Source organism: Ammospiza caudacuta, chromosome 13 (genome assembly GCF_027887145.1).
Source record: "Ammospiza caudacuta isolate bAmmCau1 chromosome 13, bAmmCau1.pri, whole genome shotgun sequence".
In the NCBI taxonomy this organism is placed as follows: domain Eukaryota; kingdom Metazoa; phylum Chordata; class Aves; order Passeriformes; family Passerellidae; genus Ammospiza; species Ammospiza caudacuta.
Genome location: NC_080605.1, coordinates 1663493 through 1807671, shown reverse-complemented (window position 1 = coordinate 1807671; position 144179 = coordinate 1663493). Strand labels below are relative to the sequence as shown.

The 144179-nt window shown below is 43.5% G+C and overlaps 1 protein-coding gene across 1 annotated transcript; it reads left to right on the top strand.

Annotated features, from left to right (window-relative positions):
• Positions 1-24242: 24242 nt before the first annotated feature.
• CDH11 (cadherin 11) lies at positions 24243-107137 on the top strand. Its single transcript, XM_058813799.1, has 13 exons — positions 24243-24479; positions 65950-66071; positions 87521-87906; positions 89786-90080; positions 90840-90959; positions 91355-91522; positions 93786-93973; positions 95444-95697; positions 96874-97010; positions 97208-97329; positions 98297-98414; positions 104110-104361; positions 105616-107137. The coding sequence occupies exons 3-13, from the start codon at positions 87688-87690 to the stop codon at positions 106110-106112; spliced, it is 2370 nt and encodes a 789-aa protein (XP_058669782.1). The 5' UTR covers positions 24243-24479; positions 65950-66071; positions 87521-87687; the 3' UTR covers positions 106113-107137.
• The last annotated feature ends 37042 nt before the right edge of the window (positions 107138-144179 follow it).

Genomic DNA, 144179 nt, shown 5'->3' with positions numbered 1-144179 from the left:
AGATATTTTGTTCCCTGCAGGATTGGGAGTTAAACATTTTAGGGGTTAAATGTGGAATTTTAGAGCTCTTCTATTTGCTTTTTAAAGTGGATTGAGTGCAGGTGCCTGTAGCAATTTATGCTTTCACCTTCCTAGTTGCAATTATGTACATACATTACCAAATCAGAATCCTGCCTCTGAAAATCTGTTTCTTTCAGTGCTTTGTGAGAGTATCATCAGTTTAGATCTTTCTCACACATGTTCCTGATTATATCCTAAAGAGGAAACACTTTTCAAATTCATAAGTTAAAAAAAAAAAAGGAAACTGTATCTGATTCTTGAACCCAAGAAAGTAACATGAGAATCATTCTATTTTGACTGGAATTCTTCCTTCATTATGTGCAATTCTAATCTAGACCACATTTTTATTACCCTCAAAGTGACATTCTTTCAGCATGTGCTCGGGTGGAGAGCTACAAAAAGATTTAAATACATCCTGACGGCACAAACTTCTTTTACACAAAAATAGTATTGGTGATTATCTATTCCATATATTTATGCTGGGAATTTTTCCCAGTTTTCCAGCCATAAAAATTGGGGTGGAAGGGATCCATGCATTGTTTGATGCATTTTTCTTCTGTACAAAGATATTCGCTGGATGTTTAGAAATTCAATTTGTTGGTATGGTGTTTTTTTCTGGGTTTTGTTTTGTTGATTTTATTTCTTTCATTTGTATTTATGCCACATTAAGTAATTTTGGCAAGTCACATCTTCGAGATTTCTGTAAGAGCTCACCTTGAATGCATTCTGGTGCATTCTTTTGTCCAGAAATAAAGTGATTTTGGATTGGAAAAAAGTCAAAATGGGTTATTTTTCATAAAAATACATAAACTAAACCTTTCCTGTGAGCAGCATTCACTTTTGCAGTGTGAATGGCCTCTGATTGACTACTCCAGACCATTCACCCCCTTTGTTGGAATATTCATACTGAAAACATCAGCCATAAAATCATAAGGGAGCATATGTAATATGTATTTACACACATTGTATGTATGTTTAAATATATATTACAAAAATATATGTATTTATATTGTATATATAATGTTAAACTGTATGTATTTATTTTTTTTTAAAAATTAATAGATGTCTTTTGCCATCCGTTTTTTTCTCCATAACAAAAAAAAAAAAAAAAAGAAAGAAAATCAATTGGAGAACAATAAAAAAGGTGAGTAATGGACCACATGAAGGAAATTCCTCCTGCTGCACAGGCATTTATGAAGATGTGCGTGTGTATAGAGCTCAGAGAGCAAGTAAATAAAAGTATTTTTAATTTCAGGATTAGCTGGAACCATAAGATTATCTGTTTGACCTTTTCTGTGCAATAACTCTTGCCCTTTTCTGTGCTGGGCCCGTGATGTGAGGGAGGCAGCAGCGCTTGAACGAGAGCAGCACCTCAATGGGAGAAGATGAAGGTTCCTTTCCTTAATTACTGCTGTGTTCAATTAGCCAGCACAAACCCATGCCTGGTTGGGATTTGTCTGATTTCAGCATGGTTTGTGCCAGGTGTGTTTAGGATTTCCCCAGGAAAGCTTTCTGTCTGTGAGTTCACCATGTTTGCCAGAGAATTCACACTGTAAAATCAGCATTGTCCCGTCACATCCTCCAGTTGTCACTGCAAGTCCCCGCTGTCACTGTGACGTGAAGAACAGTTGGCTGGTGCAGTTCTAGTTACAAACCAACCCTTAAATTCCAGTGTTTCCCTGTCTTTGTGCAGGGGCTGGTCAGGATAAAGCTTCCCAAGTCACCTCTTTGTGCTGTCTCATCTTCTGGGGCTCACACCATTTTCAGCAAGTGCAATCAGTTTAATTTAATTTCCAATAGCATTCCTGTGAGTGAAATTCATGGATTTCCTTAAAATGAAGAGCCAGCAGAAAGATTCTTATTTAATTTCAGTTTGATGTCTCTGCAGCTTGTTTTAAATGCTAATGTTAATATCTTTAATGCTTTCCGGCATTTTTGCTGGTACTTTCTTAGTAGCCATAACACTTAGAGTTATTAATTCTGTTAAGGTGATGTTTATGCTCTGCAGAACTGAAATCATAAAAGTCCCTGGTAATAGGCAATATAATAGGATATCCAGAATTACAACAAAACTGAGTAGTAGGTGTGTTATTTTTTAATTTCAGCTTGTACTTGTTCCCCTCTTTGGCAGGGCCACATCAGCACCAGTGTTCTGGTACATTTGTGTCACCCATCAGTGAGAAGCCCAAAGACTCTTATTGTTGAAGCATACAGTGTGGACTGAAGGATTGCTGTTATGCAACCAGGTCTAGAGTTCTGCACAAATCCAAAATAAGTCTTTGGCAGGAAGATGGAATTATGCTGGGGGTCTCACTGCCTGGCACTGAAGTGTTTTTCAGATTTTGGGAAATAATTAGCACCTCAATTTCTATTTGGGAAATAGAAAGCAACTCAAATAGCAGAGAATATAGCCTTATCATGCTGGAAATATTAAGAAGTGATGTTAAAAAGAAGAAAACCACCTGAGATTAATACCAAAAGCAAGAAGATTATAGAGTATGCTATGAAATTATTGCTGCTGCTTAATGGTTACTTTAATGGTGAGCTGAAGGTTAAATAAGAGTAGTAGTAAAGCGGAAAGAAGGAAAAGAAGCTGAGACAAAGATGAAAAGATAAAGTGGAATAATTTTATTGATAGTCTGGATCAATTTTATTCCCCGGGAGACTTTATGAGATATTCTGTCATTGTCCATAATTATCTCCTGCCAGTGGAACAGCTTTTTCTCTCCTCTCACAACCAGCTCTGCATCTACAACATGCAATCCAACTTATTTCTCTGTCATATTCTTCATTCGAGACATAACAACATGGAAACATTTCATTTTTTCACAGCATTTCCACTGCTGTTTTTCCCAGTGAATTTTCCCTGACAGAAGCACTGTGCTGTCCAGCAGAAGTCCCAGGTGTGTAACCTGTGGATGCTTTGGGGTTGGGTTGGTGCTCTGTATTGTGGTGAGCAAGCCAACACCACCACGTCACAGATGGAGTCAGACTGACAGGAGATTTTAATCAGAATGTCTAAACCAAACATTCCTTCACTGGATGTTTGAGTGTGGGTTCTGGTGGATATTTTAGTCTTTATAAATCCCTTAGTGCTGTTAAAGTTGGAGAGGTTTTTGGCTTCCTCTGGGGAGTCTGTGCTAAGACTTTATTGAGTACAAACCCTCAAGATGCTGTAGAAGGTTTGAATTATGACTTGTGGGGCTGTTTATTCTCATAAACGAGTCCTTTTATACAAGGGAATTCAGAGGAGGAAAGTGGAGATGGCACAGCTTTTCCAGCTCCACAGGCTGTGTATAATTCAGGTCCCAGCATGGCCTGGCCAGAAGGATGGAGGAAAAATGGAATTCTGTAACCCTGGATAAGTGACTTCAGCTTATCTGGTTTGGAATAAGTATTTCAGCTGAAATGGGATTGACATTTTAAGGTGAAGATCAGTTCCTTCAGTATTCTTGAAGCAGGAAGATCAGGTGGAAAAGCCAAAACAGAGCCCAGTATCCCCACCTTTTGTGCTATGGAGAGCTCAGTAAAGGTTAGAACAAAAGGAGTAATGGCTGTGTAAGAATTTATCCCCAAATCCTGTGAAACACTGACAGGAAAAAAGAAAGCTAGAAGGATGTGGTGTTTCTTTCTGCATTCCACACCCCATTACCTTTATTGTCCGCAGAGGGAAAACCAGCACCGACATGATTGTGTGATTTACTAATGTGGATCATTAATTCTGCTGGCCTTAACCTATTGAAATATTTGACTTCAAACATTAGCCAAACATACTCTTGCTGTGTTCAAAGCATCTGTGGGGGAAGGCCCAGCCAGTTCTCCTGCCAGCAGAGGTTGGAGTGTGAGACCACTGGGATGGAGTTACTCCTGCTCCACAGGCCCCCAGAACCTTCTCCAGTGAGCCACCAAGAGTGAACTCTAGCCAGTGTTTTCTGAGACAAAGGAGCAATTTCAGCCACCCAGTTAGGGCTCTAAATGTAGAGGAAGAGCTCCAAATCTTCCACACACTGCATATTTCCATGGTTCCAATGTGTACAGCTGGGAATAGATATTCCTGCAAATTTCTGTTGGCTGAGTGAGGATGATACCTAATAATCAAGCAGAAAGTGCATTCTGATGGGTTTAATTTAACAGTAAATAAAAACCATGGTTTAAAAGCAAACTTTTCTGTTTCAAAGTGATAGTGTCAGGTGAACCAGAACAGAACAGAACAGGCCCTGGGAGTCCTTAAACTATATTTTCTGTATCTCCAGATGGTTGTGCTAAATGGTACAAATAATCACGTTAACCTGCTCACTAAGTCATTACTGACAGGATGCTGCAATGATTAAACACTGAACTGGGCTCTCATGTTTTGTTTTACAAATCCAGTGAGTTTTGGTGCAATTTACACAGAATATTCTGGGGGAATTTTTTTCATCCTTGAGGTTTGAGTCGGGTGATTTTGCTTTGTATTTGAAGTGTTCTACCTGAAATATTATTCTTTCATCTAACAGGAAGACGAGGGCTAGTTACAGGGCCTTGGAAAATTGCCTACTTTTAAGATGAATGGCAATTAGCACCTTTTTATTTCAGGATTTTGTAATATCTCTCTTCTTTCACCTTTGTACATTGCCTTGTAGCCATTATTCTCTGCTGTTTTTTACGGTATTTGATGTCTTACCTAGGTTTCTTCTCTTTTGTGAATCAAACATCAAGTGTTTATGGTTTCTGTAGGTCACTTGAATGTTATATTCACACTGGATTCTTTCAGGCAGTCGGGGCTTTGAACAGAAGCAGCAATATGCAGCTTCCCCCTCTACCTTTCCTTTCACTTTATATTGTTTTCTTGGGCTTCCTCAACAATGTTTCAGATGAAGTTTTATTGGAGGATCAACACTTATTTAAACTAATTTTTATAATCACATTGTGAACAGGAGACAGAAAAGGATCAACATAGAAAGAACCAGAACATTTCTCTTTGCCAGGGGCAAAAATGCAAATGAGTTAAGTGGTGACTTGAAGAACAGCAGCACATAAGAGAAATTGTTTTCTGAACCAGGGGAATGATCCAAATGAGTAGTCAGGGAGAGCAAATGGTGCTCTAAATCACATTATTTTCCCTGTGAACCTTGTGGCCCTTCCATAGAGAGCTGGTTGTCTGCAAGCCAAGAACCCACTGCTGGTTCTTTCACCTGGGTACAAGGATGGGAATTCCAAGCAGTTGGCACCTCTGGCAGAGCTTCCCAACAGTGGTGGTGTGGTCTGCTCTGATCCTGAGCCCTGAGTGTGTCCCAGGTGTGCCCTGCCCTGCTCTGATCCTGAGCCCTGAGTGTGTCCCAGGTGTGCCCTGCTCTGATCCTGAGCCCTGAGTGTGTCCCAGGTGTGCCCTGGTCTGCTCTGATCCTGAGCCCTGAGTGTGTCCCAGGTGTGCCCTGCCCTGCTCTGATCCTGAGCCCTGAGTGTGTCCCAGGTGTGCCCTGGTCTGCTCTGATCCTGAGCCCTGAGTGTGTCCCAGGTGCTGTGCCCTGCTCTGATCCTGAGCCCTGAGTGTGTCCCAGGTGCTGTGCCCTGCCCTGCTCTGATCCTGAGCCCTGAGTGTGTCCCAGGTGTGCCCTGCTCTGATCCTGAGCCCTGAGTGTGTCCCAGGTGTGCCCTGCTCTGATCCTGAGCCCTGAGCGTGTCCCAGGTGTGCCCTGCTCTGATCCTGAGCCCTGAGTGTGTCCCAGGTGTGCCCTGCTCTGATCCTGAGCCCTGAGCGTGTCCCAGGTGTGCCCTGCTCTGATCCTGAGCCCTGAGTGTGTCCCAGGTGTGCCCTGCTTTGCTCTGATCCTGAGCCCTGAGTGTGTCCCAGGTGTGCCCTGCTCTGATCCTGAGCCCTGAGCGTGTCCCAGGTGTGCCCTGCTCTGATCCTGAGCCCTGAGTGTGTCCCAGGTGTGCCCTGCTTTGCTCTGATCCTGAGCCCTGAGCGTGTCCCAGGTGTGCCCTGCTCTGATCCTGAGCCCTGAGCGTGTTCCAGGTGCTGTGCCCTGGTCTCATGGGAGGGGAGCAGAGCTTGCACTGCAGGGCTGCAGATGGATCTGTTCCCTGATATTCGAGGGAGGCACGGCATAGATAGATGTGAGGGGTGTTTAAATTCTGCATTGTCTTTGGGAATCACGTTTAGAAAGCCTCAGCCCTGTGCTTTCCTGTGGCAGACCCTCCAGCAGGCCAGCAGAGGCAGGCTGTGGCAGGCAGGTGCACGTCTGCGGTGTGGAGCTGTGGAACTGAATGACCCCAGGGGCACAATCCTTGGTTTCCTCTGTCTGAGGGGTTTAGCACTGTGATCACCACTTAGCAGACAGGATTAGCACCGTGCTGATCATCCCTCAGCACGATGAGCAGCTCTGGCCCGTTTGCTCTGCTGGCAGGGTGGCATCAGGGGGAAGAGCAGCCCCCCACCCTTTGTTCATGCTCATGTGTCCTTTGGTTTCCCCAAACCATCCTCTGCTGAGACATGAGAATGCTGATCGTTATTTCCCAAGCCATCAGAAAAAAAGCAAAAGGATCAGAAACCACTCCCAAACTACTCTGCTGGTCTATTAAAAGTAACAAACATGTTGGTTTCCAGTGTACTCTTATGGAAAGCTCCTCTGAATATCTGATATGTTGTTTCCACAAAGAATTACTGACACCTTGAACGTTATCAAGGCAAAATGAACCCATCATTCCTTAGAGGAATTTACATCAAAATTAAGCTGTTCCACCCCCCTATTGTAAGTAATACAGTGATCTACTCTTTCTACTCCCTTGGTTTATTTAAGCCTTTTTTAAAGAGTTGTACAATACAATACACTTGATTTAAATAAACTGTTTCTTGATAAAAACAAGGAGCCTGGCAGAGCTGTTCTGTAATTGTGAGGTGTCGGAAATAATGGGCAGAATATTCTGCACATGAAAACTGGCACAGCTCCATTAACTTCAAAACTGTTCTGTGAGCTAACAGCAGAATTAACAGCCAGAGGTGTAATTTGGGCCAGACCCTGTATGTGACTGGTCAGCTGCAGAAGTTTGCAGACTGGTTTGGGTTTAACTGGAGAAGGACAAGGATAGCTTGATCCTCTTCAAGCAGGAGCAAATTCCTTCAGCAGCAATAAATAAAAGTTACTTTCTTTCCAGGAGATTTCCAAAATCTTTAATAGACATATTTTCTCTTTGCCCCAAAACTGTAACAAACAAATGCAAAGCAATTCAAGAGAGAAACAAAACAGAAAGGAGAAGTTAATTATGATTTATAAATGTATTCACTTGTTGAATATTCTAATGAACCAAAGCAGAAATTTAATTTCAGGGCAATTCCACTAAGGTGTGCTGCCAAAAACAGCACCCATGGCAAGAAAGTAACATCCATCAGATCATGGTTAAAGATCAGTAAAAAATGTAACCTTTTAACCATTGATGTCATTTGCTTACTTCCAGATCAGCAGGTAAAAGTGACAGATTACCAGCACGGCATAGCTGAACCTTGCAAAGAATCATTAATATTTCATCATCAGAAACAGCAGTGGCAAAAGGCAGAGCTTGGGCTCGTGGGGGCTCCTGCAAAGCTCCCCACAGATTCCTCTGCCTGGGCAGGTGCTGCCTGTGGAAATGCTGCTGCTGTGTCACAGGGGATGAGTTGGTGCTGATGTATGGAGCCACAATCTCTCCTTCAGTAGCAGCACAGCCCTGTTATTTTAATGACACAGATGTCAAAGTGAGCCTGTGTTGCTGCCTAGATTGGCAAAAAAAAAAAAAAAAATCCTCAGCTAATACTGAAGAAATTCTGAAGGTATTCAGTGTAACTGTGAAGTTAAACTATTACCGTATTCAGGAGGATATTAAAATAAAAAATGCTAATATAATAATAATAAATTAAAAAGAAATGACCTTTAGCTTTTGCATATTATGCATTTGTATTTTTTTTTTTTTTTGCACTCTCTGTGCAGTATTGTTTAGAACAGCATTTGCATGAGCTCAGAAGAAGCAGATGATTTGCCCACTGTCCTGGGTGAGAGGAGCTCTGGAATTGTCTGCCCAGTGTCCTGCAGGAGAGGAGCTCCAGAGCCAGAGCTGCTGCCCACGGAGCTGGATGCTGAATTGATGCTGCTAAGCTCTAATTCAGATCCAATTCTCTGTGCAGCAGTCTTGGGGCTGGGAGGGAAGGGTTTATTCCTGACAGTTTCCCTTCCTGGAGACAGGTTTGGATCTGATGGCAGCAGCAGCTTCCCCCAGGACTAAGTGAGGATTAAAATCCCAAATGAATTGCTGTGGGAAGTGCCCTTTCCTGAGCCACCACGTCCCATGGCAATGAGGACACCCCTCTGGATCCTTTGGTGGTCCTTTGGCACCTTTCCTCTCAGGCTTTCAAAGCGTTCTACAAAGGTGATGAATCACACCTCGTGTGAAGGGGATGAATGACAAGTCTCATCAGAACTGCCTTATTTTCAAGGCCAATTTTTAGCATTTTTGTTTCATGGAGTTATGGCATTTTGTTTGTTAACGTGGCAGTGCATAAGTTTTTAATACATTGGCAAGCCTGTAGTTTCATTAGATGTAGTTTTATTTAAATTAGTCATTCTTCCCTTTCCTTGATGTCGATCATCATTCTGTAGATTAAAATGGCTGGGAATCTGATTAGACTTGCAAGTTTTCTTTCCTCTTGCCACTGCTAGTATTCCAAAATATTTCAAAAAAATACTTTGGAAACATTTATTGCTCTGGACAAAAAGTCTTCATCTTTAGAAAAAAGATGTGTGACTCTTAGAGTCACAGAACCACAGAATGGTTTGGGTTTGAAAGGGACCTTAAAGCTCATCCGATCCCATCCCACCCCTGCCATGGCAGGGACACCTCCCACTGCCCCAGGCTGCTCCAGCCCCAGTGTCCAGCCTGGCCTTGGGCACTGCCAGGGATCCAGGGGCAGCCCCAGCTGCTCTGGGCACCCTGTGCCAGGGCCTGCCCACCCTCACAGGGAGGAATTCCTTCCAAATATTCCATATGAACTTCCCCTCTTTCAGTCTCTCTTCCAAGCACGGAGATGTCTCTCCCCAGCTCTCAGCCACCATCAGCACACCCAGGTCAGCCCTGGATTTAATGGCTGTCCTGGGTTTTGCCTAGGAAATTTCTAATTCTGTCATTGGGGAAAGCTCTATTTTTAACAAATGAATCAATTCTTTTTTTTCTGAGTGCAGCTCGTGGATACTACAAACCAATGCAGTGGTTTTGTTTTCTGTGGAAGAACCATACTGTGTAGTTGGGAACAACACTTACTACTCAAATTTTCCTCTTATTTTTATGCATTTCTCTACTTTGCTTGTTAAATAGCATTTTTTAAACATGGATTATCTAATCCCCTCTCTTTGCCATCTGGATGCACAGGTTCTCAAAGAGAACCTACACTTTCAAGGACTTGGGTTGCAATACAGGATTTTGACCTTCAATGATTTTTTCTGTTAATTCCATCCCAAAAATGCACAATGGAGTGATGACCTCGTTATCTTGTACATGGAACTGCTTTTGACAGACCCTCACTTTGCCATCTTCATCAGTCCTCAGATGCCTTGTAATCTGCACTGTGAATAGGGTGACATTGGTGCTCAGTCTTGATATATCTTTATAAATGTTTGGTTTTACACATTTTAGCTGCCGCCTTTCCACATACCACTGCCTTTTAGTTGTTTAATATGTATAGAGATAGGTAAAAATAGGCTGTTCTTTTTTTATTTCTGGGAGTATGTCAATTATAAAAATATATTTATATACTGGGTACATTAACATGAGAACCTATCCATAAGATCCTGGGGAACAAAGGTCATGGAAATACTTTTTTATCAAACCAGTGAATTTCATAATTTACAAGTTCAGTGGAATATTTCTGTGCATGTCGTTATCATATTACTTGTTACCAACATTTATAGGTGCTCCCATAAACCTTATTTAAACTGAGAACTGTTTTTTCCACTTTGGTCACTCAATGAAACAATTTAAACTTTTTTTTTCTGTTTGAAATGAAACTCCCAAAATGTATTTACAGTTGAAATAAATGTTTTAATGTGCTCAAAGACAGTTTTAAACATTTAGGTTTGAGAAATTTAGTTACATTTTGTTTTGATTTACATTTATAAATAACATTTTCACACATTTTGTTTAAAATATATTAAAACAGTGCTTTGACTTGTCTACAATGTTTCCCTTCCCCATTTTTCTCAATCCCATTTGCACACTGGATTTAATGTCAATTTATCAATAATTTGTTGCCAAAATGTCAGTTTAATATTTTAACTAGCAACAAAGAAAACAAGTAAATCCATTATGGAATTGAACAATTTAAACAGAGGCTGAGAAAAGCACATACAAATTCTGGCCCAAATTGCACAAGGCGCTGAATATTCTGTGCTGAAAAGAAACATCCCTGTTGTTAATTGGGGTTTTAATTGGAAAAGCTGAAGAGGAATGCTTTGAGAGGTGAGACATTGGGTGCCAGGAGGGCTGCTGGATTACGGACAGGGAGGTGAAATCCATAGAGGCCATGGACACAACTGGAAGTAATGCAGAAATAATGACATTTAGGGGATTCCTCAGGAATGTCATGTGGGACAGGCTCCAGTACCTGCCATATTCTTGTTGGGATTTTTATTATAACAAATGAAAAAATTCCTTTCTCTATTTCCTAGTGGCAGATTTGTTTCTAGAGAATTAAGTTATATTGGCATCTGAATACTTTCTTTGATCTTTTACAGGCAGGATCTGCCCCCTTTTTGTCTGATTTCATGCTGTAATTGCTCTGGGCAATAAAATTAAACTATTTTACTTGTATGTGTATTTCAATTTCATTTTATTCCAGAAAAAGCCCTACATAATTGTATAAAATTTGAACTAGGTCACTGTTGCATCATAAAAACACAAACAGTAAAAAAATCACTTGTAAATTAGAGAAGATGCTTTCTTTAAGGATTTTCCTCAGCCAAATTTAAGGCCAGTAGGATTCAGGGACTTTTTCAAATTAGCCCATTATATAATGTTTCATGTTTAATGTATCATGTCTGTAATGTAGTTTAGATTATTTAAAATTATTCTCTTGGTATCTTTAAAATCTGCATACTTTAGTTACTACAGCACATCACTGAAGAGGATGATTTACAGAGCTTGATTTTCAGGGTTAAAGGTACAAAAAATTTTGTATGTCTGCTTTGTATGTGTTTTATTCAATTCTTTGGTGTACAGAGCCATTACAGTTGGGCTCAGAAAGCCTCTGTAGATCTGTTTAACTTGATTTCTGGGCACTTTGTACATGGGTGCATAAGGAAATTTAAAGGGCACGCGATGCTCAGAACCGCACACATAGTTGGAAGCGTGGAGCATTAATTTCTTCTTATATCTCTTACCCAAAGACCAGCACCAAACCAGGCTTCATTCTTTGTTTATCAGTTCTTTGAGGTTCTCATTTATTCAGGAAAATTTATCAACCAAGCCTATGACTTTTAAAGTATGAGAAGACGGATATGGTGTCCTCTTATGGCAGATGAGAAATTAATTTGAGTGAAATGAAACTCATCCTCTGTTTCAAGAATTACAGATTGGATTGTTGTGCTCCTCTCGCTGATGCTCTGAGAGCTCCCTGCAAATTGCACCTGGAGAGACCCAAGAGCACAGGTTCCAGACAAAAATTAGTTTTTCCATTAAATTCTGTAGAAGTCCTGTTTAATGAATGAAGGAAAAGCTAGATGAGGCATCAAGGTTGAAATCAACACTCAGACATGGAAATGCTGAATATTAGTCTTGTGCCTGGGAAAAAGCAAAACAACCCAGACCAAAGTATTTAAAAGTTTTCTGAGTTCTTTCAGCACAAGTCTTGAACAAAAGACAGGCAGCTGAATGATATCAAAATCTGATATCTATGCTTTAAACCTAGACTCAAATTTTTACTGAATAAGTGACCAGAGCATAAATCCATCCAATATCTGAGTAGAATTAATCCAGGAATGCCCCTGTGCACCCAGAAATGCTCTCAGATCTCCTTTCCCTCACAGACTCCCTTGTTCTGTTACACTCCCCCAGGATGTTCAGCTCCTCTGCCAACTTCCAGATCCTTAAAACAGGTTCTTTTGGCAGCTGCAAATGCTCTTATCAACAACTGCATTTGAAATTTATCCAACTCTCAGACAGTTGTAAAATCTTGCAAATTGAAAATCCTCGAATCTCCTGGGAAATCACTGTTTAAGATCATGTTTAATCTCCTTTTAATATCCTCTCAGCAGTTTGATCCTGATCCTACAGTGATGTAAATTCAAAGTAACTCTCCTGAAGTCAATGTAAAATCTAAGTAAGCCAATAGTGTTATTTTGGATTTATGGCATGAGAATAGAATCTGGCATGGCCTCCTTATGTTTTAGTTCCTTGAGGGAGCAAGTGGGAAAGTTTCTGAATCCTGTGCTCTTGTTTCCTCATCTTTACCTGCCAAAAGGTTTGTTTTCTTTTTTTGAGCTTGACCTGAAGACTTGAGACATCAATAAGTAATGAATCATATTCTCTAATGTGGTGGTTTCAGTTCGAAACCAGGCAAAAACACCAATTTCATGTAGCTGGCTTCAGAGCCTCTGTAGCTTCGACTCCAAAATCCCAGTGGTCGGCCTTGAGTCTCCCCAGGCACCTTCTGCCAAAGGCTCCAGGACAAGCCATGGTTCCCGGCTGCAGAGTAGAGCACGTTCTTCACCTCTGGTCCTGTCCTGACCGGGCCAAGGGCGACTGCATGAGCGATCTCCTGCTTGATCTGTGCAAAGGCTTGTTGCTGCTCAGGGCCCCAGCAGAAAGTGTTCTTCTTGCGGGTGACCAGGCAGAGAGTGCTTAGATCTGACTGTACTCAGGAACGTGCATCCTCCAAAATCCTGTGGCACCCAGGAAAGCTTGTGTCTCCTTCTTGCTGGAATGAACACAATGTCTTTGGTGGAGACATTGATGTGACTTTATTGATGACTTCAGAGGGAATCTGATACCGTCCATCTTGCCACTTCGCTCCCAGGAACTGGATCTCTCGGGCAGGTCCCTTGACTTTGCTCTTCCTGATAGCAAAGCCAGCTTTTAGGAGAATCTGGATGATCCTATCTCCTTTCTCAAATACTTCCATTGCCGTGTTCCCCCACACAATGATGTCATCAATATATTGCAGATGTTCTGGAGCCTCACCCTTTTCCAGTGCAGCCTGGATCAGTCCATGGCAGATGGTGGGGCTGTGCTTCCACCCCTGGGGCAGTCGGTTCCAGGTGTACTGCACGCCCCTCCAGGTGAAGGCAAACTGAGGCCTGCATTCTACTGCCAGAGGAATGGAGAAAAATGCATTGGCAGTGTCTATAGTGGCGTACCACCTTGCTGCCTTGGACTCAAGCTCATACTGGAGCTCTAATATGTCTGGTATGGCAGCACTCAGTGGTGGAGTCGCTTCATTCAAGGCACGGTAGTCCACAGTCAATCTCCATTCTCCATCAGACTTATGCACAGGCCAGATGGGGCTGTTGAAGGGTGAGTGGGTCTTGCTGAGCACCCCTTGGCTCTCCAGCTCATGGATCATTTTGTGCATGGGGATCACAGCATCTCGATTCGTTCGGTACTGTCGGCAGTGCACTGTTGAGGTGGCAATTGGCACTCGTTGCTCTTCCACCTTCAGGAGACCTACTGCAGATGGGCTTTCTGACAGTCCAGGCAAGTTGTTCAACTCTTTGACTCCCTCTGTCTCTACAGCAGCTATTCCAAATGCCCATCTGAGTCCCTTTGGGTCTTTGAAATACCCACTTCAAAGGTAGTCTATGCCCAAAATACATGGGGCCTCTGGGCCAGTCACAATAGAATGTTTCTTCCACTCATTTCCCATTAGGCTCACATCAGCTTCCACCAAAGTGAAATCCTGGGATCCTCTTGTCACACCAGCAATAGAAACAGACTCTGTCCCCACATGTCTTGATGGTATTGGTGTGCACTGTGCACCAGTGTTGACGAAGGCCTTATATTTTTGTGGATGTGCCAGGCCAACAAATCCACACAGTCCAAAAAACACGGTTTTCCCCAGCCTCTACCTGGCCAGAGGCAGGGCCCCTCTAAGCCTGGTTATCCTTCTTCCCTTGGACATATATCTTGGATGTTCCTTCGAGGGGATCAGACATGTCATCATCATCATCATACCTGGCAGTTTGGCTATGGGCAATTGGAGCTGCTTTCCTTCTGGTGGAACTCCTTTTCTCAGCCCTGTCTTCCTTCAATTCACGCACCCGTCGTGCCAGAACAGCAGTAGGTTTTCCATCCCATCTCCTCATGTTTTCTCCATAATCATACAGGAAGAACCACAGCTCAGCTCGTGGGGTGTACCTTCTCTCCCCCTGCTTTGCTCTCAGAACCAGTCTGAAAGGTGCAAAACTTATTCTGGGCTAAACAGACAAACGGGGACACAAGCATCACAAAGTCAACCCAGGACATCTGACTTCTTTGCCCCATTTCTTTCGCCTCTTTATTTTGCAATTCTCATAAAGAGTCTTTTTCAGTTACCTTTTCAACAGAACAGATGCTGAAATGGTGCGGGGACAGTATTAATTTAATTGCATGAATCACAGCAATGAAAGACAATTAATCTCTCTTTTCACTGCATGATCAGGAGGTTCAAACATTCAGGCATATTTTTCTAACCTTGGTTTTGTTGGACCATCATTGTAACCATCATTATTACAAATTTTAATATAACAATTAAAAGTCAAAAATTTCACTAGATCCAGGTTTAAATGTATAAACATGTGTAACTCCTGGGGATGCAGGGGTGTTATTTATCAATATTGTATTTAAATTCTCTGTTTCTGGTAGTCTTGAGTCAAACTTTCCAATACTATGTTCTACCACAAGTAGTGCAGTCCAATTAGATCTTCAAAATAATGCCAAGCTGCATTGTCAAACTAAAAAGGAAAACATGTAGGCCTATAATATAGTTCTGTGTACTTTATCATGACACCATAAAAATCATAGAGTGGTAAAGTGGTTTGGGCTCAAGGGACCTTAAATCCCACCCAGTGCCACCCCTGCCATGGCAGGGACACCTCCCACTGTCCCAGGCTGCTCCAGCCCCAGTGTCCAGCCTGGCCTTGGGCACTGCCAGGGATCCAGGGGCAGCCCCAGCTGCTCTGGGCACCCTGTGCCAGGGCCTGCCCACCCTGCCAGGGAACAATTCCTCATTCCCAAGATCCCATCCAGCCCTGCCCTCTGGCACTGGCAGCCATTCCCCGGCTCCTGTCCCTGCAGCCCTTGGCAATTGTCTCTCTCCATCTTTCCTGCAGCTCCTCCAGGCCCTGCAGGGCCACCCTGAGCTCAGCCCAAAGCTTCTCCTGTGCAGGTGAACAATGCCAGCTGTGCCAGCCTTTCCTGCCAGCAGAGCTGCTCCATCCCTCTGCTCATCCTGGTGCCTCCTCTGGGCTCTCTGCAGCAGCTCCAGCTCCTGGCTGTGCTGGTCCAGGGCTGGGGCAGCTCTGCAGGTGGGGTCTCACCTGAGGGGCAGAATCCCCTCCCTGCTGCCCATGCTGGGCAGTCCATGACTTCATTGCACAAGTCCAGATGGGACTAGGCTGAAATAACTGACTTTTAAAAGCTTAGGAAAGTGGGCACTGGGTCATTTTAACATCTTGTGGGTATGGTCTTGAAATTAGGCCAGTATCTGGGTCCCTTCAGGACAGGTCCCAGTGCCTGGTGTGGAGCACTGGGCAGGCAGCAATGGCAGAGAGCATCCACTGGATCCTGAAAAGCTGCAGGAGGCCACCCCTCTCCAAGATGCTTGGGAAAGCTACGGAGAGTCACAGTAATCAATACATCCCTAAAGCTGAAGCAACTGCAGAGAACCTCTCAGAGGTTTCTGCATGGCAGAGCATTGCAGGTGCTCCTTTCCATGGAAATGAGTTCATCTAGATGCTAAACAGTTTAGTGAGGGCTCCCTGCACATTCCTACACGGCAGCGGTGGAAAATGGAGAAAGATGAGGCTTTCTCTGAGTAGGTCTTATGGAAATGAAAGCATTTTCCATGGATTAAGGGCTCTGCAGATCCAGAACATATGTAATTTTTTCCAATACTCCTAGGAAAGAGCCATTCAGCTGTGTTAAATTGTATGAAATGCTTCTGTGAAGCGTTGCTTTGTGTTGTATAACCTGAACAGAGGCAGAAGAGGCCTAGTCCATGTGCAAATTCCCATTTGTTTCTTTTTTAAATACATAGGTTTGCTTCCTTTGTTGATTAAATTAGGAGGAAGGGCGCATTGGATTCTCAGATGGAATGTGTTTGTCTCCTGCTTGCATTTGACAGTGTGGCATTACACTTTGGGCATGTTTTTCAGGATTTCTTAGCACCCACAATATTTCACTTGGAAAAAACCCTGACATTGTTAGATGCATTAAGCATCTGTGTTAATCTACCTCCTGATTTTGAAAAATGGAAAACAAACAGCAACACATCTCCACTGTGGAATTGACAGAAGATTTGTAGGTTGGGTTTTTTGTTTTATTTTTTTTTTCCTTAAAAGCTAAAAAACATCACCACTTATAAGGAAAAAAAAACCAAAATCAGCAAAGGACCAAGCAACAGAAAGGCATTCTCATGATTTCTTATAGATGCCCAAAGGACACCATGTTTTTCCACAGAAGCTTGTTAGATATCTATCTGGGTGAGAATTAAAGGCAAATAGATGGCTGAGCTTCCTGCCTGTTATTTTCAGGCATCTCTTCTCTGAGTGGGATTTATGATCCCTGACTTGCTTGTACATGGAACTAAAAATGGTATTCAATATTTCATTTATATTATTGGAAAATAGAAAAAAAAAACCCCAGCAGACTCTTCAAATAATTATCTGGGCTCAAGCAAAATGATACCGTATTATACACAGGATTTTAAAAAGATTGTGCTGTGTGATCAATGAGATTTTAAACCCTGTGGCAGATTTATAGTAAAGAGGTGCCATTTCATTTTTTTTTAACAAGTTTAATAACTGAGATTGTTTTCTTGTTTTATGATTGATTATTGTGTGAATCATCTGATGTTTTCAGTTGTGACTCATCTGACAAACTCCAAAGTCTGTTATATTTTTATCTCCTGATAAAATCAATAATAAAGAATTATAATCTTGGGGACTTTAAATAGTGAAGCGAACATATTTCTTTTTATAACTTTTTTACTCCATTAAAGCCACCATGTTTTTACCAATAGCAGATAGATGTGAAAGCAGTGACAGCACGTGATTTATGGATAAAACTTCATAATTTTGCCATTATTTTGCTAGTCTACGCACAATTTATAGCTGTTTACTGAACCCGAGAGTGGTTGGTCTCTTGGATCATGGCTATTCACATACAGACGTGAAAATGCCTTTGATTACAGCCTTGTGTAGAGAGATAAGTAGCTCCCAGCTCCGGGTGCCTGGAACAGTGAGGGGACATGGGCAGAAATCTCCAGGAACAATCTGAAATACTCGATGCCTCGCTGGGCGAGATTGACTATCTCAAACTGTGGGCATTCAATGAAGAAAGATCTTTGTGCTGGATAAGCATGACTGCCTGGTGTCCCTCAGCACAGGGGGCTGAGCAGGGAGATTACAGGGACAGCACTCTCCTTTAAATCTTCCTGAGCACAGCCAGGGCTGTTCACAAACTGATGCCTGGTGTGCCCAATACACACAGAAGGAATATTCCCAGCAGAAGTACATGCTAACAAATCAAACGTGATTTCTCCAAACAAAACAGGAAAATGGACCAAAAAAAAAAAAAAAACATTGTGAAGATGATCTATTTTTTCTTAGATTTTGGAAGAAATAGTCAATCATTAATTGTACAGCACATCCTGCACCAAAAAACTGACATTCAGACCTGGAATGAAAAGACATGATTATTAGCAGCTATTTAGCTGTGCTATGTCTTACTGTCAGATGTGTGTGCAAGCTGTGCATGCTCTCTAGGAAGATGCAGTGATTTTTTTTTAACTTGTTTCCTAACAAGATAAATTAATAAGCTATCAGTTGACTACATTAGAGGAATATATTCAGAGGTGTTATCCTGCTTGGCAGCCTGTGCAGACAGTGCCTTATACATGGCTGGAATCACAGAACCATGGAATTTTGGAATCTCCTGGGTTGGAAGGGACGCACAAGGATCATTTGTCCCTCCATTGCTGACTCAGATCCACCTGGCCATCCACCAGGACCCCCAAGTCCCTTCTCATGGCTTCTCCCCAGCCTCTCATTCCCAGCCTGTCCCTTACTGTGTGTTCATACACATTAAAAAATGCATTTCTTTCTTTTAATGCACAGCGTCAGAAATAAATGAGCCTCAAGTTCCTAACTAAATAATGCCTTCTCTAAATGAGAAATTTAATTTTAGTTTTTGTGTTTCTAAAGAACTTATTAGCAGAAGACATTTATAGGTTAAAAAGTTTATGAGGTCGGTCTGACTCACCCATGCAAGCCTTTTTTCCCCTTGGATTCTTTGTGCTGTAATTTTTGGATACTGGGTTGAAGCTATAAATAGTTCACAGTTGTGAATCTACACTGGTCAGCAGACCCTTTAGTATACAGCATTTTTGAATTACTGCCCTTACAAATAATGTTCTCTGTGATAATCTACTTCAGTGTGGTCAAAATCACCCAGCTGGGGCTTGATCCCTGCGTGGGCCAAGTGTGTAACTCAAGGCAACTAAAAGTGTCCCAGTGCTTCTGGAAACCTCCCAGGCTTGAGAGCTCCTCAGGACAAAATCTCTGACCAGTCCAGTCCTGCCTGGCCTTCACTGCCTCCCAGCAGAGCTGAGGAAATGGGATGATGGCCAGAGTGCTGCTGCATTCACAACAGTTACTTACCACCTCATAAAACTGAATAAAATAGGGTCAAAAGATTCAGAGGACTGTATGAGAGTAAGATGATCTCAAAGCTCAGTGACAGCAATGTTTCAGTGTCCATGCATTGCCAAACATCCTCAGATTTTATAAAACAAAGCCATGAAGGGAGCTCTCCCACTAAAGCCTTAACGCAAACACACCCAGCTTTATAAGGTCTCTGAACACTGGAGAAAAATCAACTGTTGTCACTGCAGCCTAAATGAAACTGGACTGCATTCTGTTGTCTTCTGTGGGCAGGAAGGTGCTGGTTCTGTGGCCTGAGCCTGGATGCCTGGGTTTGGCTGACAGGAGGGATTTTCATCTCCATGAAGAGCTGTTCCGCTTGGGATAGGTGTTTCCAGCTGACACCTTATCGGTGTAGCCTGCGGCCTTGCAAAATGCTCCATGTGCACATCTGAACTTTAAAACCACCCCCAAATCCTCTGTCTATGATTGTACTATTTCCATAGCTCAGTTTGGTTTTACTGTGATCCTCTTCCCACTTCAAAATTTCCTTTTCCCTTCAGGTTTCAGTGCTTCAAGTCTAACCCACGGAAAATGTTTGCATTGCTAACTTTGTGGAGATTCTGTATCAGTTGTTTTGTGTATATTTGTTTTAACCTCAATGGTTTTGCCTTTGTTTTAACCTTTTTCAAGTAAACAAGGAAGACATTTGTTATTGGAAGAAATGGCTCTAGGTAGCAGCTGCTTTGAGCTGTTTATTATTTATGGTGTAAAAGCCTTGCTTCCTCGCCACAAGGAAAACACTTTTGTTACTTATACTCTTTTTACACACTTGTCTTCTCACTGGGCTGGCTTGTGACTTTAATTAGTTTTCCCTTTTTTTGGCATTATTAAGAACAAGGTTTTTTCTCTCCTTCAATCCTGGCCACCTTTCATGTTTCCACATAGGATTTAAATTGTGCTTTGATTCATTAGCAAAATGACACTGAAATTGAAGGACATTTTGAACAAAGAACTTTGTTCTGGTTTTGTGGAATATCCTTTCCTATAGACCTCTGCTTTTCCTGCTCCTTCCTGTGCTCCCAGCTCCTGCAGATAGCAATATGCTACTCATGTGCCTCTTAAATCTCTAATATTTTCCAGGTGAGAAGAAAAGTGAAGGAAATTGCAGGTCTGTTAGAGGGAGCTGAGAGAGAAGAGCGTGTGTTGGCAAAGCCTAACAGGACTGGGGGGGCTGCAGAAAACAGGGTCAAAGAGATGGAAAGAAGTTTCTCCTTTCCTATTCCCTGTGTAAATGCGCTCAAGCTGCTGAGTAAATGGGGTACTGATAAATTCTTTTGAGTTGCTAAAGGCTTTTTGCAGTTCAGTTCCTGAAGTTCACAGTTCAAGCTTTTCCATGCATCCCAATGCAAATGTCCAACTCAAACTTGCAGCTTTCTTACCCTTATTTATAAACTTACAGTTTCCTTAAACAATAATTCAATTAGCAGAAGTGCATGTATCCCTTTAGATGCTTAGAAAACAAAGCAGACAGCTTATCTTCAAACAAAAAATGGGCTAATTTACCCAGCAATAAGCATAATTTTTAAAAAACTTCAGATTCTGTAAACCCGCAGTAGAAAAGAAACCTTTTATTTTTTCAGTTTCACAGATTTGTTATCACAGATGTTCTTAACCTAAATATATGGATATGCAAAAACAAATACTGTTTAAAATATGTATAAACTTCCTTTATTTATGTCTGACACTGATTTTATTCTGACTCCAGGTTTCAAGCAGCTGGAAATGCTAACTGCAGGGCTCAGTGTGCTCCCCTGCTGCTCCCCATGCCTTCCTTCGCAGCAGGAGAGCTCAGCCTGGTGTTTGGGGGTGCATCTAACATTTTGTGAAGAGAGCTGACAAGTGTATCTAGAGAAACTTTCCAGCAGTGAATGTGACACTGAGTTTAGCTTGGTTCAATGTGCCATTTGTAGAGGGACCACCAGCCCAGGGCTGTGAAGGTGGGGAGTCACCAAAGGCAGAAATGGGCAGTGGCAAATCCACTTTTCCCTGTGTCCGTGCGTGCTGGGAATATCAAGGTGTGGCCTGGGCAGGCTGTGAGCTCACAAACACTGGCAGGAATCCACAGGGCAGCTCTGCAGCCACTCCAGGCTGCCCTTCCTCCCTGCCCATGTGTGCCCTGCTGTCATTCCCTGGGCAATGCTCTCCTGGAAAGATGGCATGGCGCTTTGGAGCTGCTGCAATGGGAGCTGCAGTGGCTGAAGGGAATATTCCAAATGTCGCCATTTATCAGCATCATGGGCTGACTTTGGTTTGAGCACTTCTTCTTTTTTGTGTCCAACAGAGAAAACAGGTCCTGCCTCTTCCCCTCCAGCTGGCAGATAGATGGCTGTAGGTAGGGTTTTAGTGAGGAGGTTGTCTTTGGGATACAGAGAGGCTTATCCAGCTAAAGGCCTGTCCCAGCCCGAGGGACTGTTTATTGACATTGACTGGACTTTTTCTACACACAGCCTGTTAGAGATTCAATTTTAAAATGGTTTAAGGTAGGTGAAATTAATTCCACAGTGGTTATTCAGGTAATCAGCCTTGGGACTTAGCCAGAGGTACAAATACAGATTCCAGCAGGAGTTTTCCTTCAATTTTGTTTGCAGATAAGGACCATCCATCCATAGATCCTATGGGAAGATGAACAAATGAGAAAAATAATAGCAGAATGTGATTAGTTTATGCTGAGATTTCAATGCAGAAGGAAGGGAAGACACAAGGCTCTCTCCAGATCAGATGTTACTGCACTCATTTGTTAACGTGTGTCCTTGAATGGAATTAATGAAACCTTTCATTATAGATCAATATGCTCTTTGACTACAGAATATTATGGCTACCTATTGTATATGCTTAATTAGATTGAAATTGCTTTCACATTTCCTTTATATTCAAAAAAATCTGATCTCAGCAGTTTAAAAAAGGGAATTACAGAAGTCATCCCCTCTGCCATGTGCTGGAATCAGCAAGAGAAGGGGAAAAGGGAAAAAGCTCCTCTGCCAGCTCTCAGGTCTCAACTTGGTGTCAATTATGGCAGAGCTCACTTGTGCTGCCATGTACCCATGACAAAACCAAATTGTAATTCTTTTACCATCACCAGAAGATTGACTGGTGTCCATTGAAGGCAACATGTTTGGAGTGGGTCTATAAAATCAATTTTGGGACATACTTGTATTTTTTGTCCAAAACCAATTTCTTGACAAAACTGTTGTCAAATTAATGTGCACCACCCTCCTTCCTCATCCACATCTCCCTAAAGACGTTCTCAAACAATCCTTTGCATCTTTCATTTCTTGATGGCCTTTATTGCTCCTTGAATTCTCTCTCAAAACCCAGTGTTAGAACATGTTATCTTAGTCCCATAGCCCTATTCCTACAAAAATAAAGCCCTTAGACCTTCAGTACTTATCACTCTGCTGTGCTGTTACCTCATGCTTTCAGCTCAGTCCCTGGGGTGTTTCTGTGTCTGCTCAGGGCTGTCCCTGAGCACACACAGGACAACCAGGGCCCTTGTTCCTCACCCCCTTCAGCCACCCAGGTCCCCAGGCATGGCCCTGGGGCTGTGTCTGTGCTCCAGCTCCATCCTCCCCACTCATGCACACCCAGACCTGTCCCTGGGCCCTTCTCAGCTCAAATGGCAGCTCTCAACCACGCTCTGAAGCACTTTGTGTCCTTAATTCTCCAATCTCTGCTCTGCAGCCAGAAGGCTCCTGCTGTTTGCCCCAGGCTGCCATGGGCCAGGTTGGGGTTACTGTGCCTGGAGAAAAGGAGACTCCCTCTCCTTAGAGCTCTCCACAATTCCCTGACAGGAGGTCGTGGCCTCCCAAGTAACAAGGAACAGGACAAGGGAAAATGGCCTCAGGCTGCACCAAGGGAGGTTTAGATTGGCTATTAGAGAAAATGTCTTCACTGAAAGGTTTGTCCAGGGAAATGGTGACTCAAGACTCAAAACCTTGCAGATGTGGCACTTGGGGACAGGGTTTAGTGGCAGATTTGGCAGTGCTGGGAGAGCAGTTGGACTTGATGATCTTGCAGGGCTTTTCCAACCTAAACAATTTTATGACTTAGTGTTCCACTGTGCTACGTTCAGTATCCCTCAGCCTCCTAAGGATGCATTGTTTATCAGCTTTCCTCCTTCCAGATTCTTTGTTTGTACAGTGGCAGCTTTTGTGCCAATTTTTCCCCCCTCCTTTTGCCTGGAGTTATTGGCAGAGCTAATTAGCCACAGAATATAAAAGCCTTGTTCTCCATGGGCGGGCAGTGCTGTCCCAGAGCAGAACCAGTGCTGCCTTGGGGAACGAGCACAGGGATGGGCTGCCTGAGGATGGGCAGGATGTCTTCACAGAGAGGTACCAGGTTTATTCCAGCAGTGAATGCAGCTCTTATCCTGGAGGAGCCACGTGTTGCATCCTTCCCTGCCCTGCTCCACAGCCACACGGATGGCACCGGCTGTGCTCGCAGGCTGGCACGGGTGGGGCACGCTGGATGCTGGTGGAGCAGAGGGGGTTTGCAGGCTCACCTGTGCCTGTGTGGGTGTGAGGGGAGGGCTGTGAGCCGCCTCTGGGTGGGGATGGGTGCCCGGGCTCGGGGTGCTGCTCCCTGCGAGCTCAGCCACACCTGGGAACCACTGCAAGTGAGGGGAACAGGCAGTGGGAGAAGGGCAGCCATGGGGCAGGCCTGGTTGGGAAGGAAAGGGCCCCCCTCCAGATCCAGGCCTGGCCTCAGCCTCTGGCTGTGAGCTGTGAGAGACCAAGATTTTTCCACATGCAGAAATGCTTGAGGAACTTTTTTTTTTTTTTTTTTTTTTTTGTCTTTTTTTTTTTCCTCTTTTTTTATTCCTGGACAAATGTCTTCTCCTGACAGGGAACATGACTGGATTGAGTATAAAATGCTGGCGCTGTCGCTGCCCAGCCGAGCCCCGTGTCGGTGTCCCCACGCACGGAGCTCTCGGGGGGTGCCCTGGGCAAGCTCGCCCTGCAGAGAGGCGACAGCGAGGGGACAGCGAGGCGACAGCGGGCCCGGGCAGCAGCCGCGGCATAGGCGGGGGTCCCCGGGCCCCGCAGCCCTGCCCGTGGGTGCCTGCGTGACCGAGAGGGTGCGGAGCGACCCGTGGGGAGGGCACAGCCCCGGGGGCAGGGACGGGCTGCCCTGGGCCCCTGCCCCGCTGCTCGGGCCTGCAGCCCCCGCCAGGCCCCGGGGCAGCAGCGGAGCGGGGCCTGAGGGAGGGCAGGGCCGGGGGCTGCGCTCCCCCGGGGCTGGGGGAAGGGACAGGAAAATCGAGACGAAGCAACAGTCTCCAGCTTTTCCCTTCCTCTAATCTTGCTTCACTCCCCTTGCTCCCTCTCCCTCCCTCTCCCCTTTCCCCTCCCTCCCTCTTTCTAATTCCTGCCGCTAGCTCGGAGCCTCATTCAGCAGCCGCTGCCGCTGGAGTGTAATAGGCTGAAGATGCTGCCGAGCCCGCTCCGCGGCCACTTGTGAATGGGACTTGCCGGGTGTCCCCGCTCCGCAGGCGGCCGAGGGACGCGGCCAGCCCCGCAGGTGAGCGGGGAGCGCCGGGGGCACAGCGGGAGCGGGGCAGCCCCGCCGGGGAGGGCACGGCGCCGGGGAGGGCAGGGAAGCGGCGGGGCTGAGCGTGTGGGCAGCGCGGGAAGGAACGGAACGGAACGGGGGATGCTCCGGGCCCCCCGAAGTTGGCGGCGCCGGGCAGGTTCGAGGCGAGCGGGGCCGGGCGCGGTGCGGGCGCTGCGGCGGCCGCGGGGCCCCGGGGCGCGCTCGGCTCTCCGGAGGGAGAAGGAAAACGCTCTGGCAGACGCTGCTTTATTTCTTTTCTTTTCTTTTCTTTTTTTTTTTTTTTTTTTTTTTTTTCCTGCCTTCAGTTCTTGCTCGGGGGCGGGGAGGGGGATGGCGAGCGTTTGGATGTTTTAAAATGTTCCTCCGGGGAAGCAGATGCCGAAAGCTCCGAACTGAAAATTTTTTACTTGCGCCGTAGCTCCCAGGCACGAAATGGATATGCAGGAATTAAGAGTGCATAAAATGAAGGATATTCTAGCCAGAATGAAAAAGGCAAAGACTTTGATTTATCCCCTTTCTCTCCTCCCCCCCACCCCCCCAGTCCCTTTATTTATTTATTTAATTATTTTGCTGGCTTTCAAATGCATTACTATTCACAAGGTACCAAAATGGTATCTGTCTCTAACACAGGCTAGTCCAAAAAGCATTAGACTCCTGGGTGATGCATGCATAAGCACATCCCCAAGGAAGGTAAAATAGATCAGGCTGCGGGTCCCCATAAATACCATTAAGTTCAGAATAAAAGTGCTTCCTGTGCAGCCCTTCGGGAGCACATATAACAGTCTGACATCATGATACAAGTGCCTTCACCTCCTATAGAAGTCCCCCTTTATTGTCTACTTTTTAAATATTCATTTGGTGAGGAGAAAACCAGTATATGCTGGGAGAGCTTCTTTGTACCGCTGCTACAAAGGACAGAGTGGCTGTGTAACACAGTATTTACCTACCCAGATATCTGTGACAAAGGAACCTCTTTAGCAAATGAGGTCACTAATTCAGAAATTGGCACTTTATGAGGAGAATGCTCACTTCTTTTTCACGTTCCAATTACTAGCAAGTCTCTAGGAAAGACTTTCTTCCTGTTGATTTGTGACGGTGACACGATAAGGTTTTCACAGACTCCGTGCCTCTCTATTAAGAAATTCAATGTTTTGAATTATTTACTAATGGAACTGTTGAACGAGAGCGGCAGTGCGGGCTCAGGGGCAGGGAAGCACGCATTCAGGCGCTGCTGCATGTCCGTCTCCTTCCCCCCTTGCTCTGCCGTCTGCCTCGCTGCTTCCAAAGTCTCTGTGATTCTCCAGGTAAATACTTTGTTCTCCTTTTCCACGCTGGCTAAGGAATCCCAATTAATAAATTGGCTTTCAGTGCAGAAGTCCTGCAATAATTAACGTGACTTGAGCCTCAGCCCGGTCTGTCCGGGAGGTTTGGAACACAAATCGATGCTCGTGCTCGGTCCTTGGGCTGGCTGTACCGGCAGGGATGTGTGAGCCCATAGCAGGGGATCTGCAGATGTTTGTGATCTCCCTGCACGGCTCCTGTGGCAGGGAGAGCAGGGGAAATGGGGAGCAGCAGGTCTGAGCTTCGTGCTCAACACACCAGGCGTTCTTGGAGCACGTTTCTGAGTCTAGAAAAGTCTGTGCTCTAGAAAACACAAGTTCCTGGCTGCAGTTCAAAAGCAGTTCTCCTGCCTCTTGCAGAAGAACAAAATAAAGTTTCAGGACTAAGAACAAGGTATTCAGTAAAAGAATTGGAAATCCTTTAGGAAAATTTTACCTAAAGGACATCTTTCTTTGGCACGCTCTTGTTCTTAGGCCCTGAAATAGGATTTTTTTTTTTCACCTCAGCTTTGCACATCAGAGAATGAGCATGGACAGACAATGCTATTTGTAGGTTTCTCCACATCAGCTTTAACTTTACTACAATTGTGTTGCCTGTCCAAAGAAATCAGTAGGAACTAGATTACTTCATTAGCAGAAATGCTGCTACAATAGGGCATGCCAGGGGATAAGTCACTGCAATTTATCAGCAGTAGTTTCAGCGGAAAATATGTATAGAAATGGTTGATTGAGAGATAGGGCAGCTAAATTAATTTTTCTTCTGCATAAAAATATGGGGAAACTGTGAAGATTGGAGTGATTTCTGTGATTTATCTGATAAAATGATTTAAAGTGTATAATGTGATTTCAGCTTCAATTAATATGCTATTCTGACAACATCTGACATATTTAATTTAGTGTAAGAAACATATGTGAAGTTCAGAGTTACAGTAGACTGAGACTAGCATTCTTATTTTCTGCAACTGCTCTGGCATAACAGCATAACTTGACAAACAAATCTTTGAGTGATGAGAATTCCACAATAGAAGCTATTTGTAGCTCGGACATCATAGAAATTTCAAATAATCTCACACCTAAAATTGGCATATCTTCTTTTTGGTGGACGCCCTAACTGAATTTTGAAGCCATTTTGTGAGCTGGATCTTTAGCAAAATATCTTCAGTGTGTGAGAAGCGGAGGTCTCATCTGGAATCAATTAATTTGAAACAGTTTAGGAACATACTTCCTGGACTTTGTGTGTGCGTCTGAGTTTTTCTACCAGCATTTTAAGCTAAAATCTCTGTACAGTTTCCTATGCCATAACCATTTTATTGTTTTTAATAGCACTTCAGCTTTCATTGTTTCTTTGTAGAGGCCAATCCAAGGCTTGGGGACAGAAATGACATGGTGGCCATTGATTTAAATGGAGATTGGGTCGGGGGCTTTGTCTGGGTGAACTAAGAGGACTTTACGGTCATTTTATGCCGTCTGTATCTCCGTACATCAGATGCGTTATCTCTTACCGGTCGAGGAGCGCTGTACCCCTCTGCTTTGATTCATGCTGGACATGGAGTAAACCCCTTTTATAGCATATGAGGAGCAAACGTAGCGGCCGCTGTGTGTGGGGTTTTGGCGCTGAGGGCTCGCACCGCGCGGCGGGCGGGAGCGATCCCCGCGCGGGGAGGGCGCGCTGCGGCGGGCGAGCGCCAGGGGGCGCTGCTGCGCCTCCCGAGCCGCTCCGCGCCGCCATGGAGCCGGCGCTGTGCCCGGTGCTGTGCCCGCGCCGCGATGGACCCTCCGGGTGTGCCCGGTGCTGTGCCCGCGCCGCGATGGACCCTCCGCGTGTGCCCGGTGCTGTGCCCGCACCGGGATGGACCCTCCGGGTGCCCGGCGCTGTGCCCGGTGCTGTGCCCGCGCCGCGATGGACCCTCCGGGTGTGCCCGGTGCTGTGCCCGCACCGGGATGGACCCTCCGGGTGTGCCCGGTGCTGTGCCCGGTGCTGTGCCCGCGCCGCGATGGACCCTCCGGGTGTGCCCGGTGCTGTGCCCGCGTCGCGATGGACCCTCCGTGTGCCCGGCGCTGTGCCCGGTGCTGTGCCCGGGCCGGGATGGACCCTCCGCGTGTGCCCCGTTCTGTTCCCGGTGCTGTGCCCAGTTCTGTTCCCCAACCGGGATGGACCCTCCGTGTGCCCGGTTCTGTTCCCGCACCGCGATAGACCCTCCGTGTGTTCCCGGTTCTGTTCCGTTTCTGTTCCCGGTTCTGTTCTGGTTCTATTCCCGCACCGGGATGGACCCTCCGTGTGTTCCCGGTACTGTTCCCGCACCGGGATAGACCCTCTGCGTGTGCCCGGTGCTGTTCCGGTTCTGTTCCCGCTCCGGGAATATCCCGCGGGATGCGGGGCCGGACCCTCCGCGTGTGCTCGGTTCTTTTCCCGGCGCTGTTCCCGCACCGGGATGGACCCTCCGCGTGTGCCCGGAGCCGTTCTCGGTTCTGTTCCCGGCTGTTCCCGCACCAGGAGCGCCCCGCGGGGTCCCGCCCGCGCTCCCGGGGTTTCGCAGCTCTCCAGCCGCTGACCGCCTCAGCCCCGTCCTGCGCGGCCCCGTCCCGGCTCTGGCGGAGGCGTTTTGGGCTGCTGGAGGTGCGGCCCGTCTGCAGACAGGCTGACTCCACAGCTGGAGGCTGGGCGTGGAGTAAGAGCGCGGGCCCCTCTCGGGAGGGTTTCTGCTCGATCTCTCGTCCCTTTTCAAAGGCAGGGTCGGTTCGTACTATGCCAAGAGTTCAAAGTTGGAAAACAATGATACAGCAAAACAAGATGTATTTCTTTCAGAGATGGTATCGGGTTTGAGAGATCTTATAAAGAAATCCTTGATAGGAGGGAAAAAAATTATAAAAAAAAGACATATTAAACCAAATTAGACTAGTTTTATCAGTTCACATCCAGGTCAGTGGAGCTTACAGCTGAAGGACTGAGAAAAGCAAATTGGTCCAAATCACTTCCGTATATCCTGCAGCACCCTGGAATACAAAAGATGTTACTACCCACAGAATCACAGAATGGTTTGGGTTGGAAGGGACATTAAAGCTCATTTCCTTCTACCCCCTGCCATAGGCAGGGACACCTTCCACTGTCCCAGGCTGCTCCAAAACCCATCCATTCTGGATGCTAACCAGCAGGGACATATATGATCATATAGATTTGGAATGGTTGCAGGCATGGAAAGAGGCTTATTCTGGCTGCCTTCTTCTGATGTTCTTCTAAACATCCCCTTTGGGGTGTTCCTACAAACTGGACCTTTGATTTGACTCAGACCAACCACATTGCTTTATGGAAGAAGGATGTACCACAAATAACAGTACAGAACTCTACAAAATTGCAGAACATCCACTAGGTGCAGCCAGAGAAGTTCATTAATGCACCTAATCCAGGTTCTTGCCTACACCAAAGCCAGGCAGTGTCATGACAGCTGTACAGCTTTCTGTCAGCGGCCTGAGAGAGACTGTTAATTAAGAATTATCTTGAAGAAACAACCCTTGGTGAGAGCGTCAGTGGCTCCTGCACAGGAGGGCACATTTCCTGTCAGGAGTCCTGTCAGTGCCCATCCTCTGTGCTGCAGGGCCGGGAACAGCCCTTCAGCTGCTCCCTGGGCTCAGGCTGGCACGGAAACTTCAGCTGCCAGCGCTGCTCAAGGCCTCCGGGAACATCCTGCATGGCAGGGACGGGGACAGGAGCAGGGACAGGGACAGCAGCAGGGACAGGGACAGCAGCGGTGCCTCCCTGGCCAGCAGGAATTCAGACGGGCATGTGGAGCTCGGCCGTGCCGCTGAGCAGTGCCCGGGCGCGGTGACACTCTGGGCACGGTGACACTCAGGGCACGGTGGCATTCGGGGCATGGTGACACTCAGGGCACGGTGACACTCAGGGCACGGTGGCATTCGGGGCACGGTGACACTCGGGGCACGGTGACACTCGGGGCACGGTGACACTCTAGGCACGGTGACACTCGGGGCACGGTGACAATTGGGGCATGGTGACACTCGGGGCACAGTTTCATTCAGGGCACGGTGGCACTCGAGGTACGGTGACACTCAGGGCACCGTGACACTCGGGGCACCGTGACACTGGGCACGGTGACACTCGGGCCATGGTGGCATTTGGGGCACAGTGACACTTGGGGCACGGTGGCATTCGGGGCACGGTGACAGTCGGGGCACGGTGACATTCGGGCTCCTGTGCCTGCCAGAGGCACCGGGGCTCCGTTCCTCCCGGCTCGGTGCCTCCCAGGCGTCCCCGTCCCGCCCAGCTCTGCTGGCTCCACCAGCCATAATTTGGCTCCTCGGTTTTAAAGTGCTGGCTTAAGCGAATTCTAAGGAGGTTTTGTGTGTGTGGTTGGTTGCTTTTTTCCCTCTAAGGTTTGGCAATGAGTGAGAGCCCTCTCCCTTCTGAATCAGCAAGAGTTCATCAGAATTCTTAATTGGAATGCAATGGCAGGCAGAGCTGGAGTAGTAGAAATCAATGTAAATGGATTAAAAGAAAAGGACCAAGTAACCGAATGTAAAAAAGGAGCCAGTTTTCCAGAGTGATTGGTGAACAGCGCAGCAAGAGGTTTCCAAATACAATTAATTATTATAATGATGTTTAATTGTTCATCAACAGGTAGACTGTAGCCACATTATAGATACACTAACAGAAATTGTGGATCATGGAGCATGATAATGCAGACAGAATGGACAGGACTTTGATATGTGAATGTCAGCTGTAGGAAATACCTGTCTCAGACAGTAATTGCAATTAGGGTTTGATTCAGTGGTGTTGGTGCAGCCTGACACTGTTGCCGTGAGCCCTGGGTGATGCTGTGAGGACACCAGCCCATGCTGGGAAACACTGAAGGGATGAGTAGGAGGAATTTTATTCCAAACCCCTTGAAAGCAGAGTTTTTGTGTTTGTGAGCTGCAGAGCACTGAGTGTTTAACTCCCCTGCCTTTGTATGGTGCACTGGTGCAGGTTTTGGTGCCCTGTGAGCAAGCTCAGCTCGGCTCAGCCTGGCTGGCTCAGGCTTGTCCCTGGATCCAGGGGAGCAGTAAATCAGAGCTGTGCCCTCTCACAGCCTGCTTCCTCCCCCGTGAGCCCCTAACCACAGTCTGTGCTAGCCTGGAAGCCAAATCCCATTGAAGGGCTCCTCCTTCTGCCCCACATTTTAGTGCTACTCCTTTTACAAGGGATATTCCAAGGGAGAGAGTCACGCTTAAGGTTAAACTGCTGCCATATAAACTCTGGTTCAACATAATTTTGATCCCAGTGAGGTTGCTGATATATACTTTTAAATAAAATCAAACTTCAGAAACACGTTAATTGGTCTCAGTGGTTAAGTTAAATAGTTAAATACATGCATACATATCATTCTGCCAAGGCTAAGTCATTAGTTCAGTGGAAAGCAGAAATGATGGCTCTATTGGAATCAGGAGACTAAACCCTATTTCCATTAATGCTAACTGTTTTATTAATACATGCATGTGTCAGCATTAAGTAATAAATTTAAATGGTCTGCCCCTTCTTGATTTAAAGTAATTATCTCACTGATCTTGGCTGTTGAATGAATAACTCTGTTACTCCTTTCATCTTTTATCAACTAAGGTTTTTGGGTTTTGTTTTTGGTGGTTTGTTTGGTTTGGTAGGCAAACCAAAGAAATAGACTGTGGGCAAAGTTGGCTGGTATTTGAACCATTTATAGAGGTGACTGGAAAACTTTGATGGAAGCAACAGGTAAAAATTGCAACCTTCATATTGCTAAAGGAAAATGCCATTCAAAAAGTATATCCCTAATTTTTTGACACAGTTTAATTTGATAAAGAGTGTCCTGAGGCAAATACAGGACTTTGAATGGCATTTAGAAATTAAGAAATGTCTCATTAGAATAGAAAACAGTTGAAGTGTTGGATTCAATCTCACCCTCCTCAGAGCAGTGCTCCCTTCAGAGACCTGACCACACACTGGTGCAGTTAAGGATTCCCCAGCATCACTCAGCTCATGGTAGATCATTCAAGACAAGGGTTTAGTGCATTTCTTGCTTTCAGGGCACTTCCTGTTCAGGCAGGAATGGCTGTGAGCTGTTTTCCAGGAAGGAGCAATACTGGAGCAGCTGAATGGTGCCAGGTTAATTCAGCACATCCAGAGCACTGATCCAACCCTCCCATTCCATATTGCATGAGCCACAGGGATCAGCAGCTTGGTGGAACTGAGAATCACTCCAACATTTACCCAGCGCACACAGAGAACAGACTTTTTTTATGATAATGGCTCCTTCCTATTCCCTTTCAGGATATTTTTCTTGCAATTGAAATTCCAGAGATCTTCAATATTTCACATTAGTGAAAAGTCACTGTTCATTCACAGTTTCAAACCCAATTTCTCCAGACGGAAGAGGTTCCAAAATTTTGAAAAGCAGCTGAATAATTTTACTTGGGGCTCTGATTCAAATAGAAAATTTTGTCCAGTGCTGATTGTTGCCTTTTTATTTGTTACTGTTCCAATTATAGCTGGTATAGCTGGGAGAATATGGCTGATTAGTATGCATTTCAATTCTTTTTAGCACGGTGGCAATTTCCATAGCATTTCTCTTTCTAAAGCAAGAAGAAAACAGAGGAGGCAGTGGCATTTGCATGCAAACAATTTGTCATTTACATACAAAAGGGCTGATTAGGTAGCAATACAAGTGGCTGTAGGTCAGACAGCCTGTAGGTCATAATTGCTTTTTCTGTCCTTAAAATTAGGAATTTTGTAATATTTATATGAAAAAATTATACTCATAAATTCATTATGTTCATGTTTCAAGTACTGAGTTACAAATCCTCTTGGAGATCTCTGGTTTCTGTGGTGCTTTGGCTACAGCCCCGTGTGTGACACTGGTTTCAGCTGCTCCCTTGCTCGGCGCTCCCCAGCCCGGTGCTGCAGGTCCCAGTCCACTGCTGGGACAAGGAAAGCTGATCTGGAGCATTCCCAGCTGACGGGGCACTGCACACCCTGGCTCACAGGGAACCACACTCAGCAGCTGGGCTGGTGTCTCCGTGCCCTCAGAGTCCTGCCTGTGCTCCCGGCCTTGGCTTGGGCTCTCTCAGGTTCCTGCACCTTCAGCTGGAGGTCACTCACCTCGCTGGGGTGTGCGTGAGATTCCTTGCCCCTCAGTTTGTCAGGTTCTGCTCTCCCTGTGCAGCTCCAAATCTAATATTCAGTGAACACTTCACCCCCAGACTTTCCCACTTTGCAATGCAAACTTTGCCCTGCTGTAACCTCACCTTTAGCAGGTACAGCAGCCTCTTCTGACCTTTCTTTTTTAATTTTCATATTTCTCCTTGACTCAGCCAGCTCCATTTGTGTTCAAAAGTGGAGACATTCTTCGCAGCTTCCTTGGGTCAGGCTTATCCAACATTTGCCTTCTCCTCTGGCTCTTCCTACTCCCTGAATTGAGCAAGGTTTCCACATCCAGCCTGCAGGGCAATCACACTCCTCACTACGAGCTTGGAGTGATGTCCAGTGACCTTCTGCTGACATTATTTCACTTTTTTGTATCCAACAGCAAAAGCTCATTTGTCTGTGTATTTGTGTCAGTAGATATCAAAGTGCTGGGAGCAGCTCAAATTAAGTCTTGGTGCATTTAATGACTTCAATAATTATTTACTTCATGACAAAGAAAACCCCACATTGAAATGAGGCAAGAGTGTGATCTGAGAAATACCTGAGCCCTCTCCTGAGAGAGGAGTGGGAACCAGCCCTGCTGCCTCACTCAGAAGTGCAATATGCAGCTGTCACATGGAACTAGGACATGATGAACTCCTTGGAAAAGGTGGCACAAGGATTCACTCTGGCTGCAGTGATGTTCTGTCACTCTGGAGCATCACAAATTACCAAGTGGCTGCTGGCTTGGGCTTTAAAGGAGCAGTCAAAACGCATGAGGAAAATCGAAAGTCAAAAGTAAAATTGCTGATTTTTTCCTCATGGCATGGACTTGACATTGAGTTCCACCTTATTGTGCCCTTCAGTGTGGATTTGTACTTTTGGAAGGCACTGGGAATATCCACCTTGGTTAATACATGCTCAGAACTTTGTTATTGTGGTTAGCAGCCTTTTTACAATATTTTTATGAGTGGGCAAGTTTAAGCTGTTTATCTGATGTCTGCACCTCCTGGCTAAACTTAGACTGGTGAACCTGGAGTGCTGCTGGAGTCCATGGGTTATTCAGTGACACTGGGATTACTGAGCAGCACCTTTGATGTGGCATTTCAGGGAGTTTTGGTGGTTACACTGAGTTTGTGTTAGAGTTTAGATGGAGCTGTGCATCCCAGAGCTCAGCCAGGTTTTGGAATGTGTTAGGATTGCACTCAATGCGCCATCAAATGGATGAAATTGCACTAATACATATTTAATTATCCAATCAAGTTGAAATTAGTTGGGCTGAAATAACCAGTTCTGCAGAGGAAGTGCCAGCTCTCAGATCTACCAAGATTTACCAAGATTTGCCGTTGCTCATGGTCCTGACCTTGGCTTTTTTGGGATGAGCTGCAAGTCAGGGAAGGTGCATTTCTGTCTCCCAGGCATCCTGAGGGCTCCTACCAGACTGTGCAGTGCCGCCCATCACTGAGGGACTGGGAGCAATTCTGTATTTTGATCACAGAGCTGTGAAATCCTGCTTGTAACTGTCCCCACAAACAGTCTGGGGAACAGCTCAGCCTTTAAGGTGTTTCCCTTCAGAAATGAGTAACCAGCAAGTCATTTCTTGGAAGAGGTACATTATAGGAGAGCTACCAAAACTCAGGACTTTTAATTTCTATTTACTTTTTTCTGCCCAAAATTTACAGAAGATCATTGATACTTTATAAAGAAAATAATGTAAATTAAATTAATCATGTCTACAAAAGACTTTGCCATTGGTATTTAGTCATTTTGCCTACTGGAGGAGAGAAGGAGAATGTTTTTGCCTAGAGGCATCTACCATCTGGAAATCACATCAATTTTTACTAGAAATGAAATAATTCAAAATAAACCAGAGTAAAGCTTGTGTTTTAACTGTTTCCATGTTCTTTAAAACATACTATATTTAACCCATAATTGCCTTGGGCATTTTATTACTCTGAGCTAATGAATGCTAATTGTGTGTTGAATTGGAGATCAGCAACTCCTCCTTTAACGCTTTTCACTGGTGTTACCAGGAGTATTGGCTCAAAAAGGAAGGTTTCCCATTTCTCGTATTAGTTCTATGTGCAGCTCCTTTGGCTTTATGGAAAATGCATAAAATTGTGTGTACATTGACTCCTTTTCTCATTCTTACTAATTCATTATACACATTTCCCCTCCGGGCTTTACAGAAGGCCCCAAGTTTTATCTTCCAACAAATCAGAAACATCCCAACTTTTTAAGAACTTGTCAAGCATTCTAAAGTAAATACATGAATTTCCATCTACATCCTCATGGCCCAAAATAATTTTCCTGTTATCTAGGGAAAGGCAGGCATGCTCGTTATGCTTTTTGCAGGCTGTACCCTGTGAATTGAGATGTCACTCTGCATGACAGGGATCCTTTCCCCAGCTGTGCTGTGAAGGACAGATGCCTTTCTGCCGTGAAAGACCAGAAAAGTCATGTTGCAGAACTGTTTTTGTCACATCTCAGTAGTCTGGTGAGGTCATTTCCATCATCCATGCAACTGCTGCTAAAATTAGGGATGTATCCATGGCTGTTTTGTTGGAGCTGTGTAGGAAACTGAGTGAGAGATTTCTATATATTAATTATGCCTTCTAATTATGTCCTTTTAGTAACCTCCTCATGTCCCAAAAGAATCTTAGAATGAATGAAGGGGAGCCTAACTCCTCATTTATGTGGAGGAGTTCTCTCAGTAATCATATTCAGAATGGCAATCAGCTGAGAGCACAGTGTCTGCATTGACTAGTTTCTGCTTTTCTGCAGGCAGTACCACCAGGGCTTTGACTTGGTCATGGCACAGATTAATTCATCCAGGTGCCTGTATTTGAGGAGAGGGAAGGCTTATGTCTACTTGATTTTCCTGTTTGAGGAGTGTTCTTTCACCTGACGAGAGGAGTCTGTGCCCACTCCCATTTCTTTTGGGGGGAATTGTTGGGAAGCATGGACGTGATGAAATCTCTTGTACAGCCAAGGCAAACCCCTTTGCTTCTCAGCAGCGTTTTTATGTCTCAGCGCCATTCCATCCAAAGAGCAGCTCCCAAAAATGCTTTTAACACAGGTTGACTCACTGGGGAATAATTTCAGCTTGTTTAGAAGATGAGCATCCCATCCAGTGTGGCACAGGGATCCTCCTGGACCTGCCATGCCTCCTGTGCTCCTTCTGGAGCAGCATTCCCAAACGATGCTGTGAGGCTCGCTTGGCAATGCCAGAGCACTGCTGCAGTCTGGCGCCAAAGGGGTTAAACCCCGTGCGGGCCAGTTATCCGTGCGGAGCTGCAAACAGCCTCCATCCACATCAAACACGGACTGCAGCGACTCCTTGATCAAAGCCCAGGTAATTGAATTATTTGCCTTCATGAATCAAGGGGTCCTTGAACAAGCTCGGGATGCTGGATATTAGAATATGGGAAATTTATTGTTGCACTCCTTCTAATGTTCCGACATCAAAGAGAGCCTGTTCCTATAAACAAAGCAGTGGGAAGTCAAAGAATTCAAGTAAAAGCTAATGTGGAGAGACTCAGTTTTCTAATGCCTTTGTGAGCTGGAAATTAAGATGATTCCTGTGGGGTGAGATATTTACCGCTGTGATTCTTTGTGCCTGTTTTATGTAAGGAAGCATCTGTCCCGCGCAGAAATGCTCAGTCCCACCCTGCCCAGCCCCTTGGCTGCAGTTGTTGTCCCCGTTCCTCAGTTTTGGGCGATGTTTCGCAGTTTGGGTTGGAGTCTCTGTGTGCCGAGCTCTGAGTGGCTCTCTGACCGCGTCACGCTTTGAGATTCTAATTAGCACATCGTAATTAGCGCGGGCAGCCGCGTGCGGGGGGGCGGCTCCCGCGGCACGCCGGCCAAGAGCGGGATAAATGCCGGGATAAACTCCGTGAGGGAGCGGAGCTGGCCCGGGGCTCCTAGAGCCGCTCCCGATTGATGGGGCCGGGATGGGCCGGCATTTCTGAACCCCAGAACGCCCCGATTGATGAGGCAGAAATGGACCGGTATTTCTGAACCCCAGAACGCTCCCAATTCACGAGGCAGAAATGGACCGGCATTTCTGAACACCAGAACGCTCCCAATTCACGAGGCAGAAATGGACCGGCATTTCTGAACACCAGAACGCTCCCAGTCCATGAGACACAAGTGGAGCGGCATTTCTTGAACCCCAGAACGCTCCCCATTGATGAGGCAGAAATGGACCGGCATTTCTGAGCCCCGGCCGAGCAGAGAACCGTGTGCTGCCCCCAGAATGGATCCTCCGCCCGCACAACTAAATGTCGCTTTATTTCTGGGAGAGATGAACTCCTCTGTATCTTTCCCTTCTCTTTTCATTTTAACATTCTCTTTTCTCGCTCTGCCGCGTTTTCTTTCGCAGCTGGGGCCTGACCCCTGTCGTTTCTTTGTTCATGGAGCAGACATAAAATGCTAGAATTTCCTCTGGTAAGTGCCAGCCTCGGTGTGTGTGTTGTGTGTTTGTGTGCTACGTCATTTCTGCATCAAGGCTCTCTCCTTGCCTGTGCTGCCCTGGTTTTGGATGCGCTTTTGGATGCGTTTGATTCGCAACCTGCACCAGTCCTGTGTGTGAAGCTGCTGCTGAAGGCAGCGAGATGTCTCTGTGCCTCCTCATAGCTCAGCAGGAGCCAAAATAAATTAGTGGGAGACAAATCAGCAGAGAGAGGAAACAAATGCAGTCACTACGTGCAGTGACAAATGTTTCTGAGAATGGTATAAAAGTTCTCAAAATAGAAAATAAAACAGTGGCTCATTCCACCTGCTCGTATTTACCTGTGCGATAAGAGCCACAAATTTCTAATGATGCAAATCCTTTTGCAAATGAATTTTTTTTCTTTAAAAATGCGATGGAAATATTTTAGAGGAAGGGCTGCAAAATGCAAAGTATGAAAAATAAACTGTTGAATTATTTTATTCAACACAGTAAATAATTAAGATAGCAGTGCAGTATTCTGCAGCTCGCCGGTGAGGAGCTCTACAGAGAATTTTGTGTAAAATGGTGAGAGGATGCTTGAAGAGATGTTCCTGGCTTGGTGTAAAGGTGCAACCTTCACCTATTGATTTACTGTAGAACAGCTCTATCAGCTCTGTGCATATCAGTTCCCTGCAGATCACAGAATTTAATCAACTGAGCTCCATTCTAGTGACATTCCAAGTTCCTACAGCAAAACACAGGCAACTGTTATTGGAAGAATGTTTCGTTTGAAACTTTTAAAACCATTGGGTCCCATTTTTCCGTTTCTTTAATTTGGACAGGGAACTTTTAAGCCTGAAAGACTTAATTTTAATTTCCATGAACTAAACATGGTCAGTTTGTTACCAGGTGAAAATCCTATTCCTTATTTTCTGAGAAGTCAGCCGTAGAAAGGCGATTGTTTTGCTCAAGGGGAAGTAGCATCCAAGACAGCCAGGCAGGATTGCCAAACAGTTTTCCAGGTTGGATGGGGTTCAGAGCAATCTGATCTTGTGGAAGGTGTCCCTGCTTGTGGCAGGGGGGATTTTTAGGATCCTTTCACCCCAAAGCACTCCATGATCCTGTGTGAGAACACTCACCCTCCTGGGTGAGTCCCAGAGCTCCTGTGACTCCTGGTGCCAGCAGGGGTTTCTGGCAGCCCCAGTGTGTGCCCCAGGGCTCAGGGGCTGGTGGGCAGTGGGTGATACAGCTCATGGTCATGCCACTACCAGAGGAGGAGGAATTGATTAGTAATAACACACTTCATTAACACTGCACTTGCTCAATCATTGCAATTGTGGCTCTTCCCTAAAACATCAAGTGGATCAGGTTTTGTTTCAACCAAATCAATCTAATGTGTTAGAATTTACATAATTTCCTCTCATTTCGTTTATGGAGCAGCAGGAATTTTAATTTGCATTGTCTGTATAGCCTATAATCAAAGTGTTAAGAGCACAAGGTTTATTCATTATGTATGGCATGTGGTGACAAATTTGCATAATGGGCCACATCTTGCTGAAATGTTCCTTCTTTCCCCACACCCACCTTGGCAGTTTTGCCTATAAATGATTTTCTATAAACCTGGTAATTCAATTACACAAGACTTTGAGTCCCTTGGAATATTTAGTGGGGATAAGTATCCCTATAAAAATTAAAAAGTGGATAAAATATCATACTGAAAGATGAGAAGGGCTGAGGGAAGTCCTTGAAAACTGGGCCGTGTTTTCTGATTTAGGGAGAAAGCTGATATAAAGCCATTGTTGCTGTAGAGTGAAGGTGAATATTCAGAGGATGAATTGAAAGGTGCCTTTATGTTTTTTTCATGGCAACTCCTACACAGACTCCTTCCTATGAAAATTTCAGGTCTAAGTTAGAGACTAAAAAGCTATTGAGGTGCTGCAAATGAAAACCTCTATCATAGACTGTTGTCTGCCAAGGCCAACATTTTCTTTATGAAAATAAAGTTCTTAGCACAATTTAATTTTTTTAATAGAAGATTATTATATTTTAGTACATAGAGAAAAAAACGTAGGAGCTAAAAATATTATCTAAATGAGGAATGCAATGCATCCTTTGGTTTGGATACCCAGGCCCTTCATGGAGCATCTCAGAGCATAAGAGTTCTCATTTAGATCTTCAGTTGGTGAGTTTTGGATTTGGAACAGTTTCATTCTCCCTTTTGCTGCCTGAGGATAGTCAGACTAAAATGTAGGAATATACATTTATTTCTATTTTATCCAGCTATCTCACAATCCAACAGTATAAACAATATCTTCTATGTGCTAACATGAACAGAAATTCAGGTAGTACAAGATTTACCTACCTTTGATCAAAGCAAAGCTCCTGACAGAAATGCAGAACATCTTTAGATGCTGACAGCCATGCTCTTTGTAAGAGTACATGGACAGGTCTTTCAGTTCTTTTAGGAAACATTCATACAGATCATTTTGTTAAACACATCCTTAAATCCCTCATCTGAGGTGAAGAGTTTAAAACTCCCAAAGTGCATTGTATTATTTTAGCTAAGAAAAGGGGCTGTGGGTGTCGTACATGCATGGTGACTTGTGTTTGCAAGTTATGTAAGGAGAGGAGCAGACACAAATCTGACATTTGAATCATGAATCTTTCAATCTCTGCTTGAAACTGGAGTGAAACTTTGACAAGGCTGTTGGCACCCAAAGTCTGCCAAAAGGCTTTTAAACAGAGTTCTGTCACTGTGGATGCAACAACTGCAGACAGGAAAAGGAAGGGAGCACTCTGAGTTCACACTACCACAGTGTCAAGAACAATGCCTGGAGAGAGGGTTGCTCGGTTGGTTAAGAGAGGTGCAAAGGACAAATGTAAAGGCACTTCGCCTTTGAGAGAAAGAATATCCCAGGAGAGGGGAGGCTCATTTTGCACTGTGTTCACCACTAAGAGGTCCTATTGAGGTAATCAAGCTGTAACACTCTCAAGCCCTAACACTGGTCACTTTTTTCTCCAGCTTTTCACAGAAGTTGCTGTATGTGCTGCACAATCTTTGAAAATGCCATCTCTTCTCTCCAGCTCCTGTGGCAAAACCTCTCTTGCCTACTTTCCATCTTTTTACTTGCTTACTTATTTTCCTACAATTTCTCCACGTCCATTAAAAGCTGTTGAAAAATCTGAAAGGATCTCCCGAGGTTTACAGAGAGAGACAAAGGGCAAGTCAGTCTTGGGTGTCTCTTAGCCCAGCCTATTCTCGGAGATAAGCCATGGGTGCTCAGGATTCACTTCCTTAGAGTGCTCCTGGATGACCTTCAGAAGTGGGGGTGAGGGAATGTGTATGGTTATTTTAATTGTGTCCCCCACCCCCTCATACCCATTGTGGGCAGCTGCAGGCACCCCAGGCTGATCCTGAGAGCCTTGCAGAATATTCTTGTCAAATTGAAATCTCTCTTGGACCACACCAGGCTCTGGAATCTGCTCGAGCATCAGCACATCTTGCTGGTAATTAAGCACCAGCTGAAAAAACACCCAAAAATGAGAATGTCCCCAGAGCTCCTGCTGGCCACCAGCAGGGAGCCAGCCTGTCCAGCTGAGAATTGCTGCTCACAAAAGGCCAAGGAAAACCAGGGAAAAGCTGAAATATGGGAAGGGGCATGTATTAGGGGCAACAGCAGCTCATCCCATCCAAGGACATGCCCTCTCTGCATGGCTGCATGGAGCTGCAGCTGGAGGCTGGGGGAATCAGGAGCAGCCCTGTATTTGTATCAAGAGAGGGAATTAAACCTGGGGGAACCAGGAGCAGCCCTGTGTTTGTATTAAGAGAGGGAATTAGACCTGGGAAGCCACGAGCAGCCCTGTGTTTGTATTAACACAGTGAATTAAACCAGCCAGGTCAGTTTGGGTAATCTCAGTGTGCAGCAGCACCTCTGAACTGGCTCTGTCCTTTCTGGGGGAATCAGAGCTGCTGAAATCTGAACAGTGCACTCAGCCTGCTATTGCCATGAGAATGAAATGCAATAGTCAGGGCAATATATCTTAACCCAGCTCAGCAGCTCCTGGCTGCTGCAGGTGCTATCGCTCCCAGCCTGCTCCCTGCAATTTCAGATACAGTTTTTCTTGTCCGTGGCTTCAGCAGCTGTCATGTAGATCAGGCTCCAGCCCAAATCTCTGTCTGTGGCACTCTTAGTGAATAAGAAAAATGTGTTTTACAACTCAGTGTGAGAGATGAAAGCCAAATCAGATAAAGTTAAAATGTTTTACAAGTTTAGCAAGTTGTCTCTTGAAATGGCTGCAGAACTTGGGCAGCCACTAAAACAAAATGTACATGAATCAGTTGGAATAGCAGCTATTTGTTGTGAATGCTGTTATGTACAATTAAACAGGAGCACTTTTATTTTTGTGAAAGGCTATAGCTAGTCAATTCAGAGAAGTGCCTACATTAGGGTAATTAAAACACCAACTGTGGGGCATAGTTTGGCACCCAGGCAGGAGAACAAGGGGATGCCTCACCTTTGACTCAGATGTTGTGGTTTGGACAAGACTTAGGCAGGCTTGGGTCACTCAATGGGGTTGTTTTCCAAGTTGTACTCTTCTTCCTTTGGAACATGGAATGGGATTTTATTTTTTTTTAATAGTATCATCCAGGGCTTTTACATTGCAAATATGTTCCTCTTCCAGAATATGTGATTGATTTCTCAAGCTCTATTCATATGGCACTTCAGGTTTTCCATCTTCTAGTGCACATCTGAAGCTTCCTATACTCAAACCTGTCTGCTGCTTAACTGTGATGGTGTTTCAGGAGCTGCACCTTTTCCGTGTCCTTCTCTGTCTGCCTGAGTCGAAGTCTAGAAATTCCTGGAGTTCCTTTTTTATTCAGTAGTGCATAGAGGCAATTTCTTTGATAATTTACATGATAATGTAGAAGGGAAAGTAGAACCCCTTTGCCTTAAGTGCCATTATTTATAGGGTACTTGGAAACTCTTAAAAATATTGGCGTTGATAGCTTTCAAAGGAAATAGATCTGGTGCAAATAGACAAAATATTCCACTAATGGTTCTTTCTCTCCTTGATCCTGTTTCAATCCAGGGACTATACAAAAGAAAAAACAGTGGGCTTAGACCTATTAAAACCTATTTAATAGGTTTTTGAAAACTTAGATTTAAATCAGGGAAAGATCAGCAATATGACACTGCCAGCTCGAGAGGAAAAATGAGATGTCTTGTACCTGAAATAAGTGCTACAAGTCTTTGTGAGGCAATGGCTGTATTTTTTTCCCCTGCCTGATTAGATTTTATAAATATCCTGCCTTGTTCAGGTGTGTTCTCATCTGCCCATCAGCAGCACAGGGCTGTGCTCCCCTCGCAGAGGACAAGCAGCCAGCAGCTGTTAATGACAGCTCTGGGATTTCTGGCACCTTTTTCACACCGCTCTGACTCCGTGCTCACAGGGTAATTATCTCTGGCTCAGTTCTGTGGCACTGAGCACAGCGTGTGCATCACTGCTCCTTCCAGAAATTTCCCAAGAATTTCTGGTGATTTGAGGGGAAAAGGACCCTTCACTTCATATATGATTCATGCAGGGGTATTACCAATACCAGTTCCTTCTTTCTCTTTTCTGAAATACTTTCAGTGAATTTTGGGCAGGTTGCAGCATTGGGCTGGGGGATGATAAGCAACTTTGTATATTCTTGGATATCAAAGGAATCCCAGCACATATTTGTGTGGAAGGCATCAGAACTTTTGAGGATGGTTAGTAGGGTTAAATGCGGGTAAACACAGAGATCATGGAGGTGTTGGACCTAAAGCCTTTGTTTCATGCAAAGTTTGACCCTGCAGGAAGCTCCTTATGGGCTCCATGATGAGAGCTGAAATGTAAAATACACTGAGCAGTGCTAGAGGCAAGAGGAACATGGATCCTCTTTGCTCTATATACCCTTTCTCAGATGAAAGACAGATATAAAATTCATTCTTATTCAAAAATTTTCACCCCAATGTTGCTTCATCTTTCACCTTTTCAGTGCCTGGATCTTTTATCCTATGTCTTTACTGCCCATTTTTCAATATCCTCGCACCATGGATTCCCTTTTCACATTCTTGATTTCCTTCAGCTCCGTGAGATTCTTCCTGCCTCAGGTCTGAGGGTTCACAGTGCCACATACAGTGGATTCCCAACCTCAGTTCAGGGTTTCCAGGACACTTAATACAGGCATCCACAGGGATCCTCCTTTTGTGTTTAGGTTTCCTTCCTCCTTCCCTTCCCTTCCCTTCCCTTCCCTTCCCTTCCCTTCCCTTCCCTTCCCTTCCCTTCCCTTCCCTTCCCTTCCCTTCCCTTCCCTTCCCTTCCCTTCCCTTCCCTTCCCTTCCCTTCCCTTCCCTTCCCTTCCCTTCCCTTCCCTTCCCTTCCCTTCCCTTCCCTTCCCTTTTCTTCTTTCTTTCCTTTTCCTTCCTTCTTTCCTTTCTTTCTCACGCTCTCTCCCTCCCTCCTGTAATTGTAATTATTTCAAGCATGATTACATAATTTAACATTTTGAGAGTAGTAAATGTTGCAAAACACTGAACCAGCCAGTTTAAATGCTCAGAACCAAACAGTGTCAGCAGCTTTTGAAGAGGCCGGGGATTGCCTAAGGCAGTGTGAGGAGTGTTGGATTTCTGCTGCCACAGCCCTCAGGTGGCTCCAGCCCAATGCTCCTCAGAGGAGTTTCTCCTGAGGAATGACCAAAATGAAGCTGTCACAGCCCCCCCAGCTCAGCTGCACAAGATTTCAGTGCCTGAACCTGCACTGACCCCTCCAAACCAGGTTGTGCTGAGCCCCACCCCAAACAACATCCTGAGTCAGTTGCTCCTTGTGAAGTCGCTTGGAGGAAACACCACTGGAATGGGACCTTTGAGTGAAGGAACACCAAAACTTGTCTTAAAAGATTCTGATAAATGAAAATACAGAGTGGAATTCATTTTTTATACTCATCCTGTTCAGATTTATTTGCCATCTTTTGGATCAGAGAAGCCAAATTCTATTTGCAGTGGTTTTTCTGTATAAAACATCCGTTGTGCTCTTTCAAATTAAATGTTGCGTGTTTGTTAAATTCCCACAGAACCTGGGAAAACCAAGGCATGTATATTGGATTAATGGACCTCTAGTGAAATCTATAGTTTTGTCCTTACAGTTTTAAGAATAAATTTTGTAAAAATTCCTCCAAGTGTATCAGTTCACAAGATGTTCCCTGTATTTCATTTGTTCTTTTCTGACTACTTCAATATGACTATTTCAGTTCTGATTACTTGTTTCTTCATTTTAAATAGAGGAAATGGAACAATTTTATTCCTGTAGTAAAATGTTCCTTGAGGAGGTGTAAGAGTACCACAGAATGAGACAAAATTCAGATAAAACTCTGCAATAATATCTCAAGGAACCATTAAGGTTTTCAAAAGAAAGAACATTAAATTAATACAGGGTAGTCATTTCTTTCAAGTATTTTCCTCAGATAGTGAGATACAGCTTTGGTATACTACTATACTACGGTATAGAATTGCAATATTTATTTTTCTTATTCTTGAACTGTTATTATTTTCTCCAGGTTCTTTTAGGATAATGTTGTCAGGTATCTATTTCACTCATAAATCCAATAGTTGCATCCTTTATGCAGAAAAGAAAGGACATTTACTACCTTGGAGCGATCGTTTCTCAGATGCTAAAACAGGCAAAAATCATAAAGCGACAGACTTGCTGTAATTTTAGCTACTTATTTCCTGGAAGAAAAAAACCTTGAATTTTTAATTCAGAAGAAAATTAATTCCATCCCTTAGTATTCTTAGTAAATGACTCATGTAACAGTTTTCAGGCACCAGCAAATCTGTCTTTGGGTAAGACATAAGATTGAACTTCAGAGGAACTGCTGACGCCCACATGGTGTCAGTTGGACTCAGTTGACACTACTTGCCAAATTTATTTCTTTGTCTGCCTCTTGTTTCTCTGTAGGAGAATATGTGGATATCTTGGAAGGCGCACGGAGCATGGAAATGTGCGTGCAGTTGGTGGGAGAGCCTTTGCTTTGTGTAACAGCAGTAGTAGCTCTGTTCAGAGGGGTGGGAACAGAGAAAACCCACTAGCACAGACCCATGGAGCTGTGGAATAGAGGTGGACTTCACAGGTCAGAGGTCTGAGATGATTCCTGTTTTTAACATTACTATTTGTAATTAGTTTTAGGTCAGGACAGTGGCAGGAAACAGAATCTTCTTCAAATGCAGACGTTATCTCCTAAAGAAATGTACTCTCACCACACCGTCTGCTCCAAGTGTGGAGGTTTTTTGTGGTTCAAATTTTAAAAAGAAAAAAATATTCTCGTGAAGAAGACATGTTTTGGGTCCTGTTCTGCAGCAGAAAGTGTTTGCTGATAGAGTTCTGCCAGGATAGCTGTATCAACAACACTCCTTATTTTAAGCACAGCATGTGCTGGCAAAGAAATGCTTTTATCGGCTCATGGATAAAACTCATATGGCAGAAAGGACTTGAGTTTTGCCAGATGAAAAACTTCTCAGGTTTTTGTCTTACACTGTCAGGAGGGGCTGAAGCAGCTCTGATGTAGGCTGAACCCAAATTTTCAGGGAGCCAGAGAAAGTGAGACATTGCTAATTTAGACATCTCTAAAGTTTCTGCTATTTTTTAGACATTATTTCTAGAGTCACAATTTTAAAGAAACACTGTTATCACCAACACAGAGAGGTGTCAGTGCAAGGGATTTAAGGTCTTGTAAAATCTGACAAAAAGATTGATAGACTATATGGTTAATGTCACATTTGCTAATCTAGAGACATCTGAGTAAAAAATGTGGGTTCTTTTCCTACCACTGTGGATTCCTTTAGTGACTTGTTTTATGGCCTTTATCCAGGCCATTCATCTCTTTGCACCATCCCAGGTGGCTGTGCCCATCTCTTGGAATAGGTTTGCGCATGGTTTTAGAAATCTAGAGGCTTTAGGGAGATAGGTCCTTCTGTCAAGGCAGGAAGAATTTCCAATCTAAGTAATCTAAAATGGATAAAAACTTTTCTTACATAAAAGCTGTGTGCTAACCTAAAAACCTGTGGATGTTACAGTGACCAGCAGTGTCCTTCAGTTCAGAACCTTCAGGAGCTGTATCTCACTAGCTCCATCATTATTAAATTAGCAAAATTAAGCACTTCATAGCTTGAAAACGCTGCTAATTGCTGGTGAACAATGGGTCATTCATGCACCATGCACGACAATCCTCAGGGCAAAGCACCATTTCCATTTTCCTCTATAAGCTCCTAAGTGCAGAACGTACTTACTCCAGGCCTGTGGTGTTTTTCTGAGAACAGAACTGTTTATGGAGAGGTAGGACAAAAAAACCTACAGAAAGTTCTCAAACCTCTCTCCCTGGATCCTGACAGGAATATCCCAGGTGTGTGTCTGGGTCTGCCCACAGCAGTTACGTGAGGATACTGCTGCACCCTCTGGCTTCTCACCCACCAAGGCATTTCCCAGCAGTGGCTCCAGAGCCTCTCTCAGCTGTGCAGAGAGCTCTTCATGATTGCTGATAGCTGAGGGATGTGCCAGCCTTCTTTCAGACTCAGCTGCCTGGCTTTTCTGTGGGTCAGAGCTGTGGCTGGTGCTGTGGCTTGAGACAGGCTCGAGCGGCTGAGCAGGGATGAGACACCAAGGCAGATGTTCAAGGGGAAAAAGACACAAGGGATGGGAGATACAAATGCAAGGAGCATTCCTTTCCATTGGAGCCTTTGTGGGGCTATTTCCCTTTCAGCATTTTTGGTTTATAAGCAATGAAACTGTGAGTTTATACTGGAGGAGGGAGTACAAACACAGGGTGAGGATCAGCTGACACCAGATCATTTCTTTGCTGGTAGGTTGAGAAAAGTGCTAGAGAAACATATAAATTATAGCCTCATATATTGTATATATTACTGTATAATATGTACAGCAATATGTACTCTTTTGGCAATATTGTCTTTACCACGATTTCTGTTCTGTTTGTTTGTTCTTCTCTCTCCAAAAGTTACATTTAATGAAAATATGCTGCAGGTTTGGTTTTTATTTTCTGTATATAGGAGAGAGTTCTGCCCAGTGTTTTATATTCCATTTTCTTTCCTGCTCTGTATTTCATAGACTGCTTTGGATTTTATTAGTTATCACATTCTCTACATACAAAAGGCATGTGAATTAAGCAAAACGTGTTCTTTGGTTTGGGGATTTAGGACTTAGGAAGTGAGTTAGGTCAGCACAAGAGTTACCAGTGTAGATGCACAGAAGATACTTCAGGCTGTGAAAAATAAAAGAACAAGAAAATTTTAAGGCATTTAAAACTTGCCGAGTTAGGGATGAAAGGCCTTGGCACAGCAGCTGTACTGAGGAGATCCTGGCAATGGCATTTTGGCCATCCAGAAAAGGCTGTGCTCTTCCTAAAGACACTGTGAGCCCCATCCTGCCTTCCCTTATCCTGAGCCCTGCTTGAACTGGGAGCAGTTACAGGGTGTTTCACCTCCTGCTAAAACTCTGACCTAAAACTGGTACTGAAAATGTATTTAATGCAAGGCAAGAAAAAACTTAACATCAATTTACTGAATTGTAGTTCTTCCTTCCCAAGAACAGGAAGAATCTACTCTTTGTGCTGTTTATTTGGAGAGGTACTAAATGGTGATGAAGGAGGTTGGAGTGCTAGCTAAATGCTGCAGAGATGCTCCAATAGCAGCCTGAGCTTCTGCTCACATCTTACCAGGAGTGCAGAATAATACACCAGCATGGCTTCAGCTCTTAATAATTCTTCTAATGAGCTGAACTTGTGCTCAGATTGTCTCCTTTTCCCTAATTTTCTGGACCTAAAATCTGAGTATAAATCAGAAGTCACCTGGCTGCCTCTCATGATATTTGTTGTTTCAGTGCAGCAAAGCCATTTGTATTGTTGAATAATAAAAGTAATGCTAAAGCTAATATATCTTATTAGGCTTCATGTCAATGGAAGTAATCTTGACCAAACCTGTATTTCAGCCCAAGTGGGGGGAGTTACAAAACCTCACAGTGCTGTTTGTCATTGAGACGCCATCATGTTTGCTAATTGGAGCTAATGATTGCTGTAAATTGGGATACAATTAGTCTGGATTTGACAGCAGAACTGTTGGGTGTTCAACTGGATGGAGCTAATGAGAAACTCTAACTGTGATTATTATGGTTTATCCAAACAGATGCTCCTACCTTGCCATAAAATCATGGTCATGCGTTCTCCTTTCCTTAGAATTTATGTGTTAAAATTAAACAGGTGGATGTGACAGGGAATGGCTGCCAGTGCCAGAGGGCAGGGCTGGATGAGATCTTGGGAATGAGGAATTGTTCCCTGTGAGGGTGGGCAGGCCCTGGCACAGGGTGCCCAGAGCAGCTGGGGCTGCCCCTGGATCCCTGGCAGTGCCCAAGGCCAGGCTGGACACTGGGGCTGGAGCAGCCTGGGACAGTGGGAGGTGTCCCTGCCATGGCAGGGGTGGCACTGGGTGGGATTTAAGGTCCCTTCAAACCCAAACCAGTCTGGGATTCTGTGACTCTAAGAAAAATATGCTGATTTGGTGTAATTAAGAACATACAGTAATTTTTTTTAGATTATTTTAATAGCATTACTTAATTTATTACAAGAATTCATTTAGTAAAGGTCATCGTGCTTTTCCATTTGCAGTATTTTCATGCAATAATTACATGCTGACATAGTAATTGAAAATTAGTTAATCTCAGTGAAGACTCATGTATGTGATCAACTTTTCTCACCTCACTTGACTATTTGTACAAGGTCACTGACATACACTGTTGGTGGAATTGTGTTTATTTGGGGTTTTTCTGTGAGCTGCTTGGTGCATTTTGAGCTGGGCTGATGTGATGTACAAGTGATGTGTGATAACCTTCAGTTTCCTAAATAGATGTGTAGTTTTTGGAGTTTGGATCCTGACGGGAATATTAGCAATGACAACTTGAAAGGCTGCTGTAAATAGTTACACAAAATATGCTGTTTCAGCAAATGCACTTGATAATATGGATTCAGGGAAGCATTTGCAGATGTAGGATCTGAAAGTGTGTGAATTTGATCAAAATGTTTTAATCTGAAATGAATATTTATAGTGCTTTGGCAATATTTGCACAGCTTTTAAAATGGTTCGTGAGTGCATCAGACTACTTTCATTTTCTTACCATGGAAAAAGAATTAATTACGTGGGGCAAGCAGCTAAATAGAGACAAACTTTGCTCCCAGGGGGTTGGAGTGAGGTTCTGATCACAGCTGATGGCTGAAATGGTGTCCAGGAGCCCAAGGCACAGCTGCTCATCTCCGTAAGGCAGAGCAGTGAAATCCACGGTTCTGCTTCCAGTCATAAAATCACAGAATCATTAAGTTTGGCAAAGTCCTTTAAAATCATCAGGCTCAACGAGGACCACCACCACCACGTTCACCACTCTGAGAAACCCCTCAGCATCCCAGCAGAAACTGTAGGGTCCCCCACTCAGCCTCGCTGTTCCATGCTCACAGTTATTTTACATTTGTTTGTGTTGTCTGCAGATCCAGAAATGAATCCATCTCTTTTTTTCCTACTTAAAAATGTCAGTGGACACAAGAATCTAACAAGCCTTTTCCCCATAACACTGGGGAACTTAAAATGCTTACATTGTTCCCTCACCCAAAGATGAAAATGAACTTGTGGGTCTTGCCTTCTGTCATGAAGCTGAGAAATTGTGGATTTAACACCAAGTGCTTGTGGAAAAAATTCATTATAAACATTTCCTAACAATTCCCAGCTTTTGATTAAAGCTATCCACCCTTGCCATTAAGGCATCAGAAAGTTTGCAGCTAAGCCTTCCTGATGGTTTTTTAATGCATCAAACTTATTTTTAACCTTTTATTTATTTGTTGCAAGCTGATGCTTTCAGGTCTCTGATGCCATTTTTTCCCTGACATCTGAATGAGTCATAAGGTGCCTTTTATTCATTGTTTTGTTATTTTTCCTGTGTTGCTGATACATCTTTTGATCTACCTGGCTCACAAATTCTTAAGCTTGGAATTCAACTGCAAGATCAAGCACTGCAGCCTTAGACTGTTTTCAACTTTTAATTTTTATTTACTTAGCCACATGAGCATTTAATTAATACTTTCCAGTTATTTCCATCAAGGTCACCAGATTCTTCATACCCTTCAATATCTTCTGTAGTCAGGGCCTTCCATCATTGTCCAATTCAGCTTTTAATTTTAAATCTCTCCCAAGTTTTAATATTTGTTATGTGGTGACCAAAAATCAGCGGGTTTTTTATTTTGTTTCCTCTGGAGTTACTGGAACTTTCTTAGAGTAACTTTCATTTTCCTGGTTGTGATCACTACTGATAACTGGATTCTGAAATTCAGCTTTTACCTTCCCTTAATGCCTCATGCATTTTATTATTGAAGAGTTTAGAATAAAAGGTAATTTTGGATAAAGGTTAAATGTAAGCGGGTAACTTTCAGGAAATGTCAACTTAATTTTAGCAAGATTATATAAACTTTTTTTTGCAAAGCTTTAGAAGATGGGACGTGCTCTGGTTCTTAAGGGCTGCACAGTCTCCAGCATTTCGGACAGTGACCCTCTAACCAAATTTGGGTGATAGCTTGGTTGAGACTATGAAAGTTGGATAAAAGTAACTTGTCCTTGAAGTTTTATTCAGATCATTTTTATGTCCACACAAATTTATTATGACAGATGTTTCTCCTCTGACTTATTTTAAATTTCAGAATATTTGATGATGTTCCAGCCTATAATTGAGTTAAAATAAGACCTATAAGGAACTTCCTTCATCTGACTGCCAGCACAGGTGATGCACCTAGACCCTGCCTGCTGCCAGCTGATGAACCCCCAAGGAAATCCTGCCTCTCTTTTTTGAACTTTCTCATCCAGAGGTTTTATTTCTTTGTGCAATTTACTTGTTAAAATTAGACATTTTCGCTGTTCTCTCATAATTCCTATAAAATTTCTGGATCCATCTCAGTCATTCATACATGATTTTCTTATAATTTTTTCCAGCAAAGTAATCTTGGGTTCCTTCTGAGGCTCCAAAATGTTGTTCAAAACCAGAGGCGTTTGTCTCCTCTTGGTTTATGTCAGTTCATGTGCTCAAGTAGATGTTAATTAACAGAACATTTTATAAATTTTATAAGAGCATAATTTCTGGATCCACTCTTCATTTTAAAAACCATGTCTGCTCTACAGCTTGGGGAAAAAAAATAAAGAGAGTGGCTCTTGCATCCTTGTTCCCATGCAAGATCTTCCTTTTCAACTGCTTAAAGTGCTCATTTTAAATATTGTGCTGTACAATTTACAGACAAGATTGTGGAAGGGAAAAGAGTGGCAGGAGCTCTTTTGGCTGTGAGCTGCAACCACAGAATCCCAAAATGGGTTGGGATCATAAAGCCCACCCAGTGCCACCCCTGCCATGGCAGGGACACCTCCCACTGCCCCAGGCTGCTCCAGCCCCAGTGTCCAGCCTGGCCTTGGGCACTGCCAGGGATCCAGGGGCAGCCACAGCTGCTCTGGGCACCCTGTGCCAGGGAGGAAGGGAAGAATTTCTCTCCCATGTCTGCTCTAACCCTGCCCTCCTTGAGCTTGGTCTTGCAGGAAACCAGCAGTGAAGGAGAAAGGGGCTGTACCTTGCCTTGGTGCTTCCCTGCCCTGCAGCTGGGTCAGGTGGGCTCCCAGTGTGGTTTTGAGGAAGTTTAATATTGTGCTGCCCTTTTTACATGACTTGAGACAAACCTGAGCTCAGCTCCTGATGTGCAGTGTATTTCTCTTACCAGCCAGACCTAACGAGGCTCAGCCAGGGAGCTGCTGGGCCTTTGCTTGTTGAAGTGAGGGGGAGAACGACCATCCTATAATGCATCGAACTCCGATTTATTGATCGATCAGTCACTTTAAATAACAGTGTTAATTAACTTCATGCATATTCCAAAATCCAGGTTTACGATAGGCTAACAGAGAAAACTGTAACCACTCCTTTTGTTTTACAATACCGTTGATTGTTTACATCAAACAAATCCAGTGTTCTCACTGTGATACGAACGGTTCCCAAAACTTCCATAACTGTTCCCAGGGTGCCATCTTTTCCCAGAGAGGATGTTACCTTTGTTATGGGAAGACTGCCTGAGAACCTTATTGTTTATACAATGATGCCTGAGAGAGACTAATTGTTTATAGAAGTCAGGCTGGAAACTGCTTTGAAACTGCTTCACAGCTACCTGTTACTTTTCTCTCAGCTGCATGGCTTCGTGGCCTTTTTCCTCAAGCCATGCCTGAACTAAACTCCCGACATTTGCTCAGCTGACTGACAGCAATGGGAGCTGAAGAACAAGACAAAGCCTTGCAAGTCTCATTTTCCTGCCTTGCAAATGCATATGTACTGCTATACATGCTGAAAACCCAGCTCATTTCATCATGTGGTTCAAAATACAAAGGTTGCGTGTCCTTTAAGTGTGGGCAATACCCTTCATTTTAGTGCTCAAATTATCTCTTCTTTTCTCCTCCTCTTTAAATCTAAGCACATATCAAATGTGTTTGATCAGATCAAGATATTATTTGTGTGGAAGGCAGTAGAAAACATTGTGAAGTATCTCAGTATTTCTCAATATCAGCTCAGCGGGTAAGCTGCTATTGCTTTAAAAATATAATGTAGAAACTATAATGAGAAAAAGTTTGGATTTGGGCCAAAAAATGTAAAACCTTTATGGTAGATTAAACTGTTTTGCAACTAAATACTGCTTTTCTCTGAAACAACCCATTCCCTCACGCAGCTAAATACTGCCATATGTTTAAATTCTTGCAGGCCTCCTAAGGCTGACCCAGAAGAAATGTCAACAAATGTTTGTGAGTCCTTGTGGCCTTGTAACATTTCCTTTAAAAAGTGAAGAATGGAACAGCAGGAGCTGTAACACTCCCCCAGAACAGACATATGAAGGCATATGGCTGACATGGGAGCCTGCTGGCTCTTCCAAGATTGCTGGCTTCATTTTTAAGGATCCTTTTTTTTTTTAATTCCTCAAGACAGCTAAACTTGTCTCTCTGTTTAGTGAGTTGCTCTGCTCTGCTCAGAGCAGAGTTTGGGATGCCTGGGGTCCTGTGCAGCCCCTGCTGTGCCATGAGAGAGCCCACAGGTTGTTCCTACACGTGGCAGATGGGGAAATGCAGGGAGGGTGAGACGTGGTGGCTGCGAGCTGGGGGTGTCCCAAAGGATCTTCAGGCAGCTCTGTACACTCAGGAGCTTGGGTAGCTGGGGAGGTTTTCTCTGTAGAGCATTAACCCAGTGCTAGCTCTGGTTTTGATAATTAAAATAAATTACATTTGCTGAGCAGCGCTGAATAGTTGCACTTCCATTGCAGATGTGGGTTTGTTACTTCTTAACTATAGGGTTTGAGTTTGCTGATATAGGGGAAGATCTTCAAATGTACAGGATCTCAAGTTTTTTCCAAGCCAAAATGATTTATTTGTACAAAGCCATTACACTTCCAATAGAATTTGTGCTCAAAAAAATCTTTGATGCCTTGGATCATTTTTCTTCTTCCCTGTAAATATCCTTTCCTCCAATTATTATTTTTAATTAATTGAAATATTCCTGTGCTGTTCTGAAGTAACTCCAGCCCTGGAAATCTCAATGGCACAAAGCAACCAGAAGGGTAAAACCAGGTCCACAGCTCAACTTCCAGCAGCCTGTGCTTCATCTCCCTGATAGTGTGCATTTTCCTCCCTGTTCCTAAGGCACTTGGGAACATCTGTGTCCTTAAGTCCAGCTCTGCAGGTTTTTGTGTTCTCAGAGGCTGATCCAGGCCAGCTGGGTGAAATTGTGGATTATCACAAACAGAAGGAAGAGCAGTGACTGTGCCTTGGGTACTCATCCAGATTTCTTTCTTCATCTTTCTGATGAAACACCAGATCTTACTCTCCAGGTTACAACTTTTGGTCACTTTTTTCTCAGTCCATTGTGCCAGATTTGTGGATGTGCAGTGCTTTAGACCCTGAAACCTTGATCTTTTGAGTTACAGCAGTGAGTGTTTCTCAATACCACAAGATATTTCTTCACAAAATATTTTGGAAGGTAATTTATGTAATTGCTTATAAAATTATACTGTCTTGATATGGGGACTGGTGAGGTTTGTTTTCTCCATTGTGGCTAGGGCAGTTTCTGTGCCCTGAAAGATAACATAAACCCAGCCTTTGAGTAAAATGCAAACTGTAAAAGAAAAAAATCCAACCTTTAGTGGAGTTTCTGTGGTTTTTTCCTCATGCTCTTTTTTTCTCTGGGCACTGCCGTTACAGTAATAAGAAAACAATTATGTAAAAACAATGAACATCTTGTATGAGATTGACAGAATGAATAACTAGATTTCTTTTTTTTGAAAGGGAGTGGGGAAGCTTATTATTGGCGTTGGAAACCTCTCAAAAGAATTTTGTGAAGTGTTCAGCCACAATTCAGCATGCAGAATGCTGTCTGTTAGAAAGGGCTGCAGTAATTATCATTTCTGTGACTGGAGAACCAGCAAGGTGTTGAAGCTGAGCTGTCCATGCTCTCAGGTAAACTCAGGGGGCTTGTTTCCCTGTAACTCCAGTTGACTCTATCTGAAAATGAAATAACAGGTTTGTTTAGCCATGTTGAGCTGTCAAATACTCATAAGTCTCACAAACTCGAAGCTGATAGCACAGACACGAGTGTGTGTTTATGTTCTCCAAGTGGAGAGCTCACCAAATTGAACATTAAGTGTGCAGACAGCTTCAGTTTGGCTCAGTTCCACAGCACACATATGGAAAAAGGTTGGCTCCCTGAAGAAATAATTATATGGCCATCTCATTCTGGGCTTAGAGCATCTCGGCGTTGGCAGTGCGAGTGAATCCCCTCCCCTCCCGGCCGCTCCCCACCCAGGCGTTAATTGCTGTCTGCAGCTCCCGGAGCTGAGGAGCAGAGCCCGTGGTGACAAAGCTGCTCTTGGCAGATGGCACCTCAGCCAGCCCCGTGCTGTCGCCGTGCCAGGGCTGGGGGAGCAGCTCTGGTCAGCAGCGCTGTGCCCCTGTGCCCGGGCACACCGTGTGGGCTGAGCCAGCTCCAGCTCAACCCGCAGCTCGGGCAGGAGGAGCTCACATCTGCAGGCTGTGCCCTGTGGAGACACTCCCAGCAAAGCTGCCCAAGGCCACCCAGAATGGCCTGGAACATTCTTCCACCCCTGGCCCATTCAGCTGAAAAGGAAAAATGCTGTGGGAGAATTATTGCACTTATCTATTTTAGACAAGCCTTTGGCAAACAGGCTTCTCTGTGCTTTTGGGGAGAGTCACATTTCTGCAGAACTGGTAAAGTGACTCCATTATTATAAAGTTATCTTGGACTTCTATTAGTAATTAGAATCATGGAATCATAAAATTATTTAGCCTGGACAAGCCCTCCCAGCCCATGGAGTCCCAGCTGTGCCCGATGCCCACCCTGTCCCCAGCCCAGAGCCCTGAGTGCCACCTCCAGCCCTTCCTGGGACACCTCCAGGGATGGGCACTGCAAACCCCCCTGGGCAGCCCCTGCCAGGGCCTGAGCCCCCTTTCCATGGGGAAATTCCTGCTGTGCCCACCCTGAGCTGCCCTGGCCCAGCCTGAGGCCGTTCCCTCTGCTCCTGTCCCTGTTCCCTGAGCACAGCCCGACCCCCCGGCTGTGCCCTCCTGTCAGGAGCTGTGCAGAGCCACAAGGGCCCCTGAGCCTCCTTTGCTCCAGGCTCAGCCCCTGCCCAGCTCCCAGGGAGGTTATTTCCATGCAGTCTTCCTTTTTCTCTAGGGATGCTAACACTGGGCACTCCTTGCTCCGCCCCAAAAAAAGCCACTGAAACTTAGGGAGTAGCTGTGCTTCTGAAATCTGGTGAAACAGTGGAGACAGGTTCTCAGCATTTAGCCAGTGAGGGTTCTTGCTTTCTTAGTGTTGTTTTCTGTTTCATCTTTGTTTTGTTTTGTTTTTCTTTTAATGATCCTTTTATTTTCCTAAATAGATCCTCTTGCTGGTTGAATATAAGTTTACCACATGATTGCAGTGGTACCCTGGAGCTCATTTATTGTTATTTAAAGAACTGCCTACAGCACCTAGGACTATCTCCACCAGGCAATGTCACTGACAGACACCAGCAGGAATTTTTCCCTAATTGTGCAGTTTCTCTGGAATATGCAGAGCACTTGCACTGTTATTGTTTGGTTGTGTGTATTTCTACTTCACAACCATTGTTTGGAAGAAACCTCCTAATGCACTTGCTTGTAGCTTGTTATAATTACACCACAGAAAATTAGAGCTTTGGGTGGCATAATGAAGAGCAGACAAATGTTAAATATTAATATTGTCAACTATTCTGGTTCATTTTGGCTGTGAATTTTGGTGTTATGAACATGTCATTACCTGCTGCAGCTGAAATACAGATATGTGCTCAAGTTACAGCTCCAAGAACAGATGGGAAGGCAGGTTAGCAAATAACAAAGTAACTCCATAAAAAATATTAGTGTATTGTAATTTCTGGAGTGATATCCTGAAATGATTGGTGGTGGAAAATCATGCCATCCTTGCTATAAATATTGCTGAAATTCTGCAAAACTCTATTAGTTGTGAGTAGGAACTGCACAGCAGGCATCAAGAAATGCTCCTAGTCCTTTCTCATCTCCCAAGTTCTTACCCACTAAGTATTGAGCTCTGTTTTTAATGGATATTTCTTAATTTTATTAGATATTTCTTAAAAATTATATACATATATATAATATACATAAAATATATATTTGTGTATATATTATATACAAATAAATGATATTATTACAGTATCAAAATATCAATTGCTCAGTACTGTTCAGTCCTGAAAACTGAACCAGTTTTACCAGTTGAAGAAGATCTGGGGGTTGTTTTCCTTTTTGAATCAGTACTGTTTATCTTGTCTGTCTGCACTTCTTCAGGCTTTCTTTTGTCCACACTTAAAGACTGCTTCATGGACAAATTAATGTGCTTGACATTGCCTTGTCCTTGATTGAGAAGCCAAGTGTGTAATGTCCTTTGAGGAAACACAAAAGGAAATGAGGAAAAGCCAGTGAGGAAGGACAGAGACAGAATGGCTTCTGGGTGACCTAAAATGAATTTACAATCCATTTTCCCTTCCTGCCACCCTCCCTAGATCTAGACAAGCTGTGACCTCTGGGAGTCTGGGAGGAGAATGGAATAGGAATAGGCAAAGGGATATATTTGGTCCAGAAATAAGAGTGAATGAAACTTTTTTAAAAGCCTTACAAATGTTTGAAGAGTCATTGCAGGGTTTGCAATAGGGTGCCCAGAATGAATAATGAATCTTCCTGGGCTGACAGAGATATTCAGTGAGTTGAATGAGGCTCACAGAAATTCAGAAGCATCAGATCTCTGGGGTGGCTTTGAACAACTCCTCTTTTCTTTATTTATTAATAAAAGGAAGAAGGTAGGAGAAAATGTCCCTGAGACCAAAGAATTCTGTCTCTCTTGAGTCTCTTGGACAGACTCTGAACTATTCTCCTTTATGGTATCTCTGATGTCCCAGAATTATTCTTCCTTGGGTGTCTCCAGTGGACCTGGAACCAGCAGGATGATTTTGTAGAACATTTATATAAAGATTTTTTCCAAAGGTTAGTTGAATTTATTTTCTGTGCTGAGTGTCCCCTACAGCTTGACTAATGGGGGCATTCAGCATATACTTCAGTGGCTCTCAATTTTTAGGTTTTCTTTTCAGATCACTAGAAGAGATTGATAAAAGAGAGCAGAAGAAAGCCAGAGGAAAGAAATAGAGAACAGCCTTCTGAAAGATAATATAAATAGAGCACCAAATGCTAGTGAAGACAGCCTCTGGTACGGATTTGCTCTAGAGGAAGGATCTGGCCATTCATGTTTAGTGGAAGAAAAGCACCAAAGAATAGGAAAATGGCAAGGGGAGGATGCAAACCAGAAAAAAGCCCCCAAAACTGTAGGGCAAATTTGCTATAAAAATCTTTCAGTGCTGACAAGCTCCCAATCCGTGGTGTCTGACATCTGCTGCCAGTGGAAGCTGAGCTCCAGTGTGACTCAGAAGGCTTCAGAGCAGCTCTGTGTGCCTGCTGCACTGGCAGGAACTGATTTGGTATGCTCTGCATGTAGAATTTGCTTTTCCAAGAGAGAATATATACGAGCCTTTTACTGCTAGCGGCTCAAGAACAAAGGTTTGAGATAATCTGCTAGACAACGAAAATAAAAAATCAAGTTTTTAGAGTACAAATGAAGTGCTTTTTCCACATATAGGTAATTTGAATTCTATAGGGTGTGGTACATAGAAATATTTATTTAGGCATTAAGAACTTGTATAATTTTTAATTCATATTTATTTACATGCATATACATCTCTATAAGTGTGTATGCACAAAAGGTCTGTAGCTGCTTGCTGTGGATCTAAAATGCTTCCAAATTTAGATTTTAGAGGAAGCTCAGGGAAGTTGGAAACATTGAAACAGAGGGCTTGATTTATGATATTTAAAATGACAGAACACACCTGCCTGCAGGCCTCCCAACCCACTTGTATTCCTGGTACCTGGGTAGGACAGGGCTGCAGCAGCATGAGGATAATTAATACAGACTTCCCCCTCCAGGGCCCATCATTTGCCTCCAGGCCCTGGTGACCCAAAAGCAAGAAAAAGCTGATAAAGTCATATTGTGTGGGTGAGCACAGCACTGGGCACTCATGTGATTTGCAGGGGGATTTTGGAGGGAGGTTAATTTGTTCCTTGTGAGCCCACATGAACCTTTTCTGTCCTGCTGGGTAATTTGGCCTCAGATGGGTGAGATTTGGGCTTTAGTCTGCAGACTGTTACCACCCTGCAAAGCACTGAGATGTGGTTTTGTCTCTCAGGAGAGCACACAGCTGCTCTGCTCCTGAGCTTCCTTGCTGCCTGGTTGGTGCTCTCCCAGCTGGGTGTTGGGCTGTGGGTTTGGCAGAGCTGCTCTGCCCTCCTGACTCCCTGTCTGTGCCGCAGCAGTGTGGGTGGACAAGGGTTGGGAGCACCAGGGGAAATGTTTGGGCAGAGTATAAAGTCAGAACAGTTCATAAGAAAGTGAATCAGGCTGTTAACCTGCTTAGAGCAGAACCTTGTCTGTGTGAAACCTTCTCTGCAGCCCTCACGTGTTGTCCTGCACAAGGCAAACCCCTCGAGTGGAGAGGTGCTTTCCTCCTGGACAAAGGTACAGGACTGTACAACATTTGAGCCAGATTCTGGTTTTGATCCTCATTTTATGTCAGGCTTCTTGTGTTGAGAAGGGCTGCTCCAGGCTGAGCCCTGTGTGCGGACACAGGCATCAGCTGTGCCCTGCCTCGGACGCAGAGGGCAGCAGAACCATCTCAGGTGCTGCAGGGACAGTGTGTGCTCCTGTCCTGCTGCTCAGGAGTGAGCACGGGGCAGGGAAAACACCCCAGCTCTGAAATCAGAGTTATTTATTTACCCTAGGCTGCCTACAGACCTGTCACTGGGGGTGTGTGGGGAAGGCAGGTTATCCAAATTGCTCTTCTGTCCTTTCTGCTGCAATTCTTGCCCTTTGCTTTGTTCCACACCTCTGCACCTGACCATATTTCAGCACAAGATGGGAACCCTTACATGTCCATGTCCACACAGGGACCTTGGTCATGCTGCTGGTGTCAGCTGTGGACATTAATTAAGTGACAGCCTTAATAACCTAAATGAATTTTGAATTTGGAGCTGCTTTGGGCGGTGCAGTTGGACCAGGTGTCCTCCAGAGCCCCTTCCCATCTGAACTGTCCTGGGCTGCTCTGTTGGTTGCTGACTGTGGGATTCCCATTGCTTGGCTCAGCTGCCTGCAATCAGAGGGAAAAACAGTTTCTCCTCAAGGTGATTCCAAGCATGAACTTATTTCCTTGCTAAGATAATGGCTAGCACAGGAGCAATTTCTACACAGCCAAGGAAAATCACCCTGGCCAAGGCCCCCAGATCTGAGTTCTCCAGAAGGGTTAAATAATCCCTGTTGTATGCTGAGACTTAAACCCCAATGCAGATCCATTTTTTTATACCTAAACAGAGATTACTCTATATAAAAATATGGTGTGGTGCTGTGGTGTGTATTAGGGCCTAGAATAATACTCAGAGAGCTGACAGGAAGCAGGTTTTGTTGAAACTGTGTTGCTGAAATGCAAATTGCAGAAATAATCATAATAATTTCATGCAAATTATATTTATACAGATAAATTCTCTTCAGGAGAAAGGGGAGTTTGGGTAGTGCATAGCACAGAGTAGCAAACACCAAAAACAGCATCAGGGAAGTCAAGTGTAAACTTTATTTTAAGACAGAACTTATACCTACATCTTTAGAACAGTTAATTATTCAGTGAGGAGAGAAGTGAGAGAAGAAATGGGGAAGCTCTGCACCCAAACAGCAGAGATCCTCAGCTGGCATGTGGGAGCTCTGAGTTTTATATGGATTCGTGCATTTTTCAGAGGTGAAATGTTTTATAGTGTGCCTTTGCTCACTTTCAGCAATGGCTCCAAGGTTAAGTGACATGTGGCAGGGCCAGACTGCAATTCATGATAGAACCATGGAAAGCTCACATATTCCTAAACCTTTGTGATTGTGAGCTCAAACCTGCATAATTTTTAATTTAAATTACATTAGCTTAGTTTCTTTTTCTTTTTGTTAATTTTACCATTATTGATGTTGTTTATTGCATACATTCTGAATATTTAATACGAGTAATCTGCTTCATAGGTTATGAATACTTGCATTTTTTGTAGGCTTGTAATAATTAATCACAGGGGGGGAAAAGCCCTAGAGCCACGCAGTCCATTGGCCTGGGCTGTGTAAAAACTTTGTTCCTGTATTGGATTTGAATAAGTAGTTTATGATCAATAATTCAGTCAAGAAGTTTTGACTTCTCCAGGTTTTAATTCAGCCATGCAGATGTCTCTGGCACTTTGAATATGATCAGCACTCTTTGCTTAAGCAATAATTTAGATTATTAGGGTTTTTCTTTAATCATTGTGTGTGGTGTCAGTTGTGTTTCCATAGGCACTTCTCCAGCAAATTGTAATCAAATAACTATTTATGTGGAAACCTGAGGCAATGGAGTTCTGTGTTAGAAATGCTTTTTGAAGTGTCATATTTATGGAATATTTTAGTCTCTTTCAGTCAGTTCTGTGATATTTACCAGAATTTTCATTGGGCTGAAAAGAGTTGCAAAAATCTGGCACCATTTCATTTCAGAAACTCATCCCTGATGCTTTTGGATTTCTCTGTAAGTGGGACCTAAACATATGTAGTTAGAAATCTACAGTTTAAATCCTTTTGTGATTGTGAGCAATTTGTCTCTATTTCATTAAACTCTCAGATATGCTCCCAAGTTTATTTCTGGAACTGCTCTCCTGGAAATATTTAATTTTAGGGGTACAGTGGATGCAATTTTTCTCCAATTTGAGATTGTTGTGGATTTCTAATATTTTTCATCTCTTTTGATAAGAGTAATGTATCTGGGTGTTTTTTAGAGGGACAAATGTGTGTGCAGTGCATCAGGAAAAGGGAAAATGAAAATTAACAGAGGTTTGGGGTTGTTTTGGGTTTCCTCGGCATAAATTTGCGTATTTTGCGTGCACCTCGATTGTATTGATTTATTCACTTTGCCAAATGGCCCACAAAGCTGTGAATATTTATTTAGTGCTGTTCCTAATCGTTTTTCTAATAGGGAATTATTTGGGTACAATGAAAGACATTTGTAAATGAAGCAGATAAGCGCTTTGGCAGACAAGGAGTGTTTTGTCCAGCACAAGAATTCTATTGTCCACTGCTTTAGTTGTCAAGTGCCTGGGGAGCCCAGGATTTATGGTGATGTTACAATGGCCCTTTCAGAGGGACTCTAAGAAGCTGTGAGATTCCGTTCCTCTGCTTTTCAGACTCCCAAACCTTTTTGTGGGGCTGGGACAATGCCGGATTCAGGGTCTGCCCGGGCGCTCTCCCACTGGCCTTATGCGGTGATTTCCCCGGGACAATGGGCCCTGCTCCCACCGGCACTGTGCGGTGATTTCCCCGGGACAATGGGCCGCTCTCCCACCGGCACTGTGCGGTGATTTCCCCGGGACAATGGGCCGCTCTCCCACCGGCACTGTGCGGTGATTTCCCCGGGACAATGGGCCGCTCTCCCACCGGCACTGTGCGGTGATTTCCCCGGGACAATGGGCCCCGCTCCCACGGGCACTGTGCGGTGATTTCCCCGGGACAATGGGCCCCGCTCCCACGGGCACTGTGCGGTGATTTCCTTGGGACAATGGGCCCTGCTCCCACCGGCACTGTGCGGTGATTTCCCCGGACAATGGGCCCCGCTCCCACGGGCACTGTGCGGTGATTTCCCCGGGACAATGGGCCCTGCTCCCACCGGCACTGTGCGGTGATTTCCCCGACAATGGGCCCCGCTCCCACGGGCACTGTGCGGTGATTTCCCCGGGACAATGGGCCCCGCTCCCACGGGCACTGTGCGGTGATTTCCCCGGACAATGGGCCGCTCTCCCACCCGCACTGTGCGGTGATTTCCCCGGACAATGGGCCACTCTCCCACGGGCACTGTGCGGTGATTTCCCCGGGACAATGGGCCCTGCTCCCACCCGCACTGTGTGGTTATTTCCCCGGGACAATGGGCCGCTCTCCCACCCTGGTTGTGCAGTGATTTCTTTGGGGCACTGTATGGTGATTTCCCCGGGACAGTGGGGACGATGGGGACAATGGGGACAATGGGCTGCTCCTGCCCCGCTCCCGCCGCCCTCAGAGCGGCCCCGCCTGTGCTCGGCATCCCCGGCCCTGAGCCGCGGCTCCTTCCCCACAACAATCCTTGTCAGGCCGTGTGCTGTAAAGAGACACTGTGACAAATCTCTTTCGAGCATTGCAGCTGGTTAATGGATTTATTTTTAAAGTTTTCTTGTACTTGTAATTGGACTTTGAAACTGTAAATACAGCAGTTGGAGGCCCTTGGCTTTTTGCCCTTTTGTAAGCGTTATCAAGTTATCAGAACTCCTGAAGGCATATTCAGCTGCAGAGGAAACAGGAAAATAAAAATGTTATACAATAAGTAATAGGCATCTGATTAATGAAATGGTAAGAGGAAGTAAATAGGTATCTGACACCTAAATATCAATTACTCAAACTGTTCTGTCTACAGTCACAAGGATGGAAATAGTCTCAAACTATATTTTTAATGAAAATTGACATCTGGAGGAGTTTCTCTTTGCTTGATGTTAATATGAAGCTTTATTTACTTCTAATAATGATTAATGCTACAAAAAGTATCCGTTTGAAACCCCTGATATTTGCTGAACTGCAGTGTGACTGCAGAATAGAGGCTGTGATTGGCAGTGAAATGATCATTTGCCATTTATTATCTTTTATTCTTTGAGATGCTTGCAGCCCAGCCCACTCTGGTTCCATGATTGGTGCCTTTGCTGGTGGCCCCGTGGGTGCAGTCAATGGAGCTGCAGGTCAGGGGGGGACTGGCAGTGTTATCTAATCTCTGAGGCTTTTAAAGACAAAAGAGCTTAAAAAAATTGGATGGTAGGGATATTAGGGAGGATATTTTCAGAAGTCCTTATCCAAGCAAATTCAAGTGTCTCGGGCATAAAGGAGTCTTGGGCTGCAAAGTCATCCATAAAGATGTTGTTTCCTGTAAAGATATTGAACAAATTCTCAAAATGAGGGAGTTTATTCAGTTTTAGTCATTCATATGTATTGTGAATTAGTTCAAAAGGGTCCTTTATTTAAAAAAATACTTGCAAAATTAATATATTTCAAAGTGCCATAGGTACTTCATAGTATGAATGTGTGGAGTACTTTTACCAACCAAGTGCTTTTATATTAGTGGCTCAGTCATCACACAAATCATCACTTCACAGAGCTTAACCTTAGCAAAATGCACTGTCTAGGAATGTGCTTTTTTGGCACATGTATCCCAAGTTTTTAAAAAAGACTCAATGTATTTGCAGTCGTGAGAGGCCACAGAAGCCACATGAATTTATTTATTCCTTTGGTGGAGCAAGAGTGAAATATGTTTGTGCAATACTGGATATAAAATAGCCAGTCAATCCTGTTTCCTTTTCAACACTTGTGCTGAGAACTCTGAAATTCCACCTGTGCTGCTGAACTGGTTTTTTGCAATTAAAACTCGATTGGTTTAACAGGGGTGAAAAGTGGGTATAAAATGAAGGATTGATACAGATGAGGTATCATCAGCAGTTAAACACTACAGAAAATTACTGACTTGGATCTATCAGCCCAAATTACAGAGGCTATTTCTTAATAATTAAATAATTAGTTCTAGAAATTTTCTAGAACTACTTATTCTAGAAACATTATTTTCTAGAAATTAGTTCTAGAAATTTGGAGGTACTAGGGAATCTAGCCTAGTTTCCTTGGCTGGAATTGATGTAGTGCTGGAATTCAGTTAGGGCTGTGTCTATCAAGGTCTCAAATGAACCTCTGGAATGCAGTGTCTGTACCAGTAGGGAACAACAGATCACACTGAGTATTTCCTTTGCATTCAGTCACATTAATTATATTTTATCTATATTTTACTTGTGTGGGGACATTGTCAGAAACACCTGGGATGATGAGGTGTGAAATGATGAGGTGTGCGGATGACTGCTCTGGGAAATTGTGACCATCCTTAATGTACCAATTTAAATTCAAGACTTGTCATGAGAAATGATTCAGCAGGTTTCTTTTTTGTTCTTGCTCCCTTTGTCCAGACTGACTCAACTTCCTGCCCTATTTTTGAAAGAATTGTAACTACTGAAACAGCTGTAGATGAACTTCTTACAGGCACAGGCGCCTCTTACGTGTTTGGGGTTTTTTTGGGTTTGTGATTTTTTGGTGGGTTTTGTTTTGTTTTGGTTTTTGTCTTCTCTTATGTATTTTTTCACTACTGTAGTGGCAGTTCCACTTCCTAAAATAATCTTCTCCCTTTTCCATCATAATGATAAACCCACTAATTTTCTAATATGCCTTTAGAGCACTTAGAAATGTTCAAAGCACGTCTTGCTGGTTAATGGCATCTGCAGCTGTTCCTTTTTTCACTGCAGTGTGTCTTGTCTTGGAGAACATTGCCAGAACAGATTTTTTCCATAGATAACACAAAAGAGATGTGAAAGAATTTTGATATGGCCTCAAGCATTTTAGTTATGGGAACATTGTAGCAAAAGTGAGTCTTAAATATTCCAGGTTGGACAGGGCTGGGATGGTGGGAGGTGTTCCTGCCCATGGCAGGGGTGGCACTGGCTTATCTTTAAGGTCCTTTCCAAACCTGGACTTCTGTGATTCTAGGTAAAAGCTATTTATTAATTATAAATAGTACTTAATTGCTTGTCTTTAGACTCTCTTTAGGCCGCTGTGGTAGTTTATAGGCCAGGCTTCAGTTTCCTTTTTTATGGTCCCACCAATAGTTTGGATTTCAAATGTCCTTTTCCTTCTTTGCAGCCAGAGCTGAAGTAGTGGCTGAGTGGCAGCAGATTGCTGACAGGTGTCACAGCTCCTGAGGTGCCATTTCAGATGTGTGGAATATGCTACATCAACTGGCAGCAGGTTTCCAGTGGGTGAAGGTGAGTCCTGCATCCAGCCCTGTCATCTCCTGAGGGATGTCAGGGGTCCATGGCTGGCACCTTGTTTCTGTGGTGTCCACAGTGTTTGTACAGTATGGGGAACATTTCTGCAGGCACTGATCCCTCAGAGAGTTTAACTAGAGCTCCTGATAGCTGTCAGCTGTAGGACACAGACCATCCTTCTACCTCTGTACAGCACAGTTTGATAAGGGACATGTTTTGAATCCCTTCTGTTGAATTTCTTGTTTTAAACATCAAAGTATCACTTCAAAACTCACAGCAGCGGAACGCTGAGGAACAGGAATGTAAGAATTTTTCTGATATTTAGGTTTGCAGCTGGAAGTGATCAGTCAAACAGGTTCATACTTTCCTTATTCTAGTGAGTGATTAATTCCACATTTGGACTCTTTCTCTGATATTTTGTGCAATCTGTTGAGCTCAGTATAACCGCTCAGACTTGGGTTAGGAAAGTAACTTCATGGTGACCCTTAGGCTTCAGAGCAGGTGGAAAGTGTGGAAGTGTAGAGTTTAGGAAACTAGACATAAAACCAGTTGGATCTGCTGCTCTGATGCCTTTAATTGTTCAAATCGTCTGGGACTTTCAGTTGTGCTGTTGCTGCAATTCCACAGAGGTGAGAATTGCTCATTTACAGGAGTGTCCATTGTTTGTTTCTAAGTTTAACACAGAAACAGATTAGGTGTAATAGATAATAAACATCTAATCACTGTCATTTATACAGAATCAAAGGCACGAGCCCACCTGAATCTTGTGGGATAAAAAGTACAGTGCCAGGATATAAAAGTTCTTTGTCTTGCTGACTCATTCACACTTTCTACATTCAATTCACTCAGGTCCTGCTTGACAGACACTTAATTTCAGTGAAAATCCCTTAAATGACAATTATCTTATTTCTGGCAGCCAAATGAACCAACACTTCAACGTCCTTGTGAGCAGCTCTATGGGCTGTGTGTGTGTGCTGTCCTCAGATCTGGGGAGGGGACAGCAGCAGCCAGGCTGGGTGACACCAGCAGCACGGGGCTGAATTAACTCTGAGCAATGGCAGAGCTCAGCAGGGCAGATTCTGGTCCTGTCTGAACACAAAAGCCACAATTGCAAACAGTGCTCAGCTCTTGTTCAAATCCAGTTTCTCAACAGAAATATTCTAAAGAGGGTTTGGTTTGAGGACATCCTAGGTTTCAAATTCATTCCTGGGTATTAAGAAGACGTAGAGAAAATATCTGAAATTAGTTCTGCATGTCTCTGCTCCATGCACAGTTACATGAATTTTCTCACCACAGTTTTGCCTCTTTTGGTATTTTCTAATATCTCAGTTCATGGTTTAGTTCAGGCCCCTTTCTACTCCACTTGTTCTTGACTTCAGAGCTACTTCCAAACAGACTTAAATTTTAGAAATTAAAGGACTGTGAGGAATAAGCTTAAAGGAAAACAGCCCATCACTTTCACTAGAGTGTGAGATAAGTGAACTTTAACTGGGTCTCTACCCAAGTTTTATCTGACAAAGTGTTGTCTTTTTTTTCATGGACCTCTTTGCATTTCAGAGTTAAAGCAAATAATTTGTGAAAGAAAGCTTCCTGCAGAGAGACTGTGGGATGTTCCCTCTGCTTGGAGTGTGAAGTGTCTCCCTGCAAATGAGGAGGAACAAGAGCTGCTTTTGTTGATTATCATGTAAACCTGTGACTCCATATGCTTCCTAAATTCTCTTCCCTTCTTTTGAAGGATCTTTCTTAAATTACTTCCAGCTGTGCCTATTCAGGAATGCAAATTTCCTGTTACAGTATCTGGATAATGACAAGAGTTGAGAAGGTAAAATATTCATGTTTAACTATTGTTCACGGAACAAAGAGCAGCGGGGCAGACAGCAAGGCCCTGCTGAGCTGCTGGGGGCTGTGACACAGCCTTGGCTCAGTCACTGCAGAAGGTGACCAGGGAGCTACAGGAACTGGGAATATCCTGACTGGACATTTTCTTCCTGTGCTGCATGGATTTTCTATAGTGAATTCCAAGAGAGATTGAGGATAAGCACAACAGATAGACTTCCCTATGATTATACTACTCTGTAAAGCATCCCACAGGAATAAAGGGTCCTCAGGACCCCAAAGAACAATACTCTCATAGAATCATAAAATCAGGGAATCCCAGAGTTGGGCTGGGACCTTAAATCCCACCCAGTGCCACCCCTGCCATGGCAGGGACACCTCCCACTGTCCCAGGCTGCTCCAGCCCCAGTGTCCAGCCTGGCCTTGGGCACTGCCAGGGATCCAGAGGCAGCCCCAGCTGCTCTGGGCACCCTGTGCCAGGGCCTGCCCACCCTGCCAGGGAACAATTCCTCATTCCCAATACCTGACTGAATTTCCCCCTGTCAGTGTGAAGCCCCTGCCCCTGGCACTGCAGCTCTTGGTGCAGAGCCCCTCTCCAGCCCCTCTCTCTCCCTGCAGCCCCCTCAGGTCCTGGAAGGTTGTGATGAGTTCCTCAGATGGGATGAGAAACTGAAGTTCACTTCCTAAATCCATAAATTAGTGCTGTATAATGCATACTTTGCCTCTTTCATGTGTAATATTTCATTCTTATCTAGAAAGACCATAATGGGAAAACCAGGCTGTTCACAATGCACAGAGCACATCTTGGAATGAAATTCCTCTATAGTTTTGTTTTTGCACAGATGGCACGTGGAAAGAAAATTAATTTTCCTTTGGAATCCCTGTCCTGCATGTTGAACCCAGCCTGCAAATCAGAGCAGAGTGTTCCCTCTCCAGGTGCCTTTTATCCTGTCTCACATCTTCACTTCTCTACAAATATCCACTTCTGTAGGTTTTTAAAACCTGAATTTTGAATTCTCAGTGTCAGCCCACAGAACAGACACTCAGTGTACCTGCAGGATTAGCTTGTTACATGTATTTTAGGATGGATATTAGTAATCTGAATGAAACAGGCTCACATGTGAGGGCAAAAGCTTTGATTTTAGTAAGATGACACTCCAAAGTACAGAGAATCTCCAGCTGGCTCTTAAAGAAATGCCTGAGAGTGAACTGTTAAGAAGAGTAAGTGTCATTTCACATAGTCTGTGCAATGAGATGGAGTCTGAATTTATTACTTCTGCCTTTTTGGTTCTCTTCAAGACCTTGCTTGAGCTGAAAAACCTTTGGAAACATTATTGGGATAATTATAAGACCTGTTCTGGTCAAACAGATACCAAAGAAGAATGCTTATTTTGTTAGGAATTACAATGGCTTCAAAGACATCAAGTGGGGAAATACATTGACACTGTCCTGTCTCTTATGGTCTCAGTACTTACTAACATGGACATTTCAGGTTTTCCTATCTACTTTTTAATAGAAAATTATTTCCATGTTGCCTTGAAAGAATCTTCAATGTAGAAGAATGCTGAAATGAGTGATTTGTTTTTGGAAACAATGAACATGTACCTGAGCTGAAATTCAGCTTTTCATGGCAAAAAAGTTTGTTCCTGGTTGAATCCTGAAACAACTGAGTCATCAGAGACTCATCCCTGCATTTTCCAGCTTTCTGGGGAATCCCAGCCATGTCTGGGCTGCAGGGTGGAGCTCTGGAGCAGGATCTGGAGCAGCCTGGCTGGGCTAAGGAATGGGAAACTCCAAAATTCCCCCAGGATGAGATTCCCTAAGGAATCTGCACTGCACAGGCTGCAGAGATTGGCCAGCAGAGGAGAAAGGCCATTAAAAGACTGATCCATTGACTGAAAAACTCCCCAAAACTCCCATCATTTCTGGGTCCAAATAACCTCAAATACTTGGAAATTGTGCTCCAATAAAATGAACTGGTAAAAGTTACACAGCTGCTTCAAAGGTGAAAAGTGGGAATTAAAAGTGAAATTGGAGTCTTTCTGAAACAATTTTAATGGGAATTTGTGGATAAAACTGTTGTCAGCTTTAACAATAAATACATAAATATACAGTGTGTATATATACACACATGTATACCTATATACATATATCTCTGTGTATATATAGATATGTATGGATATGGATACAGATACAGATATAGATATAGATATAGATATAGATAGATATAGATATAGATATATAGATATAGATATATAGATATAGATATAGATATAGATTAGATATAGTTGCTCACTTTCTGTTTTAATAGTGATGGTGAGGAGGAGAATAATAACATATTTAAAATTTATACTATAGTGTCCCCAAGAAAAAAATACACATAGCCAGGGCTAGAAAAATAAACCCAAGAGAAGAGTAAATAGCATGACCTTCACATATATATTGCATATGAAAAGATGGCTGTGCACTCAGCCTTTCAAGGTTTCATATGCAATAAAAACTATTTGAATTCTGCTCAGATGTTAGTTTGCTGTCTCAAAAATTGACATATTCTGCATGCCATAAAATAAATCACAATTTAGTGTATTTAATTCTTTTGAGGTGTTTAACCCAGCCAATTACATTGTTAGTCACAGTTGAAGAAAAACTTCTTAAGAATGTATCTTGCAGGAACACTTGCTGATATAACCATGCAGCAGATGCAGTTTCTGTGGCTTTCCTCATCTGTATAAACACTAATAAAGACACACAGGTAGTGATTGGTAAAATCTAATGTAATGCAAAGGTTTTTCCCTCTCCATTCCTGACAACCTGCATTTGCAAGCACTCAGTTACTTTTATTTTAAAATGGCTTTTCAATTACATTCTGCTGCTGTAGGGGAAAGCTTTTTGACAAAGGCATGACATAAACCATTTCTATTGCAGCTCCATCATAGCTTCCACAGCTAAACTAGACTGGACAGTTCATTAAAAAGAAAAATTAATAGTACAAGGTTGTAGGGAAACAATAACAGATTATGACTGGCCTGTGGCAGCCCACTGAATTCATGTAGTGGAATAAAAATGATTCCCTTGTCTCATAAATGAAGGTTTGTTCCAAGGTTTTAGGTGAAGTCTCTCCTGTTCTTTTACAGGAAAAAGCTGTTCCAGTTTCTGGTCTATAAAAGCAATACTTGTAATCACTGCAGGAGAATAATGTGGATTTTTTTGGGATAAAAAGCACCCATTTGATTATCACTGAATATATAATAATAAACATAATATCAAAGAGAAAGGCATAGAATACAACATACTAAACAGATACCTTAAAACAAAAAAGTAACTCTCTCAGGGCTGGTCAGGGGGAGGAGGGACAAAATGAGAATGGAGTCAGGACTTGATCCTATTTTTATTTATCTAAGGTAGTAACTGCTGTAGACCAGGTTAAATTTGCTAAGTTCAGTGTGCCAAAGCCAAAGTGTTTGTGATTCCATAGCAGTGCTTTCAGGTCTGCTGCTGCTACCTGTGTAGCATCATGTGTGATTTCTCTCTTGCTTGGGGCAGTTCTTAAACTTGGTTTAACTTGTTCTCTGACTTGGTGCAACCAAGTCCTAAAGCCTCCCTCTAGATGGGAGTGCATATTTTCCCCAATTTCCTCAGGGTTCTGTGGCTCAGATTTTCTGTATAATTCTGGTATGTGTGGCAAGCAGACAGACTCAGACTTTAATGCTGTAATCCGAGTTTCATTATATTGATGCCATAAATTCCTGTCTCAGAAGATATTTCAAAGAATATGGGCTCTGGGATGCATTACCCGTTTCTTTTGGCCAGTAGCCACAGCCTCCTAATGAATTCAATGGGATAATGGGAGAGGCCAGGAAAGGGGAAGTCTGAGCCAACATAACATTTGGAATCAAAAGCAGGACTGACCCTGAAGGGTATTTTCTGGTTCTGTTTATGAACACAGTCTTCTTTTAGAAACAACAGCCTAAAATCCTGAATATTCATGGTCATGGGGTCTGACCCCCTGTTCTTTTGCAGCTTTTCCCCTTCTTTTACAGGAGAACTTGGCCATTTGGCCTCCAGCTCTCCCATCTCTCCCCCCAAAAGAGAGAGCAGATTACATAAGCTGCACAGCCTGGCCACTGTCAGAGGCCTCCTGGCTGCCCTGGCTGGGGTCTGTGCCATCAGCTGCATTTTGTGAACCAGGGTGTCACTGAAGCAAAAATAACCAACCAAGCCAAAGGCTCTGCCTTGACCTCCTGAGCTGCTCCCATACTTTCTTACTGCAGGCAGCATGTGTGACTTGCAGCACGCTGGGTAGAAGACATTCCCTATTTATTCCAGAAAATGTGCTCACACAAACACATAGCACTCACTAATGAGCTGCTCATCCCAAGGCTGGGAGCCAGCTGCAGCCTTCCCTGCTCTGCTGGCCTGCTCACGAGCCCAAAGGTGCCAGCTGTGTCTCCTGTCCCCCTCTGCCATGTGTGAGGCCCAGGAGAGAGCAGCCCCATCCCAGAACGGGCTCACCCCAAGGACAGCTCAGCAAAGGCTGTGCTGGGCTCTCTGCCAGTAAAGCCCCTGTGACCCACTGGTTATCACCCCTCTGCTGCTCCCAGCCTTAGCACAATGACCCCAAAACTGTGTGTCCAACAAATGGAATGCCCACTGTGACCGTGGTCACAAGGGTTTTGAGGATGAGAGAGAGATGAAAATGTTGACTCTATGATCAGAAGGCTTGATTTATTATTTTATGATATATATATAACATTATAACTATACTAAAGGGAATAGAGAGAAAAGTTCTGAGAAGGCTAGCTAAGTTAAAAATAGAAAAGAATGAATAACAAAGGTCTGTGTCTCAGAGAGAGTGAGACCCAGCTCTGCCATGAGTGGTCAGTAAATCCAAACATCCACAGGAGACCAATCACAGATCCTCCTGTTGCATTCCACAGCAGCAGATAAGCATTGTTTACATTTGTTGCTGAAACTTCTCAGCTTCAGCAGGAAAAATCCTAAGAAAGGATTTTTATGAAAAGATGTCTGCGACAGACCACTTTTCTCCTTGTTGGTTTGTAGTAATTTGATTTGTTTTATATTTAACAAATACAGAGATAATTAATTGTTTAAGTGGGAAAACTTTCCAGCAAAGAATAGAATGGTAATGACTTTTTAACAGTTGTCAAAAGCACTCTCCCAAGCAGGGGCTGCTGCTCTCTTGGATTAGGGTTATCCAGGTTCCCTGTGCTCCCCAGTGCTGTTGCCTGTGTTTCCTCTGCTCACACATTGCCCTTTGCCCAGCTGTGTGCTCTGCCTCTGAGCAGCTGTGGAGTTACATCCAGGTCTCAGTGCAGGGTCCTTCAAGTCTCCATCAGTTTAATCTGCTGCAGCTTGTTGAGCTCATCTAACCCAAAAGAACAGAAATTAAAAGCCAAGAATGTTCTGTTGGCCTAAATTCTAAAGAATCTAACAAGAGAATTGTCAGTTCTGCCACACTGAGCTCTTATACAAATTATGTACAGTTAAAAGTGATGCAGAGGAGCCTCCCTGTCCCTGCCTTTTCCTGATGGAGAGGAGCCATCAGCTGCCCCAGGCAGAGGTATTGAGGCATTGGGGGCAGGACCTTATCCCAGAGAGCTCAGGGATGGATCCCTCTCCCTGGACCCAGAGCCATTGCTCTGTTTCTAACACGTTATTTCTCCAGAGTCACTGTTAAATTTGCAAACCTGCTCCTCAGGCTGCACTTTCCCCATGGCTCTGTAGGGCACATGGCAGCCTGTGTTTCTGTGAAAGGTGATTTTCTGGGTGTTGCTGTGAAAGGTGATTTTCTGGGTGTTGGACAGCACCCTCTGCTCCCTGTGCTGCCTCTGAGCTTTGTGCAGCTCCCAGGCTCAGTGATTCCATGGCTGAGCCCTGGGCAGCAGTTTCCAGCCCCACCATCCTCCAATTTTCACATCTCCTCTCTCCTCCTGTGCTGTTTCCTGGCTGCACAAGTAGTTCACTGTGTATGGAGCAGTGCATTATTATTTTTACCCTTTCATTTCAAACATACACATGAACCCACTGTGTTACAGCACAGAGTCATCCTGAGTGAAGCAATAAGCCCAAGCAAATCAGGCAATGGCCCTTTGGTCCTTAAATAACTTCTTACAGCCAAATAAATCAACCAAATTCATAAAACCAAGGCCTGGGCAGGCCAAAAGTGGTGCTGATGCTGCCTAAGAATCCAGCTGGGTCCTGCTGCCTGTGCTGGCAACTCACTCCAGCTTGGGCATGTCACAAGCAACGGTGGCACTGTCCTAAAGGCTTACAAGGCACTGAAATTTTAACAAGTTCACATTAACATGTGGAAAATTATGTTTTACACTATTTATTTTTAGCACCATTATTAAATAAGCATTTATAAACACTCCTATTGGCAATCTCATTGTTACACCATCATTCGTGTCACGTATCATGGCTGGGTTTAGTTCAAGCTGTGTTTACAAATATCATTCAAGTGCCTGTGCATGGCCTCTGTAATTATTCTTCCTGCTTGTAATATGGATTTGCCATTCCTTGGGTCTGATTCTAAGCTCACTTGCTGAAGCTTAAGCCAGAAGGGGTTCACAAAATTTGCATGAAGAGTTCAAAAAAAAAAAAAAAATAAAATATCATGTTAAGTTTTTTATAGCAATGTTTACCCTGTCAGCCATCCATTGGAACAAGAAATATGTCTGTCTGCTCAGAAAGATGTTCCCTGTTCTTGGATGAATCCCCAGACCCAGTTTCTCCAGCTGGTGCCTGTCTGCTGCTTTATTCCCTCTGACCACTGGATTTCCAGGAAGCTATTTCTTATTGTCCTTTTGCTCACCCTTGTGAGTTTTTAAGTTGGAAACACTGTCTTTGGGTCTTCAGTGTGGTGAGAAAGTAGAGGTTCAGCTTGCAGACAAGCACTGGGTCACTGTCCTTGGGTGGGATCTGGTAAAGATCCATAAAGAAATTCAGATACTGATCCACGTGAGTTATCCTTATGCAATATTATCTCATATACCAGAGAGATTTAAAGGAAAAGGAGGATGGGTGTTTCAGCTTCACACATAAAGGAAAACATAGCCAAGGAATTAAAAGAAAAGCTTTAAATGGAAAGCTCCCTGTTCTTTGCAATGTGAACAATACTAGCAAGCCCCAGAATTTAATTCTATGAAGTCTGAGGTACCAGACTAAGCCAGAGAACAAGGTGAACAGAAAACAAGCTTGTTCTGAAATCAGTACTGCTTATCAGATGAATGCCAAATCCCCACAAATGAAAGGGAATCCCTAGCAAAGGTAAAAGAATTTATTCTGGAAAAAAAAAAGAACACCTCAAAAACTCATGAGATGCTCAACATGCTACACCTAGCAATTTTAGCCTGCTTTGGAGCCAAAGCCAAAGCACAGCTGGAACATAAAGTTACACATTTGGAAATTCTGGAGCTGTGAAAGCCTCGTTTGCCTCTGTCAGGGCAGGTCAGGTTCCCAGAGAGGGGAGGCATTGGAGCTGATGGATGGGCACACACAGAACCCCCCCAGCTGCAGCAGCCCAGTCCCAAGGGCTCCAACATGATGGATTAAAGGAGTGACTGCTCCACTTTGTGCCCTCCTCTGGATCATCAGTCCTGGGCTCTCCGTCCCCTTCATCTTGTTCACCATCCACTTGCTTTAACACTGCAATTTGGCCTTCCAGTTCTCACCAGCCCTCTTGGGCTTAATACATAGAATTGAAAAGCTTTCTATTGACACAACTTCCATTTTCTTTCCCTCTGCACTCCCAGGACTGTCAGCAGTCATTTAAGCTTGGTGCTTACTTCAGTTGGGAAGTTGACATTTCCTTTAAAAAAGCTAAAAAGGTCCAAAGTTTTAAAGTATTCCATCCTTCTTCCAATAAATGTAGCAAGCACCAATGTTTCTAGAAAGATTATGTTTGGTGACAGACTCTCATCTCTCTTTAACCTAATAGTTCCTTTTCCAGAAAAAACCCCAACGTAATTACTGCAAGAGCAATTTATTTAATTACTGTTATGGGAGACTTCAAAGGAAATTGGTTGGATTAAAATAGTGATATCACCCTGGCAACATTTTGAAAAGAACATTTTGGTAGAAAACATGCTGAATGTAAGGGCATGTTTAATGTGGAGGAAAAAAATGCCTAATCCTGTTCTGGTGAATGGAGCTTTCAGCATTTTTATGTGTATATTTGTACATGCATGGCATTTTTTTAATTATAGGTTTTTTGATTTATTTCACTTCTATAAATGTAAATTTTTCCCTTCTACTTGCCTCATATTGAGGTAATTTCATCAAAAAATGAAACTGTTCTCAATCCAGCAGTCCTACCAAATGTAAGGTTTTCCTCTTTCTTTTTCCCAAACTCATTTTTAAGGGCACTTCAGGCATTTTCATTAATGAGAAAATTGTTATTGATGTGGAAGGTGAAGCTCCACCGCCTGGACATAGGTTCATTCCCACTCCAGTAGTTCCATGACTTCCTGTTGGTTGAGGAAGACTTTGCTGGTGCAGAAATGAGGTTGGTGTTCCAGGACCTGCAGATTCACCCCCCCAGATCTGGTTATTGCACTCTTAAGGCCAAGGCTTGTCCTTGGCACCACAAAAGGTATTTATAGCCTCAAAACCCCTAATGCCCTTCCAAAATACATCTAATGAAGTTGATTCATCGATTCAGCTATGAATATCACTAAGCTAATTTTTTAAATGCCCATTTTTGGCCAATTTCCCACTACAAACTCTGTGAAATATCAGTTCAGGTATTTAAAATTTGCCTTTTCTGCATGGTAACAATGACACCAAACATCAACAATGACACCAAACATCATTCCAGCTAAAGCAAGGCACTGCCTTAAATCTGTTGTTGCTACTGGTTCTGCCCCAGGTACAGAAATGAAATGTTTTGCCACCATCATCTGTAATTATAGGTCAGAAATAGTGCCAAGCCGGGTCTGGGATGTGTTTGTGGTTCATGTGACCAGTTAGAAAGATGTGATGAACAGGTTTAACTCAGAATGAGTTATGCCTATGAAAAATATGCTGAATCATTTGCCCTTTTTTTTTTAATGGGTCAGTTGAATGAAAACCAAATTTTAATTGCAAGCTGACACCAGTCTGTCTTTTTTGTGCTATTATTGTATTTATTTGTATGCTTAGCATCTCATTGCATCATCCTAGCACCTGTTGCTGGATTTTTGGGTTTGCAATAAAAAGCTGAGAATTATGCCTCAGTTCTTACAGCCTGTGAACCCTAAAAATCCATATAATTCCTCTGATTTTTGCTCAGAGCAGATCAGGAAGCCAAAAGGAAGTTGTTTTAATGAAGATGGTGTTTTCTTTGTGTTTGTGTACTTGGGGTTTCTTAGATTAAATGGAAATATTCTGTGGTGACTAATTACAGCAAGGCATCTCAGGAAAGAGTCATGCAAACATTTTTTTAATTATGATCTTGTGATTTAATAGCTTGCAAATAATAATAGAAATGTGGAGATTTGGTCTTTTCAGCTGTAGCCTCCCATTAGGTATTTAAACAGTGATGGTCTTCTTTATTAGTGCCACTGAGGCTGCTTTGGGAACGTGTTTGAATATTCTGAGGTTGTTATCTCATACATTTGAGCCAAAATTGGTCTCCTCACAGACAATCTCTGCCTAGGCAAAAATTAATTATTGATTCAATTTTTCATTCAGAAGTCTCAAAGTGGCTTTTATGCTCTTTGTGGAAGAAATCTGCACTAAACTGGAATAGTTAAGCAAGCTATCAAAAGAAGAACCTTCCACGGGCATGGCTAAAGGATCTGAGCTCTTCCTTCTGCAGCTCCAGGAAAGCTGGGGACAGGAGAAGGCTTTTGGTTGCTAATTTAGCTCTCACCTTTCTCTTTTTAGCAAATGTATTTGTAAAGGGAACTCTCAGTAATTCCCTGACTTAGCGAGTTTTAGAAAGATAAATGTTCCAGGGCCTGTAATGTGAACCTCTCTAAGGAGGGGAAGTCTTTCATCAGGAACTTTGCTGCGTGAGGGAGACCAAACTGAAGGGGACAAGGGGATGGAGGAGTCCAGCAGGATTAAATTCAAAGGGAAGAATGTTTTGTGGAGGAGCACACTGGCCACACAAAGACCACCCAGCATGCTTTAGTAGTGTGGCTTTTGGGCAGCGCTGCTGAAGCTGCCTCTGGAAATGAAGCTGTAAGTGCAGAACCACAGGCTGAATTGAGATTTCTGCTCCTGAGGGGGCTGCCAGCCTCTCAGCAAGGGGTTGTGGATCCGAGCAGAAATGGACTGCTGGCTGGAATTCTGTCTGCCTTGGTTTGGGAGCTCAATAGACCTGCCTGCAATCATTAGTTTTTGATAGGTTTTCACCCTTTAATCTTGACTTTCTGTCTCATTTCTGGCACAAACCAAAGAGATTATCAGTCACAGCACAAATGCTAGTCAGATATGCATACATATCAATTCTTAGGGGAAAAAATATTCAGGGTTGGCTTAGCATGTAAATACAGCATTAGTGGTTGCAAGTAAGTTGACTTTAGTTGTCATTTGTGTCCTCCTCAGGCTGTCATTGATAGCCACTTACATAATAACAAAATGACTGAGACTATCATGGGCTTGGCTGCAGCCTCGCTGGCCTTGGAGCATCCACAGAATTATGAGAATTCTAGTTTGTCTGAGGAGCACAAGAACACAATTACTATTTAAAATAAACTCTACCAAAAGCTTAGTCATTACTTGAAATGACTCTATCAATCACCATGTTCTTTAATAAGACTGCCTTTCTTATGCTGGTTGTGTTCCTGTAGAGTTTATGCTTAAAACCAGACAGCCTCTGTCACATTTATCTTAAGTGGATCTCCCCAGGGCAGCAAGTAAATGTAAAACTCTGTTTACAGCCATTTTTCATTTCCCAAGCCTTTTAATATCACTCTCTCAGGCTTATTTCTGTGTCATTCACTCCATAATGTACTAAGTTGTCTTCCTGCTTTCCCCTGCTTTATATGAGGTACAGCAAGAGGCAATCTCACCCTTCCCCAACGAGCACAAATTAAATCAGAGCTTGGGGAAAATGCCCTCCTTCCATGATGAATTCAGAGGTGGATGCTGACAGATAGCACATCACACTGTTCAGGGCGTTATTTCTCTTCCTCTTCCCTGCACAATGACTTCTGTTTTCAAAGAGCCATCATTTTCTGGCTTTGTCTGTGGTTTTGTAATGCTGAGTCTCAATGCTGCTACAGGAAAATGTGGCTACATTTCAAAAACTCTTCTTTGGAGCAGGTGGGGATTATTGGCTTTAAACATCTCAGTAATCCAATACAGTGCTATAAAACATAATTTAAAAATGCAAAGGATTAAGATTTCCTTTCATAGGATTCTACAGAACTCAGAATAGGATTCTACAAAACTTGCTTAGCATTTTTGAAGCAACTTCTATTGTCAAGATGCAAATCACCAGTTCTGTAAAGATTTCACTTCTGTGTTTAGTACATACAAATCTTGCCATGACCTAGAATTCCTCTGTGGTAGGATACCTCTAGAATCTTGGCTGTTTGCTCACCAAATACAAAGTTATATATAAAGTTATATATACACTTATCTCTGTAGAATTGCAGTCTCAAATTCTAATCCTTTACATTGCAGGGTAAAGCACTCCCATGCAAAACACAGAACATGAACTGGGGGAGTGTGAGGTTCTCATTATTCAGTGCAATAACTAAGAGAATTTTTTTCCCCTAAGTATCTTTAAATATGAAGAATTTCCTTTTCTGGACTAAATACTTTTGTCTCATAAGACTAATTATGTTTTGTGAATGGCACAGAAAACTTCATATTCATTTGCATTCAGTTGAGGGGTTTTTGCTGTTCTCTCCAGTGAGGCCTGGAATGTGCTCCAGCAAGAGGGACCCAGAGCTGCAGAGGGGCTCCCAGGGAGTAACTGCTGCTGCTCTGCTCTGGGATCACACACTGGGAAACATGACATTTGCCAGCTGCCTATACTGCAGCAATGTATAGAGATCAGAGCTCTTGTCATCTAAACAAAACATTTTACATGAGACCAGTGCACATTGGCGTTTATTAAAAAATTCCAGAATGGTTTTGGCTGGAAGGGACCTTAAATCCCACCCAGTGCCACCCCTGCCATGGCAGGGACACCTCCAACTGTCCCAGGCTGCTCCAGCCCCAGTGTCCAGCCTGGCCTTGGGCACTGCCAGGGATCCAGGGGCAGCCCCAGCTGCTCTGGGCACCCTGTGCCAGGGCCTGCCCACCCTCCCTTGTTCATTTTTTTCCCCTAATATCTGCTCTAAATCTTCCCTCTATCACTTGTCCTGTCATTCCATGCTCCTGGTGCCTGATTCCCAGCACACACAGATGTACATGACCAGACTCTGGGGCTGCTCACAGGCATGGAGTCACTTTGATGCAGAGGGAGTCCTTCAGTTTTTAATTCTCCTGTTTCACACATGGTGAGTGAGGCCCATGGTGCTGGCCCTGGGAGGGAACTGTGCTGGTGCTGTGTCCCAGTGCTGCCCTGGCAGAAGGGGCTCATTTGAGGACCCAAAGCTCCATTTCCCAGTGGGATGATTTCCTGACTGGAAATACACAGGAAGCCCTAAACTGCTGGGGTACAGCTGAAGGCTGATGTTGTCTCATCTCCCAGTCCTTTTAAAGGAGGCCTTGCAAATTTTGACACAGCAGAGTTGCACCTCCCTAAATTCTGCTTAAGGGTAAATTCAGCCTGCTTTCTAGTTGCAGTTCTAGTTTCTAGTTGCAGAAAAATGCAATAATCCTCATTTGAGTCTTGTCCAGATTTAGCACACCTGGAATTTAAAATTTCAGCTGTTTTCAGGACTAAAGGGTTTATGTGAAGAACTGGCATTGCCATATGTGTCATGCAACTGAATGTGCTGGAAAGCAGATCTTGATATCATAATATTATTTTGTGTAAATAAAATGAGGAGCCCTTTTTTGCACAAGTTTGTGATGAAGTTCAAGCTAAAAACTATTCAAAGATTGGTCTGATAATGCAGAACAGTTTAAAATCAAAAATTAATGGAGAGAATTAAGTTAAATGTGCAAGGTACTGATTCCTGGTGGTTTTTTCTTGCTTCGCAAACAAGAAGGAAGAGGTTATCAATTTACTTTATTATGTTATTTTCTTGAAATGACTCAGGAGAACAACATTTTGTCAAAGAGGAAAAAAAAATGTTAAATGTGGGAGACTGTCTGGTTAGGGCTGAATAGCTTTCTGCAACAATAACTTTTATCCTTCAAAAATCCTTTCTTATTAATATGCCCCAAATTTCTTGAAAATTGGTAGGCATCAAGGGTTTGCATGGAGAAATCTGCAGGAGGATAGAGATCTGTGGCATGCTGAGCTCCTCCCACGCTCATCGATGCTCAGGAGAATGAAACCCTTGTGCACAGAACTGTTCCACATCCCTCCCCTCGTGTGTTTCATTAAAACTCCCCGAGTTACCTTTGTGATGTGCCCTAAAGATTAGGCAGCGTGACTGGACTGATTGTTGGATGTGGGGAGGTGCTCCCCACCTGCTTTCCCTGGGAGTGCTCCTTTCCAAAGGGACACTGCAGTGTCCAGGGAAGGGCCCTGCAGAGCACTGAGGTTAAACCATGCAAGGGGAGCCCGGGCTGCTCAGAACAGCCCCAGTGCCAGAGGCAGGGATCTGTGCAGCTGCCGGGAGCTCTGCAGTGCCACATCCCATGGGGACAGTCCCAGCCCTGCTGGGGACATCACCTGCACACTGCAGGCCCCTCCCTGCCTCCCAGGGCTCCTCCTGCCGAGCCCCATCTGCACCTCTCTGCCCAAAACTCCGCCACCCTGAGCTCCAGAACTAATATGATCCAATATTTATTCTGTCATTAAAAAGCTATTCATTTCCTTGTCTGATGATAAAATTATGGTAGAATAAATCCTTCATCTTTTCAGCTAATTCTAATTACAGCTAAAATCTCATTTAGACTGGGAGTTTGCTATGTTTACTTGATACTTTTGCAAAACATTTCAGAACATAATCATCCATTATTATATTGCAACGCTGTGATCTTGGCTGCCTTCTGCCAAGTGTATTCCTGAGAACAATTGCTATTTTAATGCATCATCCAGAAGTTATGGCCTAGACAAATCAGAAAAAATTGTTTAGTCTATTATAATTTGGCATATGGTCATTTAACAGCATACAGGAAATCATCATGAACGCTGGGGATTATTGTTGCTATAAAAATAATGAAAGGAATTTAAAGTTGGCTAGACTTCACTTCCGCCACTGCTCTTGTCATTGAAATCATCTCTGCTGCGTCTTCATTTTTCACTGTTGGTGTCTTGGAGCATTCATTCAGACCTGTGTGAAGCTGTGGGGAGCACACTGACTTTGCAGAGTGGCTGCTTGCAATATGGTTTCCACATGGACATGGATATATTATTTTTCAGGTGTTGTGTTCTTGATTGAATTCTCAAATGAACAGGGTATTTCCATTAGGAATATTGATGGGTGTTATTTTCTAGCAGTCTAACAGACTTTTCTTATGTTAAGATTGAAAGTGGTGATGTTTGCATTTGCTACAAGCACATGCATTTGCTACAAGCTACACACAGGCCCAGCAGGCCTGTTCTCACAATTGTTTAGGGACACATTTTATTTCCATGCAGACATTTTGGTATACACCTCCTCATGCAGGTTGTTTTTTAGAGTGTGCACTAGACTTTTAAATATTTCTCTGTCCTGTATGCATCCAGTGATATTCAGGGATTCCACTGCACTCATGTGAAATGAGATCAGGCCTTGTGTGGTGGCTGACTAACTCCTTTTCACCCTTTACCCCTGATGACGCTGTTACTCAATACCAAAATTGCCAACATTCATCTGTATACAGTTCAAAGGTATTAATGGAATTCCTGCTTTTCAGTACAAGTCCCTCTTGGTTCAGCCAGAGCAGTCTGAGACCTCCTCCCCAGGGGCAGCTCCGAGCTCTGCTCAGGCCAGGGCAGCCCCAGGAGCGGCTGGAGCTGGGCCAGGGCAGGCTCAGGCTGCAGAGCAGGGCAAGGTTCTGCTGCCCCCAGAGGGTGCTGGCACTGCCCAGGCTGCCCAGGGAATGGGCACAGCCCCGAGGCTGCCGCAGCTCCAGGAGCCTTTGGGCACCAGGGATGGACAGGGGGGATTGTTGGGGGGTCTGGGCAGGGCCAGGGGCTGCATCCATCATCCTGGGGGGATTGTTGGGGGGTCTGGGCAGGGCCAGGGGCTGCATCCATCATCCTGGGGGGATTGTTGGGGGGTCTGGGCAGGGCCAGGGGCTGGACTGGATGATCCCTGTGGGTCCCTTCCCACTCAGGATATTGTATGTTTCCATGAAACTTGGGATCCACTATGCTCAAAGAAGTGGGAAACAGCTTTTCTTACAGATTTGTTAGGAAAAATTGGGATTTCAAAATGATACCTTGCACAATTCTAAATAACAATGCAAAAAAAAAAAAAAGAAATCAGGATGTTTGTCAATTAACCTGAGCCAGCAATTGAGCACCACACAGGCACTGCTCACTCCCTGCTACTCCCCAGGAATGGGGCAGAGTTTGGGAGAGTAAAAGTGAGAACACTCATGGGTTGAGATAAAGACACTTTAATAGGACAGAAAAGAAAGGAAATAGTGATAACAGCAAGGAAAGAATTTGAATATACAAAACACGTGATGCACACTGCAGTTGCTCAGCACAACTCTGACTTCAGTGTTACCAGCATCATTCTCCTCCTAAATCCAAAGCACACCACTGGAGCAGCTTCCAGGAGGAAGGTTAACTCTATCCCAGTGTTGCAGTTTGATCAGCTGCCCAGAGACTGGCTTTGCTGCAGTTGAGGATTGTAACCTATGGGCAGAGATACCCAAAGGTGTCAAAGATTGTGACTTTTAAAAAGGCTGCAACCTTTCATGGCAAATCAGTCTGACAAATCTGTGCATCTGAATCCAAGTGCTGCACACAGAATTCTCAGGTGCTCGCTGGAGCAGCAGCCCAGCAGCTGCAACAATTGCCATCCTCACATTTGTATTCCAAACTCTCAGTCTTATGAGGTATTTTTCCCCAAGAGAAAAAGGAATTGCTTTATAAATTGTTTAGCTGTTTTTCCATGTTTTCTGCTTGAAGTAGAAGGAAACTATAGGCTTTCAGCAGCTGAATTAATGTTGAAATGTTTGAAATGTTTTAAGTAGATTGTTTGGAAAATAAAGGAAGAAAAAAAGAGCTTTGGAGTTGTTTTTTGGGTTTTTTTTTGGTAAAAGCTACTGCTTCATTTTTTAATGAAGTTCATTTTAGCTTTAACTTAAGAACATCTTTTGCACCTAATCTTTTAGAATACAAGTAGTTCATGAAAATCTAGACTGTAGCTGGTAATTTCACAGCCTTCAGTGGGAGCCTGTTGATTTATGCTATTTTAGGTTTTCTGGGGATAGGAGTCAGAGGTTTTACTGCTGCAGTGAGCACCATGTGAGCGAGCAGAGCATGAACTCCAGGAGGGGAGAAGGGGCAGGAGGAGGCCAGGGCCACGCTCTTGCAGCTCCAGCTTTCCTGGCAGCCTGTCTCACCTGGGGGCCACTGCCTACAGAGCCAGCTTGGAACTGCTGCCAGCACAGAGCCCTTTGCCTTTATAGCCCAAAGCAGAAGCAATTGCTCCAAACAGCCCAAGGGACTTGTTCTTAGCCCCAGAGGAGCCTGGCTCAGCCAGAACCCCCTGCCCTGGGCTGAGCCCAGCGTGGGCAGCAGGGAGGGGATTCTGCCCCTCAGGTGAGACCCCACCTGCAGAGCTGCCCCAGCCCTGGACCAGCACAGCCAGGAGCTGGAGCTGCTGCAGAGAGCCCAGAGGAGGCACCAGGATGAGCAGAGGGAGGGAGCAGCTCTGCTGGCAGGAAAGGCTGGCACAGCTGGCATTGCTCACCTGCACAGGAGAAGCTTTGGGCTGAGCTCAGGATGGCCTTGCAGGGCCTGAAGGAGCTGCAGGAAAGATGGAGAGAGACAATTGCCAAGGGCTGCAGGGACAGGAGCCAGGGAATGGCTGCCAGTGCCAGAGGGCAGGGCTGGATGGGATCTTGGGAATGAGGAATTGTTCCCTGGCAGGGTGGGCAGACCCTGGCACAGGGTGCCCAGAGCAGCTGGGGCTGCCCCTGGATCCCTGGCAGTGCCCAAGGCCAGGCTGGACACTGGGGCTGGAGCAGCCTGGGGCAGTGGGAGGTGTCCCTGCCATGGCAGGGGTGGCATTGGAGGGGATTTAAGGTCCCTTGAGCCCAAACCATGCTGAGCTTCTGGGATTCTCTGAAGAGGTGGATGAGAGAGAATAGGCTTTTTTAGATTGAAGACATGGAGCCTTATTGCTTCATCTCTGTACTTGTAGAGGATAAAACAAAAGATAACAAAGAAGTTTGCTTTAAATCCTTGTTAGTAAATAAGCATGGATCTGTGATTAACATTTTGTTTCCAGCACTTCACACTTGAATAGCTGATAATAAGCAGTGTGTGTATCAGCTTGGCTCTGCCATTCTGGTTAAGCAGCTTTAAAAAGTGTTTACTGGTTTACATAACAGCATTGAGGAGTTGGGAAGAGTGGGGGGATTTGTTTATTTATCTCTGTAGCTGATATAATTCTGTGATGCTAATGATGAATGACTGTCAGTGAGTTTAATTTGCAAATGCACCCCAAGTTTATTAACATAAGAAGTTTATTTACAGCTTTTCGGTTGGGTTTTTGGTGGGTTTTTTTTTTTTTTCACAGCAGGTTTAGAAATGCACAGCTGTCCAGGAATATCTTCCTGTTCCATGTTTGGAGTATGTAAGGTCTTTGTAACATGCCAGGAACCCAATCCCATCTAACTACTGCACATGAGTGATCCCTACAGCACAAATCCCATCCTTTTCTATCCCTATGCAGAGCTGGGTGCAAAACAAGCATCCAAATTAGGTGAAGTCTCAGTTTTCATACCACTTAAGCCTTTCATTGTTTTTACCCCTCAGCAAGATGGAGACATGAAACCACAGACCTAATGCTCTACACTTCACACACATACATTGTGTCAAAATAGAATAGAATTTTTTCCTGAGCAAAATCATAGGGATTGTTTTCCTTTGTATGTCTTCCATGTTGGTGTGAGTAATCTGTAATGTATCATCATGTAACAATAGGAAAATGCCAAATGGATACACCAAATCTATTTAATAAATATGCTTGGGAAAGCTAGACTATATTTGCATCTGTGTATGAGAATGTCATTTCATTCATTATGCTGTAGTTAGTTTGGTGCTGTGATTTCAGTTTTCAGTAAAATAAAATTGAAAGCTAATCTTTTTTGAGGAAATAAACCAATATATTTCATTCCTTATTCATGAACCCCTGTCAGCCAATGTATTTTTATGTAACTGTAAAAGGAATGTGGAAGGAGAATATGACTGCTTAGGATGTGAGAAAGACAACCCCAAATGAGTGGGTTTGGGACTGAGATGTTTGTCTGTGGCTGGAGTTACAGAATGTGCTTAGCTTCAAGCTTTTGCCTATGTTCACATTTTCTCTGCTGAAAATACCATTAAGATCTCCCTACTTCACATTTAAAAATCATTCTGTTTTACAGTTAATGGCGGTACATATTTATATATTTGCCTGTACAAATATAACATCAAACTTTTTATCAGTATCTTGCAGAAGAGTAAAGTGAATCACACCAAAAGCTAAACCAAACATTTTAGGGACCTTGTAAAATTTCTTGCTGTGTAAAGATTTTAGGAGAATATGTTGGAAACCCCAGGGATAAGTGGAAGTGGCCTTTGTGATGGATTGAGGGCTGCTTAGTTCAAGTTTCACTGTATAATGCAATTTCTCCCTCAAATATTAAATCTGACCTAATGTTTTAAGAAGTATTAGAAAGTAGGAGATCAATGTAATTTGATCATTTTGATCACCTAGTAATTTGACATCCAGGGAAAGTAGAAAAAAATAGTTAAATCAATTGTTATCAAAAATATCTGAATGCATCACACTGGCAATCACTGCTGATGGTGCCTCGATCCTCAGAGGTGCTTCCAGGTCTAAATCCAAACTGGAGCTCCTTAGAGGTCTGCCAGCCCCTGCTCCTGCCCGGAGAAACCAGGGGTGGTGATGTTCAGCATAAGGATGTGTTGATCATGCAAGGGCTGGTGGAGAAATATTGCATTCCTGATAAGTCTTGGGATCTCCCTTGTATCTGGACCTCTGCCTTAGCAGCTTATATCAAAGGCTTATATCTAAGCTCCAAAGAGGGATTAGGTCTAAATTAGGTATTTCTACAGTTACCTTGCATTTTGGGCTAAATCTATTTGAGAAGATCATGAGAAAATATGATTCCCTATCTATCTTTCAACTTCCAGCCACTGAGTGGCCAAACAAGCCAGCCAGGAGATTGTGCAAGGTGGCAGCTGCATGTAGCAAAACATCAAATCTGCTCATTACTCAGGATTTCATCAGCATTGATGTTTTTATTTTAATCTTCTTATCTTGATATTTACCAAGTCCTAGTTTTGTTTTAGTAAATTAAAAGCCCTACTAGATCCTCAAACAATTGACGATTTTTTCCATTTTCCCTTCTTGCAGGAACTGAGCTGGGAAGCTGCAGAGCATTAAGGTGATGTGTTTAATGCGTGGTGGCATCCTATGTGCACAAGGGTTGGTCTGAACCTCCCCGGCGGCCCCAGACTTGCTGACTGCCCAGGTGGAAGGGGTGGAATCTCGGATCCTCCTGTGCCTAGGCTCTGACCAAAATGAAGGAGGAGCGCTGTGTGCGGGCGGCCCTGCTGTGCCTGGGGGTGCTGTGCTGCAGCCAGGGGCTGGCAGGGGAGCGCGCCCGGCCCTCGCTGCACGGGCACCGCGACCGGGGCAAGGAGGGGCAGGTGCTGCACCGCTCCAAGCGCGGCTGGGTGTGGAACCAGTTCTTCGTCATCGAGGAGTACACGGGGCCAGATCCTGTGCTCGTGGGAAGGGTAAGAAACCATTGCTTTTTCAGCCATTCATTAATATGCTTCATTTTTATTATTTCTGAGGTGGTTTTCTGTTGTTTTTTTTTTTTGGTGGTTTTTTTTTTGTTTGTTTTTTGCTGTTGCCTTTGTGCTTTATAAGCTGCTTCTTCATTTTCTGGTAGATAAGTTTAGATGCTAAGCAAAATACTACCTAGGTCAATACAAATATATCCATTGACCTCAGCAGTCCTTGAATGAAGGTATGCAGACTGTTACTCAGCAAAACAGCAAGAACCACGCCAACAACCAGAGCAAAAATATATCTCAAGAATACCATTCTCAGATCTTTAAAAACAGCAATTAAAGTTGAATGTCTAACCCAGCAGCTCAATAAAATAGGTATATTTTATCCTCTCATTTTCAAATTATCAGTAAAATTAAATATATTGAGGGCCGTGTATAGAGGAAGGTAAATATCTGTGTGCACATGTATATGTACACACATCCCGGACTGGTTTTTTATTCTGCTACTGTCTAACACTGGTAAAATATAAACAGGTAAATAAACCAGTATATTTAGCAGTTTCTAAATGAGCAGCAGAATGGTGTTGACTTAACCAGAGCACAAAAGGAGTGGAGAAACAGGATCAATGTCAGCAAATACCATGCTGGGTATTCTGGTTTAAAATGGTGCAATTTGTAGCTGTCAATATAAAATCAATAAATCTGTAATTTGGCTCAATGTTTCCCTCATTCATCAAACTGAAATGTGCACTGGTTTTGGAATTAAGAATGTTTAGTAAGCATTTGTTGTCTCTTTTATATGAGAGAGGGCATAATTAAAAACTAGTTGGCAATCACAGAATGACACAGAATCACACATAATCCCAGAATCACTGACATTGGAAAAGCCCTCCCAGCCCACAGAGTCCCAGCTGTGCCCGATGCCCACCCTGTCCCCAGCCCAGAGCCCTCAGTGCCACCTCCAGCCCTTCCTGGACACCTCCAGGGATGGGCACTGCAAACCCCCCTGGGCAGCCCCTGCCAGGGCCTGAGCCCCCTTTCCATGGGGAAATTCCTGCTGTGCCCACCCTGAGCTGCCCTGGCCCAGCCTGAGGCCGTTCCCTCTGCTCCTGTCCCTGTTCCCTGAGCACAGCCCGACCCCCCGGCTGTGCCCTCCTGTCAGGAGCTGTGCAGAGCCACAAGGGCCCCCTGAGCCTCCTTTGCTCCAGGCTCAGCCCCTGCCCAGCTCCCTCAGCCCTGCTGGGGCTCCAGCCCCTTCCCCAGCTCTGTTCCCTTCCCTGACACCCCCAGCCCCTCCATGTCCTTCCCGAATATGGAGGCCCAGAACTGGACACAGCCCCGAGTGTGGCCTCAGCAGTGTCCCCAGTACACGGGACAGTCACTGCCCTGCTTCTGCTGGCCACATTGTGCTTGCTACAAGCCAGGGTGCCCTTGGCCTTCTTGCACACCTGGGCACAGCTGGACTCATTCATTTATCACTTAGCTCATCCCCGTTGTTATTTAACAGCATTTTACATGCAACCCAGTAGAACATGGCTCTCTGAAGTGTACAAAAGCTTTGTAAAAATTACTCCTCCTATCAACTTCATGTGAATAAAGAGCTTGCTATAAGCATCTTTTTGTGTATTTTCTTCCTTCAATCTGAAATTTTGGGTTTAGCAGAGCCCTGCATGAGGCAGGAGGCCTGTCTGGGCTGGCATTGCCCTAGATGCAGGGTACCCATGGTCACAGCATGTCCCTGAGTGTGGATTATTGCCTGATGGAAGCCACAATTGTTGAAAACTGTGAAAAGGTAGCAATTCTGCATTTCTTTGTCTTATAAGTGCATCCAGGAAATGTGTGCCCCCATGTTAAGGTATGTCTGTTTCTCCTTTTGTAGCTTCATTCAGATATTGATTCTGGAGATGGAAACATTAAATACATTCTCTCAGGTGAAGGAGCAGGAATCATTTTTGTTATTGATGACAAATCAGGGAACATCCATGCAACCAAGACACTGGATCGGGAGGAGAGAGCTCAGTACACCCTGACAGCTCAGGCTGTGGACAGGAATACAAACAGACCTTTGGAACCCCCCTCTGAATTCATTGTCAAAGTTCAGGACATAAATGACAACCCGCCTGAGTTTCTCCATGAAAATTACCATGCCAATGTGCCCGAGAGATCAAATGTAGGTGAGTACTCAGAAGGGCACTGCCCTTGTGGAAGGTGCTGCACTCTCAGGATATCATGGCTTTATTTAATTCCTATTGTCAAGGATTCAGGGAAGTAAAATTTACTTCCGTGTTCAGCCAGTGATTCACTTGATGTATTTAATCTGCTGCCCAAATCAAACCCTGCACAGCTCCTAACTGTGAGACCGTCCTAGAATAGAACTATTTTTCCTCCTAGGAAGGAGCAGAAGAGTCCCCTGGAATTTATGGAGTGTGAATTCTCTGGGGTAAACACAAAGATCATTCCTTTGGCAGAGCTGTGTAATAAAGCTGGGAAGTTACTGCCTCACCAACTATTCCATTTTCATCTCCTGTTTGAGCTTGTGTCTGTCTCAGAGATTTCTACAGGAATGATTTGTCTGAAACTCACTGAGAAAAATGTAAAGGAAAACTCTATTGTTTGGCTGTCTAATGACAAAAGCAATATAAGGCTTAAACTACTGAGAGGAAAAGCCATAATAGTGCAGGGTGACTGCTGACTTTTGTATCTTCACTGGTTAGAACATTAATCCACATCACAGCTGGTGATAGATCTTTTTGGATCATACAAGTATATTTTGTCACATAGAAATTGTAAAGTAATTTTGATTTTCGTTTACCAAACGTGGAAATAAAAAATTTTAGGAATAGCTCTGCTGTGTGTCTGAAAGCATCTCTGCATGATCCTTCCAGATGTGTTCGCCTCTGACTCTCCCTCCTGTGTCTGCTCTCCATTTTTAGGTACATCAGTTATTCAGGTAACAGCTTCAGATGCTGATGACCCTACCTATGGGAACAGTGCCAAATTGGTTTACAGTATCCTTGAAGGTCAGCCCTACTTCTCAGTGGAGGCTCAAACAGGTATTGTCAAACAGTTTATTTGAGTGGCACCTCATGACCAGAGTGCATCAATGAACTGCATGTACTGTCAGGGCACAGCTGCTGCTGTGTCTGAGCACATCTTCCTGCTCTGCTGCAGGTTGGTCTCCTGCATCTGCTGGAGCTCCTGCACCAGAAAGCTGATGCTGTTTCTGGGTGTTCTGTGTGCTGTATGACTGAAAGGCTGTTTCTGTGCTCAGCTGTAATTCTGCAGGCCTGTCCCCTGGGTGGAATATTGGGGCTGCTTTCCTCACAGCAATGCTCAGGGAAAGCAGAACCTCCACCATCACTGCAAATATTGCTGGGTTTAATGCACTCCAAATGCAGCAGCCAGGTTTTCATTAAATCTGTGTTTGGCACCTTCCTCGTGCCTGCAGGAATCATCCGAACTGCCCTTCCCAACATGGACAGAGAGGCCAAGGAGGAGTACCACGTGGTGATACAGGCCAAGGACATGGGAGGACACATGGGAGGCCTCTCAGGGACAACCAAAGTGACAATTACACTTACAGATGTCAATGACAACCCACCAAAGTTCCCACAGAGTGAGTACCAACACAGTTCTTCTCCCATCTCCTACCAGGACCCATGTTTGTGAAGTATCAGACACACCCAAGGCTTGAAGAGGCAATAACTGATGGGTTATTGCACCACATGTGAATAAAGAAGTTGTGGCTAGTAAAATATGGAACTTTAGTGTCTGGAATATTTGCTTTGTGTTGCAAAGTGAGACATTTTTAGGGCCAGCATTGAATTGCAAAGATTCCTGACCCTACACTTCATTTTTTAAGCTACTGGGCCATGCTGTATAACTTATATGAGCAGAGAGACCTATGTATATATTCTTCAAGACTCACAGTTACCATGACAAAGCAAACTAAATTTTGCACAATTGCATTTTTAAATTGTTGAAGTGTATTAATGGAGGTCAAATACAGCAATTTTTTTATACCTGAGCAATTTACTTTTCACATATAAAATTAATCAGGGCTGACATTACCAGACTCAGCCTTCACAGCTGGGTGGAAGTACATTAATGGGCCCACACATCTGTTCTGCAGCTCATCTCTGCGTGGGTTTGGGGTTTTTTGAGTGCTGAGCAGACTCACTCAAAGCTGTCTCAGCCCACCGTGTTTCTCCTGTGAGCAGCTCTTCTGACCCTGGTGTGTCCTGGCCATGGCCATCCCTCCAACAGCTCTAACAACTCCTCTTCCAGTGCTGCAGCTCCCTGACTTCTCATGCAAGAGCTGAATGCAAAAATCTGTGCCTGCATTATTTACCCTTCAAAAAGAAAAGGATTAAATAATAAAAAATCAGGTTTGATGTACCTTACAAACAAGCCTTTTCCCTCCACATCATAACCTGGGACACCAGGACACAATATTTTGTTAACCCCATCAAATTATGGATTTTTTTCTATGAATTCAAGCCCCTTCACTGAGTGTTTTGCAAGAACATGTTAAATTATCAGAAACGCCAAAAGGCAGTTCCTCTACTTAATCATTCATCCCCAGGTTAAATCTGATTTGGGAATGTTTCGTAACTCAGAACCAGGGTTTAGCTGTCTGTATAAACAGCCAAATGACTGATATTTTCATTCTTATTTTCCTTTTTTCTGTTGTTTTTTTTTTTTTTGTTTTTGTTTTTAATGTTCATTGCTCAAGCTGTTAATGAGTTATATGCTTAAAATTTGGGTTCTTTGTGACTGGAGTTAATGACCTATTTCAATGACATGTGGCAATTGTTTTTATGGGTAATGAGCCAAGTCCCTGCCTGGTGTAAGTCTCCTGATGTTCCTAGGGTGCCCGTGGAGCAAAGAAGAGCAATTACAAAGGGGAATAAATTAGATTATTTTATTTTATCATCCCCCTTTTTTTTTTCCCTCCCCAATTTATTACTGCTGATGATGTGGCAGAAAATGCTGACATAGATTTATCTATTTAGGATCAGGTTATGTTATCTGAACTCTGGAAGTGGATGGAAAGTTCTGGAATCAGTAGTGCCTAAAGGACAACTGTTGGAGAGATATCCAGGAACAGTGTTGCTCTTCTCTGGTGTCCCTGAATACCCAGGGAAACACCTGTGGGATGTTTGGGGATGGTTTTCCTATTGGAGCTTGCCATGGGAAAGCCATTTTTTGTTTGGCATGAAATCACATACAAATTGGTGCATACTCTCTGTGGTTGTGAAATTTTAATAATCATAGTTGCTCTACACTCACACTCCAAATTCAAGCCATAGAAAGCAGCAGATTTATACTTTAGCCAGCACAGCAGACAGGATTTATCCAGTTCTCTGTATCTAATTTATGGCTCTGGAATGAATGGGCAGAAATGAGAAACAGAGATGAAGGTTTTACCATGAGTCATGTGAGAGAGTTTTCCTTCCATTTCTGTAACAACATCTCTGCTATCTGTGGTAACCTTGATGCCACAACAATTGCTGCATTCTGGGGGCCTGGCTGTCCTTTTAAGCCCCTCCCTGAGCAGAGGGGTAACAGGGAGGAGGTCATGTTGTACACATTATCCATGTGGGTTAAGGTTTCACAGCTGACTTGCTGCTCAAAGCTCTTCACAACAGAACAGAACAGAACAGAACAGAGCACAACGCAACACAACACAACACAACACAACACAACACAACACAACACAACACAACACAACACAACACAGCATCCCTCCACGGGGGTGACAATGCCAGAAATCGCTGTGTTTATTGGAACTCCCAAGTTCAAAGAGTAAAGACCCAAGTGGGGAGCCCCGGCTCACTCGGGGCACACGCCTGTTCTCCCTGTGCTCCCTGGCCCAGGTGTGTACCAGATGTCGGTGTCGGAAGCAGCTGTCCCAGGAGAGGAAGTGGGGAGAGTGAAGGCCAAAGATCCTGACATTGGGGAGAATGGCTTGGTGGCTTACAGCATCATCGATGGAGATGGCATGGACATGTTTGAGATCACCACAGATTATGAGACTCAGGAAGGGGTTGTGAAGCTTAAGAAGGTGAGTGATGCCTACTGCTATGTAGTGTTTTTTGCTGACAGAATATTTGGTAATAATGGATTACCACCTAAGCTAAAATATTAGTAAATGCAAATGTCACTTAATTAATTTTTCAAGGTGTGATTAACTCTTAATATTCCATTTCCCCATTAGCTGAATTGGAATGGAAGAAAATAACCAAGAAGAGTTACATAAATACTGTACAGTGGATTAATTGCACAAACTAAATGAATTCATAATAAAAAGTCACGGTAAAATACGATGCCATCAGCTTCATTGTTAATGAAGTTTTGCCTAGTGCTGATAAGTAGCAGACATTCACTGTTGCTTTATGTTCAGTCTGAAAAGCCTCATACCCTATAGTTTGAATTCTTCAGCTGTGCATTGTCCACAATAGTGTTCTGAAGGAGTCACAGGCTATGGGAAAAGCAGCAGAGGGGATTTCACACACAGCCCATCAGCGGGAGCTTTGAAAGTGTTATCAAATTAATTTTAAATTGCAAATTACAGAACATAAATCTTATTATTATGGAAGCATTATCATTTTGCCTTTTGTATCTTTGAGCTATTTATCTCTCTTGAAGATAATCAGAAATCAAAGGAGAAGGCCTGGTCAACTTCTGGTCAACCCTGCCCTGCCCTTTAGGGCAGACCATCAGGAAGGGACCCAGAGGTCCTCTGCTCAAAACTGCCCTGGTTTGATTTCTGTCTCTGTTCTAGAGGTGGGAGTGAATTTTTTGTGTGTTTTGAAATGTGGGTGAGCTGTCACTCCCCTCTACTGGTGTTAACATACTTTATGAATTGTGATTGGCACCTGTGTGATCATTTTGAGGTGCAACCCTGCAGCCGCTTCATGCCAATGCAGGTACAGAGGTGCTGTGGCTTTGATCAGGCTCCCAAAAGGACTTGTCCCATGGGGCATTATTCCACCTCCCCTTTGGAAAATGTTATGAGTTTTCTGTGCTGGAAAGAACTGCAGGAATGAAAGCACTCCAAACCATCTTTGTATTTTCTCCACTACCTAAGTAATTAAACTCATCAGTATGCTATCTCATGGTGCACCCAGGAGCACTTGAAACCACATCCACGTGGAATGCCTGCCAACCTGGATACAACCAGGCCTCTTGTGGGAGCCCCTTTCCCATCCCTTGCACTTTTGTGCTGCCTAGAAGGCTGTATGGATACAAAATTCACATTTCCAGTACAGATGATTTCCTTAGTGATACAGCAAGCAAAGAGCAAGACCAAGACTCTGTGGTGATATTTTGAGTGCCTTTCTATGCTGCTCCATACATAGAATGTAGCTCCTTCCATCTGAGTCTTTATGTTTTTAAATACACACATTTCAGTCCAAGCTCGTTGACAGACGCTCACCTTTGTTTGATGTCATTGAACACTGGGGCGCTGCCTGCTGCTCTTACAGCCTGGTGTCCCTGACTCTGGAATGCACTGTCCTCTTGTTTCTCACAGACCTTAGATTATGAAACCAAAAAGTCCTACAGCCTGAAGGTGGAGGCAGCCAATGTCCACATTGACCCCAAGTTCATCAGCAATGGGCCCTTCAAGGACACGGTGACAGTGAAAATAGCAGTGGAAGACGCTGATGAGCCACCAGTGTTTTTGAAGCCAAGTTACATTTTCGAAGTACAGGAGAATGCAGCATCTGGTACTGTGGTTGGAAAAGTACATGCCAAAGACCCGGATGCTGCCAACAGTGCTATAAGGTTTGCTGGATTTCCTGTTTCCTTCTGAGCATTAGCTTGTGGAATTGTTAGGCGAGTTCTGAAGACAGTGTGACAGATCTACAGACACCCAGAATATTGAAAGTTTAACCATCCAGCATTGTTTATGTGTCTGTTCCACAAGCTGCCAGTTTCTCAAAGCCTGTATCATACTATAACTATGTCTAATTCAAATATACTTAAGGGCATCTTTGGTAGACTCTATTCTAAATTAAATTTTCCACAAATATCTTGTGCTGTTATCACAGCATGGATTTTTCTCATCATATCAAAGTCTAAGATGTAGATTAGGGATTGGGCTGGGTAATTGTTAAGTGTTAATTATTAAAGACAAGCCCACACAGACCCCTAGTTTCTGCAGTTATGTTGGATCGTCTTGGAATCACAGACTCATGGAATGGTTTGGGCTGGAAGGATCTTAAGGTTCATCCATTTCTACCCCTGCCATGGGTAGGGACACCTCCCATTGTCCCAGGTTGCTCCCAGCCCCAGTGTCCAACCTGGCCTTGGGCACTGCCAGGGGCAGCCACAGCTGCTCTGGGCACCCTGTGCCAGGGCCTGCCCACCCTCATAGTAAAGAATTCTTATATTAGAATAGCTTTCTATTAATTTAATTTTATTTGTCATGTTCTCAGTGTAACTTAAATTATGAAGACCTCTTTTGTGGGTATACTTAACATTTCAAAGAATTTCAATGTGAAGTTATGAAAGTCGGAGTTGTGTAAAGCTGTACAAATGTGCAGAGAGTGGATAATAGCTGATAAATTGGTATGATCAATTAATATTCCAAGTAAACCAAAGATTGGAAGACTTAAAAGATCATCAAGATTCATATGAAACAGAGAGAAAAAATATCTCAGTAGATATTTTTATCATGTTTTATAAGAGAAGAAAATAAGGAATATAGTAGAGCTTTGATATAGAGACTTCAAAGACCAGCATTTTCACTTATTACAAACATCCTGATGTCCTGTTTTTCTAAATGTAGAAACCAACAAGGTGATTCTCCTTTTAAAAGAACACATATCCTTTCGACAATGATGTTGGGGAAAACAATAGGGGTACTACTTACAATTATTTAGAAATAATAATTATGTAGAACAAATCTGGGTGCAGGAATCTCCTTTTCTCTAATTACTGGCTTTCAATCTTCTCTAGATATTCAATTGATCGACACACCGACCTTGAAAGATATTTTGTTATTAATGCAGAAGATGGCAATATCAAGACAATAAAGACTTTGGATAGGGAAGAAATGGCTTGGCATAATATCTCTGTCTTTGCAGTTGAAGTCCGTGAGTATTTCACTGAGGTGTTTGAGAATCAGTGGTACGAATCTGTAATCCTCCAATTGTCTCAGTTTGATAAGCTGCAAGAAATCTCAGCAGAATTACATCAGCATATTTGATCTTTCCTTGGATGCAGCTGGGGATTTGTTTGTCTTGAGGGGTTTTCCTGCTTCTGTCTCATGTCAGTGTTGCCTCTCCCGCAGACAAACAGCACCAGGAAGCCAAAGTTCCCGTTGCAATCAAGGTCGTTGACGTCAATGACAACGCTCCCAAGTTTGCGGCTGCCTATGAAGCCTTCGTGTGTGAGAATGCCCGAAGCAACCAGGTATGGCCTGCCCGGCACCTCCTGTGCCCAGCACCTTGTTTTCACCACCTCCTTGTTTTCACCACCTCCCTCTGCCCACCATCCTCCCCTGCCCCACCTTCCCTGTGCCCACCACCTTCCTCTGCCCACTGTTTTGTGCCCACCATCTTCCTGTTCCTATCACCTTCCTGTGCCCAACACCTTCACTGTTCCCACCACCTTCCTTGTTCCTCCCACCTCCCTGCACACACAGCTCTTCCCTCAGGCATTAGCCCAGGTTTGTCCTGTCAGCTCCAATGAGAGGGAGCAAATGAACATTTGTTTTGAGCTTTTGACCAGAAAGCCTTGAGCACCCAGAAAGGCACTTTGTTTCTGAGCTGCTATCAGCAGTTATCCAGTGCTTTGTGTATGGAGTGGGATTGGTGTTGGCTGGGAGTACCCACTAGCACAGGGCCAGTGGAGCTGGGGGCAGCTTTCCCAGTTGTGAGACTGGTTTGGATATTACAGAAATGGTCAGTGGGAATGGTCTTATGGGAAGAATCGCAGTGCAGTGCCTGTAGAGTCTAGCCAACAATTTATTCCTGGCAATCTGTGAGGAAGAGGGGTTAGGATCATAGAGAAATACAGTTCTGCACATGGTCTGTGCCTCTGCAGTCAGCGTAGAAGCTTAAAGGAGACTTTCTCAGCTGCTGAGTTTTCTGCAGAATTTTATTTAATCTGTTATGTTACTATTAACACATATTTGTGTACAAGAATGTTGAAGATATGTGCTTTTACAGCTGTAATTCTGGGGTGGTTAATGCAATAGTAATTAAAGATTACCTGTTGTAGTTTGGAGTCAGCTCTGTGTTTCTACTTGCTTATATTTGAATTTGAGAGGGGTTCTGCTATTTTACAATTCTTACTCAAGGGCTGTCTCAGAATGCTGCCTGTGTGTGATATACCCAGAGAAGGAGCTGTTTGTTTACAGAGTGCTTTTCTTTTACAGCAATTTATTACAATTAGTGCTGATGACAAGGATGACTCGGCCAATGGACCAAGATTTATCTTCAGTTTACCACCTGAAATTATTCATAATCCAAATTTTACACTCAGAGACAACAGAGGTTTGTGTGAAGATTACCACTCTACCAGAATCCAAAGAAATGACAAAGTAGAACTAATGACCAATGTAATGTCATGTAACAGCATTGTCATTAACTTTGACAGAGTGTCTTTCTCCAAGATTTAGGGGAGGAAAGCAAAAGCATACAGCTAAAATTCAAGGATGTTCTTGGGAAAGTGGGATGTTTGTTAACTCACTTGAATTTTCTTGAATGCATATTATAAATTACATAATAATACCCAATATGAAGAATCCACTGCCATTTTATCTCCCAGGAAGAGAATAAAAACACTGCCAAACACTCAGTAAATGGAATTGGCAGATCTCTTTGAATTAGACAAACCTAAAATTAGCTGAGACAGCATAAATTATTAGGCTGCTTGTATTTGTTCACCACTGTGCCTGCCAGCTTTTGTAAATTATGGATCACAAGAGATGTGGGCTAGATTCCCAATGGAATCAAATCACTGCCCAGTGCAGGAAGTAAATCAGGGATTTGTGCTGTGGAACATACCTGCGCTGGCTGTCTCAGGATCTGCATATCCTGATCCCTTTGTCAGTTTCATATTCACAAAATAAAGTAGAGCTTTGCATTCAGATTGATGGCAAGATGTAAGAAATTTGTAAGCAAAAATCGTCAGGCCTGGGTGAGTGTCAAAATTCAATTGATCACAATATAATAACATCAGTAACCTGAACTTGCCAGAGGCTGAGGGAGCAGAGGAAGTGGGCAAACTGAAAAAAAAGATAGGTTTGGCCATTATATGTATTTATTCCATTTATTTAATTATATTTAGATTCTTTTTTTTTCATTTTCAAATGTTCATTTTTTATTTCCCTTCACAGGGCAAAAACTGTTTCAGCTTCTAAGGAATTGGTTTTGATTAGTAAGCTTTAATGTTTGAAGAAAACTTGACTGTCTTCTGAAAAGAAAAACTTGGTTGAACTGGCTTAAATAATGAATCCAAGAGTGCCAGAAATACAAAAGGCAACACAATCCAGATACATGATTTCAGTAAAAACTGCTCTGTTGAGGCACACTTTATATCTCTCTCCTCATTTGAAGGGAGTGTAATTATCATCAGAATTTCCAAACAAAATCTCTGTTATTCCTGACTGATCAAAGTAATACTGTTGCCTGGTGCTTGACACTTGTACGTACACAAGCAATTCATAAAGGAGCCAGTGCAGGGCATATATTTATTCTCTTTAAAGTAGTAAAACACAAGTTTTGAAAAATTCATGGGTGTATTTTTAGAAAGGAGTAAATAAGCATGTATTCTTTGCTTGAGACCCGGAGGCCAAGCCTTGCTATAAAATACATTTTATGGTCGCCACATCAAACTGAAATTAGATTAGATTTTATAATCTAGCAGAGGAAGCGCAGCTCAGAGTGGAGATACTCTGAGTGGTATTATGGTTCCTGACTCCAGCCAATCCCGCTCATCCTTCATTGCCATTTGCAGCAAAATTTGTTACTGACAAAATTAACTCAGATAGAATGTGTTGTAGTTGAAATTATGATGTCAGTTTAGTGTAAGGTTTCTACCTGACAATAATGCAAAAGGTTATTTCAAGAAGATAGTATTAAGGGATTGTATCTTCCCATATAATTTCCTTTTTGGGAAATGAATAATATGAAGAAATTCATTCATTTCCATCCTTTCTTTCCCTCATTTTGTTCAATCCTCAGTGTAATTATGTTATTAATTTACATATTCTTGTGAGTTTTTTAAAATAAGTTATACTAGAACAAAGTAAAAAAGTTAAAATTCTGTGTACTCCCATATAAAAAAACTTCTTAGGGAGAATGTGTTACCATTTGCAAGTCAAATAATGTCCATGGTCATTCAAAGTTGTTTTTTCAGTTATAAGTCAGAGTATTCTATAAGCCATGCCACAGCTTTCAGAGGGAATTGCTACTTTCAGAGAAAAATGGCTTTATTAACTGTGGAGAACAGTTAATGAAAACTCCAGTGTTTGGGCCTATTACAGAACTTTAAAGTGCATACAGTCTCATAATTATAATTTAATAGAGTTTCTTTTTACCAGCTCCTGAAAGTAATCACATATTGCAGTAATCCAAAAAAGCATAATCACGTTCTACATCCTATTAATAGCCCACTGTGTTACCAAGTCTTCAGCTGAGCCCATCTCCCATAGAAAACATGAGATAATGGCTTAGCCCACGCTGGGATAAAACACAGAATTACTTTTGCACTGTTTTCCTTATATTATAGCTCATAAACAAACAGCACTGTCTGCCCGGGCTCTGCTCAGTTCTGCTCCCACTGAATTCAGGCCTTCAAAACAGCAGCAGAGGCTGGTGGCACTTCACAGCAGAGGCAGATTTTGAGTAAATGTGGATTTCCTGCTTTTGACCCTGCTGGGTCCTGTGCTGAGATGCCCTTTCCTTGGGCTCCCTCAGCACAGCATTACTGGAATGGCTGCAGTCCCAAATTCACAAATTAGAGCTTTACAGAGCCTGAAATTAAACTTGTGAGCCCCCAAAAATCAGTGACCAGAGTCCACTTTTTAAATTCATACATGTGCTTCACACTTTTTCAACAAGAAAATTTTGAAACAGACAATCAAGTCACAGGATTTTGTCATGGATTATCCACAGTGATTGCCACTCCTGGTAAGGTAAGGATTTTAGACAGCTGGACCCCTGAAATTGTTTCATTTTCTGACTGAATCAGCACTCACACCTGATATAGGTTATAAAGTTCACACTGCAGTCAGCTCCTGTAATCTAGAATCCTCCTTACACAATCTATGTGTTAACAAGCCCCAAAAACTAAGCTACATTTGCCTATGCACACGGGAAAAATTGGAAATCATCAATAAGATCACCAGAGAAAAAGACAAAAATCAAAGGTCAGAGAGATCAGTATAAGTATCACCAAGAAATAATGTAATTTTATCTTCTAAATCTAAAGATTTCATGGAGAGCACAGGGAATCTTCACTTGTAACATCTTTGGATATTGGATAGCCAAGGCAATAGTAGCTGGAAAAATGTGATATATTTTGGGAATGGCCTTGAGATGACTGTTCTTTTCCTTCTTGTGTTAATCCGCATTGTGTTAATTAGGACTGACAGTCAAGTGGCTCCCATATGTGTTAAGTAATAGTTTTAAGCTGGTATTGACATTTAACTTCTGTTGGCTTAAAAAATGCCATTTTACCAGGATTAGAGTTCTACTCCTGGGCCTTGAAAATATTAAAAAAGCAAGGATGAGAATATTAGCTAGGATTATATGTTATCTTTTATCTAGGTAAGGAGTTTTTTTTTCCTATAATGGATATTATGTTTCTTCTAAATGTGAGAAGTGAACATAAACAGTAAAAGTTTAAAAAATGACCTTTTAGGCTTGATGTATTGTATTTCTTTTTAAACCTTAGTCAGGCATGTTGATTGGATTTTTCTTTTCAAAAACTTATGTTAAACCAAAAATCGCTTCCCATTAAAACAGATAGATCAGCCATTGGATCAAAATCAATTTTGTTTAGTGTAAGTGACTGCAGTGGACCAGGCCAGTGTGCATAACAGCTAAATAATTTGCCATCCTTTTCTTATTTTAAATTAGGAATACTATTTCAGCCAACAAAAGGTAACAAAAATAAAATCTATGATAAAAAAATGCAGAGCTAAAGACTTTATATACTAATATATGGTATTGTCATTCCTTACACATTGCCTTGGCAGCCTTGAGGCAGCTGTAGCTCAGCCCCCCTGTTTTTAGTTCAAGTTAGCTGATAGGTTAATAGATATTAGATGTTGCATTCCTATTTGTACCAAATTGTTACGAGCCCATTAAAGTCCTAAAATAAGGCTTTTGTCATGCAGACATTGGTATCACCAAGGTTCTGTAAAAAATTGTGCCTCAAAGTTTAGATGGCATGTAAACATTCAGGAGACGAGGAGGACTCTGAGGGAGACACCTCCAACAGGCACAAGTAATAAACAATCAGATCTTTATTAGTGTCTCTGTCCTTAGCAAATGTGACATTGTGCAAAGGAGAAGTTAACAAGCTCCTTTCTACCCAGCTGTTGTTTTTGTGAGACTCAACAGCAGAAAGCAGCAGTTGTGTCAAGCCCAGGTGGCCATTCAGGGCACCAGGGGTGCAGCTGGCAGGACAGGGGCAGGTATGGGGGATGGATTCATTTGCTGTGTAACAAACAGCTCCTACCTTAAATATTCATCCTTTCTGGTGAAGTTCCTGGGAGAGTCAAGCAGTGCAATCCTCCTCATCCCATAGATTGACCAAATTTGGGGGCAGTTTCAGACCTTGTCCTACATCAGGGGCACTGCCTGCAAGGGGGGTTAATGCAAGGCAAGAACACTTCTCTTCAGGTATAATTTATTCACAGATTTCCGTGGAAATCACAGTGATTAGATTATTAGGAGAGGTTTTATGGTTTGCATTATTAAATTCTGGGATTTATGCTGACTCTTCAACAGGAAAACGATTAATCTGCAGAAGCCTGAGGCAGCAGTAAAGTGGGTACCTTAGGAGGTGAACAGCCCTCCCTCAGAAGATAAAAGAACTGCTCTTTTTCCCCTCCCTTTCTGTTATACAGTGAAAAATAAAGAACATAGCAAGCCAGGAAAGGTTGTATGGAATAAATCTTCAATATAAACTGGCTTTTGGAGGTCTGAAAACCATGGATGTGATTGCTTCACTTTATTTACTTTGGGATGTTTACAACTGTTATAAACTTTGGTTTAGGCTGAGGTGAGAGACGGGGGCGGGGGCACAACAAGGGAGGCCTGTTGGTGTTCTGCTGAGAGCAGGAAGCACAGGCTGGCCCAGCCCAGAGTGTCATCTCACACTGCCCCTTTCCAAGGCTCTAGCCAGAGGAAGTATGCAGGACCATCCAAAATGTCCTGCACCATGGCAGGTCACCTCTCATGAGGGCAATGGGAATAGAGTTACAGAAATATTGCCAGGAGTTGGACTCATGGGTCCCTGTGGGTCCCTCCAACTCAGGGCTTTTTTGAGTCTGTGATTTAACTCTTCCTCACATCCACATGATTCAGAATGTGACCAGACATACTGTGCATGTATGATCAAGCTCTCTGAATTATGGTTTTGGAAGTTTGGGTGAAAAACAGATTCTGATAAAACACTGTCACCTTCAGCATTTCTTGCTGAAAAAACAAGGCTCAAATTTGCTCATACACAGCAAATATTGGCTTCTGTTATGATGGGAGTCTCATTATCAGAGCCCATTTGGGGACAGCATCTACCACGCTTTTAGATGTGACTCCAAGAACTCATAAGGGAGATATGAGTTTTACCCCTCCATTGAAAGCTTTAATTCTGGAGAGACACTAAAACCAGATCAGACAGCAATAAGAAGGTCCAGCCATTTGGGTAGTTAGTTGAAAAATATTGTGAATTTCTCAGTAAGTTACAGATACTAAAAGGTGCTATCAGACAGAGATTATCTGTGTTGCTTGTGTTAATTAAAGAATTAAAGCTGAGTGTTGAGCTATATGAATTAAATACAATCTGTAATTGCTCTTAGGTCATTACAAAGGTGGCACTTTCTACTGGTTTATTGTAGAAATGACGGTAAAGCCCCAGAAAATTGAGAGCCTGTGCAGCGAGATAACTTCCTTTTCAATATTGGCTAAGAGCACGACTATGGAAGAATTAACAATGACCCTCTCTCTTCTTACCCAGATAACACAGCGAGTGTGCTGGTCAGGCGGGAAGGGTTCAGCCGGCAGAAGCAGGATTTGTACCTCCTCCCCATCGTCATCAGCGACGGCGGCGTGCCCCCGCTGAGCAGCACCAACACGCTGAGCATCCGCGTGTGCGGCTGCGACGGCAGCGGCTCCCTGCTCTCCTGCAACGCCGAGGCCTACGTGCTCAACGCGGGGCTCAGCACCGGCGCCCTCATCGCCATCCTGGCCTGCATCGTCATTCTCCTAGGTGAAAAATGCTCCTTCCGTGCTGCTGCTCTGGGCTTGCGTTAGAAAAGTAATCCTGCCCTCAGCTCCAACATGGAGAAATGAATCTGATTTTTTTAGCTTTTATTTTTATAGGGAGTGCTGATCTGCCTGGCTGTGAAAGGCTTTGGGCTGAGCTCAGGGTGGCCTTGCAGGGCCTGGAGGAGCTGCAGGAAAGATGGAGAGAGACAATTGCCAAGGGCTGCAGGGACAGGAGCCAGGGAATGGCTACCAGTGCCCGAGGGCAGGGCTGGATGGGATCTTGGGAATGTGGAATTGTTCCCTGGCAGTGCCCAAGGCCAGGTTGGATATTGGGGCTTGGAGCAGCTTGGGACAGTGGAAGGCCCTTGGCAGAGGGTGGCAGTGGGTGAGCTTTATGGCCTCTTCCATCCTAAACCATTCTGGGCTTCTGTGATATCTTCAATAACAAACACCAATGGATTTGTGTACATATGCTCAGAGAATGTCCTCCCGTGGCCTAATGCCAGCTAATCAGGGACACTGCTTAAAGGAGGTCATGACATACAGTTCTGAGTTTTGTGTTCTGCCCTGGTTGACAAGTTCCTTATTGAGGTCAGCCAGGATTAATGGCCCCTGACAGCTATTTCCCTCAAACCCATCTTGTGTTGAAACCAGATGAGTGACTTGGAAGACCTGCTTTAAGAAATTGCTGCAAAATGTTTCCTGATGATTTGGAAAAAAATTACACAATATTTTCTAATTTCCCTGCAATATTTTGTAGTGTTTCTTTTTTTTTCAGATATTTTATTTTATAGAAATTTGAAGTGAGAATGCAAAACAAACACATCTTTGAAGGTGTTGCTTAAAAAAATTCCATTTTAATGGAAATGACACACTGGAACTAGTTAAGCTTTGGGCATACAGGAGAGGATAAAGATTCATCTTTGTTTTGTTGCAGATATTCATGTGCTTGGGCTGCTCAAAGGCAGTGTCACAGTACTCTGCAGCACTTGAGGCCCCACAAACACTTCCCTTGAATTAGTGTTGCAGTAATGAGCAATTAGTAAGAGCACTGGCATGCAGCTCAGACAGAAAGCCTCAGATCAGTGTGTTTAGTTCTGTGTACAAATATCTCTGCTTTTACCTAGCAAGGAGCACTAAAAATGCAGAAGTTTGCAACAATCCAGCAGAAAAGCCAAGGGCTCGGGGATGCAATAATTACTTACAAAGGCGCTGCTGTTTGACAGCGCAGTCTAACCCGTGTTTTGTTTCCCAGTCATCGTGGTGCTGTTCGTGACCCTGAAGAGGCAGAAGAAGGAGCCGCTGATCGTGTTTGAGGAGGAAGACGTGCGGGAGAACATCATCACGTACGACGACGAGGGCGGCGGCGAGGAGGACACGGAGGCGTTCGACATCGCCACGCTGCAGAACCCCGACGGCATCAACGGCTTCATCCCGCGCAAGGACATCAAGCCCGAGTACCAGTACCTGCCCAGGCCGGGGCTGCGGCCCGCGCCCAACAGCGTGGACGTGGACGATTTCATCAACACCAGGATACAGGAGGCCGACAACGACCCCACTGCCCCTCCCTATGACTCCATCCAGATCTATGGCTACGAGGGCAGGGGCTCCGTGGCTGGGTCCCTCAGCTCCTTGGAGTCAGCAACGACAGATTCTGACTTGGACTACGACTATCTACAAAACTGGGGACCTCGATTTAAGAAACTTGCAGACTTGTATGGCTCCAAAGACACTTTTGATGATGATTCTTAACAATAAAGGTTAAGATTTGGCCTTAAGAACTGTGTCCGAAGTTCTGAAGAATCCAGAGGAAATGTAAGCAGGTATTTTTTTAAAAATCAAGAAAAATCTCATTTAAACATTTAAGTTTGACAGAGAGGATTCATTTGATGAAAAAGGACATGAAAGTGGTAAATACTGTGAAGTACCTTTTCCTACAAAAGGCAAATCTGGAAGCTGGCTGCCAGCTTCACTGAAGGAAAAAACCCACTTAAGATATGAGAAATATTTAAATGAAGGAAAATGCTAAAAGCAAACCTACAAATAAGGGAAATCTTTTACGTGTTATGAACATCTAAATCTTTTATTTCAAAGAAGCTTCCACAAATTAGAAAAGATAACAGTTCTGAGCTGTAATTTCGCCTTAAACTATGGACACTCTATATGGTAGTGCATTTTTAAACTTGAAATATATAATATTCAGCCAGCTTAAACCCATATGATGTATGTACAGTACAATGTACAATTATTATGTCTCTTGAGCATCAAACTTGTTACTGCTGATTCTTGTAAATCTTTTTGCTTATTCTTTCATCTTAAACTAATACGTGCCAGATATAAAAACTCTGTCTTGTTCGGTGGGAGGCACCCTATTTCTATGTCATTTTTAATGTATCTATTTGTACAATTTTAAAATTCTTATTTTAGTATACATACAAATATCAGTATTCTGACATGTAAGAAATGTTACAGCATCACACTTATATTTTATGAACATTGTACTGTTGCTTTAATATGTGCTTCAATATAAGAAGCAGACTTTGAAATAAACTGATTCTTTTTTAATTCTTGTTCTGGTTATTAAGCATATAAGGAAAAACATAGTGTTTCTAATGTCCCATTTATAGTTCTGACTAATTTACTACAATTGTGACCTTTTAATAGCCTTATTTATTATGTGTTTGTAGTTGGTTTGTTGCCTTGTTAAGTGATTATTTAAAAATCAAGTACATTTTACAAATGTTTTTTAGATTAAAACAAATGTAATGTCTGGTGAACATTTTGTACCCTCTCTATCTACGGCTTGTGGCTGCTCCCAGAACACAGTAAGAATCATCATATAGTCCTACTGTGTTTTCTGGATTAAATTAAGTGTAATATTTTTCAATATTTCCCATGTAATAGCATTTATCTTATATCTTAGAGATTCCCAAGGCTTCATGAGTTTTTGGGTGGATGGGAGTACTCTGTGCTTACACTTTACTCCAGCCTTGTGAGTTTCCGTATCTGTGCTGAGCTTCTGCAGGTTCTAGAGACTGAAATCTGACCCAGTTTAGCTGTGACTTCCCTAAGGACTCTTCTACCTGAATTACCTTACCTGAGTAGTAATTAATATTCTGGTACTTAATTCCTATTTTTCCTTTGGCTTTTTTTTTTTTTTTTTGGGGGGGGGGAGGGGTGGGGCATGGTTTGTTTGGCTTTTTTTTTTTTCTTCTAATTTCCAGTAGAATAGCATCATCTGCAGATAGGGAGACATTTTAATTTGTGATGACAGAAATACAGAATGCTTTCAGAATTGTTCTTTGTAATGCATGTTTTTAATCCAAAAAGGGATCTATAACTTTTTTTTTTTCTTTTAAGTATTAGTTCAGAGGAAGCAAGGGACTGGGGTATGTTCTGCACATCAACATCTTCTGCATCTGTGTACAGCTGTACCTCTGCTGAATTTAATATAGTTGGCTGTTTAGGGTCAGAGATCAGCAGCTGCAATATGGGAAGAGGCAATAAATAAAAATTATCTACATTTTCCTACATTTGTTTTACAGACCCTGTCCTTCATTTGCAGTCAGGTACTAAACTGCTTGATCTGAGAGGAAATCTGATTTGTTGGTGTGTTGCTTTTCTGAAGACCCCCCATATATGTAGTTAGATTAAAATTTAACTCCTAAAAATGATGACTGATGTTTCAGCTCTACATCCCTAACATATTCACTTGTCCCATTATATCCCTATGTTTTATAAGGCAGAGTTTGCTAAATTAGCAGATTTGCTCTATAATGTTTATTGTAGTATTTCACTTTATTATAGCTGTATGCATTCTATATAATTCTATAGCTTATTATTAACTTGGTTCAAATTTCTTTGGTTGCTGATTTTTCTCTGTTTATAATCCAAAGAATATTTTGCTAGATTTGCACATTTCTCCATTATAAATTTAAATAAACATTAAAAAAAAAAGAGAAAGCAAATGAGTATCACTTTGAAAATTAACAAATTGAAATAAAGTAAAAAAAAAGGTAATTTGTAGGACTCCATCTTCATTGATGCTATCTGGATTTATTTCACTTTTGAGCAAGTTTTAGAATTAATAACTGCATTTTCTACGTTTTTATGTTTAATTTTTTAGAAGGACATTGTCAACTACATTTTTTAATAGTTTCAAATGCTTTGAGTTTTAGTCTCTATTGTTTGTAGCACTCTCGTAGACGCTTGGAAATAAATTTTCTTTCCCTGCTGGTTTTGTCCTTTTTCATTTGATTATTTTTCCCCTTCCCAGTGAACATGCAATTGTGATAGTGCTTTTTTGAGTTATGCTTGCTGATCTCAGCCAGGGCCAGCCCTGAAATGCTGGGAATTGCCTTCACCCCGGACTGTCTGGAGCACCCTGGACAAGCAGCGTGTTCTGGCACCACGACAGGACGTTGCTTTGCGTTGAACTTCACCGCGGCACTCACAGAGCCTCGGGTCTTTAATCCGAGCTTGGTAAAACCCAGCCCAGCACGGCGGCTCCGGGTTAGCCCCAACGCGCCCAAGAACGCTGTGGGCCCTGGGCTGCTGCAGCATTTCCAAAGATCCAAGGCACCTGGGAAAGGATTCACCCACTCCAGTTGCTTTAGCGCAGTGGCACTGCCTTCCCCAAGGACGGAGCCTCACATCCATGGAAGACAGCTGAAAAGTTAATTACAGCCTCAGTGGGTCTGGAGACAACCCTGACCACAAGGAGGATCACCACGGCTGAGCCAGGTAAGGCAGGGGATGGTGGCAAGTGAAGGTGCTGCTTTGGCCAGTTTTGCCTTTTGCAAGCCTCACCCGAGGATCATTTGAGGGGCCGCAACAACGCCCCTCCAAACACCATCAGCAACAGAGAGCCTGACCTGGCCAGAGGGATTTTGTGGTGAGCTGAGCTGCAGCTGACAGAAGTGCTCAGCTCCTGGTCTAGCTGGGTATCACCAGGAGAGCAGGAGGCTGAGGTGCCACAGTGTCTCTGCAGCATTTGGAACTCTGTTCCTCCTCCTGGCAAGAAACAATTAGGGAAGCAAGTGCAGGGCTGGTTGCTAAGGGAGCTCTCCCAGCTTGCTCTGATAGGGAAGGGGAGGGTTTGTTTGGGGATTCTCAGATCTCCTCTGCCGTGTTCCTGCCACGATGTCAAGCAGTCTTTGATACCATGTTAGGGGGTACAAGCTTGCAAGCTCACCACCAGCATTTCTGTGATCTTGGGCGAGATCCTGCCCCAGAGACTGCTACAACTTGGACGAGAAAAGCTTTTTAAAGAGCTTGTAGGTTCTGTTGGCTCCATGTGGTTGACTGACTGGCAAAATAAAATGTTGAAGCTTACCTTGTTGCTGCTGGTAAGCTCGGAGGTAAAGAGAACAGTAGGAATTTAAATAAGGCTCACAAAGGGTCAATCTTAAGGACCCAGAAGTGTGAAATTCTTGTACATCTTCCCCATCTAACTGCATTGTCAGAATTACTTTTGTAATGAAAGAGTCAGTAAGCAAAAATCCAGGTAGGACTTGTGCAAGTTTTCACTTTGGCCTTTGCTCTAAATACTGCGCTACTGTAACAAAAACTGATTAACTGGCATCAGAATCACATTCCGTATCAAGGGGGAAAAAGAAAAAGAAAAAGAAAAAAAAAAAGAAAAAGAAAAAAGAAAAAGAAAAAGAAAAAGAAAAAGAAAAAGAAAAAGAAAAAGAAAAAGAAAAAGAAAAAGAAAAAGAAAAAGAAAAAGAAAAAGAAAAAGAAAAAGAAAAAAGAAAAAGATGAGAGCGAGAAAAGCAAAGAAATGGCTTGGGAGAGGGACTGAGTGCACTTTCCAGGGAGTGAGCTGCAGGTCTCTGAAGCTCTATTATTGTTTCACGCTTATAGCCTGAGACTGGGGATCAACCATCTTGACCCAGTTCTATTCCCTGCATTGCCCAAGTTTTCTATTATTTATTATCATTGATCTCTGCGTTTGATTAGAAAGGCCCTTTCAAACCTGACTTAGCTGGACTGGCTCCAATTACCCAAGCGATAGAACAATTTTAGACTGCTCCAGTTCATGGATTCATAGTAATTTGAAAAATATTTTTCTTGTGTTTCTACATCTTGAGCCTTGCCTGCTCGCCAACTCTAGATCTCTGTACTCCCTCCCTTGATGAGCTGCAGATCCCGCAGTGGGCATCCTCCCTGTCCCAGAGCAGGGGCAGAAGCTGCAGCGGCCCTGCCAAGGGAACTTCATGTGTGAGCACACACAGGGGACTCTGCTGATGCCCCAGACCTCCTCCTCCTGTGAGGGATGTGCATGTCAGGGGCAGCTCCTGGTCCATGGCTGGTCTGCAGAGGGTACGGAGCACTTCGTGCTTCCCCGTGGAAGGAAAATGAGAGAAAGAGGGAGAGACTTGCTTGGGCTGTGAGTGACTCTCAGAACTCCTTCCAGAGTCTTTCGGACTTCCCAGTGAAGCCGGTTTGTGTTTTATAAATAAATATTATCTAGGGCAGGGAATTGAACCTGAGATTTTCAAAGTCCTCGTGAGTTCTCTTAACTGTCAAACTCAAAACCTGATACTTCTCCTCCTGCCCTTTTTGTTTTCTGTACTTGTTTAGTCCATTTGCAGTAGTTCATAACTGCATAGAGAAGCGCAACGGCTGATACACCAACCAAGTTTGTGGGTAAAGTATTCCATGGCTGGGGGAAAAGTGCTCTGTAGTGGCAAATTTATAGCTGATGGTGATGGGGAAACAATTATTGTCTTCTACGCCATGCTGCCAGGGATGGAATAGCTAGCCACATCTCTTGTTTTCTGTATTTCTTCTTCCTTTTGTGTTTGTAAAATCAGGACCAATACCTGATTGCTCAGCTATCTAAGCCAGGAGAAGACTTCATCTTGAATCCTCTTTGCTATGGCTGTTTGGCAGACTCTTGTTCAAAGGAGTGCCCTTTTAAAATAAAACAAAAGCTTAAAAGTTTGGCCTTTAGCAACTTAAAACTAGAAATTTAAAAATAATCCCAAAAAACTTACCCTGTAGGTTTTTTAATAATTCAATTTTAATTGAATTTTAGGGCATGCCTTGCATTTTTGGTGGTTAGTGAAAGAGTCTTGGACTTTGCGACTGCTTTGGACTGAGGTTGCTGATTGCTTTCCCTTTTTGTTCTACTTCCAAACAAGGAAAAAACATGTTTATTTTAACGGAACAAATCCATATGCTGTTGTCCAGACCTAGCTGCAAGTGAAGGCTTTGTTTTGTTGTTGTTGTCTTCTTTTCCAACCTAAATCATTCCATGAGTCCATGACTCACTGCATTTGCTGCCAAGGCAAATTTCCTGCAGTTCTGTCTCCAGCAGGACTTGCAGGCACACCACCCCTCTCTCTTGCTGAATATGAAGATCTTCTGTACTGTTCTCTGTGATGTATGGGGGGCTTTAGGGGCTGAGGTTGGGGTGTTGGGTTGTTCTTTGTGATATATGAGTGCTTTAGGGGGCTGGGAGGTGGATTTTTCCACCAGTGTTTTGGAGCTATGAGGCTTTTACTTCCACAATTACAAAATTGGCTTTCATGCTGTGCTCAGTGCCCTGTCTCTGGGTGGTAAGGAGCAGTTTTTCAGGGAGTAATAAACTCCCTCCAGCTTGGCAGGGCATCTCTAGAAAGGCCCATTGTTCTCCTGCTGCCAACACTGCCCTTCCTCCGGGAGCCCATTCTCCCTGCTGCAGCCCCCGCTCTCATTCTCCTTCTTATTAGCACACTGGAGAAAGTGATCATTAATCAAATGCAAGCACATTTAGCAAAGTTCAATGTGTATGAAAAATTTATGTCAACCTTTAGGCTCTATGACAGTCCCAAGGCTTCACTTAATAAGTTCCATAATGACTTACTGTTAATGGACAATTCACATTATCTCTTTGAGGTATGCTGGGCCTTTCAGGAACATTTTCTGTTATTGATTCTAGACCTGCTCTACGTTGGCCAGACATAGAAACAAAACAATTGTTTACATTCTTTGCTTTCTAAAATGGAAAGTTGGATGCCTTTAAGTGCGAAACCCCAGAGAACACGGTTTGCTCTCCTGTTTTGTGTCTCTAGCACAGAGTGAATAAAAGAGCAGCTGTTTGTGGGGGCTGGCAGAAACCCTAAAAAATGACTGGAAATTTGATAAATCTCTTCCATTGATTTAGCAGGAATCCACGCTTCAGAGGCTGTCCTCAGCCAGCCATCCTTCACCCTTGCTAAGAGTCTTAAAGGAGCTGAATGGCCCCCAAGTTCTGCAGTTTTGTTCACTAATGAATCATAGTTAATCTCAGACATTCAATTTCTATCAGAGGTTTATCTGGGTAAAACACCTCCTGACATCCAAGAACTGCCATTTCTGTGGCTTTATACAATTCTCCAGCAAATGTTTTCCACTAAGCACAGTCTCTCAGGATTGCTCAGTTGTCATAATTGTATCATTTTGTAGAGCCTGGATCCTGTGTACAAGCTCCTGCACAGTGTTTACTACTGTGAGTAAATGGCAGCACTCAGGACAGTCAGTGTAATGAGCTAGCACAGCTGGAATCTGAGAGCTCCCACACTCCTGGAGGCTGCTGTGTCACATTGTGTTTAAACATCCTAAGATGAAGCAATATGGACACTCTGTGTGCCCACCCAGGCTGCCACTGCTCTGGAGTGCCTGGTGTCACAAACCATTCCTTTCGTGAGGAAATCCCTCCAATAACACCTAAGTCCCCCACTAAGAACAGGTAGAAAGGCAGATTTTTTTCCCATGGCCACCCAAAGAGAGCTGACTATTTCACTCACCTAAGTAAAAATACACAAGTGTAGTAAGAATAAAAACAAAAACAAATAAAGACATAGGAGCTGCTTTTGAAAAAGAAAGAAAAAAATCAGCAGAAATTTGCTGTATTGAGAGCCACTGTAAATCTCCAGCAGGGTCAGCCTTGACTGTCCAGCCACTGTATCACAGAATGATTGGGGTTGAAGGGGCCTTGGGGACGATCCCATTCCCACCAGGAACACATTTCACTGGAGCAGGGCTCAGAGCCCTTGCCCAGCCTGGCCTGGGCACTCCCAGCACACAGATAAAAACAGCATCTCTGGTTCTCTCTGGCTGCCCTCGCCCTTTCCTGTGCCACCTCCAGGTGAGAGCAGCAAGGCCAGCACCCCCCCACAGGACACAGAGAGATATCCTACAGAGCACAGAGCCACCCTACAGAGCACAGAGATATCCTACAGAGCACAGAGCCACCCTACAGAGCACAGAGATATCCTACAGAGCACAGAGCCACCCTACAGAGCACAGAGATATCCTACAGAGCACAGAGCCACCCTACAGAGCACAGAGATATCCTACAGAGCACAGAGCCACCCTACAGAGCACAGAGCCATCCTACAGAGCACAGAGCCACCCTACAGAGCACAGAGCCACCCTACAGAGCACAGAGATATCCTACAGAGCACAGAGATATCCTACAGAGCACAGAGCCACCCTACAGAGCACAGAGATATCCTACAGAGCACAGAGCCATCCTACAGAGCACAGAGATATCCTACAGAGCACAGAGCCATCCTACAGAGCACAGAGCCACCCTACAGAGCACAGAGCCATCCTACAGAGCACAGAGAGATATCCTACAGAGCACAGAGCCACCCTACAGAGCACAGAGATATCCTACAGAGCACAGAGCCACCCTACAGAGCACAGAGATATCCTACAGAGCACAGAGCCACCCTACAGAGCACAGAGCCACCCTACAGAGCACAGAGCCATCCTACAGAGCACAGAGCCATCCTACAGAGCACAGAGCCATCCTACAGAGCACAGAGATATCCTACAGAGCACAGAGCCATCCTACAGAGCACAGAGATATCCTACAGAGCACAGAGCCACCCTACAGAGCACAGAGCCACCCTACAGAGCACAGAGATATCCTACAGAGCACAGAGCCATCCTACAGAGCACAGAGATATCCTACAGAGCACAGAGATATCCTACAGAGCACAGAGAGATATCCTACAGAGCACAGAGCCACCCTACAGAGCACAGAGATATCCTACAGAGCACAGAGATATCCTACAGAGCACAGAGCCACCCTACAGAGCACAGAGATATCCTACAGAGCACAGAGCCATCCTACAGAGCACAGAGATATCCTACAGAGCACAGAGATATCCTACAGAGCACAGAGCCACAGCAATACCAAAACAATGGTCATGGGGCATGGCTTGTGCTGTGCCCAATGGCTCATTGTAAAATCCCCTAAATGAAATCCATTATGTGCCTTTTGCATCAGCAGCTTCATGTTCCTGATGCTGGGCCAGTGGCTGGGTGAGGGAGAAGTGGACAAGCACGTTCAGAAATCTGCTGGCTGCTTTTCAAGTGAGATCACAGCGTTCGCAAGCTATTTACCGACAAACTCTTTAAAGAATTAAAAGCTGTGCATAACCCTGAATATTCGAAGGAGATTATTGCTGGCAAAGTGCTCTCAGCCATAGCAGATAATCAGAAACTTTAGCAAAAAAACCCTTTGCTATTAACTCTGCCTCAAAATAAAAAGGGCATCTGTACTTGACTGTCATAAAAAACTAGTGCTAAAATGTCTGCATGGTAATAACAGAGACCACAGTTTTAATGAGAGTTGGGAAAAAAGAAAGAGTAGAATTTCTGACTGTTTATTTGCCCTTGGTGGGTTATGAGATGAAATGAAAGTCCCTGCTTTTTTTAGCATGGAGGTCAGAGTGGAGTCGTGCTAATAAAAGAGCATTAGATTCCCAGTGTACCTATAAAACTCAGAGCCTAAACCAACCCTTCCCATGCAATGCAGGCAGCCAGATGCCAGAAATTCACTGCAGCCATGGCCCCTTCCCAGCACACGCTCCAGAGGTGAGCCAGGCCAGGAGCAGTCACTGCTCTGTTGGTTGGTGCTGTGGGGGTGGCTGGAATCCTCTCTCTCCATCAGCCCAGGCGATTTCCTTTCCTCCCTCACGCCTCGCAGGTGCCATCATGCTCTGCTCCCAGTTTGTGCTGGCTGCACACCCTGAGGGCAGCATTAATGAAATATCCCTGGGAGCCGCAGGCTGGAATAGCCCCTGGTGGGTGAGAGATGCAGGGCTCCTGCCCATGGCACCCCTGGGCTGCCCTGGCAGCAGTGCAGGTGAGCCAGTGCAGGGCTGCATCTTCCGAGAGAATGATGTGCTGTGACCACACCACCAAAACCACCACCTGGCAGCCAGAAAAAAAAAACATTTTTTCATTTGGGGAATCAGGAAACAGTGGGAGAGAAGCATTTCTGAGGAAGGGAGCCTGCCTGAAAACACCAGACAGCAGGGGAAGTAGGAGGAGCTCACCTTCAACCATCCTGGTCTCTCTGAGCTTGAAAATTCTTTCAGAGAAGAGCAGGAGAAGATGCAGGCAAAGTGCTTTGGGTGTGATTGGCTCAATGTCCTATGGGGCAAGAAACCAAAGCCAACAAGGCACACAAGATAATCTGAGTGAGTGTGAGGGAGTGAGAGGGACTCAGGCCTTCATGCTCACCTCAGCCCCACTTTGATTGCATGGCCATGATGGAGCCCAGCTCCCAAGCACAGCCAGGGACACACAGCCAGGGACACAGGGACACACAGCCAGGGACACACAGCCATGGGACACACAGCCATGGGACACAGGGACACACAGCCAGGGACACACAGCCATGGGACACACAGCCATGGGACACAGGGACACACAGCCCAGGGACACAGCCCAGGGACACACAGACAGGGACACACAGCCAGGGACACACAGCCCAGGGACACACAGACAGGGACACAGGGACACACAGCCAAGGACACACAGCCAGGGACACACAGCCCAGGGACACACAGACAGGGACACAGGGACACACAGCCCAGGGACACACAGACAGGGACACAGGGACACACAGCCCAGGGACACACAGCCATTGCAGTGGGTTGGCTCCTGTGCCCCAGGGAAGGGCTGCTCTGCACCCTGTGAGTGGGACCAGCTCCACTGAGAGGCCCTGCAGGTCTGCTGAGGGTGCAACATTGGAAAGAATCCAGGTCCCTGCTGACTTCAAATGTCACCTTGCAGCTCTTAGAATCTCTTTCTCTCACGAGCCCATTGATCTTTAAGAGTGACAGAGCCCTGAAAACTTTCATCCCCTCTCTACTGGGTTCCTTCCCAACCCTCTTGTCCTCCATGGCTCCCTCCTGGGCTCGGCACGTCACTGCTGTCTGAGAAGAGAGTCAGGCAGGTCAGAAAACCAAAAGCAGGATAAATCTTTCCAGTCCTTCTTTCCGGAAAGCTTCCGTGCCCACAATGGAATGGCAGGGAAGCAGTGTCCAGCTGGAAGAAGACTCTAGTTCCTAATTGGCCAAATTCAGAGTTATTTATCTGGCAAAGAGTTTCCATGTCTCTCAGAAACTTCAAAATTAGTCTATCAGGTTGAATCCCATCATCACTTTAACTCAGAAGACTGCAACATTTGTGGTGTTTTCTTAGCTCTGAGTTCTGACACGTGAGCTCTTCCTCTCCTCTGGACTCTCCAAGAAAACCCAATGCACTTTTTTTGCTGTAGTCACACTACTCACAACAAAGCTTACATGCTCAATTTGCCTGGGTTTTTTTGTTGTTGTTGTTGTTGTTTTTCCTGAAAGATGGCGTTTTCTTCCTTGATCTCTTTTAGAGTCCATTTAAAATGTGTTATGTTTGCCACCCTGAGCACTCTATTAATATCCCTGCCACAAACATCCACAACTCCATGTATTCTCTCCCTTAAGAAAGTCTAATTTGTTTCAGTTAAAGATCAGTGTTGTCATAGAGGAGCAGAATATCACCCTCACCAGTTTAATGAATAAACACGGTAAATGCCAAATCATTGCTCACTTCTGCAGGTCCCTCTGGTTCACTTGCAGGAGCTGCAAAGGAGCATGAGGATTGTCTGTGAGGGCAATTTTCCTGCAGTTTGGGACCCTTATCCACCAGAAATATGGTCAGATGAACCACTGGAGTTACTCTAGGGAGAAAGGTGTCCATATGCAAATTTAATGCAGAATGGCCTCGCCCTGCCAAGGAAAAGAGAAAGAAAACCACAGAGGGTTTTAGGAGCTTGCCAGTGCATATTATTCAACTTGCATTAACTCTCTTAACAACAAGCCAGAGAATTGAATTTGGATTCTTGCTGCAAAGCTAAACTGCAGCCCATCTGTTTTCCATCCCAGACAATGGATAGGCCAAAATTTACACAACAAAATAGTGCCTAGGATTTGAAGGTTTGAATAGCATTCATCTCAAAACCTGGTGCGCCTCCACTGCATCAGGGCTGTATTTTAGGGGAGATCTTTGTGTTCAGGCTTCTCCTGGCTGTATTTGAACACTGCCTGGGATGATTCAGGAGTTGCGCTCGACAAACGGGTGTTGTGATCCAAGGCCCATCTGGCTTGTTTTGGAGTGTGTAAAGGTCAGTGCTTCTGTTAATACAACTCGTACAAATACTTCCCTGCCATCTGACGGCGTTCCTCCTCATTCAGATTGGCAGCCATTCCCCCCCCCACAATCTGTAATCTCCTCCCAACGTGGGCTGTTGAAGTGGGGATGATCACAGTTTTAAAACCAAAGGTTGAGTGCTTCTGTTGAGTTATACTTGGAAGCGACCATGTTCTGTACAGTGAGAACATCCCATATGGAAAGGACATATGTGTTGGAGACAATAATACATAAATAGTGAATACAATTTTATATAACCCTTACATTCTTATGGCTCTTACATTTAATTCTCTAATGAGACAGGTGAAATAGATGACTTCAATACTGATATTTAGGTCCATCTGTTGAAAGCTTACACAATAAACAGGGAGTTTTAAAGACAGATTTAGCTGTACATAATTTTTCAAACAATTGCAGTAATATAACTTGAAAACCCTGTTGGGCTGTTCTTACACAATACTGGAGATAGCACTGAAACCTCACACTAACACCTGCCTTGAACAGACACACATACAAACATCCATAATTTGTCAAATATAAACTATTTAGACTATTTTTTTCCCTGGTTTTGTTCAAAGAACACCAAGTTTTGGAGAAATAGAGCAGGTGAAAAGTTTCAATGAACAGGCAGAGCTAAGATGAAGAGAATCCTGGCAATAGTTTTGTTATGGAATGCCAGCATTGCTGAGCTGTGGGGGCTGGCAGGATCCTGGGTAACCACGTCCATTCATCACTGATCCTGCCCTCAGAAAACCCATCCCAGTGCAGGAGATGCCTAAGCCTGGGTGGGGAGAAGGGGAACAGAACTCAGTTTACAGATGGTCAGTGAAGACCTGTTAGCACTTGGCAGCCAAATTCTCTCAGGATTTTCCCATCCTGCCCCTGTCCTCCACAGCTCAGCATCAGCCCCCGAGAGGAGCCTGAGCACTGAGCTGTCTGTTTAAAGTAGGGGCAACACAATTACATTTCTGCTTATTTGAAAGGAGATTAAATAGGGGTTTTGCCTAAGAAGTTATAGTCGTTTTATGAACTTGCATTACCCAGTTTCAGAAGTCAGGGAACAGTGATGATGCATCTCATGGTCACATTAAGTTAGCTTCAATATTTTTTTCCTCATCATCTCCATACTGCTTCACAAAGCTTTGGGAAATATTTGTTTTCCCTCTAATGACTAAAACTAGTTTTGTAGGAAAAAAAAAAATTCCAATTTTTCATCTCTTTGGGTTTTGGTTTTTTTTTTTCATTTTTGTGTCAGTAAATACAAAACACTGACATTGCCTGGTGAGAACCTTTTGGGGAGGAAATCTGGGCATAGACTTCATTCACTTAACATATGTTCCCTGGAAATTAATCACCTATAGATGAAGAACCTAATGGTTTGTGGTCATGCAGTATTAAGGCACATTAAGCACTGAAATGGAGCTGCCTTTTTTCCAGCACTACTCTGAAAACCAACAAGCCTCGGAAAAAAAATCCACATTATTATTCTATGCTTTTTCATATATCTGATTACAAATTAGCTGAGTGTTTTAACTGAGCTTGGTGCCAATGGCTTATAAAATAATAATTTAAAAGACTTCAAAGCTCTTTGGTGCCTAGTGGAAGCTTCAAAAGACCCTAAATGTGGTGTCTTTTTTTCCCAAAGCATTTCCTGAGATGCTCCCTGTACAAGGATCTGTGTTCCATGAACCTTTCTGAAAGTTTCCATCTTCTTGTGAAACGAAGCAATTTTGTATTTGCTTGGTTGTTTGTTTTTTGTCAAAATAATCCAAAATGCTGTGAAATAAAATCCTACAGTGAATTCCAATGGCCAAAGGCCAGGCTATTCTTTAATAGTAGTTTAACTATTAATAGTATTTAATATTATATATATATATATATAATATATATATACATATAATAAACTATTTAATAGTAGTTCAACACTGCAGCATGGGATTTTTTAATCAGGATGACCAAACTGAACTGCACTCAGGAATGAGGGTACTTCTCACCCGCCAAATGATTCCTTAATGTACAATTATGCAGCTTTACAGCCCTGAGAAGCAAAAAACATCTGAGTTCTTCCTAAGCTTACAGACTGACTTATCTAGAAAACCCTTCAGTGATATTTCATAGCAATCTTATTACAACCATTATGGACACAGTCAGGCCCTTACACAAGTTTAATGGGGATTTTCACACTGCCCAAAAATCAAAAAGCAAATTTCTATAGGTTCCCTCTACTAACCATTAGAAAAGCTATGGGGGAGGGCCGCAAAGAGCCTTCTTGCACCCTCGTCCTCAGCTCTCAGTGTGCCAGCTCTTATCCAGCCTTCTTCTGCACCACTGCATATTTATCAATTCATTAATTTATTTATTTGCAATTGACTTTCACAGTGGCTGGTTTGACGAGCAGAAATGGCAAAGCAATAAGCAAATGAACTCAATAAGAGAATTTCCTGGAAGCCACCCAAGCTGGATGCAACATTTTACTCACTGTGATGATGACCCTTCATTCTTACCCCGTCTTCCAAGCCCTGCAGGGAGGAACTGGCGCTCAGAGATGCACACAATTCCTGTGGCCCTGAATCTGCAAGTCAGCCTGTGCATTATCTGTACATCTTTCCCTTTAAAAATATGCACACATTCTCTAAGGTTCCTTCAACAAGTCATTTCCATGTAAAAAATTTGCTCTTTTTTTTTTTTTTTTAATTTAATGTACATTGACTCACTCTGACACATGTGCAGAGAATTTCAGGTTTCCAACAGATTATTGTATCTTTTGGCAGCCTTCAACTATTAAACTGATTGTGTTTTTATAGGATAGACTAATGGTTTTGATAGCCCTTAAACATTGCTCCTATAGCAACTGCTGAATTCCTGGGCTACTCCAAAGAAGGAGGAATTGAAACATCAACAGGGAGAATTCACCTGTTAATGTTTGAATATGTGTGGAGAGAAAGGGAGGGAGGGAGGGAGGGAGGGAGGAAGGAGGGAAGGAGGGAAGGAGGGAAGGAGGGAAGGAAGTGTCGGAAGGAAGTGTCGTGTCGTGTCGTGTCGTGTCGTGTCGTGTCGGAAGGAAGGAAGGAAGGAAGTGTCGGAAGGAAGGAAGTGTCGGAAGGAAGGAAGTGTCGGAAGGAAGTGTCGGAAGGAAGTGTCGGAAGGAAGTGTCGGAAGGAAGGAAGGAAGGAAGGAAGGAAGGAAGGAAGGAAGGAAGGAAGGAAGTGTCGGAAGTGTCGGAAGGAAGGAAGGAAGGAAGGAAGGAAGGAAGGAAGGAAGGAAGGAAGGAAGGAAGGAAGGAAGGAAGGAAGGAAGGAAGGAAGGAAGGAAGGAAGTGTCGGAAGGAAGGAAGGAAGGAAGGAAGGAAGGAAGGAAGGAAGGAAGGAAGGAAGGAAGGAAGGAAGGAAGGAAGGAAGGAAGTGTCGGAAGGAAGGAAGGAAGGAAGGAAGTGTCAGAAGGAAGTGTCGGAAGGAAGGAAGTGTCGGAAGGAAGTGTCGGAAGGAAGGAAGGAAGGAAGGAAGGAAGGAAGGAAGGAAGGAAGGAAGTGTCGGAAGGAAGTGTCGGAAGGAAGTGTCGGAAGGAAGGAAGGAAGGAAGTGTCGGAAGGAAGTGTCGGAAGGAAGTGTCGGAAGGAAGTGTCGGAAGGAAGTGTCGGAAGGAAGGAAGGAAGGAAGGAAGGAAGGAAGGAAGGAAGGAAGGAAGGAAGGAAGGAAGGAAGGAAGGAAGTGTCGGAAGGAAGGAAGGAAGGAAGTGTCGGAAGGAAGTGTCGGAAGGAAGTGTCGGAAGGAAGTGTCGGAAGGAAGGAAGGAAGTGTCGGAAGGAAGGAAGGAAGTGTCGGAAGGAAGGAAGGAAGGAAGGAAGGAAGGAAGGAAGGAAGGAAGGAAGGAAGGAAGGAAGGAAGGAAGGAAGGAAGGAAATAGAGCTTACCAAAAAACTTGTTATCTAAGTCTTTGTTGATCATGACTGCCATAACAGAGTCTCCAAATACCAACTTCTCTTCTCTGCCCTCACATTTGGCAGCAGCTGCATGACTGGTCCAGGCCTCTCTTGAACACCACCAGAAATGAACATCTTTGGATGTAGATTTGTCTTCAGCTTTCTCTTTCTTTCTTTCTTTCTTTCTTTCTTTCTTTCTTTCTTTCTTTCTTTCTTTCTTTCTTTCTTTCTTCCTTCCGACACTTCCTTCCTTCCTTCCGACACTTCCTTCCTTCCTTCCGACACTTCCTTCCGCCACTTCCTTCCTTCCGCCACTTCCTTCCTTCCTTCCGCCACTTCCTTCCTAGAAAAGGAAAACTGACTCTAAAGGCTCTTTAAAATAAGACCCTACATTTATCATTTTTTAAATCTAAGGGTTTTCAGCTTAGCAGTTTAGTAGGTCTGACTCACTGCTTTTATCTCTTGGGGATGGCAGTTAGGGAAGCAGATTTCATTACAATAAAAGAACAGGTGCCATTCTTATTCTCAACTTTTTTTTTTATATCACTGCGTAACATACATCTGTCTCACTGCTACTACACAAAACACAAGCCCTGAGGACTATTTACTGATCATTCTGCACCACTTTTCATAAGAGCAGGACTGTTCCCCTGTTCTGGTCTAGCTCTAATTAACAGAATGATAGCATCACTGTAACATTGTGCAATTCCTATTTAAAATAATGTTCAGTGTGCACTGCTGCCCTTTTCTGTCAAAGTATTTCTGTGTGCTTTGGCACAGAGATATCTGCATTTCTATATCTTCTACCAATTTTACTAAGGCTTTATAAGGCTTAATGAATAGAAAATGCTTTGAAAAGCTGTAGATAAAAGGCAATTTTGAAGGCAGTCATTAGTAGTAAATACCTTAATCAAAATTTCTCTTGCTAATCCTCTCTGCTCTGGCTGTGCAGGCAGTGCTGACAGACCGTTCCTCCAAGGTTATTCTGATGTCACCTCACAGACAAGCACCCTGAAAGTCACTTATATTCACAACCCTGCTGGCACCAGTGTCACTCAGCTCGGTTTAAATTATTCCACCTTAACACCGCAGAGCAATAGACAAAAGAAAAAAATCATGGACCTATAGAGTCACCATTAAAACTAATATTGTGCAACTGGAAATCAACTGCTTCAATTAATGAATTAATGGGAATATATGGCTTCATTTTGTAGGCACAACCTTTCCATTTGAAAGCTTGCTGACATATGGGTTCCCACTGGTCCTGCAATTACACTGTGCCTAAAAGTCATCATTAGTTTAAAATGTGGATGTGCCATATATATATATATATATATATATATATATATAATGACCATTCTTGGCTACAAGGGCTTTTCTTCCAGCACCAGCTCCAAGGGCTCTCACTCACTGTGTTCCCAGTTCCACTGTGGTCCTCCAAGGGCCAATTCCAGGCTGAAATCACCTGGGGGTTGCAGGGTACAGTGCCCCTCTCTAAAGCACTCTGTGGCTGTAAGACAGTGCAGCATTATTGTTCCTGGGGTGCTGGGATATGCCAAAGCTCTGCACCCCACAGTCCTGCAGGAATGGGAATGTTTAACACACTGGATAATTGGGGTTTCGACAAATGAGACACTGGTGGTAGCCTGGGGAGAGTGACCATCAGAGAAGCAAGAGGGAAAACTGCCCTCTGAGCACCTAACTGTGCTAAGTTACCAAAATTTGCATTTCCAATGTCATTTTTAACAGCCATTCTAGTGAGAGATGCTCATATAGTGCTGTGGCACTGGGAGCTTCTGGCTGAGTTTGAGCAGGAGGTTGTCCATGTCACCTCCAGATTAAGATTTTGCCTTTCATTAATTAAAAAAAAAAGGTAGGTTTGTAAGAACAATATTTTTAAAGTTTGGGGGTGGACAAGCATGTACTTGAAGCCTTTACTTTGATCAGCACTGAACACTTCATTTTGTATTTCAGTATTTCAACAACACTTTTGTACGGTTCAAAGGGAAAGTTTACCTGAATTTGAAATAAACTTCCAAATGAAATCTTATGCAAATAGGAGCAGGGAAATATGTTTAAAATCTGTCAAAAACAAATGCTTCGAGTTTTGTAAAGCATTGTGTTTGTCTTTTTTGGGGAGCCATGAATACTTTGATGACAGCAATATGTGATGGGAAAATGGCCATCAATGTCAAGAGTCTGCATTTGTCACACAGCTCCAGTAATCTGTGTTTTGGTTGTGCATCTGACAACTGTGGGTCTTGCAGATCCTCTAAGCATTTTGATTCCCCAGACAGCCACTTTGAGTACAGACCCCCACACCCAGCCACATTTCCAAAGGGGCACCAGAGAGGCACCAGCATCACTCAGATCAGAGCAATGGAGTTGAGACTATTTTCCCTCATCATCCTATCAGATACCTATGAAAGACCAGGAGATCTTAAAACATTAAGACATTTGGGCCTGATGTCAGTAAAGATGGAAAATAATCTTTTTTTATTGAGCTACACAAGGCCTCAGGAAGGTCTCTTTCTTGTCACCTATTACGTATGAAATTATTTCTACCTGTCATTTTTATGTCTTCTCAGGCAACTTCTGTTTGGCGAGCAAAGCACAAGAGCAAGTGTTTTCCTGTGCTACAATGAGGCCTGATGGTGCCACCAAAACTGGGGGAAAAACAAACTCTCCAACAACATTTTTAGAGTTAGAAAATCAGAACATTTTTAGTGTTAGGCATTACTTTATTCTGGCCAGGATGTTGTTCTGGCTAGGACATGCAACAGAAATACTTTCATCCACACATACCCCACATTGTGCAAAGAAAATAATTCCATGATACATGATTTTTACCATATTTTTCACATATTTTATACAGTCAAAATCCATAGAAATTAATTAGTTCAATGTTCATTGGTTTAAAGTTGCGCAGTTCTCAGTGTTTGGTTTCCTATCGCATACGGATCCTCTGATGCTAATTAGGTCCTCTTTCTTCTCTCTGTTTCCCAGACCATTTTTCTCTCTTTTTTTGACCATGGCAGAGTTGTTTGGAGCTGATGGTCATTGATGGTCGTTATCTTTTGCTGCATGAGATGTTCAGGTCATCAGACCTCGCCTGGTGGAACAGTCCTCTGAAAAGAAACCTCAATTCCCTTCCCACGGCACGAAGGTGAGCAAAACTGACTAAAGTAACTTAAAGAGCTTTTAAACTTTGCATCAATTCCAGCAGTGATTGATCCAGCACGGCTCGCTGTGCATCCCACAGAGCTCTCTGGGCTCCCCTGCAAGGGGCTGTGGGACTGGGAATGTTGCTGGCTCATGCTCTCTGTGCAGTGTTTACCCTGGGTCAGCTCAGTCTGGACGCACCCTCGGTTCCCTGAGCCGCAGCAACACTCCTCTGGTTTCCAGCGATCCCTTTTCAGCCGGGTGCTGCTGTTGGCTGTGGTGTACAGCTCTCCAACCCTTCCCCTTCACCCAGCCCGGGTGTTATGAATAAGAAGCTTGACTAGGCCAATATTCAAGCAGCAATCAATTTATTATTTAACATGGTAAAGTATGAGCAATACAGCGCTGGGTACAGTGGGGGAAGTTTTCCCTCCAACTGCACACTGATAATTGATGGTTACAGGTATTTATAGGGCTACTCATCAGTTTTTTTCAGCAATTTCTATTTCCAATCTTTTACTCGTCAGCTATATTTATTCCAAATTATTACATCACAATTCTATACACTATTGTGATTTTAATTTCTCGGGATGTATCTCAAAGGAGTATCCCCAGATGGTGACGGTCCAGTTTCCGAAAGAAGAAAGACGAATCCCATCTGGTGGGGTCCAGCTCCCCAGATGTGTGTCCACCTTCTAATTGCAGAGACTCTAAATCTCATTACAGTGATGTCCAGCTTCCCTTTGCTCGAAACCATAAATCCTTGAGGTGATGTTCATCTTCCTTTCTCAAGCTGTTTTTCTCTGCTTCAATAAGGCGTGAGATAAGCATATTTCTTTTATATATATTCCAAAGCTATAGTTTCAAGGATACAAGTAATTATAACAAGGATACAAGTTCTAAAATTATCCTTCAAAAGGTTATTATTGCAGAGCTTTTTATGGATTAAATGCAAGCAAAAAGCAACATCTTTAACACCTTAATTCCAATGCTCCTAAATCAACTAGGGTTAATTTGCAAACAAAAGATAGGTTCAAAGGCCTTTTCCATGCTTTAATTTCCTCAGTTATTATTAGAATTCACAGCTCTCCCATTGTCGGGCTCCACACATTTCGCATTCACAAATACACACGTTGCCTGTTTGTACCTGACACGAAACACAGCTGTGCATCTCACACGGGTGCTGCTGTTTGCTTTGGTGCACAGCTCTCTAACTCTTCACCCAGCCCCTCTCCGCTGTCCCAGCCCACAGAGCCCTCCCAGGAGCTCCATCCCAGCCGGGCCCTCCAGCACAGCCACCCACACCTCTTTCCCTGACCCACACCTCTTTCCCTGACCCACACGCTCCCTGCTCCCAGCCTGCTGGGCTGGGGATGCTCTCACAGCAGCAAAGCACAGTCGAGATGCATCTGACCAGATTTCACCCGGTACAGCCAAGTACAATCCCCTCGGCCAGTCATTAGGCTGTGTTAATTATGGCAATCAGCCTACTCAGTCTGACCTAATTATAAATAATTAGCTTATCCCTTTATTTCCAAACGTCTTCCCTAGTGAGACGGTACTTTAAAGATTTTTAAACTAGCAAAAGCCCCCTCACAGAGTTGCTTTTCTTTTTCTTTAATGTCAAGGTATGACAGCCTTGACATTAAAGGCCCAAGTCCATGAGAAAGGCATGGCCAGATCTCACAGACCTAGGGGTGAAGGAGGTGCCTTCTCTTCCTTGGGGAATTAAAAACCTTCATTCTTAAGCTACTTCACTGTTGTTTAGGGCATTTAGTGGGATTTTTAAAAATATCTTTAGGCACCAAAATTCCCAGTTGCCCAATAAAAATATCTCTTTAATGCCATTTTAAAAATCTTGTGCTTTTGGATTAGAATGCTGCTTCTCAGACGTGAGCATGGCACAAATTTTAGTGCCCACTTATGCCCAGCAGCTAAGAAGATCATTGTACCCTCTGCACATAATTTGACACCATAATGTTAAAAATCATTTTCTTACAGTGAAAAAATGCAATATTTTTATTTTTGCTGCTTTGTCTCCAGTTAGAAGTAACTAATCCTCACCAGAAAGACCAACTCCATATGCAACTGTGCTGTTTCCCAAGTTTATGTTTTGCTGCTGTCATTTAGGAAATGAGCACTGCACACATGGGTGGTGTGGGATCTCTCAGGAATAACACACTTGTAAGAAGAGGATGGTGTGTCCTTGCAGCCTCAAAATGTCACTCCAAATGACTCTTCCAATAAAAGCTCCCTGACAACATTTCTAAACCCTTCTTCCTGACCCAACTCATTTTTCCTTGAGTTCCTGGAGGTGATTTTCAGTTGTGGCCATGCCTCCATGTCAAGCAGGATAGCCCTGACATTTTTGCCATTTTTCTGCAGTTCTCCCTCCATGGCCACCACTTAATAGAGGCTCCTATGAAAGAAAGCACCCCTGGATTTTAGGCATTGCCCACCCACATCTGGGAGATGTTGTAGGTATTCCCCTCTTGAGACTCCATGCCAAGTCAACTTCATATTGTCATGCCCTGAAGGATCTCTTCCCCTTCTTTTCCCACTGACAGTGATGCACTGAGACCCATTCAGTGATGTCAGCCTCTGATCATTATGAAATAATTCCCATTCCAAGGATTTGTGCTCCTGGCTCATTCACACTAATGCAAAGTACTCCCAAACGCGTCAAAATTTCCTACTTTGAATACTAAGATGAAGCTCATTAAAGCAAATTTATTTTTCCCCTCCAATGACTCCCAGGTTCTATGAATCAACCCCTATTTACAGAATTCTCCCAAGAGTGCCTCATGCCTTGCCCTGCAAACGTCATTTGCAAAGTAAAGCCGCCTTTATTTCCATGCAGGGCATTTACAGATAGTTAGATCTGTAAATAGCAAAGCTCCCTGGCTGGTCAGGAAGGCAACCTGTGGGATGGCATTTTACTCCAGAAAAGTATTTAAATGACTTCAAGTGGAAACTGACTAAAAAACCCCTACTTGCTCCGTACCAGGAATTCTAAGCACAGGCTGAGAAAACGATAAAGTTACTCTAAAATGCAATTTTTCAGTTTTGTGGAGCATGTGTTTCTGGACTCTTCGCATGGCATGGCACTGGGATACATGGATGACTGAGCAATGCAAATTCCTGCACTCTGTTCTTCTTTACATGGAAGAAATGTCCCTGGGACACAGAAACTGCCTGGCTACAGTAGATGTTTTGTGCCAATTAACACAAATAGCTCACATTTGCAGAACAAGCTACTCTAACCAAGCTATCTGAATTTTCCTGTACCCCTGCAGTGTGAGCATTATTTTAACTAAATACTGGACTGTTAGATGTACTGGATGTATTGATGACACTGCTGGGATAGAGAAATGAGCTTTGATCAGAATGGCAAATTATAGAATCATAGCATGGGTTGGGTTGGAAGGGACTCAAAGCTCTTCTCATTCTACCCCAGCCATGGCAGGGACACCTCCCACTGCCCCAGGCTGCTCCAGCCCCAGTGTCCAGCCTGGCCTTGGGCACTGCCAGGGATCCAGGGGCAGCCCCAGCTGCTCTGGGCACCCTGTGCCAGGGCCTGCCCACCCTGCCAGGGAACAATTCCTCATTCCCAAGATCCCATCCAGCCCTGCCCTCTGGCAGTGGGAGCCATTCCCTGGCTCCTGTCCCTGCAGTTCCTGAGGAACTGTCCCTGTCTGGGCTCCCCTCAGAGCCTGGAAGGAGCTGTGAGCTCTCCACACAACCTTCTCCTGTCCAGGCTGAGCAGCCCCAGCTCTCCCAGCCTGGCTCCACAGGGGAGCTGCTCCAGCCCCCTCAGCCCCTCCATGGCCTCCTCTGGACTCTGCCCAACAGTTCCATGTTGTGTTCGGACACCAGAACTGCTCACAGGTGGTACCACCCCAGCCCAGGTGGAGTCTCAGGACAGCAGAGTAAAGGGGGAGAATCCCCTCCCTCACCTGCTGCTCAAAGTATGGTGTACTTTTGGCAGCAAAAATAATAAATAAACAAAACCCTCCTGATACGAGTCCTATGTTATGGATGATAAATTAAACTATACTTTATAAAAAGCCCCAAAACTTGACACACTTTAAGCTTCCTTTCTCTGTGGATCCTTGTTATTGCCTTTTCTCCAACCCTCTCACATCATCTGTCTTGTCTCTTGTTTTTGCCTGAGTACTACAAAATGCTCCTTCACTCTCTGGCTGCCCTTTGCAGCCCATTATCCTGCCCCAGAGGGAGCTGCTGCCTCTCTCCTGCTCCTTGCAGGAATTCCTGCACGCTGCCAGCCTTTGCCTGCCTTGCACAAAGCTCTGCTCCTGGGCTGCCTCTCCTCTCTCTGATCCAGGCTGAGGTGTCCGAGGGTCCCAGGGAGCCAGGAACCAACACCCCCCTGTGCCAGCAGCTCCTCAGAAGTTCTCTGAGTAACTGGAGTGCTTTTGGAGGTCTGCAGCAAATGGCACAAGAAGCTTTTACCACCAATATCCTTCATAGATCCTCTAAGCTGATTGATGGTAATACTGAGAATTAAATATTTATGGCTTAGGGGCATGGGGAAGTTTTGAAATACATATTTTAAATCTGTGTGAGAGGAGCAATGTCAAGGCATGTCAGAAGCTTCACAGAGTGGTTAGAGAAGGAGTTCTGTCTCCATTCTCAGCTGTTTCCTTCCTTCTTCATTTCTTCCCCATTCTTCCATTATTTTAAATAAAGAACACCTTCAGGAAGCTGAAAACAATGGTAGATAAAAATCCCAAAAAGGAGAAATGGAAATCAGAAGATGTCTTAAGCCTTTTGTCTATTTAATCATTAGAAATAAAGAAACAGTCTGTCATGTTTCACATTGCTGAAGGTAACCCAAGGCAATATATACATCACAATAATGAATGATTTACTATGGCCATATTATCCAGGGCCATGATCTCATGCTCTCCTCCTCTTCCCACAACAAATGGAAGTTCCCACCATATCTGCTACCTTGTGTCTGGAAGATCCATCGATGTAAATGGACAAACATCCATTAGCAAATCAATCCTGCCCCATTTCATCAGCAGGCTTCCTCTACTCTGCAAGTGTTGAACATGCTGGAGGAAGTTTTAGCCTCATACCTTTAAAAACTCCCATCAGCTCCTCATGGCATTTGGGATGTTAATACATTTTAGGATTTTCAGCCCAGTAGGCCAATTTCAGTGTTCTGACCTGCATTTTGGTACAGATACTGCCTTCCATCCTCAACAGGCCAAACTCTCCTATTAATATTCATTCTGTTTACCTTAATGACAGCAAAGAAGTACTTGGGCAAGGTTAAAGTGTGTTTCATTCCCTCAGAAGATTAGTGCCATTTCTATAATCTAAAATGTGAAGTCCTCTATATCCCAGATATGAAACCTGACAGCATAATTTTTATTCCCATTCTAAGCAACAATTTGCATGGGTGAGCATTCTCAGGATTAGTTGCATAGTTGTCCAGGGCTTGTTTAGGATTAACAGACTGAAGAAACAAGATGTTTTTAAATTAAACTGCTGGGGTTTAAGGAATGTTTCCTTAATGGGTCATCACAACCTTTTTTCCTGACTGAATGGATTTTTCTAAACCACACTGTATTGAGAAAGTCTTTTCATGTCAGCTAAAAACACAAAGTATTTGGCTGCATGATCTACATAAATCAAACACTATTGAAAACACAAATTATCTTCTGTGCAGGCCAGCATAAAGCCTGTGCCCTACATGAGTGCTCCTGTCAGCTCTTCAGAAAGGGTGATTTCACCTATAATTATGAATTTAGACCCAAAATACCGAGCATATTAATTGATTGCTTCCATTGGTACCATCAATATTCTTGATGTGAGATTAAACTTCAAAAAGTGAACTCAGGAAACAAGACAGCAGTGTCTGAACAGGGGGCTGGTGGCACCTGGGACCTCTGAAAAGACAATGTACAACTGAGCCATTAACTATAAATTAAGTCTCCCCCTGCACTTCAGAGCATGGTTGCTTTGAATGCAGCACACTCCCTTCTACTGGGGTTCAAACTGCATTTGGTCTTCCTATGAAAGAAATCTGAACAGGCTTTCTGCCTAACCAAGAAATCATTTTGCAGTTCTGAGTTCTCCATCCCCAGTGTCCCTGCAGGTCCTGCTGGGTCTAATTTCTGGTCAGTGGAGCTCTCCTTTTCCAGCATTTCACATATTTTTGGGCATTGTTTTGGAAGAAGGCTTCCAGCACTTGCTTATCTACAGAATGATCTGCCCATCAGGCACCAGCAGCAGCTCCTTGAGAGATCCCCATCTTTTCAGGAAGGGTAAATAGTGGGACCAGTTTAACCATGACAATTTCTGATTTTAATATAGGCAGATAGACAACATAAACATAACAACAACGAGGAGAGCAGCCCCAGGTTTATCATCACGGGAACACAGTCAGGTTCCATGGTTAGACAGCCAGCAGGACATTAAAAACTGGAATTTGAGCATTACATTTTATGGGCCTGGGCCTAGAGAATTGTGACCCATCTCCCTGGGAGCCCAATATCAGAGCCAGACCCAGGATCTCTTTGTGCCTGGTTCCACAATGGAGCTGATCTCCAGAGCTGACAGAACCGAGGGAAATGGAGACACAAGGGAATGCAGGACTTGGGCTGGTATTGGGAAATCTGAGGTGCAAAGGCACATGCACAGGATCACACATCAGCAGGTGACAAGGACAGACATCCTACATCCTGCTCTTCTAGCTCTGCAAATAAATTCTATTAAAATATTAATTCAGGTTGCATATGTTGACAATGCTCCTGCCCATCAAGTCATGTTGAGGTCTACAGATCTCAGCATTTTCTAATCAATGTTTCAAGGTGGTCAGCATGTGCCTACCTTTTTTTTTTTTCTTTTTTCCTATTTCTTACTACAATCAATTTTTCAAAACCAAGACCAAAAAAAGAGTATGAGCATAAATCAGAGACTTCCTGATTTGTGGTCAATCATGCATCAATACTGAAATCTAATTAAGTCTTACAAATAAAAGAACAGATGGCTAACTAAGCAAATTCTTGAATCAGAAATGGCAATGAACATGCATATCTAGTGCATTCAAAGATTGAATAGGATATCTGATGTCACATTACTTTAGAAGAAAATTCCAGCTAAAATTTTCCATCAGGTTTGAATATTCTCACATAATATTATCATTCGCAAAATATTTAGCTATTTACTACAGGATTCACAAATTCAGATATTTGCCTTGAATTACATCTATTAGGAAATTGTGGGGTTCTGTGTGGTTACTATTTCCTATAGAACTCAGTCAGAGATGAGATGAGATGAAGGGGAGTTCAATAACCTCTGCAGCTGATTTTCAGGTCCTGCTTTGAAGCAGCCAGGGTCAGGTTTTAAGCCACAAACATCAGTTTTGTCACTGATGAGTGACTTGAATCAAGTCAAGTCTTAAAACCATGAAAATTAAGGTGATCTGGGTTTAGGGCCACATGTTTATTGAGAACATCAAGCTGTATAGGCTTTCAGCTGAGAGTTTTGATATTCACCCTGCATCCTAAATCAGGAACTGGGTTCTTCTGTGCATGTGGAGCTCAGAGCTGTGGATGGACTCAGACCAGTGGATGAACACAGTCCTGGGCACTTTCAGTCTGAAACAAGACAGGGGGGGTTAAATGCAGGCTGAACTCTCTGCTGCAAGCTCTGCCTTGCAATCTAATCACAGCTACCACGGGGTTAATGCTCGGATCCATCTCCAACTGGGTTTTCTTCAGCTCATATTTGTATTCCAGCTCTGCAGCCTCTGTTCCGTGAACTCTGGGGAGCTGTGGCTGAATTCAGGGTAATGCAGTCAAGAGTGGGATGAGTTCCCTTCCATCCTATATCCTGCTCTAATGAAAACCAAACTGTGCATGCACACAAAACTTCCTGAATTCTGCAACGTTTGGAACAGAACCCTGTGATTTTGGCCAATATACTCAGAAAAATATCATAGCTTTGTGGTTGTTGCAGACATGAAGAAAGATGATTATTACTTTTTGTTTAGGTGCAGAGAACATGAGGATATTTTCTTGAATAAGAACAACATGCTCTTTCTCCCTGTAAACAGAATCTGTGTCTTCCATTTACTGAAAAATCCAGAAGAAAAAGTCCTGTAACACTGAGGCCGTGATGGTTTCTATGACTTAATGTTAAATTTGGTAAGATCTGCTTTAAAAATCACTGTTTGCATGTGCTAGAGCATTACTTGTGTTTCTGGAGATTGAAGAGGAATGCCTACACAATCCTCATAGATGTTCAAAGTTAATAAACATTTTCCACCAACTATATTTCCTCAGCAATTTCGTCTTTTAATTGCACTATTTCTTTTGAGTGCACAGATATTTTCCATTAGTTTCTAAATGGAGCAGATGTTTTTCCATCAGTTTGGGATTTTTCCTACCCAAATATTAACTTTTCTTTTCAATTTTGTATCTCATGCTTAGGGCTGGCAAACCTTTAAGAAGCAGCTATTCCTTCCTCATGGCACCAATGTTCTTCCAGCCTGATGCTGTTTCATTCCCAGAAAAATCTGTCACTGAGGAATTGCAAAGGGATTTGATAATTAAAGTATAAACTGTTTTTCTTTACAAAAATGTATGATTTCTGTTGTTCAGGCCTTAAGTGTAAATCAGCATAACTGATTTCAAGAGAGAGATGTTAACACTTACTAGGCTTTACCTTCTCTGGGTTTTTTTAATGCTTTTTTTTTTAAGCAGCAGGAAATGAATATTCATTATACTGATATTTAAATCGGTTAAGAGACTGTTATACAAAGCTTTTTTCCTGGGCGAATATCAGAGATTCATCCCAATCTTATATTTTTTTTATCTCTCCTAAATCCAATCCCAATCCAAACCACAGATTTGTTTTTCTATGACAGTTTTCCATTTAAAGGAACTATACTATACCTATGCTTCCATCACCTATTGACAGAAAAAAGAAATAAAGTCCTGATAAATTCCTCCATAATGAATTATTCTTTTGCTTGAACCAGACAGAGTTAAATCTTACATTTGCTATTGAAAAGCAGAAACTGCAGTGTACCTAAGACACCCAGACTCATTTAAAACTGAGCATGTGTTCTCTTTTTAAAGAATTTCTCTCAAAAGGTTCCTTCTGAATCTAGTACCAATTGTTTTTACTTTATAGTGGACGAACAATTTTAAAATAAAATATCCAAAGTACACCATTTAAAAACTATAAGAAAAGAAAGATGTTAGAACAGAGCAAGACTACATCCAAATGAAATTATCAGTGTTCTCAGTGAAAGATAATGAGGAGATGATTTTGTAAGTGTTCTCAGCATTCTCACAAAACACTGTGTTATTGATGGCTTATATTTGGATAAAGACATTTAAACTTCAGAAGCTTGAAGTAATTTATTTTCTTCTGTGAGTCTTTGCCATTCCTATTACCTGTCTCCACATTATGTTAATCACAACTGCTTTTGCACATTATAATTTTCAATTACACTTCAATTTTCTAAATTCATAAATTGTTCTGGTCAAATGTAAGGCTCTAAAGGTGTGCAAAAATGATGGATTGGAAAACTGGATTATAATGAATTGTTTTAATAAAACATCTTCTCTTTCATTAGAGATATTATGTGTCTGAATGCTCAAGGTGAACAGGAGGTCAGGCCACGAAAAACTGCTGAAAGCAGCTTTTTTAGAAGTCAGTGCATTCTAAGAAGTGATGATAAGTATGTGAGAGGATTCCAATCTGATCCTCACAGTTGTTAAACCCAGGAGATAAAATCCCTGTGTTTTATCTAAAGTTGCTAACGATTCATTAGTCACAGGAAAAAAATCAAATACAAGGCAGAGATGGGAAGAGGAACAAAGTTTACTTTAGATTTTTATTGTTCATAAGATGTTATCTACAGGGACAAAGATGAACATTTTTCTACAAACATGAACTTAATTTCTTCCAAATGCATAAAGGATTCTGCAGTGAATATTTGGTGGCCTGCAGTCCCATGTTATTGAATGTATACCTGGTTTTCTTTAAATTTTATGTACTAAACTTATGCCTCTGACAAGTGTTTAGTGTTCACTATTTTGTACATGCAGAGAAAAGTTAATGAGAGTTTAATTTTAAATATTTGTCTTCAAGAAACACATACAGACATCTGGTGGTTTTTTAGTGAAAGGCTCACAAAAAAAGGCTTTATTTATTAGGGCAAAAGTTATGAATGCGAACTGTATGGAGTTGTCCATTAAAAATATTTAATGTACATATATTCAGGAGATTCTAATAATTGCAGTACAATGCAATTGCACTTGGGTACCTTGAGCTCACGTCAATAAATCTGGATGGAAGCTGGGGCTGGAGAGTACCTTGTGGTTCCAGTTGAGAGGGAAGGAAACCAAGGAGGAACTTGGCGAGGAATGCAGAAAAGAGGTGTTGAACAGGCAGTCTGGATGGTTCATCAGCCAAGGTAATCTCCTTAGTATTCAGATGTGAGAAAGTGAGAAAGCAGCCAGATGTTTGGGCAGAAAAAGGAGCCGAAGGCTGTGGATGCACGGAGATTTACGGGTTTCTCCCTCCCGGTGCTGAGAGGATGCAACAATGCAGATATTTGATATTCTCTTGCATTCACAGTGGTGCAGCCCCAGCCTGAACTGTGTTATTGCAGGAGGTGGTGGAGTTTGAGCCTTCCCAAAACCAGAGTTTCTTCAAAGAACATCCACATGATGGATTACATTGCCAAACACCACCTGTATGAGCACGATTGCTGAGCACCTCAGGGATATTCCGTCCCAACGAAGTTCAGCAGAGGAATAACAAGTGATGGATTTTATTTGATTTCCAGGCTGATTCGTTCTTTAAATTTTGGAGGTAATAGAGAAACAGATCTGACTCCTGTAATGTAGGGATGCTCGCAAAGGAATCCTTATCTTGGCAAAAGAGCTCGGGTACTTTTCCTTGATCCCTTCTCCTTAAAACATGTCTGCAGACATCCCTAGCCAAAGCATTCCTTGGATTGCAGTTCCTCTGTTGTGCATGCACACTCCTGTAACAGAGCTGTCCCCAGTGCTCCTAGGGCTGTGTCCTAATGCTTTCCACACTCGCGTTTCTTTCACAATAAGTGTCTCAAAGTGAGCAAAGCTTTGTTATGATGTGAGCAGCTCAACTGGGAAAGAGATAAAAATATGAGAAGCATCCTGAGCAGGAAGTACTTTTATTTTAATTCCAAATTTCACACTACACTTCATATAGATATATACTGTTCATCATAGTTGCACTATCAATACATTAATCTTTCTTTTCTCTTGCCAATATTATGCTTCTATATTGATTTAAATGAATGCTACATCTTGTTGATTAGTTTGTGCATCAAGATAAATCAATAAACCTCCAAAACTTAATAAGATGGTGGAAAGAATTAATGTTAGGCCTTTTGAATAATAGGTTTTCATCACTGTGCATTGCCATAAAAATCTCCATTTTTGAGCAAATAATCTTGATTCCACAGTGGGCAAGGCTTCCTACCAGCTATAATTATATGTAGGCCAACCAATTTGATGTATGTAGGACATCCAAAAGGAAGGTGGGTTGCAGACACTTAATTTGAAGGGTATTATTTTTAGTCCCACTAAGGACTAGTGGCATGAAAACAATTAGGATCTTTTGTCAAGTTAATTAAATTTTAGTAAGTCTAGTAGTCTCAGTGGGTTTAGTACACCAGAGGAAATGCTAATTAAAACTTAAATTCTTGCTGGTATAATAAGGAGCTCTAACTCTAGTAGCAAATGAGTGTTTTGCATACTGATAGATATTCAAACACTGATTTTTAACTAGACAAGGGTGAACCCTTAAATGATTCAGATGTGCTCAAGGCTCAGTTGAGAACACCAATAAGTGTGTTACATCCTGGAGAAATCCACCTCAGGAACATTAAACAGTCTGGAATATTGTCTCATTCTTAAAGGAAATGGAGTCAGCTTAGCTGGATCCAAACTAACATAGAGCACTTCAAAAGCAATGCAAATGTAAATATTTACAAGTATGGGGCAAAAGAGAGAACATAATTCTACCAGATCCCCTTCCCTGCTTGCTTTTTCTGCTGTCTTGGTGGGCATCAGAGTTTTGTTGAGGTTATTGCTCTGTGGCAGGTACAAGACTGACTGTGCACTTTTTTGTTCATGCCACTTGATATCCAATGGTCAGCCATAATTTGATGTCTTTTTAGACCACTTTCTTCATCATTATCTGCTTGAAAGAGGGGATCTCCAATAGCCTTAAGGTTAAAAAAACACGCAAGGAAGACAGAGATGGGTCTTTTTAAAGGAGTCTGTTGTGACAGCATAAAGGAGAATGGATTCCCACTACCAAAGTGCCAGTTTAGATGGGATATTGGAAAAAAAAATATTCCCTGGCAGGGTGGGCAGGCCCTGGCACAGGGTGCCCAGAGCAGCTGGGGCTGCCCCTGGATCCCTGGCAGTGCCCAAGGCCAGGCTGGACACTGGGGCTGGAGCAGCCTGGGACAGTGGGAGGTGTCCCTGCCATGGCAGGGGTGGGATGGGATGGGCTTAGGGTCCCTCTAAATCATGTCATTCTGTGAGTCTGTGATTGAACAATCAGCAATTCATCAATTCATGCTTCCCTTTTACTTTTTAATGTACTGATCAAATTCAGACATGCAAAAGATTTTCCTTTAAAATTACAGCTGCCAACCTGGACTGAAAAAAACCCTTTGGTTTCAAATTTTATCTCTATTCTAAAACACAAGCAAAGAGTATTGTTGTTTCCCCTTTCCATGGAGAAGGAAAGGTGACAACTGTCTGCACCCTCCCCAAGGCTGGGCTGTGTCTGCATGTGCATCCCTGTGCTGGGACAGAACTCCTGGCTGGGGTGCAGTCCTCTCCTGGTGTGTGTGCCCATCTCTGCCAGAGTGAGCTCAGGATCACAGTGTAGATCTTTTCTGTTGCACTCCAAGGACTAGGAATATTGATGGAAATCTCTCTGTCAGATGGCTGTCTGCTTCAATTCAGCTGATATTCTGAGCTTGGAGTCATTTGGGCAATTAATGTTCATCTGCAACTGCTCCAAGTGTCAAAGCTAGGGCAGAGGGATCTGCAAATGACAGATCTGCCTGGCTGGGACACGAGCTGCTCCCTGGAAAAGGAGTGTTCCCCTTGCTCTGCCCTCAGCACAACACTGCCTCCTTCACACCTTGCTTCTCCTACCCTTGGGCCCCTGGATACTGCAACAAAGGCTGGGTGCTTCTCAATAAGGAACCACTGCTCATCCCTGTCCTGGATTACCTGGGAGCCTTGTCAGGGACAAGTAGAATATTCAGTCATGGGAGGAAAAAAAAAAGAAAAAAAGAAAAAGGGAGAGCTTGTGGTCTGTGCTGTTTGCCTCTTTGATGATAAACCAGAATGGTTTCTATAGCCTGGAAATACACAGAACATACTTCAAGGGACAGAGACAGAGAGAAGCTGAGATTGCCTTTGTAGTTAATCCTTGGGGCTCTCTCAGAGCTCCCTCTGCTCAACCATTACTGGCTCAAGTGCATGAGACAAAGGGTGGCCTTATGATCCACATACTTTTTCCTTCTTTACATAATCAACAGAGAATCATAAATCACAGAATGACAGAATGGTTTGGGTTGGGAGGGACCATAAGTCCCACCCAGTGCCACCCCTGCCATGGCAGGGACACCTCCCACTGTCCCAGGCTGCTCCAGCCCCAGTGTCCAGCCTGGCCTTGGGCACTGCCAGGGATCCAGGGGCAGCCCCAGCTGCTCTGGGCACCCTGTGCCAGGGCCTGCCCACCCTGCCAGGGAGGGAATGCTGCATTAGAGGTGAATAAGGAGAGGATGTACCAGGAATGTGCCACATCTTCTTTAGTGATGATGGTAACATCTTCTGAGCTTGCCATAGGAAGGATTTCTCTCTCCTGTAGCAATAGAAGGGGAAAATAAGAGTTGAAATCCATTCTTATTGACTTTAAAGCAGAAATAGATCTGCTGGGGACAGCACTGGGCACTGCAGAAACAAGCTGTGGTAGTTTCCAGCTGTGCAGTCCCCTTGGATCAGACATCAGTACACACCAGGGAGCAGGAATTTAATTTGCAGATTTCTTGAAAATAATGCCTAAAATCACACCTTCTGCAATGTCCCCCTCATTCCTACATGGGCATGCAGCCTGCAGAGCTGCCTGAGCAGAACCTGTGCTGTTCCTGTGACTCTGACAGACACATCACCCCTGACTCCTAATTGCTGTGCACAGCAGCTACAACACATCCCTTCAAGTTTCCTTAACAAAGCGACTTCATTGGAATATGCTCAGAAAAGATGCAGAGCTCAAAACCAACCTGCAGAGAACTTCGTCTGGGAGCACTCTCCAGCACCAGATTAAAAAGTACAGGGAGAGCTCTTGCTGCCACAGATTCACTTTTGTCTGCTCCCAGGTGCTCCCAGGCATCACGAGAACAACAATGGAGCCATGGGGAAACCATGCACACTGCAGGCTCCCTGTCACTGTGCTGCTCAGCACAAGTTAGCTCCAACACACTCAAAATCTATGCACCTTGAAAGTCAGAGGCAACTTTCCTTCAGAAATGGAAATATCTTTTAAATCTGTTTGGCAGGCTAGCAGTGGATTAGCAAATACATAAGGATAAGGCACGGCAGCTTATATATTTCCATCTTCTGTTCTGACAAGTGAGGCTTAAATTATTGATAACAGGCTTGTAAACATACTCCTGTGTCTTGCAAACCTGGCTTACTTTTTGAGGTTTTCTGATGGGTCTGTTATTGAGGCTTTTCTCCTCAGAAGCTAAAGGAAGCCAACATCTATTTTTGTAGTATCAAAGTGCATTATCAGCTAGGTTTATCTGTGATAAATTAGCAGCAGGGGAGAAAAATTTTTTACAAAAGTGGAATTCTGTTCCTGACAGGTCACAGTATTTCTGCTTCAGAGACAAAACTCCTGCCTCTCCTCTATTATACGAATTAACTCATTAAAAGGAACACAATTTCTATCAAACCTCATTTTAATAAGCAAAACCAACAGCAAACCCAAAGAATAAATTAGTCAGGAGTAAACCACAATGGAAGCATCTAATTCCAAAATATATTGTAGCTTTCAGAAAGCCACGTACCACACATATCCATCCCAGGACAGAAACATTATTCAAACACTTTCAGACAGAAAAAGAGGGGGACAATATTTTCTTCCTGCATGCCAAGCTTTGGCAGAACACGACCTTACTCCCTATGACAAGATAATTCCATCCCAGCTGAAGGAGTGCAGCGATAGGTTTGGATTAGATATTATGAAGAAATTCTTCCCTGGGAGGGTGAGCAGATAGGCTGTGGCTGCCCCTGGATCCCTGGCAGTGCCCAGGGCTTGGGGCAGCCTGGGACAGGGGAAGGTGTCCCTGTCCATGGCAGGGGGTGGAATGAGAAGGTCTTTGAGATCCTCTCCAACCCAAACCACTCCATGATTCCAAGGCAAAGCCAAGACCAAAGCTTAGCGGCCCTCAGTGGAGGACAGTTTAGTTTTGGTAGTGCTCTGAGATGCTGATGTGTTTTGCTGGTAGGGGAGGTGCTGTTGTGTGGGTAAAGCTGAACAGATGGAAGGTGCTTGGGCATCCTGGCCTGGCAGGGACAGCGAGTGCAGCTCCAGCTCAGCCAGTTTTACCGGGATTCAGCCAAAATGTGCCGGGCTAGAACAGAAAAGATTTTCTTCCTGTGCCCCAGGCTGCCCTTCAGCCCTGAGAAAGCACAAGAGGTGACAAGGACCTGAACAGGGCAACCATTGACACCAACCAGCCCTGGGCTGTGTCCTGATGAGCCATGACACCAACCCAGCCCCGAACACACAGCAGGTACTGAGGGTGTGTCACTGAGGGTGTGTCACTGACTGAGGGTGTGTCACTGAGGGTGTGTCACTGAGGGTGTGTCACTGAGGGTGTGTCACTGACTGAGAGGTGTGTCACTGAGGGTGTGTCACTGACTGAGGGTGTGTCACTGAGGGTGTGTCACTGACTGAGGGTGTGTCACTGAGGGTGTGTCACTGAGGGTGTGTCACTGACTGAGAGGTGTGTCACTGAGGGTGTGTCACTAACTGAGGGTGTGTCACTGAGGGTGTGTCACTGACTGAGGGTGTGTCACTGAGGGTGTGTCACTGAGGGTGTGTCACTGACTGAGGGGTGTGTCACTAACTGAGGGTGTGTCACTGAGGGTGTGTCACTAACTGAGGGTGTGTCACTGAGGGTGTGTCACTGAGGGTGTGTCACTGACTGAGGGGTGTGTCACTAACTGAGGGTGTGTCACTGAGGGTGTGTCACTGACTGAGGGTGTGTCACTGAGGGTGTGTCAGTGAGGGTGTGTCACTGACTGAGGGTGTGTCACTGAGGGTGTGTCACTGAGGGTGTGTCACTGACTGAGAGGTGTGTCACTGATGGTGTGTCACTGACTGAGGGTGTGTCACTGAGGGTGTGTCACTGAGGGTGTGTCACTGACTGAGGGTGTGTCACTGAGGGTGTGTCACTGACTGAGGGGTGTGTCACTGAGGGTGTGTCATTGAGGGGTGTGTCACGGAGGGTGTGTCACTGACTGAGTGTCACTAATAGATGTGTCACTGAGGGTGTGTCACTGAGGGTGTGTCACTATCCCAGCCCATCTCAGCCTGCTCACCTCATGGCTTCCAAAACCTTCCATGGTCACACAAGCGATCCAGATCCAACAGCACTGGCTGGGGCAAACACGACTGGGATAGAACCAGCCCCTGTCTGTCCCGTGCCTCTTTAACCTCTGATGTTTTCTGAGACATGCAGCCTTGTTTGTATCTTGGAATGCCATTCCAGGATATAAATCGAAAAGAGTTGTTTATATGCTGAATGACAATTGCTTTGTTTCTCTGTTGCTGCCAATGTATTCACAATACAGTACTTTATATTATGGGGTTTTATATGCATACGTAATTATATTTATTTAATTCTATATTTGCAGAATGTTAAGCATTCTTTTCAGACTCCAGGTTTGATTTTATGCCCTCCAGATCTCTCCATCCCCATTCTATATTTTCCAATTCATAATATTATTTTAAAGGATGCCTGTGCTGTTCTTCACTAAATGCAGACCCGGAGGAAACTCTGTCCTTCAGCTGATGAAAATGAAGCCATGGATAAAAGAAAGCAACTTTGATGGCTCAGTCTTTCCTTATATTCCACCATCTTCAACTTTATTGCAAATAATGGTGTGAACCTCGAAACTTCAGCTACAAACCACAAGTTCCCAGTTTGCTCTCCCGTCTTTTGAAAGATTCATTGAGTATGAAACCTGTTGGAGTGGTATCAGATCCCTTCAAACCACAGCTGCTGAAGTTTCTAGAGGTGTGTACAGTCATTGTAACAGTCCTATTATTTTGCCTTTGCTAGGATTTATATATTCGGAAATCAGATCATAATAGCAGCACTGATGGGCAGTGTTGGAAGGGACAGGGACTGACTGGTGTGTTCCTGGGAAGTTCCTCTGCTGTTTTTTGTACCAGATGCTCACTTGGAATGGAGTTCTAGTGCCCAGGGATATAAGCCTGTGATTTTACTCTTTTAGGATAGGAGATGTGCTGCTGTCTCATCGTTTGATTGAGAGCAAGATTTTCATTCTTACTGACAGGTACAAAAAGCTATTTGTGTGTGTGTGCGCAGCTGGCAGTTATGTAATTTTCAAGCTGGACACTCCCTCTTGCCCTGCTATTTCTTCCAATGTCAATGTCACACCCTCAGATTCACCAAGGTCACTTTAACACTTTAATATTCCCCATTAGTGCAGCCCCCACCAATTTAGGGGGAATCCAGCCAGGGGTGCCTTGCATTACTGCTCTGACAAACCCTTTCTTCTCTTTTCCTTTGAGTCTCCCTACCTAGATAGGAATCCAGAGCTCATTTTCTTATAAAAGTGATTCATAACAGCAGCAAGACGAAGAGAGCCGTGCTGATGACTGATCATCTTAATATATTGAGTGTTTGCAAGAATCCTGAGATGTCTAATGTGCTTAGTTATAATCAGGAGATAACTGCTGTGCTTAAGTACTTTAATTTACCTTGGACTACATTTCATGTGTCATTCTAGCTCCCTGATATCATTGCTTTTTACTAAAAGAAATTTCAATAATAAATCAACACGAGCACATCTATAAATTCAGCTGAAGAGGGAGATTAGAGAACCTTGGTATCAGTTCAATTTTCCAGTCATATCCAGCTCCACATTTCCTACCAGGATAGGGGAGGGATATAGAGAATGGATTCATTAAGAATCTTTGATGATGTGTTTAAATAGTTCTGGTTTTCTGAAGACACCATCCAACAGTGGAATCCAGCCAGTGATCATTTGTTAAAACTGCTCAAGGGTTTGAGAGCAGCAATCATTTATCTGAGCGACGATTGCAAACTGCATTTTTATCCTTCTGCAGGCTCCTAATGGCGTGGAAATTGAAAGTTTCACTTTTGCTCCAGTAAATGTATGCAATAGCATTAATGATCACCTTCATTGCCTTGTTACACCTGCTCCTACCAGTGTTCAACCAACACCTCCTGGCCAAGAACCAGCAATTCCAGGGAAAAGTCAATTTGCCAAGACGCTTCACTCTCAGAATCACATGGAAGGCGTATCGTGGTTATATTTAGAAAATATGCAATAAATGAAACCTGCATCTGCATCTGCTAAGTCTCAGCAAGATGGTGCATGAAAATATTTGCATGCTAACACCAAGAAAATGTTCTTGGCTGAGAGGATGTTTGCAGGGATGCTACCAGATGAGAGGGAACTGAATGCTAAAGGAAGGTGATTCCCCAGTTAATGAAAGCAGTTATATTTTATTAAGTCTCAGAACACAGAAGAAATCACCAAATCAAAAGTCTCTTAAAGAATTATGTCTGGAAAACAAAACTTTGATAAATCTAATAAAGGCTTTAAGGTAAATTTTTTGTATTCTTGAAGTTAAAACCACACACATTGTCTTTTTATATACACATGGATAATTCTCTTTTTATATACACATGGATTAAACCTTCATCTATATTTATCTGCTGGTTATGCAAGTGACTTCTTGTAAATTAGGCAGCCAAGCAATCATGTCATTAGGTAATACATACATTTTGAAAAGCTAACTAAATACATATTTTTAGTGATTTGAATGAGAAAAAGTTGTGTGACATTTCCACAAGGAGGGGGTGATGGAGTTGTGGTCTCTGGATGGAAACCATTATTATCTGTATTAGCAATGAGAGATGTGG

Coding starts and splice junctions, on each gene's coding strand:
- CDH11 (XM_058813799.1), top strand. CDS start 87,688: ATGAAGGAGGAGCGCTGTGTGCGGGCGGCCCTGCTGTGCCTGGGGGTG. Junction 90,081..90,839: donor GCCCGAGAGATCAAATGTAG/GTGAGTACTCAG, acceptor CTCCATTTTTAG/GTACATCAGTTATTCAGGTA. Junction 91,523..93,785: donor CCCACCAAAGTTCCCACAGA/GTGAGTACCAAC, acceptor TCCCTGGCCCAG/GTGTGTACCAGATGTCGGTG.